This window comes from Mytilus galloprovincialis, chromosome 9 (assembly GCF_965363235.1).
Source record: "Mytilus galloprovincialis chromosome 9, xbMytGall1.hap1.1, whole genome shotgun sequence".
Taxonomy (NCBI): domain Eukaryota; kingdom Metazoa; phylum Mollusca; class Bivalvia; order Mytilida; family Mytilidae; genus Mytilus; species Mytilus galloprovincialis.
In genome coordinates this window covers 42394227-42538405 of record NC_134846.1, presented here as the reverse complement: position 1 = coordinate 42538405, position 144179 = coordinate 42394227, and the positions used below count along the sequence as shown (strand labels likewise).

Here is a 144179-nt window from a genome sequence, read left to right as displayed (position 1 = left end):
GTCCGTCCGTCCGTCTGTTCGTTCGTTCGTTCGTCCGTCTGTCCCGCTTCAGGTTAAAGTTTTTGGTCAAGGTAGTTTTTGATGAAGTTGAAGTCCAATCGACTTCAAACTTAGTATACATGTTCCCTATGATATGATCTTTCTAATTTTAATGCCAAATTAGAGGATTTACCCCAATTTCACGGTCCACTGAACATAGAAAATGATAGTGCGAGTGGGGCATTCGTGTACTGGGGACACATTCTTGTTCAAGGAAGTCTTTGTGATGTTTTCCAATTCGTGTAGCTACGGCCATTCATTGACTAGGACTAAAACTAAATTTGCATTTACGTTATTGTATTGGTAAAATGTAAAACTTTGTGTACATATGAAACTTGAAATTATTTGTCATTTTATGTCATAAATTTGTATTAATGCCATCTCGTATGTTTTTAAATATGAATAAAGGTGTAGTCAGAATGTCTTAATCGTCAACGAGACACACAAAAAAGACAAAAAAAAAAGGTGCAACGTTTATTCTTCAATAAAAGAATACATTACAAGTATATCAGTTTTGTAAGAAAAATACAAAATTCGTGTGAAATTATGTGAGTCTTGAAGCTAAGGCAAACTGACAAATATTTGAATTGAATGAATCGATTAATGGTATTTTAAAAACAAACAAATTAAAAGTCTTTTTAATTATCCGGAACTCTTCACAAACAAAACCCACATGTATATGCATAGATAAAATAGAAGACTACTATTAAATGATCACATCGTAAATGTATTTTTTTCTCTTAATGAATAAGATATGTTGTGAATTAACCCCATCAACTTAAAAGTTTTTTACAATGGATAAACCTTTTTTTTATTATTATTATTTAATGAAATCAGATTTAAACATTATTATTCTTAAAAATGACACTGTAAGTGATGGAATAAAAAAATATTTAAAACAAATTTCTTTAAAGCTTTGTAAACAGAAAGTTTCATTTTATGTATCGAAATGTGTAACAAGTGATTATCTCAATTCCCACTGGAAGGCCTCTGATAGACTGAGTGAGCATAAAACCATAGCCGTTGACAAACAAGTAACAACTAACAAACGTTTTACGGCCAACGTCAATGTTTTGAAATTCATTCTATATTGTGCGTGAAAGTAGTTGTTCCAAGCGTTTTTCGTCTTTGTCGGCTTAATTGTAAATTGTAAATAGAAAGCTAATAGTGTATGCAAATAGTAATTGGAATCTAGATTGTTATTTTGCAAATGGCCGATTTTCATTATCAAAACTAGTACTTAATTTCGTATCATCGAGAATGATTAATATTTATTTTCATTTCAAGCTGAGTAATTGATTTGGTATCGGAGTGCGTGACTTTGGTGTCCGTTGTATAAACAAAGCATAAACTAAGGTTAAAAGTTTGCCCATATGAATCAATATAACATCCTGCATATCAAATAAGTGTTTTGTTCATTGTTGCATGACCGTACAGTGACCTATAGTCTTAAGTCTGCATGGACTCTGGTTGATGGTTATCTGTGTGATTCTCATTGTCAATCAAACCACATCTTATTGCTATATTCATTATCAACTAGCAGTGGTATAAAACAGGGATAAGATGAAAAAAGCAATATAGTAGTTGGATATAAGAAAGTCAAATATATTTTAGTCAACGAACATTTTTTTACTTAAAAAAATTGATAGATTTGTTCTGGAAAATCTATAAATTCTATTTTTCTAAACTGAAGCAACAGAAATGGCATTCGATGAGCCAGATGGTTAAATGTACGTATGTTTATCATTTATGACGTCTGTCTAATAGGTACTGAACGTGAACTTATCCCGAATATGACTGTTTTGTCGAGTGTCAATTTGCTTTGCAATACGACGTGTGTCGCTATTTATGCATCCATCATTTATGTCTATAGTTATGATGTTTCTATTGTGGGTTTGGTTTGATATCGTGTTATGTCTTATCGTAAGTGGTTTGAATAATGTATTGTCGGTATACTTAATAAAGGGCTTGTTTAGCAGTATAGTTGAGTTACTTTTCATTTCCCATGAATACAGTATTGTTTTAGTCCCAATAATTATGATGTCGTCACACCATTAATTCAAAACAGCCTTTCAATACGATCATTATCATGCTATTTAATTGTTTGGACTAGTATTGTGAAGGTAATTGTTAACTTTTCGATCTCGTTTCATTAAATTACATGAATTTCAAAATTATATATACGCCACAAAAATACGCCAGTGTCTGTGTAGTTCTGTACTGTTGTTAATGAAAGATGCTCGTTCTTATTCTGCGTTTTACATGTTAGTAATCATTATGTATTATTATATTATGTATGTATGTGATTCTCTGTGCTGAGTATTTTTGCGTTTGTTCGTTCTGTATTCCTGTCATGCAGTGTTGTCATTTTAACGATATTTTTCTCGATATTGCCATATAAGAGGGATGGTTGTCTAGCCCAAAAACCAGAATCAACCCACCATGTTTTCTTAAAATGTCCTGTACCAAACCAGGAATATGGCAGGTGTTATCAAATACTCCGTTGCCTAGTATGTTCGCGTTTGGTTTTTGTGTTGTTTTGTTGTTTTCCTCGTATAGTTGATGTGTTTCCCTCGGTTTAAGTTTGTAACCCGGATTTGTTTTTCTCTCAATCGATTTATGACTTTTGAACAGCGGTATACTACTGTTGCCAGTATGTATTTTAATACTACTGATTTATATCAGATTATTGTAAAATTATTTTTTTAAAGTTGTATGTGATTGAAATTGAAAGAATTCAGTCGATATAGGTTTGGGTATGGTCAAACATTTCAATAAAAGAAGGCTTTTCGATTATTAAGATTCACCACTTTTTGTATTTATTCTAATGCTTAAACAGTGTTCCAAAATATGGCAACAATCAAACTAATGATTTAAACAATAAATAAAATTTTTAATTAGTTTTCATATTTCATATCTTCACGCCTTTTGTAGATGTTACACGGGGTAGATGTATATATTAATTGCGAGAAGAAATGTAAGAAGAAATCTGAAAACCTGGTAATATTATCCTGAACTTCTTTTGGAAACAAGAAACAAGACGTCAATATGTACTGATCATGAACTCTTGAGTTTGTCAATCATATGTTGTTGTATTCCCAGTAAATTGTGTCGGCCATCTTTACTTTTGGCGGCCATGTTGGAATTTTTTCCTGGCTCTATATCAAAATTATCGACTAGCACAAAAACTAACACTGTGCAAAATTTCATGCTATTATCATAAAGTGATCAATTATATTAATATTTTGGACTTACCTGCTGGACTACAGGGAAAACGGTAGTATTTAATTTTCCCAGCATTAGGTTGGCCTTTTGTGTACCCAAGGCAGGTGAAGGAAGTCAAATTAGGAGCGCTGTGATTGGATGTAAGGGTACAATATATTTTTTATTTATCTATGAATAACTGCAGTGTGTATATTTACAACATAAATTTTGAAACCTATTGAAATATTTTCTAGAGAATTATTTGAAAAGACTTGCAAAATTTCACAAATTTGGTGCAAAATGACGGTGGGCATGGATAACATAAACAAGCTCCGTTGGAAGTTGGTCATGATACTATTTGGCTTTAATTTTTAAAACACAATAATAAAGTACTAACACAACATATAACTGTTTTATCCAGGTTTTTATCTTAAAAAGTTGTAAATTTAGAAAATGTTAATATTGTCGCCTATGGCAGAATAAATAGTACCGTTTTCCCTACAATGGCCTGATTTGTATCTACTAAAACAAAATGCAGACGACAACCACTTAAAAACGGGTTCATGGCTTTGGACACAACCATTCATAATGTGGCGGGGATTAAACAGATTTGTGAACGCAATTAACTCTTCCCCTTTCTTTGACAGAGGAAAAGGCTTGAGTCATCAGGTTGGCATTAATCACATAAAATATACCAATAAAAAGACAAGGTCTCATACAAAAAAAAGAAAAGAAAATCAAGCTTGCATTACACCTGTTTCTTAGTCTCGTACAAATACAGCTGATAGTTAAAGACTCTTAACAGTCAGTGTCCATATGTATAGGAATACTGACAGCACGTAGATTTTTTTATTTTCTTGGTCAAAACTCTCCAACAGTTTCCTATTAACCGTTTTAACAGTTATCAAGGATGTTAAGCTGACTTTTTATGATTAATGACGCTCCAGTAAACAAATTTGTCTCCAATTAGATGACATTTTCTGAAGTTAAATTCTAAAATGGTTTTCGCTTTGGTAATCGTTTTACTGCAAAACAAATGGTGATATATAATTTTTAAACATTTCTTGTAGCACAATATAAATTCAACAAAACCTCTTGACCTCTTGTAGAATCGAGAAATCAAACAACTTCTATAAAGGTACTAATTGGAGTGGGAGAAAAATTATATATTTCCGATACTTGTACATATATAATACAGTAAACCATATAATGCATTGTTTTTTTTTAGTTTTTACTTACAAATACCAGTGGGAATTCTGAAAACAATAATTTTATCAAATCAAAGACATACCTATTAAGCTTCAAAACGGTTTTTGGGGGAGGGACAAATGTAAAACAAATCAGACGAGAAAAACTAACGGCCTGATTTATGTTTAAAATAATGAACGAAAAACAAATATGATATACAGCAACAAACGACAACCACTACCATATGCATATTGTTAATGATTGTCCAAGTCCATGGCGCGTTCATAACTGCCAATTTTCTTGTAATACAGATATCATATTCAATAATAGAACTCTTGAATTGTTTTTTCTTTTCCAAATGATCGTAACAGTCCGTATTCTAACATAAAAAAGACTAAAATTTGCATAACTACTTTTTTTCGTGTAGAAAAAGATGTAACGTAATGAAATATTACTTTTTAATATGATCAGGGAATCATACTAACGACACTTTCCGTCAGAGTGGATATCAAAGTTATGAACAGTCTCTAGAGATTGCAAGATCAAATGACCAAAGTTTTTAATAAAATAAAAACTCAAGTCCTAAAAAAAATAAAACTAAAGTCCTAAAAAAATGAAATGATATGACCTTTTCAATTGTTAATCATTAAATCATGGCATCTTAAAATTAAAAAAAGCTATGTTACGATTGATAATGATGTATTGCAATTGAAAAAAAAAATGATTAAAATGTCAAATCAAAATGGTGTTTTGATTTCAGACGAATAACTTTTGAATGTCCTGGAATGATTGCAAGGCAACTAGGAGGCTAAATGACATGATTTGTCCTATACTATGAGAACAAAGGGTCTATACCATCAAACTTGAAATAAAAGATACATCAATAAAATTTCAGTCTGCATCGTATCTTTAACTACGTCTATGAATTTAAAACAATTATGGTTGGTTGCGAACACAACATTGCGACAAAAGAAATTATTTCAGCTTCACAATGATGAACTTTCCATTTCTATGTAGCATCATTCAAGTAGCACTGCATATGAAATATATGTCTCACGATTTATATGAAATTCCAGGGATTACGTTTCCTATTATGATTCTCTTGATAGAGTGTTGTTGTTCACAAAGACACCATTAAACCAAGATTTTCAAGTGGTGAATTTGAAATCATCCCTACGATGTCATAAAGGATATTGACGGTAACGGAATATCTGTTTCACATATGACAATGGCTATGTTCAAATCGTTGTAACCACAATCTTACACCCGAATATAATCTATCAAATAAGATTTATCACCGGATTTGTACTTCCTCGAGCAACAGAACGAGTGTCACATCTGGGGCAGGATCTCCGTACTCTTCCAGAGCAACTGAGATCCCCGGTTTTCTTATGGGGTTAGTGTTGTTTAGTCTTCAGTTTTCTGTTATGTGTTTTATATCCTGCTGTTTGTCTGTTTGTCTGTTTGTCTGTTTGTCTTTTACTATTTTTACCGTAGCGTTTTCTGTTTATTTTTTACTTATGAGCTTGAATGTTCCTGTGGTACCGGTATCATTTGCCTCTCTTCTTGATTTTTTGTCGCAAGTGTTCAGTTTATGAATAATATGAATAAGATAATTTTACTTTAACGAAGGTTCAAACTCCATTCGACAAATTTTAGAATTGACAGGCATTAGAAATGGCTGGCCAAGAAGGATTTACTTGTGTATTATCTAAGAAAAACTATTGGCAAGAACAAAAGGGGTTTAAACTTTCTTCTAGTTTTCTCAAAGCTTAAAAAATTAAAAGGTGGAGTTTTTTTGGCAATGATACAAGTATCATCCAGACTTGAATTAATGAAGATAATTGAAAGCAATTGTAGGTTAGTGTACGGCCTTAGATAATGAGATAAACCCATGCCGAATAGCCATGCATCTCAAAAACTGACTTAAAAAAATATTTGTGAAACGAATCATTTGAGAAAAACTAACGAAAAACAGACATGACCAAAAGACAATCACTTAATTACACGCGGCAGACTTGGGGCGGGCATATAAGAATGTTGCTGGATTAAACATGTTTGAGAATGCTCAACCCTCCGCCTAATCTTGAACTATTGAATTTTAGAAGATATTTAAGAACAATATATTGTATTCTTCCATCATATTACTCTGACTCAAAAAGAACAGTTTTGTAATTTTGATAAAAACTATAAACGAGTTTGGCTGTTCTTTTTAAAATTGTGCTTTATTATTTCAAAAAATATTTATTTAAAAAATTGAACAAGGAAGATGTCGATTTAATAGAATAATTTTCTTATCTTATGGTCACTTGTTCCAACAGAAACAACTATTATTCCTGGATGAATTCGTCTAAAGTTTTCTCGTTTATTTGTATTGATAGCTAAAATAGCTGTTTATATAGATGTATTTCTTGACAGCCTGAACGAAATGAATGAATGTAAAGTTATCCATGAGTGCAAATAGTAATCAAACGAAGGCTTATGAATCAAAAAGGAGATTGGCAGCATTTCAGAAGTAAACAATTTATGTTGTCCGTATTAGTGTAGGATTTCATTATATCAATGGATTTTTTTGTTTCCAATATGCCGAGCTAAATGTATTTCTATAGATATATGAGTGTCAACGAGAAAACTCTCCTTCAAAGTCACAACTTGTAAAAGTCAACCATTATATGTCAAAGTACGATCTTCAATACGGAGCCTAGGCTCACACCAAACAGAAAGCTACAAAAGGGCCCCAAAATGAACCACATCAGCAAGCGACAACTACTTAACATCAGATTTCTAACTTAGGACCGGTGCGAACAAATACAGCGTGTTTAAACGTTTAAATATAGGTACCAACCTTCCCCCTTCGCCTATGTATAAAAATGAGAATGCGTTTTGCTTTATCTTTAAACTTGATAAATTAAAGTACATTTTCGATGAGGTTAATTTGTAATTGTTTAAATCCTTGCATTGTTTGTAATTGATGGTGTAAAGTTTTGTCAATTTGGCAATGAAAAAACGCATATTAGACCAAATTCAGTGACGCCTCCGCTTTTTTCGGCACTATACATTTATATACAATGTATATAGTTGGTCAACAACAAGGGTTACAGGCACGACGTAATAACTTTTAATTCAATTAAACTATCCCTTTTATCAATTAGTTTGGCAATTTTAGTAAGTTTACAATGCTAAATACTTTTTTATGAACTGACAAAACAGATACATAAAGATAATAGTTAACAACTGCTTTGTTTTGCTTTAGTTGTACTTTTGATCCATTGACAGATTTTCACTTTAACTACAGTGCATATGAACTCTACCATCGAATATATCACTTTTCAATTTAATATTACATACCATCTTTTATGAGCAGAAGTGCAGAGAAAGTAATAACTAAAAGACTTTTGATTGAAGAATGCAGTCAGAAGTCTGTATATTCTACCGGGGAAGAACAATAAATTTGATATTATGGTATTTTGTTCCCGAATGTTGCATGCGTTCAACATATTGGGCAAATCAAAAATGCATTTGATTGTTATGAGTTGCAAGAGGGTTGTTTGCTAGTTTTATATGAACATTATTAAGTTTCAAATAATTGTTTAAAGCTTTGGTATTAGACATAAATGAAAAACGATACAATACATAAAGGAGATGTCTCATTTCACTCGTCTTCAGCTGTCAATGAAATTAATGAAACATTAAACAGAGTGGTAGACTGTATAGAAGTCGTTTATATATCACAGTCACAGGGAAACGTAATTTGCCTTTGAGTCTGTAGTCAGTTTTACAGTCAAACCATTTCGTCTAGCTTGTTACAGAGTCTGTATAGTCAGTTTTACAGTCAAACCATTTCGTCTAGCTTGTTATATTTTGTACTTAGCAGTATTTGTTGGGTTTTTTTTTTAATTTAACCTTAATCCAAAAGAAAACGATGCTAAAGCTGTAAAAAGACTTGCTAAACATCTTTATTGGAGTATTAATTGAGGCAGCAACTTTAATCCTAAAACTTGGATTTTTCTTTCGTTTAAGCAAGTTCTAAAAATAGGCCTTCAGAATTCAAAGCAATACATATTGCGATTTCTTTGAATTTTTTATATATCTATATATATAATCTAATCATGTACTTTTCAGGATCCAATGTTCGATTTTCAAATTCACAATGTGCCATTGTATTTCCTTAATTGTATACTTTTATGTCATTGATTCTTGAACAGAGGATCTGTCTTTCTATCGGATCTTACTAGTATTGATTCTCTAGTCAGATCAAATGTTGGATTTCTGATTATTAAAACAGATTTGTCATGGAAATGTATCACGTGTAAAAGATAACGTTTTGTATTGTTAAACCTTTTTAATGCTTTGAGATCTTTTTAATATTTGATCCGTAGAAGTCTCGTGGCTAATTAGAACATATCAATACTTCTTTATGGAAAATTATATGTGATATCGAAGAGGCTTGTGATTTGCATCTTTAAGTTGTCTTCGAACACAACACATTACTAGTATTTCATAGAACATATAATTTTGTCTTCATATTTTACTTTTATTGGGATTTTTAATATGCAAACATGTTTTTGTTATAGATTAAATGAATAGAAAACACTTACTTTTAAACTTGACCGAAACAATGTTCATGATACTTTAAAAACATGGCTTTAAAAATATTTTTAGGAAATCGTACTACAAAACTCTTCTATTAGCTAGGTGATCAAACCATGCCGACGACAATGTTGATTCTCCTAAGATCTCCTAAGAAACAGTCATATGCATCGACGTAGCTGAATATATTACCACTCATAATCATAAATTACTGCGCGCAAACGTTCATTTCTTTAAAAAATTTGTAATTTTAAAATTTGACAAATTTTGTTTAAGACCTGCAAATGCCTTCTATTTATTAGTTACGTTCGGGTTGCTGTCTCATTGACGTACCCATATCTCATTTTATTCATTCTAAATTATTTGTAAAAATAACACCCATGAATGTCGACATCTACATTTAAATTTGTTTTACTAGTAGCAAAATTATTCTTGATTTCGTGATGCAAACTGCAAAATTTACATGGAAAACCTATTGTCTGCAAATTTGCTCTACAAACATATATCATTTCTAGTGCGGAATTGAAATCATTATTTTATATGATTTCCGCCGCTTTTTGACAGATGTATCTTTCTAGTGCAAAATTGGAAACAATATGCTTTCTATGTTTATTTCGCGTGTCTGTGACCACCAGACTTTGTATTGAAGCTAACATTAAAGCTTTTTTGTTCGATATAAGATAACCAGCTATTGATAAAAAGATGTTTTGTCCACTCTTTTTGAACTAAAACATCTCCAAAAGCGACAGAAAAAATAGAAATGCCCAGCAACTCAAAAAAACAACAAACAAAAAATCACAAAGCCTGAACAAAATGATACAATATTAATGTAAACTAAGGCTTTTTTTATAGGTATTTCCTTGCATCCAAAATGAGATATTTTCTCGAGAGTATCTGTTATTAAAGTCGTCAATCTATATTATTTATGGTCAGGAGTCCATGACTAGACTAGTAATGAAATTCTGATATGGTATATGGTAATGTTGTTTTTGTTGATGGACATAGAAGGTGTTAGGAAATGTGGTCACCCGATTGCATTGCGGACGACACATGTCTTTGTGGTAATCTTTTTCTCATACGCTGGAAACCACAACAGAGAGCATACAATCAAAAGTTTGGAAGTTAATAAATGCAAATGCATATTATTTATATTCGATCTCAAAATTCATAAGGTAGTAAACTGCGTTAACTGTGGCTGATATGTCTGCATTGCATAGAAATGGTTTAATTCTGATTCGAATGTTCAATTCCCCAGGTATTGTGTACAACTTCGCATTCTCAAAAACTGACAATCATTAAAGTAAATATGATATATCATCTACATCTTATTCCTGTAGCAATGATTTTTCTGTCTAGAGTTCTAGCACCACTAGACAGTTTTGTAATTTGTAAATGATTGTTCTGTAGATATATGACACCATATTAAATTACGGGACCCTCTCATGATTTTAGCACGGTGCGCACTGTCTCATCTTCAACATGACAAGTATACATTCTTATAATTACTTTTTCCAGTAAAAGAAAGCTTTTATTTTTTGAATTATTGCTTCTTTCGACTACCAGATTATCTTGACTTTCACTGAAGTGAACATGAATGATATGTCCGACCTTCTAGGAAGTAAACAGATTAACAGATAAACGTGATAAATAAGTTAGAGCAGCTTGAAAGATACTAAGGAGTAATGGTAAAGTCAGAAAATCTATTTTGGTACGAGTAAGTGACGTTTCATAGTCTCGTGACGCACGCATCGGCCATGACTTTAACGCAGCAACATTTCTGAACTGAAAATAACTACTTAATTATCAGTGATCCCGTCAAAACCGTTCTAAATAGAGAAAACCATGTTGATAAAATATTCTGGTGTTACACATTGACCTTTTACAATTGTTATTCCGATATAACACACTATATCTTCTCCACGAAAGACTGCCTCTGTCTAAATGTGTGAGCTCTCCCAATACTCAGTTCTTATGTTGTCTTTTTTTTTCTACAACTGTATATGTCAGAAAATATGTATCATAAGGCTAAGCTAATAATGTAGAACCAAACCAATGTCATGAATATGGGATGTTTTACTTTTATAAATATTTATTTGTTTTATAAATCGTTTGTTTAACTGGTTTTGATTGCATCGTTGCTTAATTTTGACATGCGTTTTTCTTTGCAGGTTGATCTGTTATATTGAAGACAAAACGCCAGATGATGGACTTATTGTTGCTCCAGATAAGAAGAAAAATCCCTGGAACGAAACTAGAAAATGTTTAATTTTGTAAAACAAGACATATATATATAGATGATTTATTGATATGCAGCACCAACATAAACTGTCTTGTGTAAACAGATGTATTTAAAATATTTTTTATTTTGAAATACGACATAGCCAATTTTTAGTTACAGTTTTTTATTACCTCTTTAGCTTTTCCATTTATTAAAACAATTAGTGCACTTATTTCAGAATTTGACAAAATTAGCCATTAGTGAACATTAGATAAATCTCTCTGTTTTTAGCCTTCTTTTTTAAAAAAGATTTCATTACATTTGTAATTTTCAGACGGCATCTTGTCAGCATAAAATAAATTTAATGTTTTATTTTTTTTTAGTAAAACTTCTCAAAACAGAATTCTATTCTTAGCAAATTAATTTACGATGCAAATGGTTTCAAATGTAATTTTAAATGTTATTGTGACTAATTGGGAATTTGTAGTGAATTTTACTATTATTTGTATTAAAATGTAGAAATTATGAGATAATTTCATTATTTCTTGTACGTTATAAAGTCACATATTGGAAGGTCTTTGATGGCGGTTATTGAATAAGTATTGTTTTAAGTGCTTCAAATTCTTATTTAACGTACAATTGAAGCACTTAAAACAATACTTATTCAATAAGCGCCATCAAAGACCTTCCAATATGTGACTTTATAACAAACTTAGTAAAAATACATTTAATGGAGGAACATTAGCTGTACAAATTTTACTTCCCCAGATGCGCATTTCGAAATATATATCTGCATTGATGTCCGATGGCATTATATATGAACATCCAAATTTAAAAAAAAAATGAAAAGCTGATTGAAAATACCAAAAATGTCTGACCAAAGCCAAAATAAAGGACAAGAAAACAAAAATTATCATAGAACAATAACACGGGATGTATAAGTACAAAGTCACGTCATGGATATCAAAGAAACGCAACCGATCTGTCGTCAACTCTAAATCCCCTTAAAAACCAAACAATTAAGTCAACGGTGATCAACGGTTATTCAGCAAGAAAATTATCGGTTAACTGTATACACTGTGTCAACTTCATATGAGAAAAGGAGAACATTATGGTATGGTGAAAACTACACATGCAAGGGGAGACGAGGTGACACACGAATTCCAATGTCTGCAAAATTCTTGTACCTCTCTTCTTTGACTTCCAGTTTACATCATGCAATTACATTTCAAACTTTCATTATGATATAATATAAAGAGATGTGGTATGATTGACAACTATCCACAAGAGACGCAGATATTATAGAAACTTTAGCTCACCGTCGGTCTTCAGCATTGTGCAAAACCCAGACTGCATTACATAACAAGATATAGAAGGCCACGATATGACAAAATGTAAATTAATCCGGTTCGAACCATTTATTCAAATGGAAAATTTAATGTGTAATGAAAAGATTCTGCTGCATTGATCCCTTTTGAATACTTTCTTTCATATGCAAATTGTATCTTCATTTACATTGTACCATGTGCACAATTCGTTCCTTTAGAAAAAATGCCATGGGAGTAAGATTTTTAAATCAGAATGATAAGATAAATTTTAAATCTATGACAAAAACATGAAATCAATATCTTATTTTCAAGTTGTTAGAACGAGTTTATGATAAAACATCACACAAATCGTGAGAAACATGATATTTTATTTTCTATGAATATGGAGCAGTTGAACATTCGTAATGATATTTTATGTAGTAATTCAGAAATTCATGTTCTCTAATAGTCTAACTTTCAAATTACAACAGATAACTAGATTTATTGCGTTGAAAATTCAAAGCTGTATGTGACAAATCCAATCCAGCAAATTGAAGTTTTCGAAATGAATAATAGAAGTCTTTACACAAAGGGCAATGCTACTTGGTATCTCCAATTCATCTCCGTAAACTCTTTTTATAATAAACTTCTTAATTCAAGTAAGGAAAATCTAACAAAGAAATATTTCAAGGGGAAATAGTACTCTAAACTTGAATGACAACATTTGCTTATTGGAGATTGAACATAAACATCGTGATCAGTGGCGGATTCTTGAGGTGAACAACCATCCTTTGATTTGAAAATATATAATATTTTAGCATCAATTGTTTTCTTCCGTTTTAAATTGTGTTAAATTAAGCCGCCCTTTCAAAAATCCTGGATCCGCCCTTGTTTCAATTCGGGGAATTTATAAAAACGCACTGCAAGGTTTTTAGTATGACTATCAAACATTGATTGTGAAGAACAATAGTTGTTTTCTTATATTTTTCTATATATGTATATTGCAGAAAAGTTAAGCAGTATTATGTCTGCTGATATTTCGAAGTCAAAGTTCCTGAAGAGATTTCAATCAAAATGAAACAAATCTATTGATGACCATATACTGTAATGGTGATACTTATTGGTTACTCTTTAGTCTCAAGTGATAACTTGAATAACTTGGGCAATGGTTAACTGCTTGTTTGTGTCATGTTTTTGGGCTTGATTATCTGCATTTTACATTGAAAAGTATTTAAATCTGTATAGTTCTGTTTCGACGAACTGTACACAATCTGTGAAAAAAAAAATTTTTAATTTATTTTGTAAAGTCAAATCATTGTTTAAACAAGAATGTGTCCAAAGTACACGGATGCCCCACTCGCACTATCATTTTCCATGTTCCATGGACTATGAAATTAGGTAAAAAAAATAATTTGACATTAACATTTGAAAGATCATATCATAGGGAATATGTGTACTAAGTTTCAAGTTGATTGGACTTTAACTTCATCAAAAACTACCTTGACCAAAAACTTTATCCTGAAACTCCCACTTTCATTTTCTATGTTCAGTGGACCATAAAATTGGGGTCAAAAGTCTAATTTGGTTTTAAAATTAGCAAGATCATACCATAAGCAACAAGTGTACTAAGTTTCAAGTTAATGGGACTTCATCTTCATCAAAAACTACCTTGACCAAAAACTTTAACCTGAAATGGGACGAATGGACGAACGGACAGACGGACGGACGCACAGACCAGAAAACACAATGCCCCTCTACTATCGTAGGTGGGGCATAAAATTAACATTTGCAATGGTACTTTCCTCTATCTCTGAAATGTTTTCAGGTTGGTACATGTAACTTTGACTAACCCAGCGTAGATACATGTTAAGACAATATGAAAAGGAATGTCTCGTTACAGTCAACTTTAGTTTAATATGTCCGAGACGTTGTCGGTACTTTGGGTCCAACGGTACAACTTAACCAAGACGGTCCCACTCTAATCGCATATCACTCTCTAGATTGTATTGACCTTTTGTCAATACCGGAAGTCACGTAAAAGACAACCACTTCGAATCCAATTAAATGGATCATAGATGATTTGATTCTAAAAGCTCGTGGAATTCAAAGGAAAATGGATTTGAAAATATTTAAGAGGTCTTCCGGTGGATGATGGACATTAACAATTAAGAATTGAATGCTCTTTTTTGTAAATTTATTGGGGTGTAAAAGCGTTGACCGAAGTACATTTTGTATGAAGCGCGGAAGCTTCAAACTAAAAATGTGCGCACGGTCAACGCTTTTACACCCCTATAAAGTTACAAAAAAAAGCATTCAATATTTATAATTACATTTTTACCTATAGGATCATGAAAACACGCCTTTTATCAAGTTTTTATTTCATTTACCTGTGCACTTTATTGTGGGACCTCGTGTCATCATGAATGAAAAGTTGCATTGTGTAATGCAATTGATCACGAGACTGCTAGTTAGCCAATCAGAATAACGTATTATAATGAAACATACATCTAATGTAATTATTAACTAGTAAACTTCTATATTTTCGATCCGAAAACAATTTATTGCAATATTTTGAATCACACCTTTGCCATTAAATAGTTTTAACAAGTCACTTTTATTAAAATGCGAGTGCATGTGTTTGATGCTTTGTGATCACGAGTTCGATAATTTGCCATCTTCTTGTATGTTTTCTTTCTCTCTGTAAATAGATTTCTACATTTCTATAAAACAAAGACATTAAAACTCCCACACGGATAAGCCATCCATCAAAGCGGTCCCAGTTACTGCATTGATTAAAGGTTGTCAAAGAAAAACATTTTACGAGAGTTAGATTTTCGTAATTACGATTTTCCGGTAAAAAAATAAAACTATATATATGATGAAATATTAGTTTTTCGTCTGTCAAATTAACCCTGCTGTTCGTAAATATGTGATGGACAGCCACCAGGGAAATCATGATCAACTGACCAGGAAAAAAGCTCAGACTGGACGTACATTAGTCTTGGACAGATGTGACTCATAATTTGCTGAATAAGCAATGCATTCCCTTAACTAACACCGAGAGATGGTCTTTTAGTCATAAATTTTGGCAATTATTTGCAATGACGTTTGATTTCTGTTTAACTCACAGTGACAACTTTGAAATGTCAGTGAGCTATTTAATTAATCCTGCTTTTGAATTAGATTTCAATCAGAGAAACTTAACTTCATTATAATAATTATTTATGCACAGTTAAATACATCTGTTGTAACCTAGAAATTGAAATTTTCTACTTACTAAAAGAGAAATGCACCATGAGAAGGGTATTTAGGGGTGTGTGTCAATGAAACAGCTTTCCAACTACATTGTCCTAAATGCACCAAAAATAGTTCTCAATCTTCAATCATATGGAGCTGCATATTTGAAGAAGAATAGATAAGGAGCACAACACATATAATCTTCAACAAAAAACAGATTTACTAGATGTAATTCAATTTCAAAGATATATTTTATCTAAACTTGTGATTCAATGCTTGTCTTTTACTAACTGTTTAATGATGATAAAAAAAATAGCCATCTTTGCATATCTTAGTATTGATTACACATCAGAAGAGGTCAAACGGTCAGATAAGTAATCAAATTGTCAATATTTCTTAGAGTAATAAATATAATGGTCACATGCAAAAAAGCCATAAACATGCAGTTTTGGTAGAAACAACCGCAAGCAACAAAATCGATGAGTTTAATGAATCGCCAGAGATATTTTTTAAATAATGTTCACAGATCATCTGAGATAATCCCCGGTTTATGGTGAGTTTGGTGTTGCTGAGTATTTAGTTTTCTATGTTATGGTTTGTCTTTTGTCCTTTGTAGTTTTTTGTCATGACATTTTCAGTTGATCTTTGACTGATGTGGTGTGTGAATATACATTGGAATCTTCCGTCAATCTTTTGTAGCTGATTTTCGCATTCAAAAAATAACATAGTGTGTCATATACCACTATATTCATGTCGAACTTTGATTTCACAAGGACTAATTATAGCTTTAATAGAATATGGCATATGGTCTATTTGAAAATATACATTTGAAATGGATAGCAGCTACGATTTTTGTCAAAATATAAAAATGCTGAAACAAAGAAAAAATCTATTTCCATTGTCATTTCATTTGGTGTAAAGATCATTTGACTAAAACCAAGGAGTTTGTAGTGGGTTTGATCTAATTAGCCAAAACTTTCACTAAAATTGGAGCATGTCGCATGACATTGAGCCCAGCAGATACATTTCTGTAACACGTCTTTTGGGAGACAAAGTATATAAATAATGAAGTGTTCATAGATTAACTTGCCAGGGTTCTAAAACACAGAAATATTTCCCATGTTACAATTGCATTGAAAGGTGATTGCGCTTAGATGAGCTGCAGGTTGCATTGGTGTACACATAGACCATTTCCAATACCAACTCCCTGTACGGCTAAAACTCTGTCCCTTTTTCTATGAAATTTCGTTTAAAATCATACTATAGAATGTACAGATGATATGTACTACTATTTCATTCAAAGGTCAAAACATAGAGCTGTGCCGCTTATTTTCGACATTTATATGACCTTAACTTCTAAAAGGTTAAACTTCTCAAATTCTGTACTACCTCTCCTTTCACTTTGGGTCATCCTCAGAATTCAAAATTCACGACAACAATGTGCATAAATACTGATAACATTCCCAAGCCAATTTATGTCTCTATGAGATGAACATAAAGATTATATCTGGGAACCAATACATATACAATACAAATATCTATGAATTTTATATAAAAGAGGTGCGGTTTGCCAGTTTTCCTGTAAAAGGTCGGTGGTTCACTCAAAGTTACTCCTGATTCCTTAACCAATAAACAAGGTCGCCATGATATAGCTATTGTTCTTAAAGTGGCAACAATCAATTCCGTTTAAAACAATAACCGTATATAACATGAGGTCAACAACCTGTCACTCAAGCACAATTACAACGACATTTATAGAATTCTCATCAGAATGAAACTGACATCTTATCAGTCAGTTTTATTATGGAGAATGATTTGAAACTAGGATTCTGTTTTAAAATGTGTTAAAAACATCAATTAAAAAAATACAAACGTCAAAAGCAATTATCTTTTTTTTTGTAAACATTGAAAACCTCCAGTAAAGTACAATACAACTATTTTAAGCTTGATAATGTTAATTTTTGCCTTAAGGATGTACTTAGGTGAGTTTTTGGAATTTGTATCAAATGTTCGGACTCCTTGGTGTTTTTCCATACAATACAAAGTAAAATATTTTGCCCCATAACACCTATTTATTTTTTCATATAAGACTTAATAGCTCATGAAAGGTCATTTACCAAAATTTTAGAAGATTCTTAATTTTTTTTCTTTTGTTTTGAGACCTAATAATACCAATGCAAATATAAGGTAAAAGTCCGAGTCAGCCTTTTCCCGCCATATTTTAAATCTCAAATATCTCTAAAAGGATGTCCATGACCTATCATTATTTTTAGCTTATTTTTATCCTTAATTGATGCTCTACCAGCTCATAGTATCAATTTTAACTTCTTAATTTATTAATTTTCACCTAACCTCACCTAAGTACATCCTTAAGAAAAACAATATAAAGTTATTATCTGAAACTAAATTGAAAACAAGAGTGCCTACTCATACAATTACGCCCCCATAACTGGGATAAATTTGGTGAAAAACAAGAAGATTTGGTATGATCGATAATAAAGACAACTCTCAGCAAGAGACGAAATGACACAGAAACAGTAAAATAAATAGAATAGTAGTCTTTATGATAAAATTTTATCTACTAGTGATCAATGAAAATGATATCAAGGTCAGATGAACCCTGTCAGACACCCATGTGTATCTAACAATGATATCAAGGTCAGGTGAACCCTGTCAGACACCCATGTGTATCTAACAATGATATCAAGGTCAGATGAACCCTGTCAGACACCCATGTGTATCTAACAATGATATCAAGGTCAGATGAACCCTGTCAGACACCCATGTGTATCTAACAATGATATCAAGGTCAAATGAACCCTGTCAGACACCCATGTGTATCTAACAATGATATCAAGGTCAGATGAACCCTGTCAGACACCCATGTGTATCTAACAATAATTCCTAACACCTAATATAATTAACAATTCCTGTAACTGCTAATATTTTCCACGCTACAAATCTAACCTCGAAAACTCCACGTTGATCATTGAACCATGACATTGAGGTTACGATCAGATTAGACCTGGTAGACATCTGTGAACGCGTTTCAATCGTTCCTTACACCAAATATAAAATGATGTTAGTTAAATTATCTAACATAAATACAGACTTGGTCCGTCGTCGTGCAACATTTACCAATGAACCATATAAAAGGTCAAGATCAGATGAACCATGCCAGACAAACGTGCACATTGTATTATCCATAAAACATTTGATTGCTTATAGTATGTGAGAATTTAACCAAACTGCGGTAATGCCTATACCGATCTTTTAAACTATGAAAGCTAAACATTGACTACTGAGCCATGGAAATAAGGTCAGTCAAAGTCAGACGATTCTGCTATAAAAAAAGGCAAGACAAGACGATTTTTAAACCAATCTAGTTATGCTACATTGATTTTGATCGAGACATTATTTTTCTCACTGTTCTTTTATATGAAGAGAATTCCTTGCCAAAGTTTCAGTTTTGGTAAATTTCAAATCATGTGTAAAATATACTGCTTCGCTGAGCACAGCTGGATTCACCCGCAGATGTCCAACCATGAACAATTTGGGGCAAAAGTGGACACAATATTCAAGCTTGATACAGATCTGAATTTGGTTTGTTATCAACATATTATAGGTTTTTGAATAAATGTAGTCAAAGAACTTGAAATTGGTTATATGAATTGAATTTATATTCAATTTAAGATTTATTGCTGTTGTGCAATGCACTGTGTTGTTGCACAATGCTTGGTAAATCTGTTGTTAATTCATAATACCGCAGTCCCACTAGGCCAAGATCGCACTACGATCTTTGAAAAAATGCAAATTTTAATGATCGTAGTACGATCGTGTAGATCGCAGTAAGGTCGTATCATGGTCGGGGTGAGGAATTCAAGATTGTGATGAGCGTGGCCAACTTTGAACATGTTCAAAACAATCGTGATGCGGTCGTGGCAAAATCCGGTCGTAGTAGAAGCGTAGTTAGAGCGCACTAAGGTCGTGGTAAGATCGCGAAGGTCGCTGTACCATCGAGAGCGTAGCGAAAGCGTGATTCTATTCGGAGAGACTGCGCTACGATCTCACAGCGACGTTATTACGACCTTACTACGACCATCACGTTCTCACCGCGATCATACTACGCTTTCACTACGACTGCACCACGCTGTTCGCGATCATAGTACGATTCTAGCACGCCTATGCCGTCCTCATTACGCTCTTCTTACACCTAACTACGTTCATACTACGACCATCATTCTCGTTGTCATTTTCACATAAAATATAGTAAATCTCTCCAGGTTTTGTTTGTCTGTATGATTCCTGTATGTGATTAGGACTTCTTGTCCATTTTCTCTAACAGCACAACCATGCTTCTCGTTTTTATATAGATAAGACCGTTGGTTTTCCCGTTTAAATGGTTTTACACTAGTAATTTTTGGGGCCCTTTAGAGCTTGCAGTTCGGTGCGAGCAAAGGCTCAGTGTTGAAGGCCGTACCTTGACCTATAATGGTTTACTTTCATAAATTATTACATGGATAGAGAGTTGTCTCATTCGCACTCATACCACATCTTCTTTATATATAATGACAAATCTGTGTCATCTCTGCTATCGTTTACTAAAATATCGTCATTCGAGCTTTATGGACCAGCAATATGTTGTAATTTAAGCTGGGGTCACACAATCACGATTTTTACTACCGTCCTTAAAAGTACCATTCCCAATTGAAATTTGTCAAAAGTCTGATCAAGATCCTCTGAATCGTGGATGAAAATTCAAACTTCAATTAAAATTTGTAAACAAATAATTTAATCACGACAACAATCAGATATTGTCCAGGAAGCGTCGATATTCAACCGTTTCGAAGCGAATTTATCCCGATAATCCCGTTCTCAATCCGCTTCTTAAGCTGGAGTCACACATTCACGATTCATACTGCCGTCCTTGACAAGACCGTTCCCGATTAAAATTTATTAAAAGTCTGATCAAGATCCTATAAATCGCGGATGGAAATTCAAACTTTAATTAAAATTTGTAAAAAAAAAAATTAATCACGACAATCAGATATTGTTCAGGAAGCGTCGATATTCAACCGTTTCCAAGCGAATTTATCCCGATAATCCCGTTCTAAATCCGCTTCTAATCCGATTTGTATCTTTCACCAGGTAAAATTCGACCGAGTCTGTCACGACTGCGTCCCGATTCTACCGAATGTAATCCGACAGAGATCAGATATTGACAAGACAGTGAACCGACGCTGACGAAAGTTATCCGTTTGAAAACTGTCGGCATACTCGGGATGATCAGGTACTGTCGGAACGTAATCCTATCACGGTCCGCTCTATCGCATTGCAAACGGCTTTGTCTGGTCTCAGTCGTATTATATTCTGTTATTGTCAGGACTCTGACGTGGGTATCATTGACGAATTTAAAATTAATAACGGGACTGTTTCGGCAAAAACGGTTCGCAATCGACAAGATCTGGATGCAATCTGGACTCAATCGGCAGAAAAACAGCAATGAAAAATGTCTTCAGATCATTCCCGTTCCACAGGACACCGTCCCGAATACACAGAACATTGTTAGGAATTCGATCCGATACAGCAGAATCTGTCACGTCATAGGCACGATTGTAATCCGACTAGAAAAAATCGGCTGAGTTTCCCAGAATGTTACGGGACGCACCTAACTGTCGGGGTGCTTTGTCGAACTATTCGGACCCTTCCCGACCAGTAGGAATCTGTTACGAACTAAAACGACTGCGTTCAGACAATAATAGGACATTCCAGATAATTGAGGATACTAATCCGACTTTTGACTTTTCGTGTCGTATCGCTGTCTGATCTCAAACGGGAGCAATAATCGGCAATGTGTGAATCCCGCATTATCCAATTTGTATCTTTCGCCAGGTAAAATTCGACCGAGTATGTAACGACTGCTTCCCGATTCTACCGAATGTAATCCGACAGAGATCAGACAGTGACCAGACAGTGAACCGACGCTGACGGAAGTTATCCGTTCGAAAACTGTCGGCATAATCCGGATGAGTAGGTACTGTCGGAACGTTATCCTATTAAGGTCCGCTCTGTCGCATTGCAAACGGCTTTGTCTGGTCTCAGTCGTATTGTATTCTGTAATTATCGGGACTCTAACGTGGGTATTATTGACGAATTTCGTATTAATAACGGGAGTGTTCCGGAACGGTTTCGGCAAAAACGGTTCGCAATACTCACAAGATCTGGACTCAACCGGCAGAAAAACAGCAATGAAAAATTTCTCCAGATCATTCCCGTTCCACAGGGCACCGTCCAGAATACACATAACATTGTTAGGATTTGAATCCGACACAGCAGAATCTGTCACGACATAGGAACGATTGTAATCCGACTAGACAAAATCGGCTGAGTTTCCCCGAAAGTTACGGGACGCACCTAACTGTCGGGGTGCTTCGCCGAACTATTCGAACCCTTCCCGACACGTAGGAATCTGTTCCGAAATTAAACGACTGCGTTCAGACAATGATAGGACATTCCAGATAATTGAGGATAGTAATCCGACTTTTTTTTTTTCGATCGTTTCGTATCGCTGTCCGATCTCAAACGGGAGCAATAATCGGCAATGTGCGAACCCTGCATTAGGTTGGATTGGTCGGTCCGACATCTTTGCTGCATCAGTATTCGTTACTATAAGAGCTCACTCTGTCTCTTCATCAACCCCTACCACCACGCTCACGTGGTCTAGTAGATTTTGGTGGCATGACTGTATTTTCCGAGAAATCTAAGTGTTAATCAGAAATAGAAGGAATGGAATTGTATTTATATGGAACACGATCTTGACGTTATTGGTGAGAACGTAGTTAGACTGGTTCCCGATTGCAATATTCAGTATGTTACACATATACATGTACCAATATAACGCGAGAGATTCTGGCTATTAGCTAATACCTGGAACGTAGTAAGATCGCGGTATGCACGTAGTATAATCGTGTTAAGAACGTGCTATAATTGCAGTAGAAGCGTGGTAAGATCGTGTTGCAATCGGATAACTCGTGGTATGGTCGTAAAAAGAACGTGATGAGTGTAGAAAGATCTTGATAAGCGTAGTGAGGTCGCAGAATAAGCGTGGTGAGAACGTGGTGTAATCGTAGCGGGATCGTAGAAGCGTAATGAGGACGTAGAAGCATCGTGAAAGCAACGAAATTTTACATTTTCATGCCACTCATACCACGACATCACCACGATCTGAAAATATAGGTCAACTAGTTCATTAAACCTGAAACTAGTTTCAGATTAAACATATAGAAAAATTCAAAGTATCTGCAAACAGTAAGTGGGTGTCTGGCAGATCTGAATAGTATGCAAACATTATAACTCAAAACTGTCCAGCTGCTATTGATACATCAAGTCAATATGTTCAATAGTACTTGAGAAATATGTGATATTCTTTTTTATCTTTCAACATATTGAACTAATTTTAAGTATCAGCAAACAGAATGTCACTATCAAGGTGCTGACCAAATACATGTATATGTACAGTCATTCTGTTCAGTAGTACCTAAGAAACATATTACCATAATAATTGTTTGACAAACAGGCAGATGATTAAAGTGAATGCTTAACAAGCAATTTTAGTCTGTTTCCATTGAACAGTTTATATAATTTCAATTTTTAAGAACAGTAGTTGCCATGTTCAAGATCTGTTAAATTCATCATTTTCCACAACTTTATCAATTCAATTCAATTCAAAGTTTTATTGCCATATAAACTTTACAGTTTGTGACATATAACAGCACCAAACAAATAAAGACAATAACTAAGTAACTCAATATATATATACACAAATTCAGGTATATATTAAAGGGTCCCCTGTCCTCATTATCATTGACTTTTTAATAAAGGATCCTAGTTTATTCACTTGTGTTGGTGTTGATAGGTTAAGTATATATATAACTTTGTCATTGTCAGTGAGATTAGCAAATGAATTACTTTCTCTGTTAATGCAATTAAAATATGTTAATCTAATATTTGAATTATGAGAACAATTTATTAAGAAATGTTTCTCATCATCTAGTACTTTGCATTTTTTGCGAGGAATTTTAAAATGCCTTCCTTTTTCAATTAATAATGAATGGTTACTGATTCTAAGTTTTGTAATTAATTTTCTAAATTCAAAGTTTGAGTTAGACCTTAGAGAGGTAAGGTTTGATCAATAGATTTGGCTCAAGTCCTTTATAAAAAATTAATATACCCTTATCATCAATAGATCTCAACTTATCCATCAACAGGTTGTTTATCAAACATACATATTTAGAATCCAATAACGGAATCTTCATGAACAGCAAATATGATTGTTACATGAAGTTCATCTTTGTCTTTTGGTCTTTATGGATAGCTGTATCACTGACAATCATATGATGTGCTTATTTCGCTTTGTGAACAATCCATGCTCTTAATCCAATAAAATTTGTTTGCACATGCGTATATTGACTTCTTCAGAATAATGAATTCTATCAAGTTATCATACACTTATAATATATTTTCTTAACTTTAAAACACTTTCAAACTGTTAAATAGTGCACATGATGTAACTAATTCATTTATCATGACAGTAATGTGTTGCATTCCGAAATTGACATATTTGACATAAGATACGACAACCGTTCATACTGGCTGTTCAAACTCCTCCCTCTGAAAAATCACAGTGCCAGTCGTTTGCTTCTTTACACACAAAAAAAGGGAGGTTCATGGAAGAGCCTACACAAACACGTTTACACTTATACTTATCGTACATAGAAATTACCTTTATTGTGAAATAATTGATACAAGCTATACTTTATTGTAGTTTTAACATGGGTAGGAATTTTATTCGTGTTTTTTTAGCCCTCACTATCACTTGGGAAAAAATAATCACACATATAATGCCTACGCATGTTAAAACTACAATAAAGTATAGCTTGCGTCAATTATTTCTTAAACATTTCCATATTTTATATTGTCTTGATTGTTGTAAAAGCAGATAAAACATAAATACAGTCACAAAATACTGCAAAGCTCACCACAATACTTTCATAAGTAAACTACAACTTTGTAATAATCCCAATCTACAGACAATGGTCTTTTTTGTCTATTTGGTTTTTTTTAAGTTTTTGTTTGTTTTTATTTTTTTTTCTGTCTTGAATGCTGTTGTTGTAATTTCTGTAATAAATTTAATAGACAACACTATACTGTATCATCAAAATCATGGCACTCTTCTTTACTTAAAGATTTTCTCAAAAATCCACAACAAATTTTATTTCTGAATTGATTATCATTGAATACTAGTCAAAGAATTTAAATATAAAAATATTCAACTTGAGCTTTAACAACACATTAATACATATATATGCATAGCACATGAGTTAAATATCAGTATGTTGAATACTTTAATTTTCAAATTTTTGGACTAGATATAATTTTCCTTGCTTAAAGTTTTTCAGGGAAATAAGGTTAAAGATGGAAGGAACTATATCTTTTTCTACCCATTCTCAATTCCTTTTAATCCTCTATCATCAACAAAGTCTTCACAACACCCATTGTTGCATGACATTAAGGTGTGAAATTATCTGATTTCTTTTATTATCGGAAATGATCTGTTTTTATTTTACTGAGGAATCACAGTATTTCGTTACAAACAACGTCATAAATCAATATAATAGCCAATGTACTTAATGGTTTTCTTTAAAATAATTACCAGAACAATTGATGACTTAAGCAATATCAAGCACGGCAGAAATGGAAGAAAACATTTAATTTAATCACTAACTTTTAATTTTCAACTTAAAGACAGACATTAAATAGCACAAAAAACAAATAATCAATTTACTAATGTTCAAAAAAATAATAAAATTTATCCCATTTTGCTTCAGTTTTCAGTTTATTCTATAGATTAGTGTAATTTTTTCCGAAAAATAATACAATTGATAACATTTTGTTTCAGTTTTCGGTTTTTCAATAGATTAGTGTAATTTACTAATGTTTCAAAAAATAGTGTAATATATTACATTTTGGTTTAGTTTTTCTATAGATATGTGTAATTTACTAATGTTTCAAAAAATAATAAAAATTATCACATTTTGCTTCAGTTTTCAATTTCTGTTATAGATTAGTGTAATTTATTTATTTTCCAAAAAATAGTACAATACATTAGATTTTGCTTCAGTTTTCAGATAAGTGTAATTTTTTAAATGTTCCAAAAATAATAAGATTTATCACATTTTCTTCAGTTTTCAAAAGATATATGTAATTTACTAATGTTCCAAAAAATAATACAATTCATCACATTTTGCTTCATTTTTAAAGTTTTTTATAAAGATTATTGTAACTGCATAAGGAGAGAGACGAGCTTCATATGTAACTGTATTCTTCCCAGGATGCATTGGCTCTGCTTCCAATGGTTGTTCAATGACAGCTTTAACGTCTTTTCCGTACACTGAAAAGATAAAGGAAATTTCAGATATATTATGAAAGTACAAAAAGGTCATTAAAGATTGTGAACATTTAAAACTTCTATAATCCATTTATCATGTTTATAGATTATTTATCAGCCTTATTGCAAACTGCTTAACTAAATATCAATAGACCAGTGTTATCTTTTAACTAGTGTTGATGTATTTGGTAAACTCAATTTAATTCTTTGTGGTAGTTGTTTATAGAAATTTATTGTTAATGTTTTGCCTGGATTAATTTGAAGGGAATGATGTGTGTCTCATTTGACACAAAGAATTGATATTTTTCTTACTAGACTTCTTCAATATCAAAGTTAACCGAGATTTGTAATTCTCGTAAAACTGAAAAATACACATGATACAGAGTAATTAATTCTTGGATAAATGATAAATATCTACGTGCTAAAATTGATAAAATGTTGTAATCTGATGTTAGGTTTATTTTTTATTACAGAACTAAAGGAAAGTATTATTCAAAATGCATTTCTATTATCAATGGGTTTGTTTTTCAAAAAGAAAAGATTTAGAATTAAAATGGAAAAATTTAAATATATTGAACAGTTTTAAATTGCCGGCAAGTGAAAGAAAACAAAAGACTGATGATTCATTATGGTGTTAAATGCTTCCTCACCATCCTTGGCTATGTCATGGCAGCCATTTTTCATTTATGGAAAGAAGAGTACAAAGAGAGAAAAAAACGACCTTTGACGCAAAACCTGAAAATTCTAGCCAGATAAGATCAGGGTTAAATAAGGGGGGGGAGGTTAAATTCACAACCTTGGTATTGATTAAGCCAGTGGTCAATTTGCCTTTTCAGAATCTAATGCATTCTAGGTAATATTTTCAAAAGTTTACACCAATGGCTTGACATTATTTTCATATTGATGTACCAACATTAAAATTACCCATAGATTTTCAGATTCTTAAACAGTCTATTTAGATGATCTAATTAGACCAAGTAGTCACCAAGTACCAAGAAGATTGAAAAAGAGTTAAACTAAATTTAGTTGATAACTTGTTGCCTTACACATAAAATGTACCTTGATGGCTACTAAGGCACACATAAAAATTTGTCAGAACTATTACAGACAGGTCTTTTTCTGTTGACACAAGCATTAGAGGTTTCTACTCATAAAATGAAAATGTAAATTTAAATACTTTTATTGAATTTGGTGGAATAAAAAAAAAACACGTCTCCACATACAATGTTTTCATTTTTTTTTTTTTTTTTTTTTTTAAATATTTAAGAATTTAAGAAAACCGCTTCGCACAATTTACTTTAAAAATTCAATTCTAAATTTGGAATTGCATGATATAAACTGCATTTAAGCAAAGTAAAAAAAATCCGAATTTGTTTATAGGTCACTACTACCTTAAGGCCTTTATTCAGCCATAATGCTATAATTTTTCTGTTACGTAAAAAACATTTATATGTCATACTGACTTTTATCGAGAATTAATATCATATTTGTCCCCAAGGTTTGTCATATTTCACAAGGAAAAAGATAGAATTCAAATTAAAATGTCATATTTTTGTATATCTATGACAATACTCGAAGCTTTATAAAATGAAAAATCTAACTTATTATCTGCCTCTGAGTAAAATATAAAATGCAGCCTTAATAATGTCAAAGCATGTTCTGACATTAAAAAGAAATAAACAGAAATGATATAACATCTTATCATTTAAGCATCTTTCCAAAAAAATTAAAAAGCTTACCTATAAACTGGTTTAGGTTGATTTTCAAATTGCTTTTTGGTTCAGATTTATAATGAATTGTTATGGAAGTTTTAAATGAGTTTTATCTAACATCTCAAACAGTTTTTTCATGTTATTTTACCTTTGATTTTTAAAAACGAGAGTCTGGATCAGGGTCCTCCATATTTTGTTAAGCCAATTTATTCCCTGTCAATTTTTCAAATTTATTCTATTTTCTTTCTATTTTAGCACCCCTTTATACTCCATTCATTGTTCTAATTTTTCTCTTTTCTTCATTTTTAGGCCATTCATTCTCTATTCTTTATTATTTGGGTCTATTTTTCCCTATTCTTCATTTCTCTGCCAATTTTTTCTACATTCTGTAAATCTTATTACAGCTGTTATCCTAATGATAGCAAGTTAAAGGTTTGGTGTGCTTGCTTTGTTTGTATTAAAGTTTACTCAAGTATTGTAATTAAGATTGAAATCTGCAAACTATATAAGTAGGCGGAGCTAAACCTGTATAAAGCTAAATATGATTATTTGATAATGATCAATCAAATTTAAATACAATGTATATACAAGTTTAACTCTGCCTTTTTATAATGTTTTCAGATGCCAATCTTAATTACAATGCTTGAGCAAACATTAATACAATCAAAGCAAGCAAGCAAACCAATCCTTTAACTTGCTAGCATTAGGATAACAGCTGTAAAGTCATAATTTTACTTTCTTTCACAGCATTCCAGGAATCCAAGGCACTCTTGGACAACTTGGTCCTTCATCATAATCATATGCTTAACCATGTTTTCTATGAGAGTGAGGAAACATCTCTTGGCATAGTACCATGTGTCTGTACCTAACTTCTTGTTGTAAGGTTCTTAACTTTTGATCACTCTTTATATTCCAAACTCATAGTTTCCTTTGGCGCAATATAATGTTGTGCAATAAAAAAAGAAGGATTTTTTAATACTAAGATAAAAAGAAATTGTATGATCAATTGCCAATGAAACAACTATCTACCAACTGGTAGAGTTTATAGCGACTATAAATTGCTTAAACTGACCCCAACATCTCCTTATTTGTATATAAATAGACGAGAAAATCCTGCATTTGTTTGATTTGGAACATTTAGAATACTTAAAATTATTGCAAGAATACATTTGTATTTCAAAATCATACAACAAAGGTAAACTTTCTAGACCTAAGCAAAATTCAAAATATTTACCTAATTCATCATTTATCTTCACATTTTTTTTTAAACAGAAAAGTATGAAAACTTGCTCATATTGAATTGTCTCATATTTAACAAAAAAATAGATTAAGATTAATATAACTCCAACACAGAAAGATCTGTTACAGTTTAAATAACCTAAATCTACAAACCTGGAATAATTTAAATGTTAAATACTGATTAACTCGTCAAACAAAATATAGAACGGCACAAAGTCGTGTGCGTAATCAATTGTATAAAACCAACACCAAACTTAATCAGTTGATTAATTCTGTACTCATTCAAGGTTTAAAGAATTAAAGAGGATTTTTATTAAGATTGAAGTGATCCGTTTTCCCTAGATGTAATCATCTCTGATCAATACCAGTTTTGCGCCATATAAATAACACAATTAAGACATAATGCTACTGTGAATAGATTTTTGCCGTATCGGAGAGAGTTCTCTATATAAATCAGTTTGATTTATGCACTTTTAAATATCACACACTAACTTGTTAGATATGTGATAATCAATAATTGCTTTCTCTCTTGTAAAAAGTAAAATAACAACAACAAAAATTGAACTTCAAGGAATATTTTAAACAGAAAGTCCCTAAGCAAATGGCAAAATCTTTCAGTATTGTTTTTATAAAATCTTTGTTTTTTAATGAACAAAGTACTTTTCATGAAAACGTCTTCACGAATAAGGGATTTTTTTGTGCAAAAAATATTGTCTTCAACATAAAAAGTGTGTGGCTCTACAGAAAAATAATATAAAATATAATAGAAGTTTTCTCTACAAAATATTTTTCAAACAAAAAGTTCAGACAATAAAAATGACAGGACCAGAGAACACATCTCATATATTTGGAAATTAATAACATTAATAGAATGTGAACACAGTGATATGTCTCGCCTGTATATGATTTTGATAGAAAAATATTAAAGTTGATGTTAAAATGAAAAAATTAAAACATGAAAACTATGCAAAACATTCAGTCATTGAATCATGACTAAAGGCAAAAGTCAAAATGCCATACCAACTGCATACCAAATAACATATAAAGAACAATAAGTTGTTCACATTTAACAGACATAATCAAAACTTTAAAATCTAAACTCTAAAACAACTGCACACTAAATATCACTGACTGACCATTTTTGGTCCTTAAAGTCATATGAAACCAGTGAGTGGTGAAAAATAATGTTTATCCAATTCTTGAACCAATGCATGTATATATCATAAACTTAGAACTCTGTGCACGATTTTGTCATTTTTTACGCAAATATATCGTATAATCGTCAATTTTTTTTCTCTCTGTCTGTTATGATTTAACAAATATGGCTGCTCATTAAATGCCGTGTTTTCAAGCCGAAGTTTACCGATTGTCACCTTATAGTAAATAAATAACAAAAAGCATGGGTATTGAGCACGTGTTTAACATGTACAATCAGATAATTGTTTATTTTAATGACAGATCCATGCGTATTGCGATCGCCGGATTTTTACGAGGAGGGTTACGCTCAGGTCACTATGCATACGGAAAATATGTTGGCGAATTGCCTCCTGGAAGCTAGCAATTAAAAACAAATAAACTTCTTCTACATGTGAACAAATTAAAGAATTTTCCTCAGAAAAAAGTATATGTACATAAGTTGTATAATGAAAACTATCCATTTAGTTATAAAAAAAAACATATGCATGATTTTTTTTTTTTAATTTGAGGTTTCTTATGACTTTAAACTGACCTAATCAAATACTTGAACAAAAAGCTGGAGATGCCAATACCGTCAGAAAAGGGATGTCTGATTCTTGCCTTCAGGACTCTTTTGAGGTGTAAAACATCAAACAAATCAGTCTTTTTTCTTTCAATAAATAAAATGTAATAAATATATTTACACTTGTATGCATGTTTTTCTGCAATCTTTTAAAGTTCTTGTGAAATATGGCATCATAATCAAAAAGTGATTTATCTATGATGGCAGAAGGTTATTCAGAGACAGAATTAGGATCATTCAGAGCAAGTTCAACTACATACCCAAAGGTAAAAATATGTCTATTTCAAGCAGTAAAAAATTCTCAAAGGATCGGATATTGAAAAAAATAAAAGAATAAGCATATATTTCATTGAGAAATTGAATCACAAGCAAACATTCATGACATGAAAATCCTCTGTCCATTTCCAGCTGGAGTTATTATGCAAATATATGCAAATTAGAGAAGGGAAATATAGTTTAATATCTATCAGTATGAAAAAAACATCAAATAGATCTGATGAAATTGATTAAGGCTTGATGTCAGATATGACAAATGTTATTTACACAAAAATGTCAGCTTGAGTCTAAACAGGTCCATTAACAGATTAAATATTTGTCTGTTCAGCCATCAATTAATTCTGATCGGAATTGAAACATTTTTACCCATTACCGTTCTCTCTATGGTCTATAAATGCAATCATCTTGTACAAAAAATAGAAAATAAAAAGAATTTAATACTCTATAAAACAGCTAAAATAATTGTGTTTTTTGTTATCCAAACACATCAGGAGTTTAATTTGATTGCAATCTCGTTGTCTGCACAAGAATTACAGACAAGATAAGGTGAACAACATCTATGTTATTTTAAAAATGACTAAATTAAGCTGTATCATTTATCTATTTCATTTACAAAATGAGATGCTTATGACAATGATAAACTGATCTGATTGTACTGTAGATTAGAGCCAACAAAAGTAGTAAACTGATTTCCAAATCTAATAAAGGAGTCATCCAATCCTCATTCGTTACATTAATAAAATTGAGAATACATGGAATAGAGATGGGGAATGTGTCAAAGAGCCAACAACACAACCAAGGGGCAAAAAACAGCTCAAGGCCACCAGTGGTGGTCAGTTAAGTTTACAAATATTCATTTTAGCTGCTTACAATATTTTTTTTTCATTAAAACAAAATGGTACCGTATTCAGCAATTTTGTAGTAAAAAGATATAAATAACAAACACAAAACAATGAAGGAAAATAAAACAAACTTTACGTCTGAGATAACCATAATGAAGATAAAAGGATATTTAAAAAAAAATAAAAAAAATAAAAAAATATATTCAAAAATATCCTAAAATTGTCTATAGTTCTGTATAATCCGCACCCTTTGTACCAACTACATATTTTGGGTATATAAGTGTGGACTATACACAACCAAATATGGTGTTCTCATGAGATTTTGATTGAGCTTTCAATGAGGTCATGTTATTTAAACTAGTGTCTATAATGCCAAGAACTATTTTGTTTAGAAAGAAATCAGTTTTATAATTAATGAATTCTACAACACTGAATTCTTGTTTTCTATCAATGCAGTAAAAAAAATCAAAAAAATGTACTCGCTACAGACCTGTTGGTGACCTTCTGCTTTTGTCTTTTCTATGGTGGGGTTGTTGTCTCTTTGACACATTCCCCATTTCCATTCACGATTTTATTACTAAAATTACTTTTGCCATCAAGTGTGAGGCTTTACAAAGATACCTACCCTATGACAAGATTGACTATACAAAGATGGAAAATCTTTTTCTCAGGATCATCATAAGCAACTTGTTCTTCTTCCTTTTCAATCTTTCTCATCAAATCTTCAGCCTTTGAAGTGAAAATATTTTTTGAAGCTTATTTAAAAAAAACACACACATTACCGGTAGTAGTAAATATAATTATAATATTAAAGGTGAAAAATTCATTGCAACTGAGCAAGTCTGCATTTCATCAATTAAGCTCACTTTACTTCAGTGACTCTCGAAGCAAACAGTCTGTCTAAATCAACTTAAGACATCCGTGTTGACAATTTAGAGCTTAATACACCCTTTCCCTATTTGCCTAGGACATCATGGTTTGAGAATGAGACAGCAAAGCAACAACACAAAAAACTAAAAAAAAACAAAATTTGTAAGTTTAAATTTCACTAAATTTTTTTTTCTTAATGCATAATAGTATTCTGTATAATATCAACTAGCCTGGTGTCACAAAATCTTGGGCCAGATCTTGTAAAATACAGTATACATGTACCTATATGGACTAGTGAAGCATGTTGATCTTTCTTCTAGTCTCAAGAGATGGTTTCCGAGCAACGTAAACTTAAACCAATACCATTAAACGCCATTTCATGCAAATAAACTATAAATCAACTTAATGATATAAATTCAGCAACCTTTTCTAATGTAAATACTTTATTGACTGAATCTGACCTACCTCTTCATTCTGACTTGTCATAATGTAGGATACACACACGTTGATAAGGACAATAGCATTAATATTCAAGATCTGTAAACATACGAACAAAAAAAACAAAATACATTCATACAGTGAGACACTATCTAACATTTCTAAACAGCATACTTATTTTTCTAAATGAATAATGACATTTGAGAAAGTCAAATTATTTGGACAAATAAACTGTAAATTCAAAAATTATTGCGATAAATGCGACAGGGTTATAGTCACAATAATTTAAACACACATTTTGAAATTATTTATATGAATTAAACAGGATTTTTCTCAATATCGCAAAAATTCAAATCACATTTTAGTCTAATATGACAAAATCGCAATAATATATGCACGCTTTTTAAAAAAAGTTAAACATTTCGTGAAATTTAAAATAGATTTATTACTTAAAGGTAATGGGTTACTTAAATCATATTATATAATTTATATAAATACATATTTTTTAATAAATCCAATCACATGAAAAACAGTCCCTTTTAGGGCTGTCAACAACTTCCTTTTATCTTAGATGTGCGATTGGTAAATTTAAAAAAGTTGTGGTCACTGCATGCTGTATTTTAATGAGTTATTTTTTATAATACAAGCTAATACTTTCATAATCCGTCAAAAGCAAAATTTTCAAATTTCTTACATTGTCATTTTGTTCTTTTTAACGATCGGCTCATAGAATCCAGCTGTTTTTTTATACTTGTTCTCTTGCATGAAGAGAACATGTGCTTCATTCAACTTCCAGACATCATGTTCGTTACAGAACTCAACAGATTTACGGAATATCTTATCTAAATGTGGATAGTTCTTCATATCCCAATAAATCTTGGCTTGTTGCATCAAAACTGGGATATATCTGTAAAAGAAAGAAAAGAAGAGTGATTTTTACAAAAACAGTCAGGAAATGTACAAAAAGTTACAAGATAACAACAAGGGTAGCAAAATTATTCATGAAATAAGGACGGACGGATGCATGGCAAAAAGATGACAAAAAGAAGACAAATTGTCAAGAATAAATGATAATTCAATGAAAGGAATACTCATTGGTGAATAGCTGTCTCATTTGGGAATCATACCACATTCTCTTATGTTTACTAAAAGATGTCAGCTTTCCAAGAGATTACTTAATTTTACAACCAAAACCTCTTGGTTTATGATCTCTTTTCTGATAAAACTTAATCAAATCTACGGAAAGGATTTGTATAGGCACTGCCTTTTGTCCAATCCCTTTGTTTAAATGTACATTTGATATTTGAACAATAAAATATTTTTGATTGAGTTGAAATCTGCAGAAATTTTAAACTCTGTTGGATAGTTGTCTCATTGGCAATCCTACCAAATATCCTTATTGTTATATTTTAAATTGTTCTAACTTCAAATTCTAGATGCTTTACACAAGAATAGTATCTACAGAATAAAAGTTAATTAATGCTTAAGTCAATGGTATTTGGTATGCAGTTGTATTAGCATTTATATAAAAATAAAAGTTTATTAATGCTTTGAGCATAAATTTTGCCAATACTATCATATTCAACAAAAATCAAAATAGTTCAAATGAAAATAAAATGCAGAAAATTAGAAAATATCCTTGGAGTAAAAGCAAATCAAAGTTTTGAAATATCCGAGATTAATTTTTTTCTGGAAAATATATAAATAAGAATGATTGATGATATTTGACAAAACTCATAGGACTAGCCCTTAGGGACATATGGACTAAGAAGGTACAATGTATCTAAGTCATCATATATGAATTACTCTCAAAAAGGAGAGTATTGGTGGGGTTTACAGAATAGATTAATGGAAAAAACATAGTGAATAATGAGGAAGAGAAAAAACGCAATTCTCAAATATAAAGACGAGAGAATGGACAAAAAATAAATGATAGAAAATAAGGCTAAATAATGATTTAAAAATAGTACAGAAAGGAAGATCTCTTATCAAAATCCTCTTAAAGGCTGTACAATACATTTAGTTATAAGTTTTTGCTAATGGATGCATGGTGCAACTACATGCATAAAAAGAATGGGCCACAATTGCCATAAAGTAATTTTTTGTAAATATAACTGTTTCATTGAAAATCATACCATGTCTTCTTATTTTCATATTTCTACATTTCATTCTAAATCTAGATTCAATAGGAAATAAGTCAAATTATGCATAATCCAACATTAAACATCTTTATAGAAGGACAAAATCTGATATGATAATACCCAGATAAATAAATTATCTTCAGTACAGATAATAAAGTCATAAAATTGCCAAATGAGCAATCTACCAGCAATTTCTAGCTTTATCTATAAACTTTCCTTATTTAAGCATTACTAATCTATGGATTTTCTCATTCATATCCTTACACATGCTTAGGTAAGCTTGGTTACAAAATTAGATTCCGGCCTTATCAAATAACAGAGAAACTAAAACTGAAAAAGATAATCTAACAAAACCAAACAAAGCTGAACCAAATTAACCACAAAACATAATGATAAGAAATAATTTTCTGGCACCGATGTAAGGCGATCTTACAGATCAATATTTAGTTAATTAAACTACTTCCTCGTTTTCACGTAAAACATGGAGTTTGATAGACAATCACATATGATTTAATGCTTCAAAAACATGCCATTCAAGAAACAATATATCTACTGAAGACCAGAGGCCAAGTTAGTCAATATCCATATGGCTCATTGTAAGCTTAAACAATTGGTAATGCAGTTAAAACAATACATGAATATGGGATAATAGGCTGTAAGTAAGAAAATAGTGAAAAATTCCAAAGAAACATCAAATTTTCTGTTTAGGGCAAACTTGAAACATTGTTTTTGATGTCTAAATTTCCTCAATTATTATGTTACCCTTAAGCTTATAAGAGTTGTTGGGTTGTTGACTCCTTAAAAAAAGTCAGTATTTCCTTTTATCTAAAATATTTTTGCACCAAAACAATAAGTTTTAATATATGTCAAAATAACAAAATACTATACTTTTTTTATCATTTGGACTTATCAGATAATTAGAAGAAGCAATTTTTCTTTTGCAAAACTAAGAGAAGAAATATTTTTACTAAGAAAATTAAGTAGGCAAAATTTCATTAAAATGAAAAGTAGCAACATTTTTACTTAAACAAATACATAAAAATGTACATTTTTAAATTCCAAATAAACAATAACTATATTTCAAATTAGTTCAATTAAGGCAAAACTGGAATAACTATAGTTTTTCTGTAACCTTGTGGAAAGGAAATGGACCAGGTTGAATACAAATGAATTTCCTTTCTACCAATTACTGGCCAAATTGATTATAAGGTTTACAGAAAAAAAACTCTCATTTAGCCTTCACTCTGGTCAATCTACAGTCTCATGACTTTTCAAGTACAATCTGCATTGGCATGTAGCGCTAGGAGAATTTATTTGTATTGATAGAAGCTTTTTGTACAATTCCATTCCATCTGCAACAATGATTGTTTTATTGGATCTATTAAATTCTTAGATACTTTATAATATTCCTAACAGATAACTGTAAAACTATATCTTAGACTTGTAATAGTCTTAGTGGTATCGAGGTCCACAGAAGGAAGTGTTTATGGAATTTTTTTATGTTCGAGGCAATTTTAATCACAAATATAACTTGGAATGCTCCTATTCCAAAGTGCATATGTTCAGCATTATTGTAAGAAGAAAAAAAGATTTATGTTAAGAAATGCAAGCTGTGAAATATTTGCTCTTATAATCTTCGGGATAATTTTTTTGACAATTTTACCACTCAGGACTGTTTATGTTATGGTTGAGCATATGCTGACATCCAAAAGAAAGCTTACATCCTTTTTATCTAAAAGGAGGGAGGAATTACCGAAGGGACAATCAACAACCAAAAAGTTAAATCACACTTTAACAAATTTTGACTTTTAATTGAAAATCTAATGAAATCGATGAGAGACATCCCACACTTTAAACGCTTCTTAAACTACCACTACTTGGTCCCCTTTAAAGGGGGATGTTACCATACCATTTTGTTATGATAAGAAATAAAAATCTCAATAAAGAAGAAGAGCTACTGTATGACTTCAAAAAGAGAGGCAAAAGATACCAAATCAAACTCATATGGAGAGACAATCAAACTCACACGGAGAGACATTCAAACTCACATGGAGAGAAATTCAAACTCACATGGAGAGAAATTCAAACTCATATGCAGAGACATTCAAACTCACATGGAGAGATATTCAAACTCACATGGAGAGACATTCAAATTCACATGGAGAGACATTCAAATTCATATGGAGAGACATTCAAACTCACATGGAGAGAAATTCAAACTCACATGGAGAGAAATTCAAACTCATATGCAGAGACATTCAAACTCACATGGAGAGATATTCAAACTCACATGGAGAGACATTCAAACTCATATGGAGAGACATTAAAACTCACATGGAGAGACATGGAGAGACAATCAAACTCATATGGAGAGACATTCAAACTCACATGGAGACAAACTCACATAGAGAGACATTCAATCTTACATGGAGAGACATTCAAACTCACATGGAAAGGCATTCAAACTCACATGGAGAGACATTCAAACTCACATAGAGAAACATTCAAACACACATGGAGAGACATTCAAACTCACATGGAGAGACATTCAAATTCACATGGAGAGACATTCAAATTCATATGGAGAGACATTCAAACTCACATGAAGAGAAATTCAAACTCACATGGAGAGAAATTCAAACTCATATGCAGAGACATTCAAACTCACATGGAGAGATATTCAAACTCACATGGAGAGACATTCAAACTCATATGGAGAGACATTCAAACTCACATGGAGAGACAAGGAGAGACAATCAAACTCATATGGAGAGACATTCAAACTCACATGGAGACAAACTCACATAGAGAGACATTCAATCTTACATGGAGAGACATTCAAACTCACATGGAAAGGCATTCAAACTCAAATGGAGAGACATTCAAACTCACATAGAGAAACATTCAAACTCACATGGAGAGACATTCAAACTCACATGGAGAGAAATTCAAACTCACATAGAGAGACATTCAAACTCATATGGAGAGACATTCAAACTCATATGGAGAGACATTCAAACGCAAATAGAGAGACATTCAAACTCACATGGAGAGACATTCAAACTCATATGGAAAGACATTCAAACTCACATGGAGAGACATTCAAACTCATATGGAGAGAAATTCAAACTCACATGGAGAGACATTCAAACTCACATGGAGAGACATTCAAACTCAAATAGAGAGACATTCAAACTCACATGGAGAGACATTCAAACTCACATGGAGAGACATTCAAACTCACATGGAAAGGCATTCAAACTCTCATGGAGAGACATTCAAACTCACACGGAGAGACATTCAAACTCACATGGAGAGACATTCAAACTCACGTAGAGAGACATTCAAACTCACATGGAAAGACAATCAAACTCATATGGAGAGACATTCAAACTCATATGGAGAGACATTCAAACTCACATGAAGAGACATTCAAACTCACATGGAGAGACATTAAAACTCAAATAGAGAAAAATTCAAACTCATATGGAGAGACATTCAAACTCACATGGAGAGACATTCAAACTCACATGCAGAGACATTCAAACTCACATGGAGAGACATTCAAACTCACATGGAGAGACATTCAAACTCACATGCAGAGACATTCAAACTCACATTGAGAGACATTCAAACGCACATGGAGAGACATTCAAACTCACATGGAGAGACATTCAAACTCACATGGAAAGGCATTCAATTCAAACTCACATGGAAAGGCATTCAAACTCTCATGGAGAGACATTCAAACTCACGCGGAGAGACATTTAAACTCACATGGAGAGACATTCAAACTCACATAGAGAGACATTCAAACTCACTTGGAGAGACAATCAAACTCATATGGAGAGACATTCAAACTCACATAGAGATTCTCACATGGAGAGACATTCAAACTCACATGGAAAGGCTGGAAAGGCATTCGATTCAAACTCATATGGAAAGGCATTCAAACTCTCATGGAGAGACATTCAAACTCACATGGAGAGACATTCAAACTCACATGGAGAGACATTCAAACTCTCATGGAGAGACATTCAAACTCATATGGAGAGACATTCAAACTCAAATGGAGAGACATTCAAACTCAAATAGAGAGACATTCAAACTCACATGGAGAGACATTCAAACTCACATGGAGAGACATTCAAACTCTCATGGAGAGACATTCAAACTCACATGGAGAGATTCAAACTCACATGGAGAGACATTCAAACTCACATGAAGAGACATTCAAACTCACATGGAGAGACATTAAAACTCAAATAGAGAAACATTCAAACTCATATGGAGAGACATTCAAACTCACATGGAGAGACATTCAAACTCACATGGAGAGACATTCAAACTCACATGCAGAGACATTCAAACTCACATTGAGAGACATTCAAACGCACATGGAGAGACATTCAAACTCACATGGAGAGACATTCAAACTCACATGGAAAGGCATTCAATTCAAACTCACATGGAAAGGCATTCAAACTCTCATGGAGAGACATTCAAACTCACAGGGAGAGACATTTAAACTCACATGGAGAGACATTCAAACTCACATAGAGAGACATTCAAACTCACTTGGAGAGACAATCAAACTCATATGGAGAGACATTCAAACTCACATAGAGATTCTCACATGGAGAGACATTCAAACTCACATGGAAAGGCTGGAAAGGCATTCAATTCAAAATCATATGGAAAGGCATTCAAACTCTCATGGAGAGACATTCAAACTCACATGGAGAGACATTCAAACTCACATGGAGAGACATTCAAACTGTCATGGAGAGACATTCAAACTCATATGGAGAGACATTCAAACTCATATGGAGAGACATTCAAACTCAAATAGAGAGACATTCAAACTCACATGGAGAGACATTCAAACTCACATGGAGAGACATTCAAACTCTCATGGAGAGACATTCAAACTCACATGAAGAGATTCAACTCACATGGAGAGACATTCAAACTCACATGAAGAGACATTCAAACTCACATGGAGAGACATTAAAACTCAAATAGAGAAACATTCAAACTCATATGGAGAGACATTCAAACTCACATGGAGAGACATCATTCAAACGCACATGGAGAGACATTCAAACTCACATGGAGAGACATTCAAACTCACATGGAAAGGCATTCAATTCAAACTCACATGGAAAGGCATTCAAACTCTCATGGAGAGACATTCAAACTCACACGGAGAGACATTTAAACTCACATGGAGAGACATTCAAACTCACATAGAGAGACATTCAAACTCACTTGGAGAGACAATCAAACTGATATGGAGAGACATTCAAACTCACATAGAGATTCTCACATGGAGAGACATTCAAACTCACATGGAAAGGCTGGAAAGGCATTCAATTCAAACTCATATGGAAAGGCATTCAAACTCTCATGGAGAGACAATCAAACTCACATGGAAAGACATTCAAACTCACATGGAGAGACATTCAAACTCTCATGGAGAGACATTCAAACTCATATGGAGAGACATTCAAACTCATATGGAGAAACATTCAAACTCAAATAGAGAGACATTCAAACTCACATGGAGAGACATTCAAACTCACATGGAGAGACATTCAAACTCTCATGGAGAGACATTCAAACTCACATGGAGAGATTCAAACTCACATGGAGAGACATTCAAACTCACATGAAGAGACATTCAAACTCACATGGAGAGACATTAAAACTCAAATAGAGAAACATTCAAACTCATATGGAGAGACATTCAAACTCACATGGAGAGACATTCAAACTCACATGGAGAGACATTCAAACTCACATGCAGAGACATTCAAACTCACATTGAGAGACATTCAAACGCACATGGAGAGACATTCAAACTCACATGGAGAGACATTCAAACTCACATGGAAAGGCATTCAATTCAAACTCACATGGAAAGGCATTCAAACTCTCATGGAGAGACATTCAAACTCACACGGAGAGACATTTAAACTCACATGGAGAGACATTCAAACTCACATAGAGAGACATTGAAACTCACTTGGAGAGACAATCAAACTCATATGGAGAGACATTCAAACTCACATAGAGATTCTCACATGGAGAGACATTCAAACTCACATGGAAAGGCTGGAAAGGCATTCAATTCAAACTCATATGGAAAGGCATTCAAACTCTCATGGAGAGACATTCAAACTCACATGGAGAGACATTCAAACTCACATGGAGAGACATTCAAACTCTCATTGAGAGACATTAAAACTCATATGGAGAGACATTCAAACTCATATGGAGAGACATTCAAACTCAAATAGAGAGACATTCAAACTCACATGGAGAGACATTCAAACTCACATGGAGAGACATTCAAACTCTCATGGAGAGACATTTAAACTCACATGGAGAGACATTCAAACTCTCATGGAGAGACATTCAAACTCATATGGAGAGACATTCAAACTCAAATAGAGAGACATTCAAACTCACATGTAGAGACATTCAAACTCACATGGAGAGATTCAAACTCACATGGAGAGACATTCAAACTCACATGGAGAGACATTCAGACTCACATGGAGAGACATTCAAACTCTCATGGAAAGACATTCAAACTCACATGGAGAGACATTCAAACTCACATGGAGAAACATTCAAACTCATATGGAGAGACATTCAAACTCATATGTCGAAAATAAACTGAAAACACAATGGCCAAAAAAGAAAAAGATAAGTAACAATACACAAAACACAACCTAGAAAACCAAAGACTATGTAATATGAATCCGAACAAAAACTGTGGGTGATATCATGTGCACTGGAGGGGTAATAAGATCCTACTCCACATGTGGCAATATTTCCAAGTATTACATCATCTTGGTCCAGGTCAATCAGGTGTGGCAGATACGTAAAAAAAATTCTTAGGTCAATATTGCCATTGTAAATATTTTTTACCTCTCCAGTGCCTCATCATACTCATTGACTGCCTTCTTTACAGATTCATCATTATGGTTCTGTCTCGCCTCTTGTACCTATAAAATATAATCAGATTTCTTATAACAAATTACTGACAGAACATTACTCAATTCCCAATCCAAAAACAATCAAACTATCAAAGCTGTATAAGATTCTTATTAAACATTTAGCGTTGAATTCTGGAGATGTGATTTCTTTTCATTAAAAAATGAAATACAAGAAGTCTTGTGACATGTTTTGTAATGATGTCCACCAACTGAGTGTTAATAGTGTTAGCTGGAACTTGAAATGATTATTGACCAATATTTATGGCTTTAGTCAGCATATAAATTTCAGAATCTTGTGACTGAATTTTGAAATGCAGTTTTTTCTTTTTTTTTGCAATCTTTCGTATTGAAATTTTTCTTAATACACTTAAAATTTGGTCAGAGCTAAAAAAAAAAAAATAAATAAAATACAATGTCACTATCGTACTTGACCATGCTCATAACATGTCTTCTTGTTAAACAATCTCATGGACATTGTTAAAATAGTTTAATTTACCCCAACCCCCTTTTCAGAACGCCACTTAAGAATGTACCTCTTGTTAACTGCAAAACAACCATATCCTAAAGATACCCCAAATCTTAACATGTTTTAAATTTATAACAAAAATTTGAAGAAAGACTCAATTCCATAAAGAAAGTCTTAAAATAAAATAACTTTGCATTGGATTAATTGGTGATCAAAGGTACCAGGATTATAATTTAGTACGCCAGACGCGCGTTTCGTCTACATTTTCAGGATCAAAATTAAATAGCTATGATATTTCCTTCCATAAATTTGATACTTAAGGAAGATTAGAGCCGTGCAGGGTCGAAAAAAGATGAAAAATGTTAAAATAAATCAAATTGTGAACTTTTAACTGAGAGGAAATAAACCACTTTAAAGTAATATGATTAGCATTAGCTTTATTAACATGTCAATTTAATGTCAGCATTTTGTCAAAAGATAATAGGTTGATACTAAATGCAGATGTATATGCACTTAAGCTTATCATGATCAATACACATTTTGCGCTGTAAATGCATGATACATGATACTCTGCATTAATCATTTAGCATATTGCCTTAGACATAATTCCATGACCCTACAACTTTGGGTGGATATTGAAGTTTTCAGAAGGTCCTGGGTCTGATATAGGACAGTTATAAAAATTAAAACATAATTTGGTGTTTATAGTTTCACCCATATTAATTTTGTAAAGTTCACAATTTTTAGTTTTATTAATTGTCTTCACAAAAGTTATCCTATTGTAGTACCTTTGATAACTATTTGCATAAGTGAAAATATTTGAATGTCATGGAAGAGATTCTCTTGGTTAACTTTCTCCATCAAAACACACAAGTTATAATTTAAACATATTTCAACCTAACCCAATTAATTGAATTATTTTTTCACACAAACAATTTACCGGAAAATGAAATTTTGCTTAATATTTGCTTATTGTAATTTCATGCCACGAATACCTATTCGGGTTTAGAAGCTTTTTTTCAATTGAACAAACCAACCTATTTCCTGGAACAGTTAAAAAGCAATTATTTAGTCTCTAAACCAGATTTGACATTAAGGATAAATCATCAGTAGATCTACATCAATTTGCATGAATTTTAACACTTTTCGAGAAAAAAAATCAATATATAAAAGTCATCTCGATTTATCATGTGATAAAATCAGAAATGAATTAGCCTTTGAAATCATAAAAGTTCTATTTTGACCAATGAAGAAAGAAAATTCTCATAAATTTTTAAGCTTGTCATTAATCATATCTTGAGTAATGAATTTTACATGAATTCAAACATGATATCTCAGTGGGACAACTAGTGAGAACAATCGAAAAGTAACTCTCCTAGCAATGGAGGTAACAAAGTCAATAGTTACTTTACTTTGGTAATCATACTGATTAAAAGTTGTTCTGAGACCACAAGATAATACAATTAAACAAAAATTACAAATATAGGCATAAAAACTATTAACTTAAAAAAAATAATTGACTGATTGATTGTTGGTATTTTTAAAGCTACTTTCAGCACACTAGGTTCCTTTACAGCAATGATTTTTTTTGGTGGAAGAAATTCAGATAGACAAACCATCCTACACACGGAAAATTGGCAATCATGGTTAATTAAGATGAGCCAAACGCACCTTAGAGTGAGCAGAATTTAAAATCACAACCTCAGAGTTGACAAACTGCCATTATAAAACCAAGAGAACTGAAAGTGGCATTTAACAGCATCAATCAATCACTAAGAATTGAATTTTGACAATTGAACTTAATTTAAGTCAATGAAATAAATACAGGTCATGGTGACCTCCTTCTGATGGAAAAATGTCACACGCACCTATATGATTTCAATTAATCTTTTACATAAAACACATTTAATCTGTACATTAAAATCTTTTCATTGTTCATGCTTTTTGAATTATCAGCTTTTAATGCTCTTTAGCATTGTATTTGATTTAGATTTCCGACTGTTTCAATTTGAGGGCAACTGATGAATCTCATGTAGATGTGACAAGCATCTGGCGTACCAATTATAGACCTGTTACATTTGATGAGTTTAACATGTTCTTAATGAATAGTTAGCTGTCTAACACAAAATTATATCATAGCATGATCATTGGAAAAGAACTTGCCCAGAAGTAATCAATATTTTCAATACATATCAAACTCACTTTATCTGTTATAAATTCTCAGTTATAAATACTCAAGGAAATATTTATGATTTTGAACACATATAATTATAAGAGAAGAAAGAAAGAAGATGGGATTTGGAAGGAAGGTTATATTTCTATAGTAAGTATATAGTAATTATTGTTCCATTATTATTTCCCTTTCACAAATAATAAATCGGTTGAATCAATCACAAATAATCAAACAAAATTTTCTTTTTTTTAATATAAAGAGAAAAAGAAAACCAAAGCAAGTTGAACTTTTTTTCTTCAGCACTAATATCTATATCTTTTTTAAAAAACTCATTGACAGTATTTAATAATTCCTTTTTTTATGGTGAAAAATACTATCATCACAATATAACTTTTAAGTCCAGGTGTAAATGATAGGTAAGGTCACTTCAGTGGTAGATATATGTGGGTATTTTTTACAAAACATTTGGTGTCAGGTCTCAGTGCTTGTTATTGTCAACATTTACTTACGGTGTCAAAGACAATCTAGCCAAAAGAATGGAGGATGGGTAAGAGAATAATTACACCACACAAAATAGTTATATTGGATTCATATATTTACATGGATTCAATTTTTTAGAATTGAGGATATCTTATTCTGTGGTTTTGGCTTATTCTGCATATAAGCTTATCTGGAAATTATACTTCATCTAACTACGAAATCAACGACAAATTGTATCCAACGAATAGAAATGAATCCCCTGTAATTTTATGACAAGTAAAATTTCATTTTTTCAAAAGGAACTTTTAATGAGTCAAATTCTAGACTCTCACCAAATTAATACACAACCTAAAATCTATTATCATTCAAGTAAGATAGGCTTGTTAAAAGAAGTAGATGAGCTTTATAAAGGAAGCACAGTTAGAAAATAATTTATGTGATTGAAAAGAAAATGCCCACCCAACTAAATTTTGACAATTTTTTTTAATACATGTAATAATAAATATGATGACATCAGAAAAAAAAATAGTAAGTATCTAGAAATTCTAATTATTTGGCCTTAAAAAGGTTTAACAGAAAATATTAGTTTGCTCACAATAATAATAGGTGTGTAGTTTAAAAAAACAGCATGTTAAAAAGAAAAAACAACGATTATAAACATACACAAAATATGTGTACCATATTGAAACACTCATATCAAAACAAACTGATACAGCAAAACCTGTCTTAGGTGACCACCTGTATAATGAATTTTAAAAGTGGTCACCATAGACAGGTATTTTGGAACAAAAGTGCATGCATTATGAAAACAACCAGTATCAAAGATTGTCTTAAATACTGATGTTCATTATGCTGAGGTTTGTGACTTAAGACAGGTTGACTGCTCTACAATATGTGCGCTGTTCACCAGATAGCAGAAGCGGTAAGCCAAAACATATTCAAATACAGAAAAATAATACAACAACAAAATTTAGCATTGTTTGCAAATACATACTCCTTCTATCTATAAAACAAAATTCATAATCACAATGGCTAATATTATGCAAAAATTATACAAAAATTATGCAAAATTTTTAGAAAAATTAAAACATTTCATGCAAATTAATTTCTTAATTCTACCGATGAACATCCTTAATGTGAAATCAAAAGCAGATTGTGCAAAACTTTTACCTCCATGCGTTTGCCAACATGCAAATCAACCTATTAACACACTATATAGTCAATTTACATGCATTTATTTTATTACTTGGCTGCTGATTTGACTTCAAATGTAAAGCAATTGAAATAAATACATGTCTTTTTTTTTCTCTTTTGATTGGATAATAAAAGCTCTAAAGAGATCAAGTTAAAATTAAAATTCCCATAATGAATTTGTTTTCTCAAATGGAGACAAAAATTTTCACTTTTATTCCTTCTAAATTTATATTTTTTCTTGTTATCTCGAGTTTGTCATAACCAGAACTGTGTCTGACTGGCTAACTTTTCTGCTCCAAATTCCTTACAACAATACCATGAAAAAAGATATAACATAACAGAATTTATTAAAAGATTTGCAGTCTTAAGTTAAAAGAATAACTTTTCCAATCTTAATATAGACTAGAAATCTAGTGATATGTGTTGCCTGCGAAATTCACTGAAAATAGTTTCTATATGCAACTGTTAAAATATGCACTTACTGCAGGAAATGCACAATATGTGTAGTTCACACTAGCAGATTCTACAATGATCCTGATGAATATATCTTAGTACAGCCCTTGTATGGTGTAAACTTCCCAATGGTTAATTTGGAATTGTGTATGGTGCATTGAATGTTGATGCAATTTGGTATTGTGCACAGTGCATAGTGCACTGGGATGGTGTATAGTGCCATAGGGAACAGGAAAGTATTTAAAATGTTGCAATATCATGGTCGATTCAATGAGTTTTCTAAATGGTGCAATATCGTGGTCGATTCAATTAATATTTTATTGGATACAATATCAAGTTTAATTTAATTAGTAGTTTAATATTTTTAATGATGCTACAGCAGGTTTGATTAAGAAATTAAAGGCAAATGGTGATGATGCAATTAGGAATGGTGTTTAGTGCAATAAGCCATAAGGAAAGGGGATTAGTGCAATGAGAAACTGTGTTTAGTGCAATAAGGAATGGGGATTAGTGCAATAATGAATGGTGTTTAGTGCAATAAGAAATGGTGTAAGTAGGAAGTTTACATCTAAAGATCAATGAATGTAGCTTATGAGAATAAAGATTATGTACTAAGATTCTCAAACAGTATTGTACTAACCACTAGTAACAAGGGTGTCTAATCTACTGAGGTTTACATGAAGTAAGGTATAAGAACTAATCCAATATACCTTTTTAAAAAACATGAATCTATGGTGGTTTGCAATAAAATTGGTAGATGAACAAATCCAACAAATGTACTATTAAAAACCACGTACCTGTTTAGTCAGTTTACTTAGTGTTTCAGTTTGTTGTTTGACAATGTCTTCAAGCTTCCTGTAAGCTTCCTCTGGTGAAGACTGTCTAGTGATCACAGCTTCTAAGAAGTCATACAAATACTGTAACAAATGAAAATATTGTCAACTGCTGCTATTAATGACTGAATGACAGGACAGGAATTGTTATGATTAAATCTGAAGCATTTACTTTTTTCACAAAATTTTTCTTATAATTGATCACCTAAATGCTTACTTTTGAGATTTCTGTATCATAATAAAAAAAAAGATCAGATATGAGGTATTTATTGATGACACAAAGCACTATATTCTTGTTATTATTTTTTTCAAATATGCATTTTCCCACACATATCTATATGTTCTTCATTGGAACACATAGATAGAGCACACATTTTGAGATCTAGACTGACTTTCAGTAAATTGTTTGATTTGAATGATAATGATATTTTTGAATTGTTAAATAAAATTATAATAATCAGCCTTGAAAAATCTGTACCCTAGAACTAAATGCAATACTAAGACACATTCGTGCCAGGATTCCATGATAGGCCCTTCCTTTACAACTAGAAACTGTTGTAAGAATAAATTGAATATTTAAAAAGTTTTTAATCAGAAAATAAAAACAGCTATATATTACAACAAATTATTCCCTCATGTTAATTCTAATTGAATTTAATATCAGAATGAAAGACCAGAAAAAAAAAGAAATAAAATCTTGTGATAGGTTTTTCGCCTCTGAATTCACTAAACTTAATCTCCATGAAAACCACTTTACATAATAACAAATGTACATCGAAGTATGATTACATCTTCACTAGCTAGCCAAGGGTTAGGATCCAGCCTTATAGTTACTAATGCAGGGAAGTGAGGGGACACTTGTATCATCTTTGTACTGATATGTAATTAAATCTAAAGATATTAAAAAAATTATTAAAACAAGCGTTAAACTTATATAAACCAAAAAATACATTAAGAATTAGACCATTAATGGCTATATTGATTCTTTAATAGGAAATTACTTTTTTTTTATTCCAAACTAGTTGAAATCATGCAAATAATTTTGATTGCAAATTTAACAGACCCTGATATAACAATTTGGATTATGCCCAATAACTGTAAGCACTTAAACATAACAAGAGTACACATGCTGAAATGTCTCGCCTTCTTTACTAATCATTGATATTATGTTGATAGTCCTGAATATAAAGCTTTATTGCAACTGTCACACAAACTCAACATTAACCTAGAAAACTAAACATTGTTCAATGAACCATGAAAATGAGGTCAAGGTCAGATAAACCATGTTAGGCAGCCATGTACAGCTAACAATTCATCCATACAACAAATATAGTTGACCTATTGCTTATAAATTAAGAAAAACAGACCAAAATAATAATACTTAACACTTAGCAATGAATGGTGAAAATGAGGTCAAGGTCAAGGACTGACATATAGATCATAAAATATTTCCATATACCAAATATAGTTGGCCTATTGCATATAGTATTAGAAAAATTGACCAAAACTAAAAAACATAATTTTGACCACTAAACCATGAAAATGAGGTCAAGGTCAGATGACACCTGTCAGCCAGACATGTCAACCTTACAATCATTCCATACACCAAATATAGTAGACCTATTGCATATAGTACAAGAAAAACAGACCAAAACACAAAAACTAAACTATAACTACTGGACCATGAAAATGAGGTCAAGGTCAGATGACACCTGCCATTTGGACATGTACACCTTACAGTCCTTCCATACACCGAATATACTAGACCTATTGTTTATAGTATCTGAGATATGGACTTGACCACCAAATTTAACCTTGTTCACTGATCCAAGAAATAAGGTCGAGGTCTAGTGAAAACTGTCTGACGGGCATTAGGACCTTGCAAGGTACACACATACCAAATAGTTATCCTGTTACTTATAATAAGAGTGAATTTAACCTGAACCATGAAAATGAGGTCAAGGACATTGGACATGTGACTGACAGAAACTTCGTAACATGAGGCATCTATATACAAAGTATGAAGCATCAAGGTATTCCACATACTAAAATATAAAGTTTTTAAGAAGTTAGCTAACGCCGCCACTAATGCGGAATCACGATCTCTGTGTCGACCTTTCTGCAACAAAAGTTGCAGGCTTGACAAAAATGTATTCAAAAATTTTATGTAATGATTATTAAGTTTGAAACATAAAAAAACAGATATAAATATTCAGTTAATAATTATAATAAATTCTATTACATTTAGATTATTGGAACCAAAATATATGGTTTCCAAATACTGAAATATACTTTAGTATTTGTTCACTTTGAACTTTATGTTTTAAATTTGCAATCTGTTTACAATCATTTTTTTCTTCTGTTGGTAAATCATAAATTTGTTTCTGGTTTAAGGGGCATTTAAGATTTTCAAATTTAGAAATTGATTTGAAATTTGTTTCTTTCAGTTTTGATACTTCCATTTTTTAATTTGTGCACATCTACTAAAATGATATATTGGATAAAGCTCTAATTAAAAGTTTTAAAACAATGTTTAACCAACAATTTCTTGAAAATGTCCATAACCAAAATGTCCATAACATTTTTTAGAGTACCATAGGCATATAACAATTTAGTGTACATTTTGTACATTGGCAGGGAGGCTGGACACAAAAGTGCATTATTTTTTGACCTAACATAAAACATGTGAAGAACCCAGTTTTCACAAAAGTTTGGGTGTGAGAAAGTTATTTTCAAGGCTTTTTTCATATTGATTGCTTAACTAAATTAAAAATAAGTGATCACTCATTCTGGCAATCCAATTATTACATAGCAATGTTCTATAAAAAAAAAGACAGATAAGTGTACGATAACAGAATTAAATAGAGGCTTCCGACAAATTTCAATCAATTAATTTTTATCAGTTTTAGTAAATGGTTTGCAGAATAAATATTTTGCTTCATTGATAGGTTAATATTGTAATAATTGGAATTCTGAAAAAAAAAATACTTCAAATCATGTCAAATCGGAAAAAAGCTAAAATAAAAATTTTCATTTACTCTCACAAATTTTAAAAGCAATATCAAGTTCTGAATGTCATTCTGAAGTTTCATTTTTAACAATAGGCTTGATGCAAAATTATATGGATTACAAGCAGAAATAGTAATGCTGTCTTTTAATATAGGACACTTTTTTTATCCAAACTTAAAAAGGATTATATCTAGACAAGAAAAATATTTTGTTATTTGACTTTGCAAATTTATTAAAATTTGATTCAAACCAATAAATATTAAATAAAAATTGGAATCAAAACTTCTAAAAATTGTTGTCTTAAAAAATTCTGTCGCCAACCACACAATTCAATTATAATTAGTATTTATCATTTTTTAAATCATATAAACTGTACAAAAAAAAATAATTGTACTATCTATGGAGAAAAGCTCATTCACATAAGCATTATTGTAGCATCAAACTCAGATTTGTTCCATGTAATCTTTAAAGCTGTTCAAAATAAGGAGTAGCTCTGGTAAGGGCCGACTTTGGCCTCAAATTTCAAGTTTATCTGACGAAAGATTTTAGACACTTTTTAAACACTTTTAAGTGTCTATTTCAGTTGATTCAATTATTTTATATGAAAGATGTTAACTGATTTACTCATTTAAAACGCTCCGATTCTAGCTTAAATATGAAAAATCTATCAAACATGAAAAAATGTCACTTTTCAGATGGTTTTTGTCAAAAATGAAACTGGACACATCAATGTACATCCTCAACCGTTATATATGTTATGTATTATCATCAAATACAACTTACATTTCAATATTAGGAATGAACACAAATGCGGCCACTTTTATTTAATACGAAAACCGTCTAAAATTTAACTAAAATGCTAAAATCGTGAAGATTTCAGTAAATAACTCATCATAGATACCAGGACTAAATTATATATATACGGATTAAGTATGACTAAATGATGCTAGCATCTGATATATGTGCATGGTATTGTCAAAAACAGCCCATATTTATGTAGCAGAAGCATTCTACGTTCCAATTAAATAACTAAAAGTTTACAGTTTAACAATTTTGTAAAACTGCTATATTTTGGAGCCAACAAAGGGGACTTACTGAACCTACGCCTTTAATGCAAACACTTACAGGAGTTAGATACTTGTAAGTCAGGTAAGCATTTTCTGCCAGGACATCAGCAGCTAGATCATAGTACTGAAAGAAAACAATATGTATCAATAGACCAAAAATCATGCAATGTGAATTCATCATTTTTCATGGGAAACAAATAGTAGTGGATTTTTTGGGTACAGAATTACAGATTAACCTCATACTTAAGGCAGAAGACCTTGGTTAAAGGAAACAACACTATAAATCATCAGTACGTTTGTGTCAACCATTTTAAAAAATATATTCTAAGCTTCTAGGTTACACAGCTTATTTTCAATCTGTTTCAGGTAAATGCTTAAAATATGTTGATGAACTTGACTGTGTTGCAAACGCATAACTGATGTAAAGAGTTGTCTACCCCCTTAAATACTAAATGAAATAGAAAAATTCTATAGGTTTACAATTTTCCTCAATCAACAAAAATGTTACCAACAAAAATACATGAATCCACAGTACTCACATTTAAATGATGCAAAGGGAGTAACTCAAAAGCTACAAACAAATGTATTGTGGAAAAATACAGCAAATACAACTTTTGTAATAATCACAATTATTTATTGATAGTTAGTTTATAACCTCCAGTGGCAAACAGTTCATGCATATTCAGGACAAGAACAAAATATCAATCTTTACACCAGGTAGGATCTGTAAAATGGTATGACCAGGATAAAGCAAAGAACATGAAGAGTCACTAGAAAATGATGATATGTTTGAAAGGATCAAAAAAGACTGCCTACTGCCCTAAAAAATTGTAACATTTTACATACATATACATTCATGGATCTACAATCTGTCGATACATGTAACTTGCAATTGCACAAGATCATGTTTTTCTCCGACTGTTTATGACGTCTTTACACTAAATCCATTGGATGTTGAATGTGTACGGATTGATAATTTAGTCTTAGATGCATGATTTTTTAAGTTGTTAGTGGCTTTGAACTAGCTGTCAGATAACTGCGAGTACTCTCAGACCTGTTCCTAGTGTCTTTTTGTTGTCGGGTTGTACAAGTACCCGGCTACTTCAACTTGTATTCTTGTCCATCTGATGAGTTAAGCCTTTTCCAACTGATTTTTATAGTTCGTTCTTATGTTGTACTGTTATACCACTGTCCCAGGTTAAGGGGGTGTAGGATCCTGCTAACATGTTTAACCACACCACATTCAGGGCTGTAACTAGGGATCGAATTCAGGGGATGCAGGGGTTTGGAGACGCCAATCGAGGCTAATTTTTTCCTCTTAGTAAAATGGCTTAAAAAGACGTGTTTTTCTTCGATTTCCTCAATTTATGAAAACATCAGTATTGCTTGAACTTGGAAGCAATTTTTATACAAAAGCTATCTGAGATTGCTGTTCGGGGTGAGCCAATGCTCTGTCTTGAAGGCCGTACTTTGATATATAATTATTAACATTAAATACATGAAAATTTGAGGTATCCCATAAAATAAACTAAAATAAGTACCCCTCAAATAATATAATTGAACCCACGATAAATCAGACTATGTTGCTATCCTGTATCATACAAAAATTAAACAAAACTTACAATTCTTGAGTTGGTATTCTATAGCTGCCTTGAGATTAAATGCTTCAATCAACGCTGTCTCGTGGAGAGTCAGAGTATTACAAACACTTCTAACATCTATCCCTTCTGTTGTCATTCCAACACTTAATTCTGGAACAAAATATCCAGCAATATGTTAACAAATCTTCTTTGGATTGTCCAAGTCCCTCCCTTTTTTTACATTTTTTTTTATCAAAGTTTTATTCCTGACTTATGCAAAATTTCATTTGAATTGTACTTTAATGTAAATGATTTGATTATAGTAACTTTATGATTTTGAATACTGATGCATCCCCACTTAAAAACCTATCATTTATATATTTATAATTTTTTTTTTAAGAAATCAAAATCTTTCTTCATGAACAATTTCCTTTTTTATAGTCCTTTACTGTAAGTGTGTTATACCATTTATTTTATTGTATAAATACTGAACATACTTTTGTCAAACTGCCATAAATCAATAACAGTACATAAGTTTTGCTTTTTTTCATTTAAGATTTTCAGATCAATAAATGCGGGAGAATTGTTTTCTTTGTTGAATGATATAAGCATTGGATCTGTTCTGGAAATCTCATCACTATTGATTAATATAATCAATGTATCATAAGACAGAAAGATGTGCAGTTATCTCCCATATTTTCTGTGATAATTAAAAATTGATATGATTAAATTAATTTTCAATAAAAATAAATAAAAAAGTATAAAAGAATTCAAAATCTTTTTATGAACAAAATGACATTTTCCTTTCTTACTTTTATTAATTATTGAATCAATATTTGCCAGTTTGACTTCAAGATAATATCATCAATCATTTAGTCATGGTAAACTGCTGACTATATATACTCCTAAGCCTCAAAGTAAACTGAGGTCTGCCGCCATTGGATTTCTGTTACTTACTGAACTGATTTAATATGGAAACTTTATGTTGACTTACTCTCCAATGGTGAACTTAGACCTCTTTTGTTTATTAAACCTGTAATTTTTTCTCTTCTTACATTATATATTACAAAATTTTGTTCTATTTTATTGTACATCTGCCAAATGGATGTTCTCTAATACCCCTTTCAATGATGTCAGCAATATGTTTAAGTGCTGGAGCATATTGTTTCAACATGTAGTGACATAGAGCTATGTATCCCAGTATCTGCATGGCTGTAGTAAACTTGGAACAAGCCGTCTTCATATCTTCCATCCTAAAATTGTATTTGTTTTATAAAGATTAACTCATCTAATACAATCAACTAATGAGTAATAAATAAGAGCATTTTTTAAGATTCAAAAGCAAAAATACAACTATTTCAAAAGTATCTACTTTTTAAAGGAAAAAGAAATGTTTAATAATATTAATATTGATTTCAGAACAAAATTCTTAACATTAAATCTATTAACTGAGTATAAGATGATAATAAGCAAAGGAGAAAAGCATGGTAACCATCTATGAAAGACAAGCTATTTATACTATGATAAAGGTTTAGCTTATGCATCAATTATAGAGCAATGGTATGTTTTAAATTGTATTTTTTCTAAGTTACTCTCTTGTAAATCTGCTATGATTTATAAATATAAGGTTTTACATGATTGTCCTTTATATTCAAACTTTTATCTTTTTGAATTCTGTACATAAAATGCAATAAAAATAATCTAAAAAATCTTTCAAATTCTGTGCTTATTTGAAATTAATTGATATGAAATACATGTATAAGAATATCATTTTTTTTTAATCTGGACATACCTTGAAGAATTAGATGATATTATTAATAATTATGCCTAAAACCTTACCTTAAACAACAGACATCCAAGGTTAATTTCTGTATCTGGATCATCTGCTGGACACTGCTCTACCAAACTCTAAAATGTATAAAGTTCAAGATTATGTAAATTTTATAGTTACATCATTAAGTATAGAGTATTATGGAATTCTTGGATACTTTATTTACAGATTTCATCACAAGATTGCTATAGATTATAGGTGGAAAAGGGAAAGTCACCCTTATAAAAGCAAAAACAAACTTACAACAACATGCAAGATGACCAAATGACACACACAAGTAATCTAAACACAACAAGGGAAAACTAGAGACTGAGGATGATGAATCCCACTGAAAACTGGGGGTGATTTCAATTGCTCTGGGAGTAATAAATACACTTATGTGCAGCATAGGTGACATTATGCTACAAATAAATTTGTTAATAATTTTTTATTGTATTCAGTCTTGTGTTATCATGTTTTGTAAATTTAAGAAATATGTAAAAATAGTTAAGTTAGGTACATATGTGATTATCTGACTTGAAACTCTTTGGAATTTTCCAATTGAAAGGGAGCGCATGTTTTAATATGCAGCCTCTTTTCCAAATTGCCGCCAAAGGAGAAACAAGTACAGAAATTTGGTGACATTCAATTTCATAAAATATTTTTATCCCCTCCTCCTTCCCCTTCTTCCACCTTGAAAAGAGGTTCGTTAATGGTTGTTTTGAATGAGGACAATACGAGCGGTATTTGCTCCCAAAAGTTGAGATGTTACACTATTATTAACAAATTTATAGTCAAGGGGAGATAACTCTAAATTAATTGACTTTTCAAAAAAATCAATTTCAATAATTGATGACATCTGTCTTTTCATTTATTACATAATATGCTCATTGGTTCAGACTGTAATGAAGCTATTGTATATTTAAATTCATAATTGGTACTTATAATTGTAGTGTATGCAAATTTTATACATGTAATGATTTTGAAACATAAACTGTCACATCTGTGTTCTGCATCATCATAATATGTGTTAGTGGTTCATTTGACTTTAGCAGATCATAAATGAGTACATACAATATTGTCTGGCAAATATCTGGAATTTTGATTTAAGATAGGAGAGTGTCCTTAATTTAATCCTGAGAGGGATTGCAATAACAGAGTACTCTCTTTCCTGATTGTCAATTTGTGTTGTCCACCCTACTTCTGATTATGAAAGAATCAAACGATTTTACAGTATTTATAAATTTGTTGGTAATATTTAAGAAAAGTATAAAAAGTATATAAGCCTAACTGTGTTAAAATCATTTCAGCAAACACATATTATATATTAAATGATAAATGTTAAAAATAATATATTTCTGTCCAGTTTCATATGGAAGTTTGTCAATATTATTTACATATGACACAATATGACTCATGGTCTGCATGTACATCATAAAACTTTTCTTATAAAAAAAATATTTTGCAGTAAGAAAATATACATCATATAGATACGTCAATCAATGGAGTAGATGAATATAAAATATCAATATGAAATTGCTTTTTTCACAGCTAATTACACATGGGCAACAGATTGTCAGATGATATATATTTAATTTTGTTTCTTCATCTTTTTATACATGTATTTCTTAATCAACTAAGTTACTCCCCCATACAATTTTACCAATCTTAAATATCAAAATAATGCAGATTCCAAAAGATTTTACTGGAATTTGTTTTTACTCAAAGCTTCAATGAAAAATATTGATATTTCTCCCAAATTTTATATTTCAATGAATATGCCAATCAAAGTTATTTGCACAAATAGTTGATAAATTTCACCAGCAGACGTAAAATGCTGCATTTCTCCTGCTATATAAACGGATCAAACATCAGAACATGTGAGGTCTGCTGCCATTGGATTAAACATGACATATTGCACTAAGTAATGAATACTAAAGAAAAAATGAAAATGACTTACTACTAAGAAAATATGAAAAAGCAACTAAGTATACTATATAATAAGAAAAATATGACTACTATACAATCCAATGGTGAACCTTTGACCTCTTTTGGTAATTGGGGAAATAATTAGAAATATTTATTAACAAATGGCTATGATTATCTGTAATTTTACCTATACCTAATAAAGATTTATTCATCTCAATTCTAAATGATAGTAAAACATAAGTTTGTGTTAAACAGTTAATCAGCAGGACGTGAAATAATTTTTTACAAGTTACATGGAATTTGTAAACAGATGCTGTATATCATAAATGCTTCAATGGTAAAACTGACTGCACTGAAGAAGCAGTAGCTATAGCATTAGAGTATTGAAATTATTAAAATATTACCACTTGTCTTAACACACATATTTCTATACATATCATTATTTTAATGTTTTGTAAATTGAATTAAATTAAACCAGATGCTCCGCAGGGCGCAGCTTTATACCACCGCCGAGGTCGAACCTGAACAGTTTGGGCAAGTATGGACACAACATTTCAGCTTGATACAGCTCTGAATGTGGATTGTGATTAAATAGTTGACACAGCATAGGTTTCTGTTCTGACACAGAATGAATGTGGTCTAAGTACTTAAACTTAAAAACTTAAAAATGTTAAATTGGACCTATTATGGTCCAATATCCAAAATCTAAATACATGGTTAGATTCAGCATATCATAGAACCCCAAGAATTCAATTTTTGATGAAATCAAATAATGTTTAATTTTAGACCTCAATGTGGACCAATTTGATAACCGGGCCCAAATATTAAAAATCTAAATACATGGTTAGATTCAGCATATTGAAGAACCCCATATATTCAATTTTTGTTGAAAATCAAACAAAGTTTAATTTTTTACCATTTGAACCTTAATGTAGACCAATTTGAAAAAGGGACAATACTGTGCAATTGAAAATTTCTTGCTATTGCACAATATTGTGCAATTAGATATTTCTTGCTATTGCGCAATTGAAGATTTCTGCTATTGCGCAATACTGTGCAATTGAAAATTTCTTGCTATTGCACAATACTGTGCAATTGAATATTTCTTGCTATTGCGGAATACTGTGGAAACTGAAAATTTCTTGCTATTGCACAATACGTAATATAATAATTTTGGACCCCGATTTGGACCAACTTGAAAACTGGGCCTATAATCAGAAATCTAAGTACATGTTTAGATTCAGCGTATCAAAGAACCCCAAAAATTCAATTTTTGTTAGATTCAAGCTAAGTTTAATTTTGGACCCTTTGGACCTTAATGTCGACCAATTTGAAAACAGGACCAAAAATGAAGAATCTGAATACATGGTTAGATTTAGCATATCAAAAAACTCCAATAATTATTTTTTTGATGAAATCAAACAAAGTTTAATTTTGGACCCTTTTGGCCCCTAATTCGATGGAACCAAAACTCCCAATATCAATCCATACCTTTCGTTTGTGGTCATAAGCCTTGTGTTAAAATTTCATAGATTTCTATTAACTTATGCTAAAGTTATTGTGCGAAAACCAAGAAAAATGATTTTTGGGACCTGTTTTTTGCCCCTAATTCCTAAAACTCCCAAAATTAATCCAAACCTTCCTTTTGTGGTCAAATACCTTATCAGGCAAAGTAAGTTGGTTTGGCCCTGCCACATTCTGTATGTGCCAGTAATTCAATTGTTGTCGTTTGTATAAGTATATCATATTTGTTTTTCGTTCATTAATTGTACATAAATCAGACCGTGGCGTTAGTTTTGAATTTTTTACATTTGTCATTTCGTGGTCTTTTGTAGCTGACTAAGCGGTGTGGTGATGGTCATTTATGAAGATCGTACGGTGATCTATAGATGTTAACCTCGATGTCATTTGGTGTCATTGTCAATCATACATTGTACCACATCTTCTTATTCTTATATATCATTATTAGTAGTATAAACTCCAAAACTAATTATCATACTACTAACCTATAGTAGTATAATAATTCGTCCCAAACCACAGGGCCTGGTCATTTTTAGAGACAGTTGCACACCTGTTTAAGGATATGATAAAGTCCTCCATTCGAACTGACGAAAATTGAAAAAAGAATGCCAATTTCCCTGCATTTGTTTCACTGACAGGTTCAAAATCCTAACTATGTTTTTACTATAAACTTCAAACGTATCTTAAAATCAAAACAGCGCTGTTTGATACAAAATTGTCACTTTTACATATTTTTTTTTTAAATATCTAGCATCAACGGACGATTCTCATCAAAAATTAATTAGTAAATTACAATGCATAAGTTTACATACAACAAATCTTTGCTTTTGGTTATAAATGTAATTTTTTGGATAAATACTCAAAGTTTCCAAAAAACATTTCCAATTGCGGTTTTTGTTATCTTCATCTTTTTATAAAAAATTAAGGTTTAAAGACTCATTGAAAACAGGTCGGGTGTGAAATAAAAGTCAGAGAGGATTTGCCCTATATTTCTTCCAATATACAAGGTGATCCTGAAAATTGTACCTGCATACCATGTACACATTTCGTTAAAAAAATGCGGTGGAAATAAGATTATTAAATCAGAATGATGATATAAATTTCAAATCAAACATTTTAATTTGAATCTCAGTGCAACGCAGTTGTCCAAATAGGTACTTTGAACAAGAAGTGGCTATGTTCTGAAACTGAGCTTCGCCCACTAGTGTTATGATAGTATATCTGGATTGGTGGCGTAATCATCTCTTATATTAAATAATATTAGCTCCGGTCCATGCATGTTCAAACTATTACTCAAAAAGGAAGAAACACTTTTAAAAACAGAATTTGCAATAAGCAGTCATTTTGGTTCAATTTTATCAAAATAAGCTAAATAATCATCCCTATTTCAATATTGGCTTTCAAGTAAAGAATTCAACCTCGTTTGAATTCGTATTCTTGCGAATTTCAAAGTGACCCTCAGCTGGAGATTGGTTACACGTGTGATATACATGCTTAAAAAGAAATTAATGCGAATATATATAAAAAAAAAAAAAAAAAAAACAATGGTACCACCAGAAAAATGATATTTTTTACTGGTAAGATCACCAAACAAATATTCTTGTAGAGGTACAAAAATTATTAAAATTTTTTTTTAATCTATGACAAAAAAATGAAATCAATATCTTATTTTCAAGTTGTTAGAACGAGTTTATGATAAAACATCACACAAATCGTGAGAAACACGAAATTTTATTTTCTATGAATATGGAGTAGTTGAACATTCGTAATGATATTTTATGTAGCTATTCAGAAATTCATTTTCTCTAATAGTCTCACTTACAAATTAACACATATAACTAGATTTATTGAGTGGTAAATTGAAAGCTGTATGCGACAAATACAAAAAATAGAAGTTTTCGAAATTAATACTCATATTTGAATAATAGAAGTCTTTCCAGAAATGGTAAAGTGCTACTTAGTATCTCCAATTCATCCCCATAAACTTTCTTTTATATTAAACATTTTCAAATAAGGAAAATCAAACAAAGACATATTTCAAAGGAAATAGTACTTTAAATTTGAATGAAAATATTTGCTTTTTGGACTTTGAACATAAACATCGTTACCATTTGCGGATATTTGTGTTGGTCTGGAGTACATCTATCCTTTGATTGCAAAATATATAAAACTTTTAAGTATAATTGAAATCGTCCATTTTTTTCTTCCGTTTTATGAAATACACCACCCCTTTCAAAAATCCCAGATCAGCTGTGGTTATAATTTTGGGAATTTATAAACGCGCTGCAAGATTTGAGCATGACTATCAAACATGTGAAAAACAATGCCATAGCTGCTTTCTTTTATTTATTTATATATGTACATTGAAGAAAAGTTAGGCAATATTATGTCTACTGATCTGTTCGGAGTCAAATTTCTTTAAGCGATTTCCGTTTATCTGAAACAACATGTGGCGCAAATAAATCTATTGATGACCATATACTATCAGAGTGACACTAATTGTTTACTCTTTAGATAACTTGGATAATTATTTGATTATGGTTTCGGTAGTGTTTTTACGCGTAATTGTCTGCAGTTTATATTGGATGGTATTAATGTGTATATTAATTCCACGAACGGTACACAGATCTGTACAAAATAATATAAGTATTCAATGATCGTTATTCGTCCCCCCTCCCCCCATTTTGTTGGGAAAATTTGGTTGATTATTTTAAATCACCGAAGCATGACAGGAGCAAGCCCTCTAAGGCAATCAGTTGACCCCCTTTTGAAAATGTCTGGATCCACCACTGTCTTGAATATATTTCCGGAACAGCTGTGAGTCCTTATGATAAGGGATATAGATCTATACAATCCATGCATCTTTATAGTACTATTTTACATAAAACTTCATGAATCTTATTATTTCAGTTTTATTTATTTTGTAAAGTCAAATCATTGTTAAAAATATAACATTTGCAATAGTACTATCCGCTATCTCTGAAATTTTCTCAGGTTGGTACATGTAAATGTGACTTTCCCTGTATAGATACATGTTAAGACAATATGAAAGGGAAAGTCTCGTTATAGTCAATTTTAGTTTAATATGTCCGAGACGTTGTCCCTACTTTGGGTTCAACGGGTATGTTTTCTATCTTGGTGGCGGATGCGTGTTGCCAGGCCAACGTGGCCAAGACGGTCCCACTCTAATCGCATTCCACTCTTTAGATTGCATTGACCTTTTATAAATACAGGAAGTCACGTAAAGGACAACCACTTCGAATCCAATTAAATGGATCATAGATGATTTGATTCTAAAAGCTCGTGAATTTCAAAGGAAAATGGATTTGAAAATATTTGAGACGTCTCCGGTGCATGATGGACATTCACAATTGCTAGTTAAAATTCCATATTTTCGATCTGAAAAACAATTTATTGTCAAAGTTTGAATCAGGCCTTTGCCATTAAATACTTTTAGTCACTTTTATTAAAATGCGAGTGCATGTGTTTAAGTTTGATGCTTTTTGATCACGAATTCGATAATTTGTAAACTTCTTTCATGTGTCTTTCTCTCTGTAAATAGATTTCTTTTCTTTAAAACTAACAGACAAGATTTCTTTTCTTTAAAACTAACAGACATTAAAACTCATCCCACACGTATAAGCCATCCATCAAAGCGGTCCAGGTTATTGTATTGACTAAATGTTGTCAAAGAATTTTTTACGAGAGTTAGATTTGCGTAATTACAATTTTCCGGTAAAAAAAACAATATATATGATGAAATATTAGTTTTTCGTCAGTCAAATTAACCTTGCTGTTCGTAAATATGTGATGGACTACCACAAGGGAAATCATGATCAACTGACCAAGAAAAAGACCTCAGACTTCACGTACATTAGTCTTGGACAGATGTGACTCATAATTTGCTGAATAAGCAATGCATCCTCAACTAACATCGAAAGATGGTCTTTTAGTCATACATATTGACAGTGGTATTGGCAATGACGTTGAATTTCTGTTTGACGCCCAGTGACAAATAGTTCATGATTGTCAATGCGAGAACTTTGAAATGTCAGAGAGATATTTAATTAATCCTGCTTTTGAATTTGATTTCAATCAGAGAAACTTAACTTCATTATAATAATTATTTATGCACAGTTAAATACATCTGTTGTAACCTTGAAGTTGAAATTTACTACTTACTGTAGAAGAGAAATGCACATTGAAAAGGACATGTATGGGGCGTGTGTGAAGGGGACAGCATTCAAACTACATTGTCCTAATTAACCAAAAGAGTTCGTAATCTTCAATCATATGGAGCTGAATATTTGAAGAAGAATAAGTTCAAGAGCACAACAAATATAATCTTCAACAAAACCCACATTTTCTAGATTTGGTTCAATTTCAAAGATATGTTTTATCAAAACTTGTGATTCATTGCTTGTCTTTTACTAACTGTTTAATGAAAAAAAAATAACCATCTATGCATTTTTTAGTATTGATTACACATCAGAAGGGATCAAACGGTCAGATAAGTAATTAAATTGTCAATTTTTCTTACAATAACATAGATATAATGAACACATGCAAAAAAAGCCAATAACATGCAGTTTTGGTAAAAACAACCGCAAGCAACAAAATCGATGAGTTTAATGAATCGCCAGAGATATTTTTTAAATAACGTTTCTAGATCATCTGAGATAATCCTCGGTTTATGCCGAGTTCGGTGTTGCTAAATATTAATATTTAGTTTTCTATGTTACGTTTTGTATACTCATTACTGTGGTTTGTTTTTTGGTCCTTTCTTTGTAGGTTTTTGTCATGGCATTGCCAGTTGATCTTTGACTGTTGTGTGTGAATATACATTGGCATCTTCCGTCTATCTTTTGCAACTGATTTTTGCATATGAAAAAATAAAAAAGGGTGTCGAATACAACTACATGTATATTCAAGTCAAACTTTGATTTTACAAGGACTAATAGCTTAATAGAATATCACATATGGCATATTTGAACATATATATTTTAAACGGATATCAGCTACGATTTTTGCTAAATTATAACTTAAACTATAAATGCCGAAACGAAGAAAAAATCTATTTCCATTGTCATTTCATTCGGTGTTATGATTATCTTCACTTTTTGAAATCAATTGAAATTTTCACTCACATAGAAGCATGTCACGTGAAATTGAGCCCAGCAAATACATTTCTTTAAAACGTCTGTTGGGAGACAAAGTATAGTAATAGTGCAGTGTTCATAGATGACTAGGGTTATAAAAAACAGAAATATTTTCCCCGCTACAATTGCATTGAAAGGTGATTGCGCTTAGATTGGCTGCAGGTTGCATTTCTGTACATACAATAGACAATGAGTTAAGCCTTTTTCAACTGATTTTTATAGTTCGTTCTTATGTTGTACTGTTATACCACTGTCCCAGGTTAGGGGGAGGGTTGGGATCCCGCTAACATGTTTAACCCCGCCACATAATTTATGTATGTGCCTGTCCCAAGTCAGGAGCCTGTAATTCAGTGGTTGTCGTTTGTTTATGTGTTACATGTTTGTTTTTCGTTCATTTACATAAATAAGGCCGTTAGTTTTCTCGTTTGAATTGTTTTACATTGTCTTATCGGGCCTTTTATAACTGACTATGCGGTATGGGCTTTGCTCATTGTTGAAGGCCGTACGGTGACCTATAAATGCTAATGTCTGTGTCATTTTGGTCTTTTGTGGATAGTTGTCTCATTGGCAATCATACCACATCTTCTTGTTTATAATCTCTCATACATAACTGTCTTTACGGCTAAAACTGTGTCACCCTTTACTATAAAGTTTCGTGAAAAAATGTTGTCTACAGAATGGAAAGTTGATATGCACTAGTTACTAATTCATTGAAAGGACAAATCTAGGGTTCAATGTTTATGCACATGTTTGCTTCCGTTGAAAAAACTGTTGAAGGAATAGTTTGAGCCTTGACTGCGAGTGGTCTTAGTAGTTCATTTACTGTTCGTTTGACTCCAATCATAATCAACAAGAAAGATTGCTAGTTTTCCTGTAGAAGTCAGAGGTTCACTCAATGGTACTTTGGCTTCCTCAACCAATGAACGGGGCCGCCATGATATAGCCAAGAGTGCAGACAGTGAGGTTGAACAGCAATAATCAACCAATCAATCCCGTTTAAAACAATAACTGCATATAACATTAGGTCAACAACCTGTCACTCAAGCACAATTACAACGACATTTATAGAATTCTCATCAGAATGAAACTGACAACTTATCAGTCAGTTTTATTATGGAGAACGATTTTAAGCTAGGATTCTGTTTTAAAATGTGTTAAGAACATCAATTAAAAAAATACAAATGTCAAAAGCAATTATTTGTAAACATTGCAAACCCCATTAAAGTACAGTACAACTATTTTAAGCTTGATGATGCTGATTTGGCCTTAAGAAAAACAATATAAAGCTATTATCAGAAACTAAATTGAAAACAAGAGTGCACAATCATAAATGGTTCGCCCCCTTAACTCGGATAATGTGGGAAAATAAAAATAAGAAGATTTGGTGTTATCAATAATAAGACAACTCTCTACGTTGTCAGTTTGTTTTAGATTTATGAGTTTGACTGTCCCTTTGGTATCTTTCGTCCCTCCTCTACAAGAGACGGAATGGCACAGAAACGGTAACAGACATCGAGCATTTATCTTTAGGATAAAACTGTATCTACCAGTGATCCATGACAAATGATCTCAAGGTCAGATGAACCCTTTTAGACACTAACAATAATTTCTTATACCTAATATAGTTAACCTATAATTACTAGTATCTAACAAACAGACCTAACCCGAAAACTTAACCTTGATCAATGAACCATGACATTGAGGTCAAGGTCAGTTGAATCCTGATAGACAGAAATGCACACTTTTTAATCATTCCATACACCAAATACAAATGACATAACGCTTAAACTATCTGCAAAAACGTAATCAGTCGTGAAACATTCACAGATGAACCAAAAACAAGAGTCAAGATCAGATGAACCATGTCAGACAGACATGTACACTTGGCATTGTACATTATCATTTAATTATGAGCAAAATGATATAGGATGAGGTCAAAGGTTTCTGCAACAGCAAGTAAAAAACAACAAGAGTGCACACACAGAAATGTCTCGCCTTCTTTACTAATCATTGATATTATGTTGATACTCCTAAATATAAAGCATTATTACGACTGTCACATAGACTTAACATGAACCATAAAAATGAGGTCAAGGTCAGTTAAACCATATGCCAGGCAGACATGTACAGCTAACAATGCTTCCATACAACAAATATAGTTGACCTATTGCTTATAGTTTAAGAAAATAGACCAAAACACAAAAACTTAACACTGAGCAATGAACCTTGAAAACCAGGTCAAGATCAAATAAAACTTGAACGACTGACATATAGATCATAAAATATTTCCATACACAAAATATAGTTGACCTATGACATATAGTATTAGATAAAAAGACCAAAACTCAAAAACGTAACTTTGACCACTGAACCATGAAAATGAGGTCAAGGTCAGATGACATCTGCCCGCTAGACATGTACACCTTACAATCATTCCATACAACAAATATAGTAAACCTATTGCATAAAGTATGAGAAAAACAGACCAAAACACAAAAACTTAACTATAACAACTGAACCATGAAAATGAGGTCAAGGTCAGATGACACCTGCCAGTTGGACATGTACACCTTACAGTCCTTCCATACACCAAATATACTAGACCTATTGCTTATAGTATCTGAGATATGGACTTGACCACCAAAACTTAACCTTGTTCACTGATCCATGAAATGAGGTTGAGGTCAAGTGAAAACTGTCTGACGGGCATGAGGACCTTGCAAGGTACGCACATACTAAATATAGTTATCCTATTACTTACAGTAAGAGAGAATTTAACATTGCAAAAAATCTGAACTTTTTTTTCAAGTGGTCACTGAACCATAAAAATGAGGTCAAGGACAATGGACATGTGACTGACGGAAACTTCGTAACATGAGGCATCTATATACAAAATATGAAGCATCCAGGTCTTCCACCTTCTAATATATATAGCTTTTAAGAAGTGAGCTAACACCGCCGCCGCCGCCGCCGTAGAAAATTCCTTAACCAATATTTCAATTTTGGTAAATTTTACATCCAGTCCTTAAAAGAGAAAGCTACCATGGCATTATCATGGTATGCACACCCCTCTATTTTAAAGTATTAAAACATAGGAAGTAGATATCTGACAAATCTGAAAAGGGTTTACACATTAGAACTCATCATTGCCAAACTTCAGACTAAAAACAAAGTCAGTTTTTTTCCAATGCTTTTTGAAAAAAAAAGTGTAACAAACAATTTTAATATAAAAATACAAATATGTGTTATGATTGCAGATGAACTAAATGACACAGAGACCAAATGAAGTAGAAGTTGACAACTGCAGGTCAACTAGTTCATTAAATATATAGAAAATTTCAAAGTATCTGCAGTAAGTAAGTGGGTGTCTGGCATATCTGAAAAGTATGCAAACATTATAACTCAAAACTGTCCAACTGCTATTGATATATGAGGTCAATATGTTAAGTAGCACTGGAGAAATATGTGATAATCTTTTTTATCTTTCAACATATTGAACTAATTTTAAGTATCAGCAAACAGAAAGTAGGTGGCTGACATTTTAGAATGTCACTATCAAGGTGCTGACCAAATACATGTATATGTAGTCATTCTGTTCAGTAGTACCTAAGAAACATATTACCATAATAATTGTTTGACAAACAGGCAGATGATTAAGGTAAATGCTATACAAGCAATTATAATCTGTTTCCATTGAACAGTTTATATAATTTCCAAATTTTAAGAACAATAGTTGCCATGTTCATGCAATACCTGTTAAATTCATAATTTTTCACAAGTTTCAATGGACTTTATCAAACATACATATTTAGAATCCAATAAAAGGAATCTTCAGGAAAAGCAAATATATTTGTGACATGAAGTTCATCTTTGTCTTTTGGTCTTTATGACAACCATATAACATCTCAATATTTTACATTGTTTTGATTGTTGTAGGAGCAGATAACACATATATACAGTCATACAATACTGCTAAGCTCACAACAACACTTTTATAAGTAAACTACAACTTTGTAATAATCCCAATCTACGGACAATGATTGGTCTTTTTTGTTAATGTTTATTTTTTTGAGTTTTTTTTTTGTTTGTTTTTAGTTTTTTCTGTCTTGAATGCTGTTATTACAATTTCTGTAATAAATGTATTAGATAACACTATACTGCATCATCAAAATCATGGCACTCTCCTTTACTTAAGATTTCCTTAAAAATCCACAACAAATTTTATTTCTGAACTGGTAATCATTGAATAACTAGTCAAAGAATTCAAAAATGAAAATATTCAACTTGAGCTTCAACAAACATGCAATATTATAAATTTTAAAATTTATTGAATTAGTTCTTCAGCTTTTTACTTTGAGTCTTTCATAGAAATAGAGTAAAAAATGCAAGGAACTATACTTTTCTATCCATTCTCAATTTCTTTTAATGCAGCATCATCAAAAATGTCTTGACAACACCCATTGATGCATGACATTCAGGTGTGAAATTATCTGATTTATTTACGATCGGAAATTATCTGTTTTTATTTTACTGAGAAATCACAGTATTTCATTACAAACAACGTCATAAATCAAAATAATGGCCAATGTACTTAATGGTTTTCTTCAAAATTATTACAACAAGAATTGATGACTTTAGCTATACCATGCACAACAGAAATGAAGGAGAACATTTAATTTAATCACTAACTTTTAATTTTCAACTTAAAGACAGACATTAAATAACACAGAAAACAGATAATCAACTTACTAATGCTCCAAAAAAATAATACAATTGATCACATTTTGCTTCAGTTTTTTATAGATATGTGTAATTTACTTATGTTTCAAAAAAATAGTACATTATGCTTCAGTTGTCAGTTTTTCTATGGATTAGTGTAATTTACTAATGTATCAAAAACAATATAATATATCACATTTTACTTTAGTCTTTCAATAGATATGTGTAATCTTACTAATGTTCCAAAAAAATAATACAATTGATCACATTTTGCTTCAATTTCTTAGTTTTTCTATAGATTATTGTAACTGCATCAGAAGATTTTTCAAGAGGCGAGCTTCATAAGTAACTGTATTCTTCCCAGGATGCATAGGTTCTGCTTCCAATGGTTGTTCAATGACAGCTTTCACGTCTTTTCCATACACTGAAAAGATAAAAGACATTTCTAAAAATAATTTTCCATAAACTAAAAAAAAATCTAACTGACTGCAAAAATTATTTCTATGTCATAAAAAAAAACAAAAACAAAACAAAACAAAACAAAACAAAACAAAAAAGTGGTTATTGATTGGCAATGGGACAACTCTCCATCAGAGACCAACTTACCTAGAAGTTAACAGCCTTCAACAATGAGAATAAACAGCTGCGCCATGAGCGCATGATACGCTTGACGTCTTGTGTGGAAGTTTTATGCAATAATCATAAATAGTTTCCATATATAACATAACATAATAATAACCATATATTCTTTTTGAGACAAGGCGGGACATGTGATACCCCCCACCTTGTTTTTTTTTACAAAAACCTAAATATCACTAAAATAAAATTTCGAATCAAAACCAAAAAGTATACTGATCTTAAGATTAATATAACAAAGAAGTGGAGTAAAGTTTTAAGCAATAATCATAAATTGTTTTTGAGATACGGCACAACATGTAAAAAATACCCTCCCTCTTTTTTACAAAATACTAAATTACTCAAAAATGAAATTTTGAATCATTACCAAAAAGTATACAGATCTTTAGATTAATATAACAAAGACAATTGTAAAGTTTTAAGCAATAATCATAAATCGTTTCTGAGATATGGCGCGACATGTAAAAAAACCCTCCCCCTTTTTTACAAAATACTCAATAACTTAAAAATGAAATTTTGAATCATCACCAAAAAGTATACAGATCTTTAGATTAATATAACAAAGACATGTGTAAAGTTTTAAGCAATAATCATAAATCATTTTTGATATATGGCGCGACATGTAAAAAACCCCTCCCCCTTTTTTACAAAATAATCAATAACTAAAAAATAAAACTTTGAATCATCACCAAAAAGTATACAGATATTAAGATTAATATAACTAAGAAGTGTTTAAAGTTTTAAGCCATAATCAAGAATCTTTTTTGAGATACGGTGCGACATGTGAAATACACCCCGCTGTTTTAGTTACAAAGTGCTGTAACTCAAAAAGTTTTAATCTTATTTTCACCAAAAAGTATACAGATCATTTGACCATCACAAGAAACAACGAACTTAAGTTTCATGAAATTTGGATAAGTCGTTCTCAAGTTACGGTGCGACATGTTTACGCCAGGCAGACAGACGGACGGACACCAGACATTTGTATACCATAATACATCCCGTCAAAATTTTTGACGGGCATATAAAAACCATCCCACATAGAAATCTATTTTTAAAAGGCCTTGAGAGGCCCTTAAATGAAAATGGCCTCATTTCTGAAGAAAAAATGTACAGCAACAAACATAGAACATTTCAAATGTTGAAAGTACAAAAAGGTCAATAAAAATTGTGAACATTTAAAACGTCTACAATCCATTTATATATCATTCATCAGCCTTATTGTAAATACTATATATCGATAGATCAGTGCTATTTTTATTTATATGCCCCACCTACGATAGTAGAGGGCATTATGTTTTCCGGTCTGTGAGTCTGTTCGTCCTTCCGTCCATCTGTTCATCCAGCTTCAGGTTAAAGTTTTTGGTCAAGGTAGTTTTTGATGAAGTTAAAGTCCAATCAACTTGAAACTCAGTACACATGTGCCCTATGATATGATCTTTCTAATTAGAATTTTGACCCCAATTTCACGGTTCACTGAACATAGAAAATGATAGTGCAAATTTCAGGTTAAAGTTTTTGGTCAAGGTAGTTATTAATGAAGTTGAAGTCCAATCAACTTAAATCTTAGTATACATTGTTCCCTGTGGTATGATCTTTCTAATCTAAATGCCAAATTAGAGTTTTTGCCCCAATTGCACGGTCCCCTTAACACAGAAAATGATCAGTGCGAGTGGGGCATCCGTGTACTATGGACACATTCTTGTTTTAACTTGTGCTGATGTATTTGGTAAACTCAATTTAATTCTATGGGTATTTGTTTATAAAAATTTAATGTTAAGTTTTTGCCTGAACTGATTTGAACAGAATGATGAGTCTCATTTGCAACAAAGAATTGATATTTTTCTTTCTAGACTTCTTCAATATCAAAGTCAACCGAGATTTGTTATTCTCATAAAACTGAAAATACACATGATACAGAGTAATTAATTTTGGATAAATGATAAATTTCTCCCGTGCTAAAATTAATAAAATGTTGTATTCTGATATTGGTTTTTTTTTTTCATTACAGAACTAAAGGAAAGTATTATTCAAAATGCATTTCTATTATCAATGGGTTTGTTTTTCAAAAAGAAAAAGATTTAGAATCAAAATGGAGAAATTCAAATATTGTGGTGTTTAATTCCCCCTCAGCATCCTTGGCTATTTCATGGCAGCCAGTTTATATTGATGGAGAGAAGAGTACCAAGAGAAAAACATCAAACTTTGACGCAAAACCTGGCAATTCTAGCCAGATAAGATCAGGGTTAAATAAGAGGGGTTTTAATTCACAACCTTGGTATTGATAAAGCTAGTGGTCAATTTGCCTTTTCAGAATCTAATGCATTCTAGGTAATATTTTCAAAAGTTTACACCAATGACTTGACATTAATTTCATATTGGCGTATCAACATTAAAATTACCCATAGTCTTTCTGTAACGGTCTTTTTAGATGAACTATTTAGACCAAGTAGTCACCAGAAGATTGAAAAAGAGTTAATTAAAAACTAAATTTAGTTGATAACTTGTTCCCTTACACATAAAATGTACCTTGATGGCTAACAAGGCACACATAAAAATTTGTCAGAACTTTTGTAAATTTTTTTTAAAGTAAACTATAGCAGAGGGATGCACCAACTTAATATTCAAGTAAGACAGGTCTTTTTCTGACAATATTATTTGACAAATAAACATTAGCTTGTACTGCATTACATGTAACAGTATTCATTCACAAAATTTTAAACAAATTAAGTCATCTTGCAAGGCTCCAAATTTTTGGGAAAATTAAGTGTTAACCCCCAAAACCGGTTTGGCCACAACATAAAAATTTCAATTTTATCTACAATTTTCACAGTGTGTATATGTTAAGTATTGTTATGAAATGGGGGTCCTTTGAAATGGAACTTGTTTTCCCTAAAATTGTATGATGATGTTGTTAAAACCTTACCGTTAATTGACTATTCCTATTATATATTTCTTGTTAACTATGTTTGTTAACTTTTTATTATTCTTGTCTATGTTTTTACAATCGGTACAGCTGTGAATTGTTTACTTTAAATGACGTACAACACAATGACGTCATAACCTATTTTTGTTATGACGTCGGCTCTGGATTTGGTAATTTAGATGAAATAAATTGGTAAACCAAATCGTAGATTGGTTTACCTAAGTATAAATATGGTGAAGAAAACGGATAAGACTTCAGTACGACTTTACCCTGGGCAAGTAACACACGCTAATTCCAAGCGATTTAAATATATACATGTACCGAAACCATTTACCAGACTAAGTAGTAACCAGACTACTTCCATGTAATGTGGGCTTGTTAATTCTGTAACAAGTTGCATTTAGAAAATAACTTCTTGAGAGAAACGTTATCTTTTGACATTGAATTTGATTTACCATTGGCCGATAACCAAACTAAACTTTCGAGGTATTTATATTTCCGCTATCCATTTTCTTTACGATATTCTAATAAAGTAAGGTATTTATTTGTTAGACTAGAATACTGTTAAGTTATATACTATTTGTATGAATTGTAGATATTTAACACATCTTAAAGTTAATACAAGTTGATTTTTATTTAACGAGTCTGTTATTCTTACAAAAACCTAAACAGAACCAAACTAAGATCTACCAGAATACCACTAAGTACCACAAAACCTACACAGAACCAACCTTAGATCTACCGGAATACCGCAAAGTACCACGATACCAGAGTACCATGCTACCAAAGAAGGGTTGCCAGTTATAACTTTAGTTCATATATACTTATACATTGTTATAAAACACATTAAGGTTACACATTTATAGTTTAACATCAAAGCCTGACCGCTTGGTTTTCGTTACAGTATGTTTAAATGAACATAAGTTCCCATAGAGTAGGACTATACTCATTATAGGTTGAAAAATATGGGCAAAGTTTAGATATTTCTGTAGTGTCATATATTTTGACTTTAGTGGAACCTTAAAAGAACAATAATGTGTAGATTTTCAACAAAAATACACGTCCCCACATACAATGTATTCATTTTTTAAAAAACTATTTAGGAATTTAAGAAAGCCCCTTCTCACAATTTACTTATAAAATTCAATCCTAAATTTGGAATTGCATGATATAAACTGCATTTAAGCAAAGTATAACAAAAATCTATATTTGTTTATAGGTCACTACTACCTTAGGGCCTTTATTTAGCCATAATGCTTAAATTTTTCTCTTACGTAAAAATAATTTATATGTCATACTGACTTTTATCGAGAATAAATATCATATTTGTCCCCAAGGTTTGTCATATTTCATAATGATAAAGATAGAATTCAAATTAAAATGTCATATTTTTGTATATCTATGACAATACTTGAAGCTTTATTAAATGAAAAATCTTACTAATTGGAATAAAGCAATCAATTTCTACCTCTGAGTAAAATATAAAATGCAGCCTTAATAATGTCAAAGCATGTTCTGACATTAAAAGAAATAAACAGAAAATGATATAACATCTTATCGTTTCAACATCTTTTTTATTATGAAAAACTCTTCAGTTATAAAATTGAGAAAGGAAATATGGATTTTTCAAAGCAACAACAACCCGACCATAGAGCAGACAACAGCCGAAGGCCACCAAGGGTTCTTCAATGTAGCGAGAAACTCCTGGCGTCCTTCAGCTGGCCCCTTAAAAAATATGTATACTAGTACAGTGATAATGAATGTCATACTAAACTCCGAATTACACACAAGAAACTAAATTTAAAAATCATACAAGACTAACAAAGGCCAGAGGCTCCTGACTTGGGACAGGTTCAAAATTGCGGCAGGGTTAAACATGTTTGTGAGATCTGGTTTTGGTTGATTTTATAATTGCTTTTTTTTTTTCAAATTTTAATGAATTATAATAAAAGTTTTAAATGATTCTTTTGTCTAAGGTCTCAAACAGTTAATTGGTTTATGTAATTTTACCTCAGATTCAAATGAAAGTCTTGATAGGGATCCTTTATAATTTTAAAAGCCATTTTTCTTTATTTCATATGAATTTTTCAAATTTATTCTCTTTTCTTTCAATTCCAGAACCCCATTATACTCTATTCTTTGTTCTAACTTTTCTCTATTCTTAATTCTTTGGCAATTCATCCTATACTTTTTTTTACATTCATTCTATAGTTCTTTAAATTGTGGGGTTTTGATTATAATAAAGAGTAAAGTTCATGCATGTGCATGAGAAGAAAAAAAAGAATGTTTAAGTATTCAACATTAAAATCAACCCACAAGGTTTAGTCCTCTGCTAACGTGAGCACCAAGAAATGGACTCGCCAACACTGTTATAAAAACGATAATATTTCACTTACTTTCACAACATTCCAGGAATCCAATGCACTCTTGTACGACTTGGTCCTTCATCATAATCATATGCTTAGCCATGTTTTCTATGAGAGACAGGAAACATCTCTTGGCATAGTACCATGTGTCTGTACCTAACTTCTTGTTATAAGGTTCCAAACTCTTGATCACTCTAGATATACCAAACTCATAATTTCCTTTGGCACAATATAATGTTCTGAAATATAAAAAAAAGTTTTTCAATAGAAAAATAAAAAGATGTGGAATGATTGCTGATGAGACAATTCACCACCAGTGACCAACTGATAAAGTTGCTACCATCTATAGGTCATTTTATGGCCTTCAATGATGAACGATTACTTGAAGGGGACATCTTATATCAAATGTTACTTATATAGTTGGGGGATTAAACATGTTTTATGTGATGTCAGCCCTCCCCCTTTACCTCTAGCCAATGCAGAATATACAAATACACAGCAATACCCACAGTAAAACTAAGTTTAGAAGAAGTCGGAGGAATGTCATCTAAAAAGAAGTATATTTACACAGAAGGGAAAACAACCAAAGCAGTAAACCACCATACTAGATTAAACTGTCTAATCTTTTGATTTTGTACATTTCGAATAATTATAGTCATAATTATTACAAAAAAAAACATTTATATTTCAAAACTACAAAAAAGTGGAACTTTCTAGATCTACACAAGAATTAAAAGGTTTTTCTATTGATGGTATTTACTTCAAATGTAATTTTATTACAAACAGAAAAGTATTGAAAACTATGAAAACTGCTAATATTGTGATGTCTCATATGTAACAAAAAACTTATCAATATTACCCCAACACAGAAAGATCTGTTAAAATTTAAATAACCTAAATTGACAAAACTGGAATAATTCAAATGTTAACTACTGATTAACTTGTCAAACTTTTCTAACAAAATGTAGAACGACACAGAGTCATGTGTGTAATCAATTGTATAAAACCAACACCAAACTTAATCAGTTGATTAATTCTGTACTCATTCAAGGTTTAAAGAATTAAAGAGAATTTTAATTAAGGTTGTATTGATCCGTTTTCCCTAGATGTAATCAACTCTGATCAATACCAGTTTTGCGCCATATAAATAACACAATTAAGACAATGCTACTGTGAATAGATGTTTTGCTGTATCAGAGAGATCTCTCTATATAAATCAGTTTGATATATGCACTTTTAAATATCACACACTAACTTGTTAGATATGTGATAATCAATAATTGCTTTCTCTCTTGTCATTTTCAGGATTATTTTTTTGAAATCATTCTTTTAATAAAAAAGTAAAACAAAAAAAAATAAACTCCAAGATAAATTCAAAGAGGTTGAAGTCAGTAACAAATAACAAAATCAAATGTTATCAAATAGCAGAACCAATGGAAACAACAATTAATTTATTATAGAAAACCATTGTTCCTTAATAAATCTAACTGGTCAAATGCTACTGAATGCTCCAATACTGACTGTTATGTCAATCTACCTTATATAAAGTCATGGAAATATAAAGTCATGTAGTTGATAAAAAGTTTTTTTTAAAAAGCCTTCAACACTATTTTGAGTTGCTAAAATGCAGACAAATCAGTTTTCTTTCCTTCAAAAACTTTTAATAATAAAATACATATTTACAATTGTATGCAAAATTGTTCACAATATCTTAAAAGTCTAGTATAATATTTGGCATCACAATTTAAATAATATGGCAAAATTGATTTGATCCATGATGGCAAAAGGTTATTCAGAAACAGATCTAGGATCATTGTGAGCAAATTCAGCTAAATACCCAAAAGTGTAAATATGTCTATTTTAGGCAGTAAAAAACTCTCAAAGGATCAGATATTGGAATAAAAAACTAAATAAGAAGTATTAATCCAGAAATTGAATCAAAAGTAAACAATCATGACATGAAAATGCTCTGTACATTTCCAGCAGGAGTTATTATGCAAATATATGCAAATTAAAGAAGGAAAATATAGTTTGATATCTATCAGTATGAAAAAAACATCAAATATAAACTGATGAAATTGATTAAGACTTGATGTCAGATATGACAAATGTTATTTACACAAAAATGTCAGCTTGAGTCTGAACAGGTCCATTAACAGATTAAATATTTGTCTGTTATGCCATCAATTAATTCTGATCGGAATTGAAACAATTTTACCCATTACCTTTCTCTTTATGGTCTATAAATGTAATCAGCTTGTACAACAAAATAGAAAAGCATTTAATACTCTATCAAACAGCTAAAATAATTGTGTTTTTTGTTAACCAAACACATCAGGAGATTGATTTGATTGCAGTCTCGTCGTCTGCACAAGATTTACAGACAAGATAAGGTGAACAGTATCTATGTTATTTTAAAAAATGACTATATTAAGCTGTTTCATTTATGTATTTTATTTACAAAATGAGATGCTTATGACAATGATAAACTGATCTGATTATACTGTAGATTAGTCAACAAAAGTAGTAAACTGATGTTCAAATCTAATAAAGGAGGCATCCAATCCTTATTTGTTACATTTATAAAATTGAGAATAGTGACTGGGAAAGAGCTCAACCAAGGGGCAAAAAAAAGCTCAAGGCCACCAATGGTGGTCAATTAGGTTTACAAATACAGTCGAACCTCGTTGTGTCGAACTCGGTTGTGTCGAAAACTCGGATGAGTCGAAGTAATTTCTCGGTCCCGGCATAATTCCAGTTTGATCAATGTTTTTTAACCTCTGATGAGTCTAACTCGGATGATTCGAATTCTCGGTTAAGTCGAGGTAATCCTTAAGTCCCATCGATGTAAAATAGATGTAAATTGACCCCGATGTCTTGAAGTTCAAAATTTAAAAGAAAATCGAAAGAAATAAAAACTTTAAAAATAAAATTCATAACCATTAACCATTAGAATAAGAACACTAATTAAAAGGATTAAAATATTTTATTAATTATTATGAGTCAGTCTTTTTAATCTATGAACACTGTTCACATTCTTTAAAGATTAGTTATCACAATATTTTCGCGATGATTCCATAATTCAAAGTGACTGACCTTTGTAAATATTTGTGTATTGATTTTATTTGTGAATGTTGTGTGTTGAATCTAAGAAATACGGAACATAAATACACAATGATATATTATCATATCGAAAAAAGCACAATGATCAATAAACATGCATCTAGTTTACAGAAATCACATATTGGTATTTCATAAATTTCAAATATATGACGTCACACTTGACCTCCGATGAGTCGAACCTCGGATGAGTCGAATACTTTCGTCTGGTCCCTTCGACTTCGACACAACGAGGTTCGACTGTATTCATTTTAGCTGCTTCACAAAATTGTTTTTCATAAAAGCAATATGGTATGTTTTACCATGAGAGGTTTATTGAGCTTTCAATGAGGTCATATTATTTAAACTAGCTTGTTTTTTTAATGATTAAGATTATAACACAAAGTTGACTGCTGAATTTTTGCCATTTTTACCTGTTATTTCTGTTTGTTTTGTTCATGCATCGGTGTCACTATGATAGAATTTGATGCAACTGTCATACCAGTGAGAGGTTTAGCTAGCTATAGAACCAGGTTCAATCAACCATTTTCTACACAAGAAAATGCCTGTACCAAGTCACGGTTATGACAGTTGTTATCCTATTGGTTTGAGCTTTTGATTGTGCAATTTGATTAGGGACTTTCCGTTTTGAATTTTCCGTGGAGTCCAGTATTTTTGTGATTTTACTTTTCATTAAAGCCAAGAACTATTTGGTTTAGAAAGAAATCAGTTTTATTATTATTGAATTCTGCAACACTGAATTTTAGTTTTCAATCAATGCTGTAAAATGTAAAAATCTGAAAATTGTACTAAAGCTACCTCTCCATGAGGTGTGAGGCTGTATATATGTACCTACCCTATGACAAGATTGACTATACAAAGATGGAAAATCTTTTTCTCAGGATCATCATAAGCAACTTGTTCTTCTTCCTTTTCAATCTTTCTCATCAAATCTTCAGCCTATAGAGGAAATATATTTTAATTGCTTATTTTGTAATAAACATCTCTTCACATTAATAAAGATAATGAGGTATCAATCTCACTGCACTAGGGCAGGTGTGCATTTTAAGAACTTGAGCTCACTTTACTACAGTGATGCTCTTAGTTAAAGTTCTGTCTAAACCAACCAGACATCCCTGTTGACAATTTAGAGCTTAATACACCTTTTCCTATTTACCTTCTATCTAAGACATCATAGAATGCAAATGAGACAACAACACAACAATGCAAAAATCAAAAAACAAAATCCGGTCAGTTTAAATTTCACAGGAAAAAATGTCTGATCTATAATCCATAATCATATTTTGTATGATTTCTATGTGTCTGATGTCACATAATCTGGAGTCAAATCTTGTAGAAAAAAATATACATGTAGCTATATGGACTAGTGAAGGGTGGTGATCTTTTTTCTAGTCTCAAGAGATGGTTTCCGAGCAACATAAAGATTAAACCAATACCATTAAACGTCATTTCATGCAAATAAACTATAAATCAACTTAATGATATAAATTCAGCAACCTTTTCTTTCTAGTACAATATCATGATCATGCTAATTTATCATTTTCTAATGTAAATACTTTATTGACTGAATCTGACTTACCTCTTCATTCTGACTTGTCATGATGTAGGATACACACAAGTTGGCAAGAACAATAGCACTAACATTCAGTATCTGTAAACATACAAACAAATAAAATATTCAATAAATGAACAATATTTATACACTGAGAAAGTATCTTATATTTCTATTTTTCTAAATGAATAATGACATTCGAAAAACTCAAATTTTGGACAAATATCTATAGTGCTTTTTATCTTTTCATGAAGTTTAAAATAGATTTATTACTTTTTTTAGTAAATTATGTGTTATTGAAGTCATCTTATATATTTTTTAAAGGCTTCAGTCTTATGAAAGCATGAGATGCAGTCCCATTTTAGGCTGTGACGATGACTTGCTTCTAAGATGTGCCTGCTTAAATAATTAAACCTTGTTTAATAAGAAGTTGCCTGTCACTACGTGCCCTGTTTTTAATAAGTTTTTATTTTTTTTCAATAAAAGCCAATACATATACTTTTATTGTCTATAAAAAGCAAAATGTTCAAAAATCTTACATTGTCATAATTCTTTTTAACGATCGGCTCATAGAATCCAGCAGCTTCCTTATATTTATTCTCTTGCATAAAGAGGACGTGAGCGACATTCAACTTCCACACATCATGCTCGTTACAGAACTCAACAGATTTACGGAATATCTTTTCCAAATGTGGATAATTCTCCATGTCCCAGTAAATCTTGGCCTGTTGCATCAAGACTGGGATATATCTGTAAGAAAAAAACCAGTGAGATTAACTACAAATACGATCAAAAAATGTACAAAACTAAAGGGTAAGCAAACTTATTACTGAAACAACGGCAGACAACTGTTGGTCAAAAGAGGAAAAAAGACCAATATAAGTAACAATTTCATGATAGGAATACTTATTGGTTGAGAGTTGTCTCATTGGCAATCATACCACAACCCCTTGTTTTTTTTTAAAGATTTAGACTTTCCAAGTGATGACTTACACTTTACAATCAAAATTACTTGGTTTGTGATCTCTTTTGTGATAAAGCTTACACGTCTACTCAATTTTGAACTCTGATTAATAGTTGTCTATTTGGCAATCCTACCACATCTCCTTATTTTTATATCTTGAATCGGTATAACTTCAAATTCTGGCTGCTTTACACAAGATAATGTACTGTAGAATAAGAGTTAATTACTGCTTTGAGCATAAATTCTGTCAATAATTTCTTTTCATCACAAAAGTCAAAATAGTTCAAATGAGAAAAAGAATGCAGATCATTAGGAAATATCCTTAGAGTAAAAGCAAGTCAAACTTTAGAAATATCAGAGATAAATTTTTTTTCTGGAAAATATATAAATAAGAATGATTGATGATATTTGACAGAACTCATAGGACTGGCCCTTGGAGACATATGAACTAAGAAGGTACAATGTATATAAGTCATCATATATGAATCATTCTATAACAGGAGAGTATTGATGGGGTTTACAGAATAGATTAATGGGCAAAACAGCGTCAATAACGGGAAAGAGAAAAAAATGCAATTCTCAAATATAAAGACGAGAGAAAGAGCAAAAAATAAATGATAGAAACAAGAGTGCACACGCTGAAATGTCTCGCCTTCTATACTAATCATTGATATTATGTTGATAGTCCTAAGTATAAAGCTAAGCTTTATTACAACTGTCACATAAACTTAACATTAACCAAGATAACTAAACAAAGACCAATGAACCTTGAAAAAGAGGTCCAGGTCAGATGAACCATGCCAGGCAGACAGGTACAGCTAATAATGCTTCTATACAACATAAATAGTTGACACATTACTTATAGTTTAAGAAAAATAGACCAAAACACAAAAACTTAACACTGTGCAATGAACCGTGAAAATGAGGTCACGGTTAAATAAAACCTGCTCGACTGACATAAAGATCATAAAATATTTCCATACACCAAATATAGTTGACCTATGGCATATAGCATTAGATAAAAAGACCAAAACTCAAAAACTTAACTTTGACCACTGAACCATGAAAATGAGGTCAAGGTCACATGACATCTGCCCGCTAGACATGTACACTTAACAATCATTCCATACAACAAATATAGTAGACCTATTGCATATGGTATGAGAAAAACAGACCAAAACACAAAAATTTAACTATAACCACTGAACCATGACAATGAGGTCAAGGTCAGATGACACCTGCCAGTTGGACATGTACACCTTACAGTCCTTCCATACACCGAATATACTAGCCCTATTGCTTATAGTATCTGAGATATGGACTTGAACACCAAAACTTAACCTTGTTCACTGATCCATGAAATGAGGTCGAGGTCAAGTGAAAACTGTCTGACAGACACGAGGACCTTGCAAGGTACGCACATATCAAATATAGTTATCCTATTACTTATAATAAGAGAGAATTCAACATTACAAAAAATTTGAACTTTTTTTTCAAGTGGTCACTGAACCATGAAAATGAGGTCAAGGACATCGGACATGTATCTGACGGAAACTGCGTAACATGAAGCATCTATATACAAAGTATGAAGCATCCAGGTCTTCCACCTTCTAAAATATAAAGCTTTTAAGAAGTGAGCTAACGCCGCCGCCGTAGCCGCCGCCGGATCACTATCCCTATGTCGAGCTTTCTGCAACAAAAGTTGCAGGCTCAACAAAAATGGGTAAATAATGATTTAAAAATATTACAGAAATGAAGATCTCTTATCAAAAGCCTCTGAAAGGCTATACAATACATTTAGTTTCAATCTTTGCTAATGAATGCATGGTGCAACTATATGAATAACCAGGTGCTCCGCAGGGCGCAGCTTTATACGACCGCAGAGGTCGAACCCTGAACAGTTGGGGCAAGTATGGACAAAACATTCTAGCGTGATACAGCTCTGAATTTGGATTGTGATCAAATTTTTGACATTACATGGGTTTTTTTTACACAAAACAAATGTCAAGATTTTACAAATTTTACAATAAAAGATTTCTTCTTCAAACTTTTTAAATCTAAAATTAAATAGTTGGCACAGCATAGGTTTCTGACACAGAATGAATGTGGTCTAATGAACTTAAAAGTTTGTTTTTGCCTTTTAGCAATTCACTATGCTGTTGAATATTAATCCTCTCAAAAAAATGTTTGAAGAAATTTTCTTTTTATTTATGAAATCTGAAATGAGAAAAATTTAACCCCCCCCCCTTTTTTCCAAAACTGATATCAATTCAAATTTCTAATGGAGTTTGCAACAATAACTACTCTTTTAAATACATCATAAAATATTAAAATGTAAAATAAAGTGCTTGTTATCACTGAATGGTAAAGATTGGTTGGTAGTAAAAGTGAATATACATTGTTTATTGTATAAAACAATAAAAAAAACTTCATCAGCAACATTTTATATTGGCAAATTTCCAATGAAGTTATTTACATAAAGTAATGGGCAAATAAAAATAGAAAATGACATCATAGTCATGTCTGGCAAATGTCCAACATACATTATCTAAAAACATTTTAGATAAGATAAGGAAATAAGATGTAAAAAAACTGCTTGTTATCACTGAATGGTAAAGATTATTTTAATTTATCAGTTGGTAGTAAAAAGTGAATATACATTGTATATTGTATATAACAAAGATTTAAGTTGATTCTGGACAAAGAAAGATAACCCCAATTAAAAAAAAATCTTGCTATTGCACAATATTTTGCAATTAGATATTTCTTGCTTACTATTCTGGACAAAGAAAGATAACTCTAATTAAAAAAAAATTTGCTATTTCACAATATTGTGCAATTAGATATTTCTTGCCATTGCGCAATACTGTGCAATTGAAAAGACTTGCTATTGCACAATACTTAATATAATAATTTTAGATCCTGATTTGGACCAACTTGAAAACTGGGCCCATAATAAAAAATCTAAGTACATTTTTGGATTCAGCATATATATCAAAGAACCCCAAGATTTCAATTTTTGTTAAAATCAGACTAAGTTTAATTTTGGACCCTTTGGACTTTAGTGTAGACCAATTTGAAAACAGTACCAAAAATGAAGAATCTACATACACAGTTAGATTTGGTATATCAAAGAACCCCATTTATTCAATTTTTGATGAAACCAAACAAAGTTTAATTTTGGAACCCGATTTGGACCAACTTGAAAACTGGGCCAATAATCAAGAATCTAAGTACATTTTTAGATTCAGCATATCAAAGAACCTAACTGATTGATTTTTTGTTAAAATCAAACTAAGTTTAATTTTGGACCCTTTGGACCTTAATGTAGACCAATTTGAAAACAGACCAAAAGTTAAGAATCTACATACACAGTCATGACAGTTAGATTCGGCATATCAAAGAACCCCAATTATTCAATTTTGATGAAATCAAACAAAGTTTAATTTTGGACCCTTTGGGCCCCTTATTCTGTTGGGACCAAAACTCCCAAAATCAAACCCAACCTTCCTTTTATGGTCATAAACCTTGTGTTTAAATTTCATAGATTTCTATTTACTTATACTAACGTTATGGTGCGAAAACCAAGAAAAATGCTTATTTGGGTCCCTTTTTGGCCCCTAATTCCTAAACTGTTGGGACCTAAACTCCCAAAATCAATACCAACCTTCCTTTTGTAGTCATTAACATTGTGTTTAAATTTCATTGATTTCTATTTACTTAAACTAATGTTATTGTGCGAAAACCAAGAATAATGCTTATTTGGGCCCTTTTTTGGCCCCTAATTCCTAAACTGTTGAGACCAAAACTCCCAAAATCAATCCCAACCGTTCTTTTGTGGTCATAAACCTTGTGTCAAAATTTCATAGATTTCTATTAACTTAAACTAAAGTTATAGTGCGAAAACCAAGAAAATGCTTATTTGGGCCCTTTTTGGCCCCTAATTCCTAAAATGTTGGGACCAAAACTCCCAAAATCAATACCAACCTTCCTTTTGTGGTCATAAACCTTGTGTTAAAATTTCATAGATTTCCATTCACTTTTACTAAAGTTAGAGTGCGAAAACTAAAAGTATTCGGACGCCGGACAACGACGACGACGACGACGACGACGACGACGCCGACGCCAACGTGATAGCAATATACGACGAAAATTTTTTCAAAATTTGCGGTCGTATAAAAAGAATGGTGCCACAATTGCCTTAAAGTTATTTTTGTAGATGGTGGTTTCATTGGAAATAATACCATGTCTCCTTATTTTTATATTTCTACATTTCGTTCTAAATCCAGAATCAACAGCAAATAAGTGAAATTATGCATAATCCAAAATTAAACATCTTTATAGTAGGACAAAATCTGGAATAACAATACCCAGATACATTAATTATCTTCAGTACAGATAATAAAGTCATAAAAAAGCCAAATGAGCAATCTACCAGCAATTTCTAGCTTTATCTATAAGCTTTGCTTATTTAAGGCATTACTAATCTATGGATTTTCTCATTCATATCCTTACACATGCTTAGGTAAGCATGGTTACAAAATTAGATTCTGGCCTTATCAAATAACAGAGAAACTAAAACTGGAAAAGATAATCTAACAAAACCAAACAAAGCTGAACCAAATTAACCACAAAACGTAATGATAAGAAATAATTTTCTGGCACCGATGTAAGGCAATCTTACAGATCAATATTTAGTTAATTAAACTACTTTCTAGTTTTCCCGTAAAAACTTGGTTTTGATAGACAAGTAAATACAATTTAATGCTTTAAAAACCTGGAGTCTGTCTCATAAAAAACTTAAGATTAAGATTAAGATTGTATTGTTCATAACTTACGGCCAATCTCAGTCGTAAAGTTTTTTTTGTGAAACCAATTCCTGCTATTAATACATGAATACAGGGATGTCAAAGAGAAAATATCCACCAAAGACAAAAAGCCTATGAAAATAATAGCTTTGCATCTAATATTAAGCTTCAGCAATTGGTCATGCAGTTAGACCAATACAGAATTTTAAACTTAAAAATAGGCAGCAGTTAGCAAATTGTGAAATACTCCACAGAAACATCAAATTGGCTAGTTAGGGCAAACTTGAAACATGTAAAGAAATTGGTCTAATTTTGACTTCTAGATTTCATTATGTTACACTTATGTTTATCAGTGCTGTTGATTTGTTGTCTCATTGAAAAGTAGACAGAATTTCCTAGTATTTAAAACAGTATGGCACCAAAATTTTTTTTTTAATATTTCAAATAACAAATTGCTTTTTTTTATTTGTTGGACTTTTTAGAAAATTAACAGGTCTACGCAATTTTAATCTTAAAAAATAAAGAAGAAATATTTTCACTAAAAAAAACTAACGCAAAGCAAAATTTTCAATTAAAAAAGACTCAATATTTTGACTTTAAAATAAAAGAAAATGAACATTTAATTTTTAGTAAACAATAACTATATTTCAAATCAGTTCTAAACTGGAAAAGCTATAGTTTTTCTGTAACCTTGTGGAATGGAAATGGTCCAGGTTGAACACAAATGAATTTCCTTTCTACCAATTACTGGTCAAATTGATTATTAGGTTTACAGAAAAAAAAACTCTCATTTAGCCTTCACTCTGGCAAATCTCCAGTCTCATGACTTTTCAAGTACAATCTGCATTGGCATGTAGCGCTAGAAGAATTTATTTGTATTGATAAAAGCTTTTTGTACAATTCCATTCCATCCTCAACAATGATTGCTTTATTGGATCTATTAAATTCTTAGATACTTTACAATATTCCTAACAGATAACTATAAAACTTATATCTTAGACTTGTAAAAGCCTTAGAATTATTGAGGTCCACAGCAGGGAATTAAATGTTTCAGGCAAATTTGATCACAAATATAACTGAAATGCTCCTATTTTAAAGCACATATATTCAGCATTTTTGTAAGAAAAATATAAAAGTTATATTAAGAAATACGAGCTGTGAAACCATTGCTCTTATGATCCTTGTGATATTTTTTTTTTGACAATCTTTGCACAAAGGAGTGTTAGTGTTACTGTTCAGCAGATTGAGTTATGTTTACATCCAACAGAAAACAACATCCTTCTTTAATAAAAAAGATGGAGGAATTTATATCAAGGGAGCAATAAAAAAAACAAAAAGACTTTTCGCAAAAAAATCCAAAGAAATTAATTTCCCTCCTAACCCTTCTTTAAAAACAAAGTTGAAAGTAAATGCACCAATGAAGCCATTAATAATACACAATACCACTAGTCATTCACCTTTAAAAAGAGATGTTTCCATAAAATGTTGACATAATAAGAGAAAATATCTCAATGGATAAGAAGAGATTGTTGTATGTCTTCAATAGTTCCAAACGTTACAAAATTTGAGTTCTGGTCAATCAGGTAAGGCAGATTACTAAAAAAACAATCAGGTCTATATTGCCATGTGAGCCTGTGTCTCTCACCTTGTCAGATCTATGTGCATATTCAACTAAGGACTCTCTTTAAAAGAACTCATTACAAAAATCTCTGTTTTGTTGATCCTGTATTGCTGATCATTTAGTTTCTTTCTATCTTCTAAAGTTTTTGCTCAAAACACAAAAGGGTACCGAAAAATCCTCATATAAGGGCAATCACTCCTATAGGCTATAAAGAATGACTACCTATACATGTATCAACAAAATTTGACTAGTAGTAGATCTTGCCTTGCTGATCATTTTTGTAATATCAAAGAATTACCTCTCCAGTGCCTCATCATATTCATTGACTGCCTTCTTTACAGATTCATCATCATGGTTCTGTCTCGCCTCTTGTACCTATAAAAAATAATCAGATTTCTTATAACAAATTACTGACAGAACATTACTCAATTTCCAATCCAAAAACAATCAAACTATCAAAGCTGTATAAGATTCTTATTAAACATTTAGCGTAGAATGCTGAGATGTGATTTCTTTTCATTAAAAAAGGAAATACAAGAAGTCTTGTGACATATTTTGTAATGATGTCCAAGCACCAAGTTTTAATAGTGTTAGCTGCATGGAGCTTGGAATATTGACAAATATTTATGGCTTTTAAGTCAGTATAAATATATAGGACTCAGAAGTAAAATCTTGTGACCCAAATTTTGAAATGATTTGTTTTTCTTTTCTTGACACCTTTCCTACTGAAATGTTTTCAAAAATTTCTTCACATACTTTACAATTTGTCAGAGCTAACAATAAGCTAGAATTACAATGTCACCATCATACTTGGCCATGCTCAACAACATGCCTTTGTGTTTAACCATATTTCTTCTGCATTAGAATCACTTTAATTTTTTTTATTTGAAGCATTACAATGAACAAAGTATGGGGTATTGAGAAATAAAATTATGGTTTAAAATGCAGGCAATTACAGGTGTAATGAAATGAATGTCATAGTGATGCCCAACTAAGACCCTTTTTAAATTTTACTAGCAATAACCAGTTCCCACCTCTCTACCCAGAATGCTTGCTAGAATACTTCATGTTAACTGCAAAACAAAATTATCTCTAAGATATCCCAAATCTTATTATGGTTCAGATTATGACACAAATTATAAGAACTACTAAATCTGATATAGAAAGACTTCAAATTAAAATTCATTTGTATTATATTATTGTAATTTTTAGAACCAAAGTAAAATTGCTATGATATTTCCTTGCATAAATTTTATTCTTAAGGAAGATTAGAGCCATGCAGGTGTCAAAAAAGAGGAAAAATGTGAAAATAAATCAAATTGTCAACTTTTAACTGAGAGAAAATAAACCACTTTAAAGTAATGATTAGCACAAGCTTTACTAACATGTCAACTTAATGTCAGCATTTTGTCAAAAGATAATAGCTTCAAACTTAATACAGAAATGCACTTAAGGTGGTACCAAACATCTAAACTAAAATTAATTTGGTTCGTTTAATTTTCATAAAATTTTGACAAAGTATTTACTTTGACCCTTTGACAAAAATATAAAAAATTCAAAAAATTTGAACCAACCGTTTTATCAGAAAAATTACACTGGTTATATAGCAGTTTGACAAGCACTTATTTTGATCATTGAGAAGCTTAATATTCCCTAAATGCAACGTAATTAAAACGTTTTGCTGATTTTACAGAGTTATCTCCCTGTAGTGTTAGGTACCACCTTTAGCTTGTGATGATCAATAAACATTTAACTCTGGAAATGCACGATATTCTGCAATATAAATCATTTAGCAATTTGTCCGACATAATTCCATAACCCTATAACTAGCCCTTTGGATCAATATTAAAGTTTTTTTGAGAAGGTCCTGGGTCTAATATAAGAAATTTTATAAAAATTGAAACATTATTTGGTCATTATATTTCACCCATATTAATTTTATAAAGTTCTCAATCTTTAGAAAAATAAAAGGCTTCTACAAAAGCTTTTAAATTTCATCCTTTTGCAGGAGTATAAAAAAGGTGAATATATCATGAGATAGATTCTCTTGGTTAACTTTCTCCATCAACACAAACAAGTTATAATTTAAACATATTTCAACCTGACCCGATTAATTCAATTAAGCTTTACACATAAATTTTAATACAAACAATTTACCGGAAATGAAATTTTGTTTAACATTGGATTATTATAATTTGAACATGCCACCAATACCTATTTTGGGTTTAGAAGCTTTTTTCAATTGAACAAACAAACATATTTCCTGGAACAGTTAAAAAGCAATTATTTAGTGTCTAAACCAGATTTGACATTAAGGATAAAGCATCAGTAGATTTATATCAATTTGCATATTTTTTTACATTTTTTGAGAGAAAAAAAATCATATGTAAATGTCATCTCGATTAATAATGTAATAAAATCAGAAAAGAAGTAACCTACAAAATCATAAAAAATCTATTTTGACCAATGAAGAAAGAAAATTCTCATAAATTTTTCAGCTTGTCATTAATCATTATCTTGAGTAATGAATTTTACATGAATTCAAACATGGTATCTCAGTGGGATAACTCTGGTGAGAACAATAGAAAAGTTACTCTTCTGCAAAAAAGTCAATAGGTAAGTTTACTTCGGTAATCATACTGATTAAAAGTTGTTCTGAGACCACAGGATAATACAATTAAACAAAAATTACAAATATAGGCATAAAAACTATTAATTTAAAGTCATAAGAAACCTCAAATTAAAAAAAATAATGCATATGTTTTTTTATACCTCAATGGATAGTTTTCATTATACAACTTATGGTATGTACATATACTTTTTTCTGAAGAAAATTCTTTAATTTGTTCATATTTAGAAGAAGTTTACTTTAAATATTTGCTTCCTTCCAGAAAATCGTGCACAGAAGACTTTATATTAAGTTTATGATGTTTGTATGCATTCCTTCCAGGAAGCAAATCCCCGAGATATTTTCTGTATGCAAAGTGACCTCAGTATGACCCAGCTCGTAAAAATCCGATGATCGCAATACGCATGGATGTCCTTAAAATAAACTATTATCTGATTGTACATGTTAAACATATGCTCAATATCCATGCTTTTTGTTGACTGTTGACAAACAGGTGACATTCGTTTAACTTCGGCTTCAAAACACGAACTTAAATTACCTGCCATATTTTCACAACAACACTGACCAATTGAAAAAAAATTGAAGATTTCGAAAATTATGCGAAAAAAATGATAAAATCGTGCACAGAAGACTTTATATTAAGTTTATGATGTTTGTATGCATTGGTTCAAGAATTGGAATAACACTATTTTATACCGGTCACTCGTTTCTTATGACTTTTAAAAATTAATTGGCTGATCGATTGTTGGTATTTTTAAAGCTACTTTCAGCACACTTAGCTACTTTACAGCAATGATTTTCTTGGTGGAAGAAATTCAGAAAGACAAAACATCCTACAAACGGAAAACTGGCAATCATGGTTAATTAAGATGAGTCAGGATTTAAAATCACAACCTCAGAGTTGACAAACTGCCATGATAAAACCAAGAGTACTGAAAGGGACATTAAACAGCATCAATCAATCACTTTGTATTTAAGAACTGGATTTTGACATTAAACTTATTTAAGTCAATGAAATAAATATAGGTCAGGGTGACCTCCTTCGAATGGAAAAATGTCACACAAACCTATATGATTTCAATAAATCTTTGTTAATAAAGCACTTTTAATTTGAATATTGAAATCTTTTTGTAATTCACGGAGTTAAATTATCAGCTTTTAATGCTCTTTGACGTTGTATTTGATATAGTTTTCCAACTGTTTTAATTTGAGGGCAACTGATGATTCTCATGTAGATGTGACATGCATCTGATGTACCAAATTATAGACCTGTTACATTTGATGAGTTTTACATGTTCTTAATGAATAGTTAGTTGTCAAATGCAAAATTATATCATAATCTGATCATTGGAAAAGCATGCCTAGAGTAGAAGTGATCAATACTTTCCATACATATCAAGCTCACTTTATCTGCTATAAATACTTTAGAAAACAATTATGATGTTGAACACATAGGGAGACGAGAAGATGGGATTTGGAGGGAAGATTATATTTCTACAGTTAGTACATAGTTCAATAATTATCTCCCTTGCACAAACAATAAATCAGTTGCATCATTCACAAATAATCAAACAAAATTTCTATTTTTGTAAATATGAAGAAAAAAAGAAAACCAAGGCAAATTGATTTTTTTTCCTCAGCACTAATATCTATATCCTTTTAACATGAAAACTATATGACAGTCTCTAATAATTCCCTTTTTTTGTGGTGAAAAAAACTATCATTTTGTGGTGAAAAAAACTATCATCACAATATAACTTTTAAGTCAAGGTATAAATGATAGGTAAGGTCACTTCAGTGGTAGACATATATGTGGGTATTCTTTACAAAACATTTGGTGGCAGGTCTCAGTGCTTGTTATTGTCAACATTTACTTACGGTGTCAATGACAATCTAGCCAAAAGAATGGAGGATGGGTTAAAGAATAATTACACCAAACTGGGCACAGAATAGTTATTGTGGTGGATTCATCTATTTTCATGGATTCAATTTTTGAGGAAAAAGGATATCTTATTCTGTGGTTTTGCCTAATTCTGCATACACGCTTATAGAGAATATATACTTCATTTATCTATGAAATCAACAACAAATTGTATCCAACGAATAGAAATGAATCCCCTGTAATTTCAGGACAAGTAAATGTTAACTTCTTCAAAAGGAGCTTTTAATGAGTCTTCTAGATTCTCATTCAAATAATACACAACCTAAGATATATTCTCATCCATTTTTTTTTAAAGTAAGATGGGCTTTATAAAGGAAGCACAGTTAGAAAATCATTTATGTGATTGAAAAGAAAATGCCCCCCCCCCCTTCCCCAACTAAATTTTGACAATTTTTTTTAATAATAATAAATATGACAACAACAGAAAAAAAATGGATAAGAATCTAGAAGTTGTAATTCTTTGGCCTTAAAAAGGTTTTATAGAAATATTAGTTTTGCTAACATTAAATGGGTGTGTAGTTAAAAAAAAACAGCATGTTAAAAGAGAAAAAAAATCAACATTTAAAATGTAAACATACACAAACATCCGTGCCATATTCAAAAGTCATATCAAAACAAACTGATACAGCAAAACCTGTCTTAGGTGACCACCTGTATAATGAACTTTAAAAGTGGTCACCATAGACAGGTATTTTGGAACAAAAGTTCATGCATGATGAAACATACAGTATCAAAGATTGTCTGAAATACTGATGTTCATTATGCAGAGGTTGGTCACTTAAGACAGGTTGACTGCATTACAACATGTGCGCTGTTCACCAGATAGCAGTACCGGTAAGCCAAAAAATATTCAAATACAAAAATTTCACTTCAAATAACAATCTTGAACACAACAACAAAATTTAGCATTGTTTGCAAATACATACTCCTTCTATCTATAAAACAAAATTCATGATCACAATGGCTAAAATTATGCAAAAACTATGCAAAAAATTTAGAAAAATCAAAAAATTTCATGCAAATTAATTTCTTAATTCTACCGATGAACATCCTTAATGCGAAATCAAAAGCAGATCGTGCAAAACTTTTACCTCCATGCGTTTGCCAACATGCAAATCAACCTATTAACACACTATATTGTCAATTTACATGCATTTACTTCATTACTTAGCAACTAATTTGATACATGGTTTATTTTTTTCTTTTGATTGGATAAAGCTCTTAAACACATGGTTTGTTTTTTTTCTTTTGATTGGATAAAGCTTTAAAACACATGGTTTATTTTTTTCTTATGATTGGATATTTAGCTCTAAAGAGATTGAGTTAAAATTAAGATTCCCATAATGAATTGGTTATCTCAAATTGAGATCAAAGTTTTTACTTTTATTCCTTCTAAATATATCATTTTTCTGGTAATCATGAGTTTGTCATAACCAGAACTGAGTCTGACTGGCCAACTTTTCTGCTCCAAATTCCATACAAAAATTCCACCAAAAAAGATTTAACATAACAGAATATATAAAAAGAATTGCAGTCTAAAAGTTAAAAGATCAGTTTTTCCAATCTGATTAAAGTCTAAAAAATCTAGTGATTAGTGTTGCCTGGGAAATTGACAGAATATACTTTCTATATGCAGCTGTTTAAATATGCACTCACTGCAGATCTTGCACAATATAAATTGTTCATACTAGCAGATTCTACAATGATCCTGATATATATATATCATAACACAGCCCTTACATGGTGTAAACTTCCCAATAGTTAATTTGGAATTGTGTATAGTGCAAAGAAGGTTGGATGGTGTATAGTGCCATTGATAACAGGAAAGTATTTAGAATTTTGCAATATCAAGTTTTTTTCAATGAGTATTGTTAATGGTGCAATATCATAGTTTATCTAAGGTGCATTGTAAATTGTGCAATATCATGGTTGATTCAATGAATATTTCAATTGGTGCAATTTTTAGTTAAATTCAATGAGTATTTTAATATTTTTTTTATGATACAATATCATGTTTCAATCAGTTAGGAAAGGCAAATGGTGATGGTGCAATAAGGAATGATGTTTAGTGCAATAAGGAATAGGGTTTAGTGCAATGTGGAATGGTGTTTAGTGCAATAAGGAATAGTGTTTAGTGCAATATAGAATGGGGTTCAGTACAATGGTGAATTGTGCATAGCGCAATAAGGAATGGTGAAAGAGGGAAGTTTACATAGATCAATGACTGTAGCTTCAGAGAATAAAGACTATATACTAAGATTATCAAGCAGTGATAGTTGTAACCCCTATAAACTTAGTTATCTTATCTACACTAGTGTGCATGAAGTTCAGTATAAGAACTCATTTTCATTTTTAAAAAACTTTCATATACAGTGGTTTGTTGTAGGGTCGGTAAACTAACAAATCCAACAAATGTTCTCTTAAACAAACAACGAACCTGTTTAGTCAGTTTACTTAGTGTTTCAGTTTGTTGTTTGGCCATGTCTTCAAGCTTCCTGTAAGCCTCCTCTGGTGAAGTCTGTCTAGTGATCACAGCTTCTAAGAAGTCATACAAATACTGTAACAAATGAAAATAGTGTCAACTACTGCAATTTATCACTGAATAACATGACATTTATTATGATTAAATCTGCAATAATTTTTTTTGTACAAAAAACATGTTTAAATTGATCACCAAAATGCATACTTTAGAGATTTCTGTTTCATAATAAAAAAGAAGGGATATGATGTATTTAATGCTGACGCAAAGCTCTGTTTCTTGTTATTATTTTTTTTTAAATATGCCTTTTATACACATTTAAACTCTTCATTGGAGAACACAGATAGAGCACAAAAGCTTGAGATCTTCTTATAATTAGATATGATCAGCCTTGAAAAAGTTTAACCCAACACCTAAATGCAATACTTATATGCCCAGAGCCCATGATAGGCCTTCCTTGACATAGAGTAAAACAGTTGATTTTTTTGTAAGACTAAACGAAATATTCAGAAAGATTTGAATCAGAATATTATCAGGGTTATATGACAACAAATTTTTGGATTGAAACAAAATAGCTAAAATATTCTCTCATGTTAGATTTAACTTTATTGAAGATCAGAATTGGAGACTAGAAAAAAAATGAAAAAAAAGTATTGAGACAAGTTTTGGTCTCTGAATTCATCAAACTTAATCTCCACAAAAACCACTTTACATTATTACAAATGAACTGAGAGGATTACATCTTCACTAGCTAGCCAAGGGTTGGGATCCAGCCTTGTTACTCTTGCAGGGGACATTAGTAGCATATTTATACTGATATGTAATAAAACTCAAAAATATTGAGGGTTGCATTAAAACAAACAATAGACTTATGCAAGTTAAAAAATACATTAAGAAAATAGACCATTAATGGCTATATTGATTCTTTAACAGGAAATTACTTTTTTATTCCATGCAAACAATTTTGATTGCAAATTTAACAGACCCTGAAATAACATTTTGAATTATGTCCAATAACTTTAAGTACTTAAACATAAAAATATACTGAAAAAAATCATGTATTAAATTTGTAATATGTTTACAATCTTAATCATAATTTTGCTTCTATGGTCAATCAAAAATAGCTAGCAGAAAAATGAGGTAGATAAGAAGGTAAAAATATATTTTTTAAGCGGACTTGAATTATCAGTAAAGTTTTGGAATTTTAAATTGAAGTTGAAACAAATTTTTCTTGACTTAAAATGCACAAATCAAAATGTCCATAAAATTTTTAGAGTATCATAGGCATGACAATTTAATGTTCCTAGGTAGGGAGGTTGGACACAAAAGTGTTTTATTTCATAAGCCTAATATGAAACATGTACAGAACCCAGTTTTCTCAAAACGTTGCGTGTGAGAAAGTAATTTTCAAGGCTATTTTCCTATTGATTACTAAACTTAATTAAAAATAAGTGATCACTCATTCTGTCAATACAATGATTACATAGTAATGTTCTATAAAAAAGACAGATAAGTGTATGATAACAGAATTAAATAGAGGCTTCCCACAAATTTCAATCAATTAATTTTTGTCAGTACTAGTAAATAATTATTTTGTCTTTATTGATAGGTAAACATTCTGATAATTAGAATTCTGTAAAATTTGCTTCAAATCATGTCAGATTAAAATATTAAAGTTTAAAAATATTTCCATTTTTTTCTCTCAAATTTTAAAAGCAATATCAATTCCTGCACTTAATTCTGAAGTTTTGTTTTCAACAACATGTTTGTTTTGCAAAATTAAATGGATAAAAATAGAAAATCACATAGATCATAAATCATAGAATAATTTTATACTTGAAAACATTTAAATATTATTTTGTAATAATGTCTTCAAATCTAAGTACTTTAAGGAGATGATTATGAGTTTTAAAATTGGGTCTATTTTCTAAAATTAAACTAAGCATAACAATGAATTTACATTACTTTCTCCCATATATAGGGCATGAATAAAGCAACCATCTCCCTTAGTACCAATAATACAAGCAAATAGCAAAGTTGAGGTTTGGTATGGAAAACCCACAAAATATCTCAATTCAAAAATTTTAAATATCAGCTCTATTAGCACAACTTAATGTCATGTAGAAGCATCTGTACAAATAGGAGTTATTTCATAGTTTTGGCCCTTTAAATCTAACAGTTTTAACTGCAATACTGTGATGAAAATTTGACTAAAACATAAGTTACAATGTTTCAAATTGTTTCAGTTCAGAAATGATTTTCACCAGTTGTGTGAATAGTAGTGTATTTGTGATGTCATAAATGTGGGGTAAATTTCATAAAAACTTATATTCTGCATATTCATCAAAATTTATGACAGTTTAATGAAAAAAATAACATTGGCCCAACCCTTCCTGACCCACAATAAATATAATCATGAAAAACTGTCTTTTATAAAAATAATAGTAATTTGGTTTAGCTTTAATTAAGATAGTTCTACTTATATCCAATCAAAATTAAAGTCTTAAAAATTTCTGTTGTCGTCTATACAAATGCAATTGAACTGTAATTTGAACATATAAGCTTGAAATTAGTACTGAATATCAAAATTGAGAATGAAAATAGGGAATGTTTCTAAAAAACATCAACCTGACAAAAGAGCAGAAAACAGCCCAAGGTTAAATAGCATCTATATCATACAAAAAATTACAAAATATAAGTATGTTTGCCTATCTAAGGGAAGTAACTAATTTACATTATAAACATTGATGATCAATGTAGTCTTAAGGTGAGAGGTACGTAAATGAACGCCTCTAGCGGAAAACGGGAAAATAGGCGTTTGTTGCTATGGGAGTTATCTCCAGTACACCATGAAAAATATTTTCAAGATGTCCGAATATGTTCCGCTTCGTCGGAATAATGGTCAATTTGGTGGTAGAGTATTGAATGCATCTCATCAAAAATATAGCTAAAATTGAAGAATGTAAAATAAAATATCTTGTAACAGTTAAACAGTGCTTTCCTCCATTGAAAATGAAAGAAACTTGGCATGTCGTGATGGCCGAAGAGCGACTGAGTTGGGTTTACTAATACTAGCTGACCAACTTAAAGCTTGCATACAAATTATGTTTCTACAAAACTGTTTAAAGTACAAAGAATTGGTCTCGGAACTATTTTGTTTACACCTTGGGGTAGCTGTCCATACATGAACTTACTATACGCCGATAATCGGCAAAGATCAGAGACTCACGTAAAAAAATCGGGAATGTTGATATGTGACGTAAAAACGAAATGTAGTTTATTGATAAGAATATCATGAACACGTTCATGCATTACACACGTAAACTCCCACAATAACAAATTAAACCTTACACTATATCATTGTCATTTTATTTATTGAAATTCCAAAGCAAACTTTGTCACGGACTTACATTCAGTCATTTGCATTCAAAGAAATAAATTTTCCCAAAACAACTGTCAACGTGAGTGAAAACGGCTAGGATGTATTCAATCCTCGACACAAAAAAAGAGATTAATACTTATATTTTTTAATTTGATATTCCTGTTATAACTGTTATATGATCTTATATTTTTTCTCATACAGATATAAACATAAACCTTTCTTTACAGTGCTTTCTTTCACGTCCGCGATATGGTCTATAATTAGAATTTGAAAATGAAAGTACTAGTGAGAAATAATTTATATTTAGTAAAAATAAATATTGAACAGCAAAAGAGTTTAATTGCTTTCTGTGTGACATGAAATTTGTAAAATATAATGTCGGAAATTACTTCAGACGGGTAAGCAAGAGAAAGTGACAATAAACTTGAACGAGAATCGTAATGACTAATGGTGATGGGACCTTCCGCATGAACAAACGGGAACTCCGAAGTAAAACTGTCTTTCAAAATGAACGAAAATTTAAAAGAAATAAATACACGTTGCTTTTCAGTCAATTTGAATTGAATGGAACATTGTGAATTACAAGCTTCCAGCATGAAAAAGCGGCAAGGGAAAAATATAGATCCGCTGATTGAAAATTACGGCTTTACCGCCCCGCCACTTCAAAAATAAAATAATTAGCAAAGTATATATATTACACTGCAGATATAGAAATTTCTGCTTGCATCAATCAATTTATTTTTAATTGCGCAAAATTTCGGAATTACAGTTATTTCGATTTCAGTTGCTACTGTTTACATACATGTGCAAATGCTGCTATAAAAATTTAGAATTAGAGTTTTTATTTTTGCTTTACATATTTCTTCTCAATTTTCGCAAAACTTGCGAAAAAGTACGAACAGGAATATTGTTGGCATAAATTACGAGGTCCATAATGCTGTTGGCGATTTCCAATCTCTGCAACATCTAATACATACGTTAAAAACCCTCGAAGACAGTTCTTCAAAATCACACGCAGCTTTTCTATTAAGTATATTGTTAGCTTGATCATTACAGCTCACAAAATCTAGACTGGATACATTTATCTGAACGTCATATAAAGTGTGTTCAAAGTCTATGTTGAACAATTTATAACAACACATAGCTGAGTCGGGGATAGAGCAGATTGGTATCCCGTGAAAACATTGTCAACCGCGGCGAAGTCGAATAACAAAAAACCCCAAAAGATAAATAAGTTGGTATTTGTATACATTTGTTTTTAGATATTTACATCTATGCACTGTCCGCACTATAATAACGGAACAAAACCAACGATGGAGAAAAAAGTAGGGATAATATGCAACAAACTTTGAAATATTCTTTTTGTTTGTCTTTTGCCTATAATCTACATTTATCCCACATCTCCTTTCGTGTCATATTAAACACACTACTTAAGTTTGCAAATGACCGGTACTATTTGGATCGAAGTATGTGTTCATGTTTATGTTATGTTCTCGTGTCATTGAACCATAATTTTATATATTTTATATGCATGACCTCCTGCAACTATCGGAGGATTAAAAGTTAAATGTTGTGATTTTTTAGGCAAACGCCGTAGCGGAGGGGGCATTACTTTTAACACTTGTCAGTCTGTCTGTCCATTGTATCGTCCAAAATTGGTTTTCGTTCTCTAACTTTAGTTTGCCTCAAACAAATGTTAGAAGACTTGTACACAATGCTGATTACCAAAACAAATCACAGATCTAGTTTAAATTTTGGTGGCGTCACTTTTAAAGTTTTTTAGTAATATCACTTTATAACATCATATGCAAGCGGGTGCATCATCTGTGTCCCATGGACACATTTCCCCATTTATTTACCATTGTTTGTCTTTTGGCCGTTTTTCGTTTTTTCACATGACATTGTCAGTATGTTTTCGGCTTATAAGTTTCTATTTCCCGTTGCGCGGTATATTTAGCCTCCAATATTGTGAAGCAGCAAAATTGTGGTCGAATATGTGAACATTGAATGTATCTCGTCATTCGGAGAATCTATTTTAATGATAGATCTTTTATCGTTTCTGTTCAATAAGTTTATAAACATATGTCCTTAAACATTGTGTTTTTAATCATTCCAGAAATACGTTATAATACTTAGGATCTCGTATAATCACTGAAAAAAACAATAATAGGTAATCAATCCTTTTTCCAGGCAGGATAATATTCTCTATATCACATTTGAATAACCAAACAAATTATAATGAGGCAGCCGTTGTCTTTACAATTCTGCTGAAATAGCCTTGACGTTGCGTAACGGTAATCCTTTCGGCGACGTCATGATTTTTCTCTCTTTTCCCGTCAACAACACCCTTTCAACGGCTGATATATGAAAGAGGAGTTCGGTAACCCCATGAAAATTATATATCAAAAGAAAGGAAAATAATACCTTAAAAACATTTGATTTTTACAGAAAAATCGTAGGATTGGTTTAAACTGCAGAATAAATAAAGCTTGAAATTTCTTATTTTTGGTTCAAATTTGACGTAATGTCTATGTACTTTATGTTGTTTCAGTACCATTTTCAAATGCCTGGAACTCGGAAATTAGATCGGTGACCAACTTAAATTTTTCGACTTTTCATTATCTTTTAATAAGGTCTACGTGCATACGATTTCTTTTAAAAATCGCAGGACAAGCCATTTACGTACCTGTTACCTTAAAAGCTGCTAAATAATGAAATGTACTGGTAAATACTTACAGGAGTTAAATATTTGTAAGTCAGGTGAGCATTTTCTGCCAGTACATCAGCAGCTAGATCATAGTACTGAAAGAAAAATAATATATATCAAATGACTTAAAAACATATAATGACATCTAAATGTTGTAAGGGGAGTAACTCAAAAGTTACTGCGGCAAAAACAGCATATAAAACTTTTTTAAATATCATAATTATTGATTGATAGTTGCTTATTTAACCTCCAGTGGCATATAGTTCATACCTTCTCAAGACAAGAAAAAATTAAAACATTCTATACAATAAGTAAGTTCTGTAAAATAGTATGACCATGATAAAGCAAAGAACATAAGGACAGTCATTGGAAACTATTGGTATGATGGATAGGATCAGAAATTTTGCCTAAGAAGAGGCAACCTAATGCCCCTCAAAAAGTTGTTTTAATGATTTGTTACAGTTAAGAAAATGTGGCACACTTCCTACATGGGGAATAAGATTTTTTAAAACATTACATGTGGTTATAGATTATTGATGGTATTTCTTATAAGCATGTTTTTCTCAGCTTCAATCTGATTAAAGGGCTCAGCCCTGAAATTATATGTAGCTGAGAAACATCCTTGTACTAGAACGACTACTGATGATCTGCTTATCTCTGTTTTTCTACTAGGCAACATCAATGACAAAAGCTTTTGACTTTATACATTAGATCTTTCTACTTGACGGCGAAAAACTATCTGGTACATCACTCTAGTACATGTAGTGAGAAAAAAAATTACTTACTTCATATTTGGCATACAACAAAAGAAGATTTCCAAAAGTTTCTGGAGGGAAGGGATTCTGTTGCAGTAAAAACTGCATTTTCTGAAAGCCACCGGTTGCATTGGTTTCCATGTTCATCAGAGCTTGGTTGTGAAGAGACACTGCATCTAACTCTTCTTCTGCTCTTGGTGGCATGTCTGTCAATGCTTCACATGAAGCTTCATCTTCAAAAATAATGAGATGTAATGTTTTGATAAAGTTTATAGAAGTGAAATGGAAATAATAAAAAAATAGGAAACTTTTATTAAAGAATGATGTAATTAATTTGATAACCTGGAGCAGGTTATTTACAAAATGTGCTTTTCTAATGTTTTCAAACATGTATCAGTCATTCTGCTATTTAATAGTTATAGTTTGGGAACAAAATCAAATTCAGAACCCAAAAAAATAACTCTATATTCTTCTACAATCATAGGGTAAATGCAATCTGGATTCAGATTTAATTGTAATTGAATAAATTTTTCCATACTTTGTTTGATGCCATTTTGTTTGACAAAATTTTGTATACAAACCTCAGAAAAATTTATACTTTATTGAACATTTAAATTCTGTGTTTCAGTGTTTTAACAAATCAACGAAAACTAGTACCCAACAAATAATATTAATGATTTCACAGCATATCAGCCAATATTAAAACACAAAACTTACAATTCTTGAGTTGATATTCTATAGCCGCTTTAAGATTAAATGCTTCAATCAACGCTGTCTCATGGAGAGTCAGAGTATTACCAACACTTCTAACATCTATTCCTTCTGTTGTCATCCCTACACTTAATTCTGTAAAAAAAATATATCAGTCAGTATTTTAACAAGTTTTCTTTGAATGGTCTAAGTCCCCATCCCTTTTTTTCCCAAAATATTTTTTTTATTACGATTTTGTTTCTGACTAATGCAAAATTTCATTTTTATTATATTTCAACGTAAATGTTTCATTTATAGTTACTTTATGATATTGAATACTGAATTATTGCATCCGAACTTATAAACCTATCATTAATCTTAGGGCTGTTCCAGAAAATACTATGCCCCCCTCCTCCCAGGGACCACACTTTTGTTTTACCCCACCACCCACATAAAATTTTGAAAAATGCGTTCCCTGGGGGGACATAGTATTTTCTGGAACAGCCCTTATTGATTCATTGATTATTAAAACAAACTTTTGTTTATTTTACAAAATTAAAATTTTCCTTTATGTTCAATTTTCTTTCTTTATGGTCCGAGTACACAGTTATTTCGTAGTGCATTTCTTTTAGACAATAAATGAAAATTACAGTGAGTTGACTGTTAGTGTTGCTCTCCACCAATTGCAATTCATTCAAAATTTTGACCAAATTGCAATTTGTTTTATTAAACCAAATTGTTCAACTGGTCAGAATATTGAACAAATTGTTCAGTCAAAATGTGAAAGTGCAAGGTGATAAAATAAAATATACTTACAATCCTATAAGACTTTAACTCCACTTTAATGATGTTGTGACAAAATGTTCCTTCATCCAAGCATATCTTGGATGTGCAGGATGAAGGTCATTCTTAGAATATGAGCCTGAGGCTCGAAAGTAATGAATTAGCTTAACTTCTCTATGAGGGGTGAAGCTTACATATAATATCTCTGTTTAAAGAAACAAACTATACCCATAGCTGGCCAGTGACCTTGACCCTAGTATATAAGCACCTGTTCCATAATAACTTGTCATAATTTAAAGCAAGTTTGTGTCGACCAAATATAAAACCCAGTGGAAAAGGGTGGGTCTGACTGATAATCCCTAGGGTGGGAATTAATTACTTAATTCGAGCCTCAGGCTCATATTCTAAGAATGACCTTCATCCTGCACATCCAAGATATGCTTGGATGAAGGAACATTCTTATTCATATTTCGCCTTCGGTCTCAAGTAATGAATTAGCTTGTTTAAAGTGTAGACACAAACTAAAAACAATTTTTATATAAATGCCAACATTTAATAAAGGATAAAAATCACAATCACAGTAACTACAACTGAAGAAAAGCGTTTTAGTACTGATATTATTCACTTTCCTGTTATAGAACTTGTAAAAGGTTTGATCATATGTCCAGACAAAACTGTTGCCATAATGTCCTTAATAGAACATTCTGAAGCTAAATGCACCTATGAAGAGGTTCCTCTAAATGAGTTAACCTTAAAACCTCGGATAAAATTAGAACTCTCTCTAACTATCTAAACTTTACGAAAAGACTTAGATGAATTCTCTCACCTATTTTGTACACAAAACATGATAAATCATTATCTTAACAACACAAAGTTTTGGTTTATCAAAACCTTTGATCACCTCGTTAGGTAAACTAACTAACAGATCTAGTATTTTTCAAAAACTCATGTATATGAAAAAATAAAGTGCCATGTCTCTGAATGAAGAAACATAGAATGTAAATCTACAGCTGATAAAGATAGTACTTTAAGGCAGCTGTAGTCAAGGCAAATAAAGACACAAGTATAAAAGACAGTCTTCAATGTTAAATTCTCCAATGAATATTAAGAACTTAAAAAAGATAGCACTAAATTCATCTCCCAAGTGAAAGAGTATCTAACTCTTCAATTGCAGATTCAGGTTTAAGCAACCTTCCACAAATACATGTAGTAAACAAACAAATTAAGTAACATCTATTTCTTAAAGGATAAAGTCTGTTTCAACATAGAACAAGGAAAATTCACATTAAACATGCTGAATATGAAAAGCTTGTGTTTTACAAAAAATTCAATAATCAATAACATCCTTTTTAGATGGTGATAAGGAATTGGTTCTCTTTGAACACACCAAATAATGAAATTTCTCAAAAAATATTGATAATGCTTGATTATAGATGCATGGTCTCCAAGATGAAGTGTAAATATATTTTACAAATGATTCTGAAATCTCCTGTTTATATTAAAGTGATTTCTGAGTATAATACACACGTTTTTACCCTACTGCACAATCAACCCTTCAGGTGTTGTTTCACTTATATTTTTTACAATATACAGTTGAATTAAGTCTCTTCCTGACAGAAAGACATTATCTTCAGTATGCAACATTGTTACTAATTTTTATGCTTAGCAGTTTAACTGGCAAATAAATTAAAATTGGTCTTAGCAAAGAAAACCAACTCTGAGCAGGCCAAAAAGGATAATCAAAAGAGCCTTCTGAACTTTATCACTAATAATTTTCTTTATAATTATCCCCAACAATGAAAAAGATGGGAAAATATAAGGTCTTAATTCTGACCATGAAAAATACAAACATCTCTGAAAGGAGCTTGTTGGTCAAAAGAAAACGAAGTAATTCTCTACAGATTTGAAAATGAAAACGTGATAACAACGAAACAAATATATCTTCTTTCAATTGCCATCCTTTTGAATCTGTAAATTTTTTAACCATATGATAAGCATCAAAATTTTCTTACCAGGAATATAAAGAGCTGTGATAAAAATGTTCTTTCTTGAACACCAAGCCCAAATAATGAAATATTTGTAGTAAGCATGTTAAGTGACAACGAGGTTTTACCTCCTATTGCATAATAAAAGCTACTGAAAATGTATTTTCTGATTGTATAACTCTCTGTGACTAAAACTTTTTTCTCCAAAAGAAAAATATAGCCAACAATACTATGAAATCTATATGAAATGAGCGCATACTCTTAAAGAAGCTCCATCTACCAACAGAAACATTTTCTTCAAATTTGGATCCCAAATCCTTCTTATGAGGAATCTGGTCCAATCCAAAAACTTATTTGGATGGGTCTATAAATCAAATTTTTAATTTCTGATTTTAAAATGTTAAAAAAAAAACAAAAAAAAATTCACCTACATGTATTGATGAAAATAAATACTGTAACAACTCTACAGTGTTTCAACATTATTTCTCGCCATGTTTCTGCAATGTAACATTCCCACAGATACTGCATTAAAAGCATTCGTCACAAAACCAATATATGATGTAAATCATCTATAATACAGTTACACAATTCTATTTAAGAAGAATTTCCCAAGGGAGATAATATTACCATTTCTCATCTGTCAGAAAAAACTTAAATAGCTCAGTATCAATAATGAGACAAAGGAAAACAATGTGCTTCCAAGAAATGAGTACCAACTTCTCAAAATTTCTTCCGAAGCACAGCTTATCAAGCATTTGCACCACTTCTTCTGTATTCACAATACAATCATCTAAACTCTGATCCATAATAAAAGAATCATCAATGTATAAACTATAGCATGTATATACTTCAAGTGACATTATTTCATAAATACATAGACAGGTTTTAAAACCTTAGTAAAAACTCTTGATACAGAAGCCAATCCAAAACAAAAACATAAATATCATATCATTGTCTTTTCCACATGAATCAGGAAAATGTGATATAATCATAAATGAAACTTAAATATGCATCTGTGTGATCTATAGATGTTAGCTCTCTCTCTATAAATATATAGATATTTATCCTAAAAATTTAATTCTAAACAAAAGATAAATGGTCCTGCTCCAAATGCTGATTAGCAACAAGCTAAGTATGTTTGAATTTATCAAATAGATTCAGGCCTTGAAGACCAATCTTTCTTAGGAACTAAGAAAATATAGGAAATAAACTGATTTTCCATTGATCGATCAACCTCTTAAATAGCTCCCTTAGCTATCAATTTTTGGACTTCTGAAATTAATTCATCCTTATGAAAGGTGAAATGTATTTAATTCAAAAATGATGAACCTTGTGGTACATCATTAAAAATAATTTTATAACCATTTCTTATTAAATCTAATATCAATAGATCATTAGTAACATTTTCCAAATCATAATATTTAAGTTATCTATACTGTATATATAGCAACTGGTTGAGAAATGTGACCTCTTCGAGATTCCCTGTTCCCTTTTTGAAACCCTCTCCCTCTCAATGAAGGGAATTGCCTACTAGTATAGTCGCCCTGTTGACCAACAGAGCCTCTGCAGTTAAAAAACTGATATTGCCTTTCCCATAACAGCTGGGAGTAAATTAATTGCTAGACCTGGAACCTCTTCCAAGGAATCTAGAATTTGCTTCAGAATCTTTGTATAAACACTAAGTTTGCTTCATGCAATCATAACTAGAAACGTGATAAAGCAACTATCACAACAGAATTACAAATAAGTTTTATCATCTAAATATTTCTGAGCATCTCCTATGGGTCTAACCAGAAACCCATGGTCAAACAAACAAATAGAATTTTACAATAAAATCCTTGTACTATCAAGATCCAATGGCCCATTCTTACAACAAGAAATAGCCAACTCAACAATAGGGGTGATGATCAACCCCTTAATAAAGTATCTCTGGGTTTCCTGCATCTTTGAAACCACAGAGTGGGCCTGTCTAGGCAGTGCCATTTCGATTTTTTATTTATCCTCGACACACTAGGATTGTCACAGTTCTCAGTGTGATAGTATTACCTCTATGAACTTTATATTTTCCTGTTGCTGACATGGTAGTAATATTTACAATTTTGGGATTTTCAAAGCAAAATCATGATTAAACTGTTCAACAAACAGGATGAGATAATGGACCATTAATCTCACTAATAGAAGCCTTAAAGGCTTCTGAAAACCTTAATGCAGGATCAAAAGATGAATCAAATTCAACTCCGACTGGACTATCATCAGCCATGGCACAAACTCCAAAAGGAGGTACACACACAGTATCATTTCAGTAGTTCAGATCAAAATATAGAACTAAATCTTCATTAAAGTAAGCCTCTAATGGCAAAAATCAAATATAGCAGCAGGTTTCTCTACAAACTCTGCTTGAGTTGAAGGCAGTAAAACTGTCTCAAACCTCATGATTCATACAGGTTCTTTACTACATTAATAATAATGAGTCAATGTATCAATATACATGCCTATCTTAAAACTCAACAGCACTTTCGTGAGAAACATTCACAAATCAAGTAGATTTTGAAGCTATACAAGTAGCACTAGATTTAAAAACTTACTTTTTACAGGTTCTGTTGCTTTGTCAATTATTTCCAATTGCCATGCCATTATGATCTTTTATAAAACTACTAGGTTTTATAACTGTTTAAGAAGAGGATTTATTCAAAATACCTCTTGTTTTCCTATTAAATTTATCATCTTTAATTTCTAAAACATCATTCTAAACATCTTGCAAAAACAATACATTTGCATAAACAAATTCAGCCATTGTAATACAAAAATGTGTACCTGTGCAGGTAAAACACGTGTAAATTGTGAAGAGTACTCACGACCTTCAGGTGAATAGAAATACTTTTAAAAATCTACCTGTTTAACAAACAGGAGTATGAATTAAGTAACAAATGTGCCGTACATCGTAGTGTACTAAGGCAAAAACTTAATGAATATATAAAATTGTCATACATCGTAGACAATAAAATATTTAATTAATTTCCATGAACACTTGTCATACATCGTAGACAAGAAATTTTTAAATTCATTTCCATCAACACTTGTCATACATCGTAGACAATTGAGGAAGTATTATTTCTAAATAACAAAATAACATTAGAACTTGTCGTACATCGTAGACAAGTTAATGTAACTTTAGTAACTCTCTCCCAAATTTAAGATAAAAATAAAATAACTAAAAAGAATTCAAGTGAAGTGTTCACTTCACCCCTCTAGAAAAATAATGACAAGTTATTATGGAACAGGTGCTTATATACTAGGGTCAAGGTCACTGGCCAGCTATGGGTATAGTTTGTTTCTTTAAACAGAGATATTATATGTAAGCTTCACCCCTCATAGAGAAGTTAAGCTAATTCATTACTTGAGACCGAAGGCGAAATATGAATAAGAATTAGTTTATCAGTTTGTATAGTTATATTATAGTCATTTCCATGCTGAAGAGGAACTGTTTATTTTGAATTGCTATAAAATTGTCCAAACTAAGCTTTCATATAGTTTTTATTTCTAAAAGTATTCTATATTTATAAGAATCAGATATCATTTTAAATAAAACATCATATATTCAGTAAAATATGTGTGAAATAACAATATGCTATTGCTAAGTTTTCAGGGGAGATAACCTAAAATATTATTCCTTTGAATAAAGACTTTTTGAAAGAAAAGTTATTATCTCCCCCATGGAAACTTCCTACAAACATATATTGCAATTTTACACATATTTTACTGAATATGAAATGTTTTAATTCACATAATGAAAATTATTGTTTATTTTGAATTGCTATTAAATTGTCCAAACTAAGCTTTCATATAGTTTTTCTTTCTAAAAGTATTCTATATTTATAAGAATCGGACATTATGTGAATTAAAACATTTCATATTCAGTAAAATATGTGTAAAATTGCAATATATGTTTGTAGGAAGTTTCCATGGGGGAGATAATAACTTTTCTTTCAAAAAGTCTTTATTCAAAGGAATAATATTTTAGGTTATCTCCCCTGAAAACTTAGCAATAACATACTGAATATATGATGTTTTATTTAAAATGATATCTGATTCTTATAAATATAGAATACTTTTAGAAAGAAAAACTATATGAAAGCTTAGTTTGGACAATTTAATAGCAATTCAAAATAAACAGTTCCCCTTCAGCATGGAAATGAATATAATATAACTATACAAACTGATAAACTAATTTTGTCACAACATCATTAAATAGTGGAGTTAAAGTCTTATTGGATTGTAAGTATGTTTTATTTTATCACCTTGCACTTTCATGACTTGGCTGTGGTTTTCTACAGCAGTTGGTTCAAATTTCTGACCAGTTGAACAATTTGATTTTAAAAAACAAATTGCAATTTGGTCAAAATTTTGAATGAGTTGCAATTGGTGGAGTGCAACACTAACAGTCAACTCACTGTAAAAAAATCCCACCTGCGCTTTCTCAATAATATTTTTACAGTGGGTTGTACTACTTTTGGGACAAATTATATCAAAATTATAGAAAATTTCATCAGCTCTAACTCAAAATATGGACAATTTCATGTTAAGGGGGTCTTGAAATCTTTTGACAGCTTCTGAAGTGCTAATTTTTGACCTTTTTCAGCTGGACCTAATCACTACTTTACATTAATATTTATGACCCAAATTTGTTTACAGTGTCATTTCACCCCCCAACTTGCTATATGAGGCATAAAACATGGAGAAATAAATTTGGAAGGGGTATAACAAAAATTGGCAAGTTACACACTGTCCACACTAAGGACTATATTTGTGGACAACGAAAATCAAAGGACGATAACTGTGTACTCGGACCTAATAGGTTCTTTAATGTAAATGCTTTATTTGCAGCCTATTGACATCTCTCTGAACATTTACACATCCACACTTGTAAACCTTATTTATTTTATTGTACTCGGCATGCATGCTCAGCATGCATGATGATAAATACTTAACATACTTTTGTCAAAATGCCAAAAATCAATAACAGTATTAATTGTTCATTAGTTTTGCTTTTTTTTTCATTTAAGATTTTTAAGATCAATAATTGTATCAGAAACATTTTCTTTGTTGAATGATATAACATTACACCTGTTCTATAAATCTCATCATTATTGATTAATACAACTAAAGTATAGTAATAAGGAAAGATGTGCAGTTATCTCCCATATTTTCTGTAATATTTGAAAATTAATATAAAAAGTTTACTTTTCAATAAAAATAAATAATAATGTATAAATAAATTCAAAATCTCTTTTAGCACAAAATGACATTTTTCTCTTTTACTTCCATCAATCATTGAATTGATAATTGCCAGTTTGATTCATAGATTATACCATCAATCAGTTATTCATGGTGAATTGCTTACTATTTATACTCCTCAGCCTCCTAATTCAGTGAGGTCTGCTGCCATTGGATTTCTGTTACTTACTGAACTGATTTAATATGGAAACTTTATGTTGACTTACTCTCCAATGGTGAACTTTGACCTCTTTTGTTAAAATTTCCAATATTTCACTTTTTTATATAAATATTATCAAGTATTGTTATAATTATCTGGCCAACAGCCTTATCAATTCTTTTTTTTAATGAAACACATAAATATTTTTGAAGACTTTGGCTAATAAAAATAACAGTGCACACATAACGTTTGCAGATAAACTTTTACCTGGATGTTCTCTAATACCCCTCTCAATGATATCAGCAATATGTTTAAGTGCAGGAGCATATTGTTTCAACATGTAGTGACATAGAGCTATGTTATAGGATAGATCAGCTTTGTATCCCAGTATCTGCATGGCTGTAGTAAACTTGGAACAAGCTTCTTCATATCTTCCATCCTAAAATTGTATTTGTTATATAATAAATTAGAGCAAAGATTCATATACAAATGTACAAAACTAAAATGGTCTATATCAAAAGCATTTAATTCCAAAGAGGAAAAAGAAATTTGTATCATAAACATGTTAATTTCAGAACCAAATTCATAATCATATTAATCTATTGACTAAGTATAAGAACGAAAGGAGAAAAGCACTGTAACCATCAGGGGGTATCGGATGGGTCCTGATCTCTAAATCCCAGGCTTAGATACATGAAATCCTGAGGTCCAGAATTTAAAGAAATTGAAATCCCGACATCCTGAAATTCGAAAAAAGAATTCCCGGATCCCGAAAGGGTCAATCCCGAAATCCCGAGCTTAATAACATCCTATTCCAACGTCCCGAAAAAGGTCCTGTCCCCCCTCTATAAAAGACAGATACTAAGTGTATATAAATAAAGATATAGCGTATGAAATGATTATAAGACACTGGAATGTTTTAAATAATATATTTTAAGTTACTCTCTTGTAAATTTGCTAGGATATAAGTAAGGTTTGGTGTGTCCTTTATTTTCAAACTCTTATATTTTTGCATTCTTTACATTAAAATGCAAAAAAAAAAATCTTTCCAAAACTATGCTTATTTAAATATATGAATATATGACTATATATTATTTTTAATCTGGACATTCCAAGATAATATAAGTAATGGTTATGCATCATACATTACCTTAAACAAGAGGCATCCAAGGTTGATTTCTGTATCTGGATCATCTGCTGGACATTGCTCTACCAAACTCTAAAATGTATAAAGTTCAGGATTTAATAAACTTCATACCTTCAGAAAAGATTATGATAAAATTCTTGGGTAATTCATAAGATTTCATCACAGAATTGCTAAAAATTAACGTGTGAAAGGGAAGTCAAACTCATACAGCAAAAACAAACTGGCAACACCATAACAAAAAAATGCAAATTGATCAAAAGACACACACCAGTAATTATATACAAAACAAGACATAGGGAAAACTATATACTGAGGAACATGATTCCCAACAAACACTGGGGGTGATCTCAGTTGCTCTGGGAGTAATGTATGAGTACAGGTACAATCACAATGTGGTCAGGCACATATGTAGGAGTGTATGAGTACATGTACAATCACAATGTGGTCTGGCACATATGTAGGAGTATGACTAAAATGTGGAGGCCATTGCCCCTCATCTAACACAGTAATTCCATAAAAGAGTTCTCTATTTCTAGTGATTCTAGATTTGTTGAGTAACTGAACTTCTTACTATTAAAGAATCAGATGAGTCTACGGCATTATTTTTTGTATTATTTAGATAAGAAGCCTAACTAAGTTTAAATAATTCAAGTTAATAGATACATACTTTGAAATTAATGTATTACTTTCCAGGTTCATATGGAAGTTTGTCAATAATTATTTACATATGACACAATATGACTCATGCGTCTGCATGTACATCATAAAACATTTCTTATAAAAAATCTTACAGTTAGAAGATATATACATGATGTGAATGCACTCAATGGAGTAGATGAATATAAAATATCAATATGAAATGGCTTTTTCACAGCTAATTACACATTGGCAGCAGATGATATATAATAAGTTTATTTTGCCTCTTCATCTTTCTATACATGTATTTCTTAATCATATGAGTTATTTCCCCATACAATGCACCAATCTTAAATATCAAAATAATTCAGATTCCAAAAGATTTTACTGGAATAAAATTTTACTCAAAACTTCAATGAAAAATATTAATAATTCTCCCAAATTTAATATTTCAATGAATATCCCAATCAAAGTTATTTGCACAAGTAGTTAATAATCTTCACCAGCAGACGTAAAGTGTTGCATTTCTCCTGCTATATAAACGAATCCAACATCAGTACATGTGAGGTCTGCTGCCATTGGATTAAACTTACACTAAGTAATGAATACTAAGAAAAAATGAAAATGACTTACTACTAAGAAAATATGAAAAAGTAACTAAGTATACTATATAATAAGAAAAATATGACTACTATACAATCCAATGGTGAACTTTGACCTCTTTTGCTATTTGAGAAATAGTTAGAAATGTTTTATTATTTTTCTTAATTACTTTTAATACCTTTTGCATTGTTAGATGCCTCAATATATGATTTTTTGTAATTTGGCTTATAGATTTATTTTTCTCAATACCAAATCAGTAAATGATTGTAAAACATAAGTTTGTGTTTAACAGTTAATCAGCGGGACGTGACATAATTTTTTGACAAGTAACATGTAATTTGTAAACAGATGCTGAACTATGAATTATCTTTAATGATGTAAAACTTACTGCACTTAATTGTTGTAGTTTCAGCATTAAAGTGTTGTAAATATGAACAACATTCCAAGTTACAGCTGATTGCATTGAGTCTGTAGGTAAAGGTTATATCTTTGGTTAGTTTGCTTGCTAGCTGAACTGTGAAGTCATATTTAGGTTAGGTAAACTATAAACCTCCTTCAAGAGTAGAATAGTCCGACAGATAACCAATCTATCTGTTTGTAGAAATAGGCTACTTTGAAATGAGGGTAGCATACCTTCCTAATAAAAACTTCATGGTTTAGCTAGAAAGCAAGCTAACCAAAGGTATTAACTTTACTTACACACTCAATGCAATTGGCTGTATTTTCTTGATTCTGAAGATCCTTATGTCAAAGTTTTGCTAAATTAAAAGAATTTGCAATCCTGGGTCCATTAAAGCTTAATTACTTTATAATAAGCATGGGTTTTGCTCTCATTGTTGGAGGCCATAAAATGACCTCTGACTGTTAAAATCTTTTTCCCTCAATGGATAGTTGTCTCATTGGCAATCATATCACCCCTATTATCTATTAAAAAGAATATGCCCCTTTCCAGGTATGAAAACATTAGGAGACTTTTATAGCTGACTGTGCAGTATTGGCTTTGCTCATTGTTGAAGGTCGTACGGTGACCTATAGTTGTTAATTTCTGTGTCATTTTGATCTCTTGTGGAGAGTTGTCTCATTGGCAATCATGCCACATCTACTTTTTTTTATATAGATATAGGAAGATGCATGACTGATTTTACATTTTCCAAATGTTCAATAGCAAGAAATCTTCAATTGAAAATAATACAAATCTTTAAACTTATTTCAATGGGATTAATTTAAAGTCTTTAATTTTGGGGGGGTTCTCATCTTGTATAAGTAATTTGGATATTGGGCCCCAATTTTTTAATGCCATGGTCTAGATAAAGGTCCTAGTCCCAACAAACAAAACTTTGTTTGAATTCATAAAAAAAATTGAATTTTAGCAGCTCTATGATATGCAGTATCTTATTGTGCAGTTAGATTTTTTATTTTGGACCCTGTTTTCAAATTAGTCCAATCGCATACTAAGGTTTGACGGGTCCAAACATTGTTTGGTTTCAACTAAAATCATTTTTTTTTGTGGTCTTTTTATATGCTGAATCTAAGCATGTTATAAGATTTGGAATATCAGACCATACTACCGTAGTTAAATTAAATGTCCCATTTCAAATTTTAAAGACCTTTGACCCCATAATTGATTTTGTGTCAGAAATCTATATTATGTAAAAAATTTGATTGTAATCCAAATTGAGACAGTATCAAACTTGAATAATGTATCAAAACTTGCTCCAACTGGTCTGGGTTCAAACTCTGCAGTCATATCAGGCTGCACTCAGGAAAGTATTGCAAGTATTCATTCTCTTTTTAAACTAGCTAGACAATTTGATTTTGAAACAAATTAAAATGAAATTCATTTATCACATAACTTTTTTTTAAGAATATAATATATAGTAGTACATGTACCATTTTCATGAATTTTTTGGACCATCAATGCATTTGAATGGGAACATGTAGTTGGAACAGTGTTGTTTATTTAATATGCTGATCATAACCCCCAGGCAATACAACAAGAATGTTAAACATATCAACATGTAAATTGAACAGGGTTATTTCCCATGCAACACATGGCTTTAACTTGTTTCTTTTATATTGTTGTAAATGTTTACTTTTACAATTTTAAAATTTCACTTTTTATCTAATAACTACTTTGACCAAAATCTTAATCTTATACACAAAAGCTTGAATAATTATATTTAAGTATTTGCCAAAAAAAATTCTGTTTGTACCTGTGTTTTTTTCTCACCTTAAAATAGACAGCTATATATACTGCCAAGTTTCTTGCTCTACCGAGGTCTGCTACCATTGGATTCTGGTTAAACTTATACTTATGTATGGACTAATGAAGCTTGAAGTTAATGAAGACTTATCCAATGGTGAACTTTGACCTCTTTTGTTCAAATTTTTTATTTCATTAGATATTTTTTTTAACATCACACATATATATACTAACAGAAATCATAAGTTAAACTGCAGCTCAGAAATTATTCCATGCTTTTTCACAAGCATGCCCCTTTTTAAAAAAAACGTAATTTTATTTTTTAAGTCATTTCTCCAAATTCATCTCCATACTTGCAACTTCAAAGATCCTTTGCAGTAAAGCTTCATTTTGTTTTTCATTATAAAATTTAACCTAGAGTTATCTCCCATATCTAAATGTTCCAGAAAACAAGATGTGACCATTAAACAAAATCCTCTCTAAGGAGCCCAAAATTAGTAGACAAATTTACCTTAATCAAACTAGATTTAATGTAAAAAGTTCTGTCAAAAGTAACTGAGTGAACTAGATATATGCTTTTAACAACTCCTACATTTAAACTATATGAACCAAAAAATGCAGGCGTGGCAAAAAAGAGACCACAAAAATAATTCTCATGAAATTTTTAAAATATACAAATGTATCAGATGTGATTATTTAAAAACAATTAAGTAGATATATTACAATGGGACACAGAATTTTACATACAGCCACACTGGTCATTCAATAATAAGACAATTATCCAAAGCAAAAACAGGTAAGACAGAAGTGCAGAATATAAGATTTTAAAAAATACATAACAACATAAAATTGCATGATATCTATAGCAATGAATCATTTTTGTTTGTATGTTTTTCTTTATATATTCACAGACCATATCTAATAGAATAATTATGATATACATGTAATATGTTTATAAAATTAGATACATGTAAATTAAAAATTAAAACATTATTTACAGTCTCTTGCAATGACATGTAATATGTTTACACTTTTCATTCAACCACACTCAGTCATAGGCCTTGCAAGGTAACATAGTTTTTTCTTTATTTACATGATCAGCTGATCATTATAGTAATCCTCAGGCAATATTACAAGAATGTGTAAACATCTAAGTAGGTTAGAACAGGGTTATTTCCCATATAACACAGGGTTTAAACAAATTTCAAAATATTGTTGTAAAGGCAAACTTTGAAATTTTTAAATTTCACTTTCTATCTATTTATTGTTTTGACCAAAATATGAATCCCTAACATATAAACATAAATTGATCACATTCTAGTATTTGCCATGAAAAAAATCTTAAGCACCTCACATTCTTTTCAGCTTAAAACAGACAGCTATATATACTGCCAAGTTTCTACTACTACTGAGGTCTGCTACCATTGGATTCTAGTAAAACTTATACTTATCAATGGACTAATGATGACTAATGAATATGAATGAAACTTAATAAAGATGACTTATAACTCCAATGGTGAACTTTGACCTCTTTTGTTGAATTTAAAAAAAAATATTTTTCTCATTTACTCATTTGTTTCATGGACAACTGGACAATATCAATAAATTTAGAAAGAAGTGCCAAACACTTTAAAGAATCTTATTTTTTTATGAATTGATATTGTCACATGTGCATATCTATTTCAAGTTCTAATGCTTGACATTTGCATTTTGATTATTATTTCAAGATTTCCTTTCTGAGTTATCTCCCATGTCACAATGTAACAGAAAAACAGATGTGACTGAATAACATTACTGTCCTTAAAAGGAGCGTATAACATATAAAAATGATGTCAAGGTCAGATGATACTGGCAAGACCAACATGTACATGTAACATTCATTCCATTTACCAAATATAGTTGATGTATTGGTTATAGTACTTGAAAAACACAATATATATACAGCATGTTTGCATGTCTTTGGTTCTATTTCCCATCTATTTTGTAAGTTATTATAATCCAAAACGTGTAGAATTTTTCATATCACTGCAAGGAATTTTGGAGGAAAGCCACACAAATCTTTAAGATACCAATAACATGAATAATTGAACTCACCTTAGCTCCAGGTAAATCTTCCTCGCCATATTTAATAGCAGCTTGTAATTTAGTGATCTGAAAATGTCAAAATAGAAATTTTTAAAAATACATTAATAACTTTCCGTTTGTTTGGAAAGGAAGAGATAAGAGGTGGATGAAGAAAAATAAACTCTTTTCTCTATTTAATTTTCAAGTATGCAAACATGGATTAGTAAATTGATGATGATGATGGATTAGGATTTAAGCCAAAAAATACTCCATTTTAAACAATTAAACAATGAAAAGAAGTATCAAATCATCCATTAAAGACATGTTCACTTTTGAAAAATTTGAAACCAAAAAATACACAATTGTGTGCTTTCTGAAATAGTATCAAAAGCGTTATACATATTTGCTGCTACAGCTACAATCATAATAAAGCATACTTAGTGATGATACTGTGTGTTTCTCATTGCTTGGTCTTCATTGCAATTTGGCATGTGTTGCAAACTTTAATAATTTAACATAGGTAATAATGACAATTCTTTCTTGCATAAAACACTTACAAAATGTATATCTAACAATTAATCTGACAATTGCCTGTGTCCAAGTTTTGCTTACAATGATCTGACAACACTTCATTCTACTTTCTGTTCTAGCAGTTATCACATAAGCCATTGAAATGCCTGACTATTAATTTTTGTAGGTGTGTGTCATTACAACAAAACCAAATGATCACTAAAGCCAGTTCCTTTTAAACAGGATGTTGAACATAGCATTGTCAGCTCCTTGTAAGTTTGGCATGGGCATATGACCTGTATTTTAATCATATTAATTTAACAATTATCATGATTATAAATGGTACTTTAAATATTTAAACAAACAAACAAACAATGAAATATAACAATTAGAAACAACTGGAAATCTAAAGAACCTCACCATAAGCTTCTTTTTAGCTATTGCTTTGGAATCCTTTGTGAATAAAATTACGTCTATATCAATTCCATTCAAATTATTATTTTTCCTTACACATTTTCAAAATATTTCAACATTGAAGACCAATGTGATTTTTATACTTTTAACATCAAAGAATTTTGTTATTTACAACTGAACTAGGAGAAAAAAATTGTATGTTTCTATTAGGAAAAGTTATACATTGTACATATAATTGAGTGAAATTTTGTTTGATTTTGATTATTATTGCTTAGTCAAAATGAAAGTATTTGGTAAAAGACAATTTTTTTAGTGCATTTGTTTGGCATTAAAATCTATGTCATTTCTTTTAGCAAAGGGAGGATAATCTTAATAGGGATGCTTTTCATGTCTCTGGATAAAAGATATAAATTAATACATTTCTGTAGGTAAGTTTGAATAAGACAGATGATTGAAACATGAAGGCCAGCTAGGGCACAATATACAATGATGCAGGAATCAAGTTTGAACATAAAACATTTAAATGACATCCAAAATCAACATACATGTATTAAAAGATTATTATAGGGTATGGAAATTATGTTAATCAAACTTATATTTACTGTATTAAAAGTTGGTGTTCTAAAAACTGATGTCATGAAATACAGAAATGATATTTATGAAATCTTACCTTTCCTTGGTACTCTGGGTTGTCTATTTGACAAGCAACTTTCATTGCCTCCTGATACAAACAAGCCTTGTGGAGGGACTGGGAATAATACAGTTTATAATCGTCAACTTCTGGGTGCATTATACTCAGCTGTTCATAGCAATCTGAGGCATTAACAAAATCCTGCATCTGGAAATAGCAGTATCCCAACAAGGACAAGGCTGCTCTAGACTGAAAAATATAACATATGATTAGCTTAATTTTTGGGGTATATCACTTAGTATGGCGTTCATTATCACTGGACTAAATTAGTATGGCGTTCATTATCACTGGACTAAATTAGTATGGCGTTCATTATCACTGGACTAGTATATATTTGTTTAGGGGCCAGCTGAAGGACGCCTCCAGGTGCAGGAATTTCTCGCTACATTGAAGACCTGTTGGTGACCCTCTGCTGTTGTTTTTTATTTGGGCGGATTGTTGTCTCTTTGACACATTCCCCATTTCCATTCTCAATTTTACACTGTATATATAAAATTTGATTCATAAATTATGAGATTGAGGATCATCAGTTAGGGACAAAAAGACTTGAACTTGATTATCACTTCATCATCCGACCTTTCAAAAAATCAGCAAAAACAATGTTGTTTTTTAATGCTGAAACCACTTGCTCATTCTGCCTTAGCCAACCAACCAACTGATCACCTTTGATTTTATTAATTCATTACCATTATGCTTTAGCAGCAGGTTAAACATCTAATTTATTGCATAAAACTGAGAAAGGAAATGGGGAATGTGTCAAAGCGACAACAACCCGAGCATGGAGCAGACAACAGCCAGGCCACAAATCGGTCTTCAATGTAGCGAGAAACTCCTGCACCCGGAGGGGTCCTTCAGCTGGCCCTTAAAAAATGTATACTAGTAAATGTAGTACAGTGATAATGGACGTTATACTAAACTCCGAATTATACACAAGAAACTTAAATTAAAAATCATACAAGACTAACAGAGGCCAATGGCTCCTGACTTGGGATAGGCGCAAAATTATGGCGGGGTTAAATATGTTTATGAGATCTCAACCCCCCCTATACCTCCAGCCAATGTAGAAAAGTAAACGCATAACAATACGCACATTAAAATTCAGTTCAAGAGAAGTCTGAGTCCTATGTCAGAAGATGTAACAAAAGAAAATAAATAAAATGACAATAATACATAAATAACAACAGACTACTAGCAGTTCACTGACATGCCAGCTCCAGACCTCAATTAAACTGTTCGAAAAATTATGTCTTCCTCATATGAATATCATGCACAATCCCTCCTGTTAGGGGTTTAGTATCAGTGGTCTCGTTAGCCCAAATTAGAAGGGCGCCACGCCCTGGGTGCCTTAAGCCGCGCCCTGTGTGCCCTCAGCCATGCGCTTCTGCCCTGACACCGTTTTCTGAAAAACCCTTGTGCCGTTTTGGTAAAATTTCCTTTTGTTTCATCGATTTCTTATCTGACAAGCCAAAATATGCAATCTTTAATGACCTGACAACAGTATCGTAACTATATCCCTTCTTAATAAGTCTGTTTTAAGGTTTTGTAAGCTTTTGAGGTGAATACTGACATTTTTGTGCTTTGTAAAGACTATCACCATATATTTACGAATTATTTCCTTATACCGATGATAAAATTTAGTAAATGTTTTGACTAGTTTTTGATATCGAAAAATCCTGGTGTAATAATTTTTCAGTAATACATAAATTTCTCTCGCTAAAATCTAATACGTTGTTTCATACACAAGCAAATCGTACAAGTTGAGATATATAAACACCATAAGATGGTGACAAGGGAACGTCACCATCTAAATATAGATAATAATAACGATAGGAAATGAAAAATCATCTCTTTTATCATAAATTTTTGTGTTAAGCTTCCCATTAATGTATAGATATCAAGATCGAGGAAAGGGCAGTGATCATTGATAGTATTAGCTTTATCATAAGTAAGTTTAACAGGATAAATTTCTTTAGTATACGTACTGAAGTCGTCATTATTGAGAGCCAAAAAAATGAATATACATGTATCATCCAAATATTGAAAAGTATTGTTAAATTTTTGTATCAAATGTTGTTTTGATGGGTCTTTGCTAATTAAGTCATAAATTGTAACTCATAACAATTCAAAAACAGGTCTGCAATAAGTGGTGCACAGTTAGTCCCCATTGAAATTCCAATAACTTGAAGATATACGGAATCTCCAAAGTGAACAAAAATGTTTTCAAGTAAAAATTCAACACATATACATGTATAGTATCAAAGCATGTCCAATTGACATAGTTCTTTTGTTTATTGCTACTAAAAAATGACCTAAAAGAGTTTGAACATATGTTCTCGCAGTATGACTTTTTAAATGCCCAGTTAATTAGAGATGTGATTTTTTTCTTAATGAGAATATGAGGCAAAGTGGTATATAGGGTAGAAAAATCAAAACTTTGAACAGATTCAAAATCACCAATATACTGTATGCATGCAATTTATCAAGTACTTCCAACGAGTTTTTGACACTCCAAAAGTAATTAACTCCACTATTTTCAAAGGCCTTATTTGAACAATTTATTATCAGGTTTTTTATTGTACCAAGTGTACTAGTAAGTAGAATAGACAATTTAGTAGTGAAACAATGGCTTGAAGATGAAATAAATCTATATTTGTAAGGTTTTTTGTATAGCTTCAAATTCGGAAACCAGTACATACATGTACAATGTAGTTGGGACTTTCATTGTATTTGGTTCTGCTTGTAGAGAAGTAGCTAAACGTTTGTGTTATTTACAGATGTCATTTTCTAAAAATGAAGTCAGTTGGAATGTCGGTGAATTCATATTTACTTGCAATTTAATTCCTAATACATGTACATATAATTCATGTACTGCAATGCAAATTAACAAAAAAGGTGCATTTTTTAAAAACAAGACAGCTATTTGACATTCAACATTTCAACTGACTTCAATTAATTTCAACCACTGCACACTCAATACTTACTTTCTGATGACTTTGTAGTTGATTATTAAGAATCTGGACTGCATCATTGTACCTTTGATCTTTTACCTGTAAAATAGAAGGAATTAATACTTTTTATTTAAGTTGCATGGATATACAAATGTACTGTAAAATGTACAACTACCCTTCTGCCCTTGAAAAATTCTTTAAAATGTTAAAACAACTTGTACTAGTGCATACGAAATATCAATAATCATTGACTTTCCATCAGTTGTTCCACTTAAACTAACCCAATTACCATGATAACAAACTTTATAATGAAAACTAAGCCAAATGTTTCAAAGTCAACAGAACATGACTTAGGGGACAAAGGCCATACATCTACATGTATATAATTTCCAACAAAATGAGCAATTCTAATTCCATTATCATATATTTAATATAATTTCAAGCCAAATATCATCATTGATCATTGACCTTAAGTAGTCTTAAAATCACTACCCCACTCACGAGTCACACTGTTGGCAATTTAATTCCTAATACTAATGATTCAAAGTACTGCCATAACTAACTGCCTTTTATTAACCTTGAATTGAAAACAATTGTGAATGTTTTAGATACAAAATATAACTTATTATACATGTTATAATTTATGTAATTCTTTAACGTACAATTTCTATTTTATTTTTATGATAGATAATAAATACTTCATATATGATATCTAAAAATTAGGTACATGTACAAGCTGGTAAAAAGCATGAAAAGTATGAGTTGGAAAAGTAAGCTTTAGTTACAAGTTAAATTTGCAAAGGTAAGAGATGACATTGATCATGTTGATACATAAAATTGAGAATGGAAATGGGGAATGTGTCAAAGAGACAACAACCCGACCAAATAAAAAACAACAGCAGAGGGTCACCAACAGGTCTTCAATGTAGCAAGAAATTCCCGCACCCGGAGGCGTCCTTCAGCTGGCCCCTAAACAAATATATACTAGTCCAGTGATAATGAACGCCATACCAATTTCCAAATTGTACACAAGAAACTAAAATTAAAATAATACAAGACTAACAAAGGCCAGAGGCTCCTGACTTGGGACAGGCCCAAAAATGCGGCGGGGTTAAACATGTTTGTGAGATCTCAACCCTCCCCCTATACCTCTAACCAATGTAGAAAAGTAAACGCATAACAATACGCACATCAAAATTCAGTTCAAGAGAAATCCGAGTCTGATGTCAGAAGATGTAACCAAAGAAAATAAACAAAATGACAATAATACATAAATAACAACAGACTACTAGCAGTTAACTGACATGCCAGCATGTATATATACAATGTATTTATAATGAACATGTGCATATATGTATATGTACAGGTATATACACAAAAATGCATGATCTCCATATTTTTTTGCACCTTATAAGTGGGTCTGATTGGGGTCTAAGTGTGATGCAGGATTGCCGATTTTTTGTAAGCGTGATACATTTGTACATGTACCTGAAAGTCAAATTATTGTGCCGTGAAATTGGGAAATAAAGTCTAGCAGGACACAGGAAATTACCAAAAAAAATGAGAATTGCTTACGTTTATTGTGTAAGCGGGATACAGGAATCTGACAAAACAGTAATCAGGATCCTGGACCAGAACGTTAACCCCCCAATGAGACCCCCTTATAACTTTATCCAAACTCTCTGGTACAAGACAAGTTAGTGTTTATTTCTTGAATACTTATTTCAATTGCAATAATTAACAGAAGTTTAAATAATTATTTTTATTCAGCCCATTTCATGGCACTCTCATACATTGTACATGTACATATATGTACATAGCAATGTCGGATCTCCTGTAGTTGGTGATCGCAATACTGGTATACCAGTATTGTCCACAATACTGGTATAAAAATTTTGTACCAGTATTGTAATTTTTTTTTTAAAAACAACAATACTGGTATATTACTTATATACCAGTATTGTAGTTGTATTGTTGATTGTACTTTAAGGTGTGTAATGAAAATGAAATTTAAGCAAAATTAGATACAGTACTGTATATTGAAGTTTAAAGGGAGATTAAATGAACTCAAAAAGATTATAGAGGATAATTGTGAAATCAATTAAAAACCAGTAAAAATAATCATCATAATTACTATACTTGTGAAAATAAACAAAAGATTATTGTAATTTACTCATATTATTCAAACAATTTTTAATTATATAAATAATTGCTAATAATTTTATCATATTTCTATATTTTTTAATTAATTCAATTGAGATAAAAAAAAAAAAAAAAAGCTTAATTTTATTATCTAAGTTATCATGGTTATTTTTAATTTTAATAAATTCAAGCAAATTAATACACTATGACACTGTAAATTCAGCATTTACATGATTTACATGTATGCCATCGTATATTTTTTTTACAGATATTTTAATACATGTATACTAATTAAGATCATATGCATTTGTTGGTCTTCATTTTCTTATAAATGTTTCTCAATATCCATTAATCATAAAAAAGTTGCTAATAGGGAAACCTGATTATAATCAAATTAACTAGTTTGTCTATATTAATGTTAAGGGTAGTTAAAGCAGTTGATTCAGAACCATGGGCAATACAATTTGTAGCAGATACATATCGTCGTGTCATATGTTTTCGTATGTCATATGTTTTCGTATCAACCACATTTCGTCGGTTTCGACTGCATACGCGTACATTGTGGCATGTTTTTCTGTTTCTATATTTAGAACAACAACACCACTACAACTTGATATATTTAAAACATATTCAACGTCGCTTTTTAAAGACGTTAGAACAAATTAAATAAAACTGACCTATTTAGCCATTTTTATTTAATGTCAAAAATACGCATCACTAGAATAGTTGTGGAAAAAAATTCTGAAGGGTTAAAATAAAGTCCAGATATGTTTTTTGCAAGTCAGACACCGGATCTTCAAGACATATGACTGTCATGTGTTTTTTTGGCCGTTTTAATTACAAACCATCGAGTTAAAATTAGCAGGGTTCTTATATAAAATGGTTGTTCAAAATCCAACTATTCAATATTTCATTGACAAATTTTTTTTATACATCCTTGATACATGAAGATGAAAACAGTCTTAACTTTTTATATTTAATCATAAATTTTGAAAACTGCATTTTATTTTAGAAAAAAAAATGTATTTTGTACAAACATGACAAACCAGCAAAAAAGAAGATGTGGTATGATTGCCAATGAGACAACTATCCACAAAAGACCAAAATGACACAAACATTAACAACTACAGGTCACCGTAGGGCCTTCAACAATGAGCAAAGCCCATACCGCATAGTCAGCTATAAAAGTTCCCGAAACATTGTTCTTCAAATTTCCTCTAAGGAAATTTCTGAACATCAAATTTCCCTTAAGGAAATGTTTTTCCTCTATAAAAATTTCATAACAGTACAAACATTGACAAACAGTATAAATATATTTTCTCCTAGACTGAATTATTGATCATGTTGATACAAAAGATTATATAAAATAAACACTTTTCATGTCCATGCGATAAAGATTTCCCATGTATTATTCTGTTTATCATATATTTTTACAGAATCAGATTCATGCAATATCCGTTTTGTTTTAAATCGTCCGAAAATATAAGGAAGAAGAGAACATTATGATTTTCCATACAATTTGTAGCAGATACATATCGTCGTGTCATATGTTTTCGTATGTCATATGTTTTCGTATCAACCACATTTCGTCGGTTTCGACTGCATACGCGTACATTGTGGCATGTTTTTCTGTTTCTATATTTAGAACAACAACACCACTACAACTTGATATACCAGGTGCCAATCTGAAAATTAATCAAAATCTAAAAATTTCATCACACGAAACACCAACCTTACACTATTTACTAGTAATTTTTAGTACTGAAAAGTATTTAATAACTATTTTTATGATTCAAGCGATCACCAGAACCACGACTTTAGAAAAAAATTATTTCCGGATTTTGTAGTCATTTCCTGTCCGTGTACTAATCCAATTTTTATTTCATACGAAAACATATGACGCCGTTTTTTTGACATACAAAAATCGCAAAGTAATCGGAAACAGTAAAAAAATCGTAGAAATCATTGACAAAAAAACTAGATACCTAAAATCAATCTACAGGACATGCTTTTTAAATCTGAGTAAACACCTAAATAAAAACTCAACAGTAAAAACCGTAAGCAGTGAAAATTGTTATTAGTACGAAAACACATTACACGATGATACTCAAATACTAATACATGTATTAGACAAGCACTCCTACAGTAAGAGAGCCGTACAGGTGCTATCTAAACATGCTAAACAAGCTTGTAATCTAGTAAGCGTAAGAGGAAGTCAACAGACTGAATACCTAAATATCAATATGGGAAGTGGGGGTTGCAGAAATGCCATCTGAAGGTTCATGTGGACCCTATGGCTAAAATGGCCGTATTTTCACCTCAAAATTTAATCTGAGTACAGGCAAACCTGTGCATTTTGAGAGGTTTTAAGGCATAGCATGCCCTAGATAAATAGAATTCAAATGCTTTGTATGATTTAGAAAATTCACAACTTAACTGAATTTTACCGTACACTTTTTTTCGTCCCTGCAGAAGATGATAAAATAAACAAACAGTTGAGTTTACCTTGATATGGTCCACTCAGGTACACAGTTTAAATAACCAACTATTGTCAGGTATCTAATGTTCATCTCATGTCCATGTCAAACAAAACAGCTCACTTCAATAATTACCTGTGGGGAAGTTTTCAAACCTGTTTCCCAACTTAGTTTATTTTGGCACCTTCTGGAGGAATGAAAAAAAGTGCACGGCAAAATCCTGTTAAGTTTTTATTTTTCTAAAAACACAAAACATATTTGAAATTTATTTATGTAGGGCATGCTATGTCTGAAATATTTTACAGATGCACAGATTTGTCTGTACTCAGAGTAAATTTTGAGGTGAAAATACGGCCATTTTAGCCATAGGGTCCACATGAACCTTAAGAAGAAAAAAACAATATAAATACTGATGATAAACTATAAATTTTACTCGGAAAAACTGAATGTATTAACAATGAGGCAAAGATTTACCAATCCATAAATTGTTGAGGTATATTCGCCTTCTTTTAACTGAAGATGAGCCATGTTCCTGTATCCAATGTAAACTAACTCAAACTCAAGATTGGAATGTAAGTCTCAATCTCAGAGACGCTTAATCCAAAATATCAATCTTTAAAAACACTTAAAAGATTTAGGTCAAGTTATAAATCTTATTCATTTCTACGTTTTATAATACAGAAAATATCTACGTCCAGTGATGATTATTGTAAGAAACTTTTTGACTATGCAGAACAGGATTTGGCCATCGGAGCATGTTAAATTTATCGTAAAACCAACATTATTATGAGCTGCCACCTTTAATCAGTTTAACTGGTGTAAGCTAATCATTTTCTCATTAAACTGTTATTTGAAAATATTTTCATGACTACAATTCTGTCGATTACTATGGCAGTCTGTGTCAATAATCAGTTTCAACAGACAGGTCTTCCTCTGTATCAGTACGGGTATGTCGTAGTTAACAATACTGGCTTTTATACAACAGGGTTAAAGGCTCCATCGATTAATTAACTTTTTTGTAGAACAGAGTTAAAAGATAGGCCGAGATTTCTCTGACGTCAAACAGCTGTTTTGCCAAACAAGCTGGGGCCGTGGGCGTGGGACGTCAGAGCTCGTCCCATATCAAAAAGTGGATATTTGCTGGTTAACTACAGATATGTATACATTAATCCACCATTCTGCCTCTGATAAAGGTCCTTTTTGGACCAAAACCGGTCAGGCTATGAAACATCACCAGACACCAGGCACTGTTAATTATGTGTATTGGTATATATACTATATTTTTATGCTTTTACATTTTTCTCACTGATACACATAGTTAATATGGCTTCTACTAACCAAAGCTCCATTTGGAGTTAATGTGTTTAGAGACTACTTATGTCAGTACACCTTTCCTATATCATGTATATTGCCTACAGATAAGTATACACCTTAGGCCAAAAAAAAATATGTGTCTGTTAACGGTTACCTGACTGACCCTACTTTGAGCACTGACCCTAAGCCATTTATTTCCATCGTAATGTGAAAAATAACCTAAAATTGTGTAAAAAGTGTAGATGGTATTGCCTGATACATCCCAATATTCATAATTGTGAATATGATGCTGTTTTAAGAAAATTTGTGACTCGTGTGATGAAACAAACATTGAGCCGCCATTTTTTTTCCAACCAATAACAAAGGGAAATAATCCAATCATCAAAATTACGGGTTAACTTTGCCCATGATCAGCTCGGACCACGACAAGATGAAATGCACACTCTAAAACATGTCTCAAAAGATAAAATGTAAAAATAAAAAAATGGAAATACCGACCTACTTACCCCCTTTTTTAAAGCATGTTGCCTTAAACAGACATATGTTTTTTCCGTCCTTATCACTATTCCCAGTTGACCCGAGAATCTGTCACATTTGAATTATCTGAAGTCATATTACAATCACTTTTCCATTGGAACTCAGATATTTTGTTTTATGACATCAAAATTCGACATGAACCTGTGTGATGTCCAGTAATCATTGTATAATGGTGGACAAATAGCGTAACCCGTTTAGGTGTATAGTCCCAATAGTGAACAGTGAATAGACTACTTTCAAGTTTATTGAACATCAACCTTGGTGTACAGGACATGGTCACTTCCATCAGGTGATAAGGGAGAGGTTGAAAAAATATGATACTACCATGTACATGATGTAGCTATATTGTACAAATTATTCAGCAAATTAAATTCTTATAATTGTTAATCAGCACTGCTGTCATAGTGTCATTAGAGAATTCATTTTTGTGATTAAGTACCTACAAAACAAACATAAATGCTAGTTTATCCTGGATAAAGTCGATTATGAAGATGCTTGATAAACCTTCATAGTGGCAAGTGCAGTGATAAAGACAGTCCTTTCTATCTGGGACAATATGTGCAACTGTTTCTCCAAGGCGGTAATGGTAACGTTTTTTCAGTAGCTCAGCCCATATCGTAAACTTCTATATGCATGTATGATGGCTTGTTTCGAAGCTGAGACATTTTTATATGTGGTTAAATTTGCGGAGTTCAAAGTGTGATTCATTTTCCCGTAATAAGCATACCCCGAAAATCCTTTCGTGATGCAGCTCTTTATGGTAAAAAGTCCCTTTTTTCACACTTTGAAAATTTAATATTTTGAATACATGTAATGACTGTAGTTTTACACATTTATTCTGAGGTCCTATACTTTCCAGATCAACACAAATGGTTTAGCTCAGTCATTTGTTAAAAATTGAAACATGTCCAATATCACTACACAGAGATTTTTTGTTTACAAACAACTTTTGTGTTCCTCAATCAGAGGTGCATAAGGAATATTGTCCCATCTGGTAAATGACAACGTAAAGGTTTGCATAATTGAGGAACTTTTCAGGTGAAACACATAACAGAAAAATGGTCTATTACGTGAACATAATCATGATCATAGGTAGTCCAAATAATTATGACTTCTTGAAAGGCTATTTGTTTTTTTAACTGTGACACCTTCCTTTGACCATGTTGACATCATAACGTCAAAGCCATTTTTATCAGTTTGACATTCTTTGTAACTTTGGGAACCAATTCAACTTACAAAATGACTTAGCCATGACTGACCTCATGAGATTCTTTCTATGTCTGTCTGCCATTGAGGGTTATTTGTGTTGCATAATTTTAAATCATGCATCATTTAAATTTAAATAAATGTAGTCCACAACGTGAAGATGTAACTAGAACACCCCTTCAGCCAAAATGGAGTATTCCATATTATTGCTTAAAGTCGTCTCCTTTCCGTAAGTTACTTTCGTCAAACGACGATACATCACGAAAAAATTAACTTGTTGTCGATAGATGTCGTATTACATTAAAAACCGATCGCAATTTAAAGAGAGGAATGTGTACGGAAAGGAGTCATGCCCACTGACCCAAAGGAAATTAAACTTTAAAGATCTTTAAAGAGTTAGGAATGGGATTCTATCTAGAATTCACGTAAGAAAATAGGTGATAATATGAGGTACGAAGTTAAATACCTTCTCTCACTCTCAGTGACTGCTGTGAAAAGTCAACTTGGAATTGAAAGTACAAAAATAAAACACAATAAGTACGTTGTTCATTCACTTGTATCGAGGATTTGCAATTTTTAAAGTTAAATAACTATTCAGATTACGTAAATTACATTTCACAAGTATTTTACACGTGCTGTTGAATTATTTTTGAAAATAATACTATTACATGTATCAATGAAAACAATGGCAATCGTATTCCTCAGAGCAATCTGCTCTTTGATCATGTTGATAAGTGCTTGTTGGTGCAAAATATTTCTAAAAATTACATAAGTTATGATTTATAAGAATAAGTGTCAATTTTGAGGTAGTAGAAACAAATGTATGGATGACCTTCTGCATTTTTAAATCAGATTCCATGATTTCCCAAGATATTTCAATTTATTAGAGTATAGAATACATTTCTCACCGTTCTCTGTGAAATTTGACTGACCCAAATTTCAATATCATAGAAAATGAATGTTCAGGAAATTCAGGTTTATCAATTTCACTGTCATCTGTGCTAAAATTTATATTTAACTCCCCTTATGGGAAATTTATCAATGAGGAGCTGTGGATAAGGTTTATGCAGCCTACTGTAGATCTCTCTATGACTGAGACAAAGAAATCATACCCTCAGTCAAACATTTTATTGAAATCAGGTAAACTTTTGACAGGAGCTGAAGTGATGTAATTATATATATATATATATAATTGTATAAATATTTTTTGTAATTTTTGACCGATTCTTGCAACATGTAGAAATATTTTACTTAAATATATTTTGGTGTCATTTGTAGAAGAATGTTTGTCTCTAGTTATGACCAGTTGGAAGATGATGGCTTTAAAGGCTCTGACAGTGAACACAGCCATTGTAGTGAGTCAGATCGAGAAGAAATTGAACAAGCATTGTATGCTCAGATCCATTACTGTCAGGATGATGCGAAGGAAGAGGATGATAAACACTTCCTTTTTCAATGTTCAGAAAATGGAGAATTGAAACAGAGTGAAGAAAAGTCAGAGGATAAGAAAATGACAATTAAATCGTCAATTAATGACAGTTGTATAACAATATCATCAAGTACAGAGGGTTCACCTTGTAAGAGAAAAAAATCTAAGAAAAAGAGGTTATTAATAAACTCTTTTGACGGATTGAAAAAAAATGAAAAGGGAGATAAGGAAGAAGTGATTCATATATATTCCCAAACAGATACAGATGCAATAAGTATAAGTTCTGATAAAGGAATAGAGGTTGACAGTTCTGACATCGACCTTGACATTGATAGTGATTGTATGATGTTAGATGAGAGTTGTGATGACATGGGTGACATTGTCCTGAATGTAGATCACAATCAGAGAACCATGTTAGATAATCTGACAGTCAGGGATATGGGAGAAAAAGATGGAGAAGGTAAACAAACTTATTCTCATCCAAGATCAGATGCAACAGTTTTTGAACAGAAATTTGATACCTTTTTGAAATGCATCACTATATATAGCTTTATGATTGCAAGTACGTACATGTACTATACAATCCTTAATATTTCCATGTATTATTTTAATTTTTGCATATATATATATATATATATATATACATGTATTTATAAATTTTGAAAACTGAAAAATTATATACAGTAATAAACAAATGAATATTTGTCAAAGTGACTCACTGTTAAACATGGCCTTCTGCTGCTGCTGTACATGTATATGATCAATTCATTTTAATGATGGTAATTTTTTGTTAATTTTCAATTTTCAGAGAAATGGAACATAATTGACCGAGACAGATTTGTTGGTAATCCTTTGTTGGGAAGATATTACAGATCATCTTCAGTAAGATGCCATAATTGTAATGAAACAGGACATTTATCTAAAGTCTGTCCCCAACCTAAGGTAAAGTATGATTTATAAATTAGGTAATTCTACAAAATTAAAACTAGTGATTGAGTTACAAAATACCTTACAAATTCTACAAGGATACTGTAAATGAACTTGAATATGAAATGTCAATGAATATGCATACATGTATTTATCCTGCAATTAGCCTACTAATGTACAAATAACAGGTATACAAATAAATTGTTGCTTTATGATCCTTTATTTGTTCTTGTACACATAAAGTCTCCTGTTACCCCACTTCCATGATGAGCAAGCAGTAATATGAATATTTCTGTTTCCAAACCAGTCCATTTTGGGGTCCTCTTCTCCGTCTGTGTTTCAACTATGTCGATTTCTTTGAAAAATTTGAGACAATGAATTAGATTTTAACAACTAAATTCAAGTGTTGGGAGTAATTTCAGGATAAACACAATACATGATGATGAACATTGTCGGAAAATATATAATTTATTTGTACTTGCTGCGAAACAGGAGAAAAGCTCGGCAGAACCTTGCTTTTCCTCCTGTTTCTAAAACTCTTATATTTTCCGACAACATACATATATTGTATATGGCTAAGTATTCAGTAAAGTGCTGTTTCAATGGGTGTCCCAGAAAAATGCATTTTTTTCATATTTTAAATTATTTTGAGTTTTAATGCAGGTAGCTAATCAATTCACTGCATGATGAAGAGATAATATAAACAGTCTCATATGAAAAGTTTATTGTTGAATAAAGTATTTTATAAATGAAGTGTTGAATTCCCTATTTTTTGCATGCTTATTTTGTGACATGGTCGAATGACCCAAAATCAAAATTGTTTTATTAACCTTTTTGTATGAATGGCAACTAGGTAAAAAGGATTTTCAGGTAAAACAATAGGGTTGGCAAGGTTAAGGACACTAAAACATGAAAAATCATCGAAAAATAAGGATTAAAAACAATTTTAAATGGTCATGTTGTTGGACTAACATTTTCTGTCTTCTTCCTATGTGAAAATGAAATATAAGTTATGTAACAATAGAGGGCAATTAAATGCACAAAATATCTTGAGGCTTGAGCTTATTAACTAAAATGTGATAATTCATCATGAAGTTACAGCAGAAAGTTTTATTTTTTTCAGGAATTGTCATTAAAGTTTACTCTTGAAAAATCTGTCCAACCGTTACGGGTGAAAATTTCAATTTTCATTTGCAAGTTGCCAACTCAGTTTAAGTTTTTTTTAATGTTTATGACAACAAATTTTACGACAATCGCGATGTGCATACGGTATTGCTGTCAACTGTTCCTTTTTACTTGAGGTCAACAACATTGAAGGGGTGAACACTCTTTCTGTCCAACCAAGAGATGGAAGTTACATCCAACATTTGTCCAAAAAAATGTTACGTCCAACATCCAAGATATTCTCTAAAATGGCTTCCACAAGTCACAGAATCAATTTCGCTTCTACTTTGACAATTACTTAACCTTAAATACTACCATATAAATGAAAAATAAAGAGGTTTTAAACTGTTGACAGTCTAAATTTGACATAATTTTGAAAATTAGGACGTAACAAGAGTCCATTAATTTTCTGTTGGACGAACCGTAGGACAAAATCTTCTAATGTCGGACGTAACAGCTTTTTAAAAGTAAAAAGAACCTTGTTAACAACTAACAAGTCCACATAAACTAAAAAATAGTTCTCAGACCCTTCCTAGTCTCTTCTGAAGAGGTGCCCATTTTTAAATTCCCATTAGGATCAGTAAATTAATGAATTCTGTCCTATGTTTGTCCAACAGGGAATATAATCTGTCCTATGTTTGTCCTACAGTTTTTTATGGTTTTGTTTTATCCATTTATTTAATAAGAAACCATTTTACCTCTTGCTGAGGAACACCAGCTGTAGATATTAGTATAAACAGCATAGTTTTGATTTTGTTTTTGACTTTCAATGATGCAAATGGAACAAATTCTCATCCAAAAATGTCCCCGTTTGTCCGACATATTTTTAGATTTTTCCAACTAATAAGTTAGTTTTTGAAAAATTTAACAAAATGATATACTTAAATTGAAGATCTTATGAACTGTCAGAGAAAAATTGATATATCTATTAACTAGGCCTTCATATAAAAGGAAAATATTCAATTTTTCAATGTCCTGTTACGTCCAACATAACCTCTGTCCAACATGCTATTTAGGTCTAATTTTATGTTTTCTGACTAAATAATTATCTTTTTACATGTAAAACCCTAAACTAGAATCATTCTCCTTTCAGAAAATCATGTTATTAAGATTGAAACAGCTACTTTTAAAATCATACACGTTGTCACACACTAACAACACTATACTGAATACTTAGCCATATTTCTCTTATTTTGAAAGGGCCTGGCATTGCCTATAGTTTGGACAAAAAAATAAAAATAAGATTATTTTGTTTCAAACATTTATTAAACATTGTTAAAGTGGAAACTTGAAATTATATTTTACTATAAGCAGTCAGTTTGGTTTAATTTTACTATCATGAATAATACTGTAAGTTTACATTTTCTTTTTTGTAGAAATTAATGGCATGCTATTTATGTGGAGATGAAGGTCACACTGGTAGAAATTGTAAAAATCCTATATGTTTTAACTGTAACACACCAGGCCATATCATAAATGAATGTACGAAATCAAGACGATCTAAATATATAGACTGCCATCGATGCCAGATGTATGGACATACAGCCTATGTAAGTAAAAAAGTTTGCCAAGTGATGTTTTTGTCTGAATTTTTAACTGCCATGCCACCTAGGGACATTATTATTTCGGTCTGTGCCTCCGTTTGTTTGTCTGTCTGTCCCTCTTCAGGTTTAAGTTTTTGGTCAAGGTAGTTTTTGATGAGATTGAATTGGGTCCAATCAACTTGAAATTTGATCACTGATATGTTCTTTCTTATTTCACTGCCAAATTAGAGTTTTGACCCCAATTTCATGGTCCACTGAACATAGAAAATGATAGTGTGAGTTTGGCATCCATGTACTATGGACACATTCCTGTTTGTTATAATTTGAATGCTGTACTGCTGAAAAGTAGACTTGAATGATAAATTTTGGCTAACAATTTGAAGATATCAGTTTACTCTAGGTAAACTAATGGCATGAAAGAATTTTTATCCCATTAACCATATGATTTTACTTTCAATGACCCAATGATGTCTTTGGAAATTGACATTATGGTATGAATCAGAGGGAGAATTATGATTACCTCTCAAATTATTCTAAATTGTTCAAAACATAAATAAAAAAGATGTGGTATGATTGCCATTGAGACAACTTTTCACAAAAGACCAAATGACTCAGATATTAGGTCACCATACAGCCTTCAACTATAAGCAAAGCCCATACTGCAAAGTCAGCTATAAAAGGTCCAGAACTGACAAATGTAAAACAATTTTTATTTTGAATAGTGCAATGTTGAATCAGTATAGCTTATGAAATTGCTGCTAGTTTAAAAGCCAAAGGTCTATTGAAATGATCCTTAACCAATAGAACAGAATGATAATCATGATAATATAAGAAAACATTCTTAAGTTAGAATTTGATTTGGATTCAATTTGGATACCAAAAGAAGATGACAAAATTATCATACAAATTTTTAAATTAATGTATTCATACAAATTTAACTGGTTTTATAATGCATGTAACTGCACAAAGGCTTAAGCAATATGATGGTTTTCTTTTTTCTTGTGAATATTATTTTTGTATTGGTTTGTGGCTTTATAAAGTTGATTATATGTTACATGTATATAGATATGATATAACTCAATTAATCACAACTTGTATATAACTGTTTTTTTAGACCAGCTGATAATGTTACATGTTTATATTGAAATTGTTCAAGTATTTGATATTGTATAGAACTATATACATCTGGTCACAAACTCTTTCAGCTTAAAGTTTACACGCACCTTACTCAACAAAATCACGATCAATTATTGTTTATTCTAATTGTATTTTCAGGAATGTCCAGAAATTTGGAGACAGTTTCATCTAACAGTAAGTGTCCTTCAATTTATATACTGAACATGGACAATTTGACATTAGTATTATATTCCAAAGCTTAAATCTGCAAAAAAGCCATCTCACACAATGTAATAGAATATCTTAAAATTTGGTCTTTATGAGGGAAAGTCTACTAATAACTAAAAGCTCAATGCACAGTTTTTATGCCCCACCTACGATAGTAGAGGGGCATTATGTTTTCTGGTCTCTGGCTCCGTCCGTCTGTGTGTCCGTTCGTCCGTTCGTCCGTTCAGGTTAAAGTTTTTGGTCAAGGTAGTTTTCGATGAAGCTGAAGTCCAATCAACTTGAAACTTAGTACACTTGTTGCTTATGATATGATCTTTCTAATTTTAAGCCAAATTAGACTTTTGACCCCAATTTCACGGTCCACTGAACATAGAAAATGAAAGTGGGAGTTTCAGGTTAAAGTTTTTGGTCAAGGTAGTTTTTGATGAAGCTGAAGTCCAATCAACTTGAAACTTAGTACACTTGTTGCTTATGATATGATCTTTCTAATTTTAAAGCCAAATTAGACTTTTGACCCCAATTTCACGGTCCACTGAACATAGAAAATGAAAGTGGGAGTTTCAGGTTAAAGTTTTTGGTCAAGGTAGTTTTTGATGAAGCTGAAGTCCAATCAACTTGAAACTTAGTACACTTGTTGCTTATGATATGATCTTTCTAATTTTAAGCCAAATTAGACTTTTGATCCCAATTTCACGGTCCACTGAACATAGAAAATGAAAGTGGGAGTTTCAGGTTAAAGTTTTTGGTCAAGGTAGTTTTTGATGAAGCTGAAGTCCAATCAACTTGAAACTTAGTACACTTGTTGCTTATGATATGATCTTTCTAATTTTAAAGCCAAATTAGACTTTTGACCCCAATTTCACGGTCCACTGAACATGGTAAAGGATAGTGCGAGTGGGGCATCCATGTACTTTGGACACATTCTTGTTCTATTCTATTTTACTTTTCTAACTTGCTCACTCAGCCTATGGCATGAAATGGGAGTTCTGGAACAGGATCAGAGTTAGAATTATAGTATCGAAAAAATATTCAAATTGTGACCAAACAAAACTGATAATTAACCTCTGCAATACACACATTCCTTATTTTATGTCATGTATGTGATGTTTTGTCACATGTTGATTTTTAATATAATTGAATTCTTGAATAAGTTATTTTATAATTGTCTATGTTCTGTTCCTGTGCATCTATTTCTATATATACATTGTACCTTCCTGCAGGAAAAAAGAAGGCCTCCTCCCCATAAAAAATTAAGTGTATTTAAGGAAAAATGTTCATAGTGCCACACATTGTACACAACTACATGTATTGTGTTTGATGATGATCAAGAGCAAGTTCAATTTTCTTTTTAAAGTTGTACTTTATAAAAGATTAATTTGAGCTGAAGTAGTAAAGTACAATGAAGTATATACCAGCATACAAAATGAAACATATTTATTTTCATACAACAAAAGAGGTCAAAGTTCACCATTGGAGAGTAAGTCAACATAAAGTTTCCATATAAATCAGTTCAGTAAATAACAAATTTCCAATGGCAGCAGACCTCAGCAGATACTGATGCTGAGATGTATAAATAGTCAGATATTTACAGAGCAATTTTGCCTTATGGTATTACCTGGTTAAAAGACTGGCAAAATGCCCTTAGTTGTAAACTATTTTTTTTACCAGTAAAACATTTTGAGTAGATTATTAGATGAATTATATATTTTGAATTTGAATTTCTTTTAAATTCTTTCTGTTTAAAAAGTTATACTGTTTTTTATGATAGTATGGTAAAACATGGGACATAATTACAATTTTGTTTCTGTACCTACAATGTGATTCAGAATGGTGATTAGAGAAAAAGATGTTAACCACATGTGATAATTGTTATTAATTAGATAAAAGGAGAGATGCATAGTATAAACATACATCTAATTCGAAAATATAAATATGTGATCCATTGAAACATTCATTACCATACGCATCAAAATATTACCTCCCTAAAATGACACACCACTTATATATATATTTGACATAACATGACCATATGAGCACTTCTATCTCAAAGTTAGTTTGAAAATTTCTGAAACCACCTCTGCTATATTAATTTGGGTTCTATCAGGAAAGACTTTAAAATATAGTACACTAAAACAAAACAGTTCCTATGCATAGTTACAACTTTGAAATATGTATAATGTTTGAATATTGCTGGTATGAAATAAAAGGGGATAATTTTTAAACCTTTTAAAGTTTTGTTTTAAATAATAAAAATGCTTGAAGGGGGAGGGCAAATTTTGTCTGTTTCTCAAATCAGATGAACCTGTTATTATAACTACCTGGAGTCAGTGCTATCTAAAATGCAAGTTTTAACTTCAACAAATGGAAGTTTTTAACAACCTTGACTGGCTATACAGCCGTTGCACGGTCGGGTTTTAACTTCATTGAATAACCATCACATTTATAAGCTTTTGACAAAAACCTATAATTGCTTGAAATTCATAGGAACATAAGTTATTAGAGTGACTATACCTTCTGCACTCCTTCCCATTTTGTCTAAATATATTTTATGTAATGAAGCAAAAGAGGTCAATGTTCACCATTGGAGAGTAAGTCAACATAAAGTTTCCATGTTAATCAGTTCAGTAAATAACAATTTCCAATGGCAGCAGACCTCAGTAGATACAGATGCTGAGATGTATAAATAGTCAGATATTTACAGAGGAATTTTGCCTTATGGTATTACCTGGTTGGAAACCTGGCATATTGGCCTTTGCTTACATCAATAATTAACCCAAGAAATCAATGTCAGAAAGATAATTAGATAACGTTGATATTTTTTATTTCAATTTTATTTTATTTCATTATTTGAAAGGGATGTTGATGTTTAATGATAGTGTGGCAAAACATGGCAGATAATTACAATTGTGTTACTATAATAACAACAACAACAATACTTTATTTTAAGAGGGTTACACAGTTAGCTATATAACTAATCTTCCATGAGGCCCTCATCATGAAAATCAAACAAAATGCAAACATATACATTGCATACATAAGTATAAAAAGTCAAATATGATAATAACATTCAATACAACTTGATAAAATGAGATGAAAAAATAAACATGATGACATAATCAGTTTTTTTAATATTATTTAAACAGCTAGGTTGATATCAATAAATGATTGGTTATTTTATATTTGAAAGAATTAACATTTGTAATATTTCTTAATGGTATTGGCAAATTATTCCACAAGAATGGTCCAGAATACATAAAAGATTTTTTGAACAATTCTGTTTTTGGTTTAGGAAGTATGAGGAGGTTTCCTTGAAAAGTATTTCTCAAGGGGTATGGATTTCTGTCTGAAGCATAATGACACTTGTTAGTAAGATATGATGGGGCATTATTTTTAATGCACTTAAATGTCATCACAAACTTGTGATATTTTATTCTCTGTTCAACTGTCATCCAGTTTAAGTGTTTGAATAAGGGCGCAGAAGGAGTAAAAGGGTCTGTTTCTAGTTTTAATCTAGCAGCTCTCTTTAGGAATGGAAAATGGGAAAGTATAAATTGGTAAAGAAGAGAAAAAGATTTGGAATACATGTGATCTTTCATATTATTAAGATAAATGAGTGGTGCACAGTATTTTTTATTACATGTAATAAAAATATTGAATTTATGACCCATTGAGATATCCATTACTGTTTATTTACATACCATCCCATTAAAATATTTTAAATATTAAAAAAGTGATTATTTCCATTAGCATATGTCTGTGTATAGGTATGGGACCCAATACATTTAGGCTACATGTATGTTAGGAGAAGTCCTAAAAACATTTAACTTAAAAAAAATATTATAAAAGTTCTACAAATACATGAAATAGCTTTTCCATCTTCATGTAATATTGGTTTAAAGCAAAGGTTAAGGGCTGGGAATCATTAAAGAATACTTTGGTAATGCATATTCATTTTAGATAATAAAAAAAAAAAAATAAGAAATTGAAATAGGAGCAGTTTTATTTTGTATGTCTATTTCTCAGATCAGATGCACATCACTGCACATGTTTTAGTACGTTTAAAACACTAGGTACCAGTTTCAGTAATAAATTATGTTAATTGGTACCAGTTTCCAGTAATAAATTATGTTAATTTTTCAGTTGAGTCCAGGATAATTTTAATATTGCATGTACATGAACTGACTATCTGAATGCTTGAAATTGCAGAATTTAACAAACTTGAACTAGTGGTTTTATTCCTATATTTTCATCCCCCTCCCCTTTTTGTGATTTAACTTGAAGTTAAAAGTTGATTTACAGTATTTTAGTTATGTATGGTAAAATAAGATATTAATAAATAGCTCTTTCATCTCTTATACATTGTTTCTGCATATAATTGTATAAGTAAAATAATCTCTCATATTCAGAATAATTCTTGGGCATCTTATTTTCGAACGCAAAAGAGGTCAAAGTTCACCATTGGAGAGTAAGTCAACATAAAGTTTCCATATAAATCAGTTCAGTAAATAACAAATTTCCAATGGCAGCAGACCTCAGTAGATTCAGATGCTGAGGTGTATAAATAGTCAGATATTTACAGAGGAATTTTGCCTTAGGGTATTACCCGTTTAGAAAACTGGCATATTTACCTTTTTTCACAGTAATATTTGATCAAAAATATGCAATTTTGGAAAGATTATTAGATATTTATGATGTTTTTTATTTCTTTTTCTTTTTATTACTTAATTAAAAATTGATGTTGATGTTTAATGATTACATGGCAAAACATGGGGAGGTAATTACAATGTTTTTCCTATACTCATGATGTAATATATCCATTCTATGTTAAGCAATGAAATGTTATTAAGATGTATTTTAAACAAGAAATTGTTCATTTTTTAATTTGAATAAGAACCTTTTCTTGATTTCAATACTTTTGAAATAAAATAACATTGGAACACTTTTCTTATGTTTTTCTTTAATCATATTTGTGATTGAATTAATTTTATAATTTAGTTTTGATTTTACTGGTTTTAGAATTTAAGTTGTGATTTTACTGATTTCAGACTGTTCATGGTCCATTGGTAAGAGGTAAAGATAATGAAAACCCACTGAAACATTGTTCAAACTGTGCAGGGGATGACCACTTTGACCATGTAAGTTTATCTAAAGTTTGATTATTATTTTACATGCTGTGTTATCCAAAGATTTTGATTGATTTATCCACTGGACATTAAGCAACCAACAATCAATCAATCAATTGATTGATTTATTGGTGTTTAATGCCACTGCCAACACCTGGGCTTTTTTCATGCCTGTCAGTTTTCATTGATGGAGGAAGCCAGAGTACCATAGACATTAGGTGAGATACTTGCAATCCTGGTCAATTAAGATTAGAGTCAAATGCGCCAGCCAGCAAACTAGCACGCACATACTGGATTTGGACCCACAACCTCAGTATTGACAGGCTTGTTGGACTACTTAGACCACTTGGCTACTGAGTCCTTTCAAGGATATGTATTTCTTCTTACTTTGGCAATTTTTTTCCCAGGTGGACAAATGATTCAATAGTTAATATAATCATAATAAACTTGCAAGCCGGTACAGTTACGCCTCTAGTTAGATATTTTTCAGTGTCTCCGAAAATGTTTTTACATAAAACTATGAATTTAAAACCCAATATAGAAGCAACAGTGTTTTCATCAACCAGGAAAATTCAACCTTATGTCAGCATAGTGATCTAAGGTGGTACATAACACTACAGGGAGATAACTCTGTAAAATCAGCTCAACATTTTTAATCACGTTGTATTGCTAAGGGAATATTAAGCTTCTCAATGATCAAAATTAGTGTTTGTCAAACTGCTATATATCCAAAGAAATTATTCCAAGAAAGCAATTAGTTTAAGTTTTTTGAAATTTTTATATTTTTGTCAAAGGATTAATTTAAATATTTTTTCCAAATTTTATGAAAATTAAACGAGCCAAATTAATTTGAGTCAAGGTGTTTGGTACCACCTGAACACTATAATAAAGTGATTACTGGGGTATAACAATTTCATTTTCATGAAGATTTTCTTTTTTCTGTAGGATTGTGAGGAAGAGAGAATGGACAGACATACATTACCATCTTGTACACTTATATCTCAATACAGAAAGTCTGATGTCAGAGTCGCCAAAAGAAAAAAAGGTAAAAGTTAATGAATTGGTCAAAATGTTAATGTTAGAAAACTGAATTGGATAAATCATGAAAGAAAGGGTTACACTGGATTCATATATTTTCGTCCACTATCAATTTTTTATGGAAACAGGAAAACTTGCATTTTTTTGTAGAAATTTGATTTTCTGGTTTTCTAGAACTTGTTGAACATTTTAATTTGTGGGTCCCCTTTTCCCACAAAATCCACAAAGATCAGTATCAAAAGATAAATAGTGAATATGCAGTAGATAATTTGTTCTTTTATTGATAAACGTCAATTCTGGCGTGTCAATTTGTTTGGAATTACAGAGTTTAAAAATTTCTGAAATAATAAAATAGTTATCTTTTACTTTAAATTTTTTTCAATAGTCTTAAAAGTCCCTGATAAAGTTCAGTTTCTCTTCAAATAATTTGGTATATTGTTTTACAAAAATAATAGGGTCAGAAAATTTCAAGTACTTTGAAAATGACCTTGGTCATGTTGGTAGCATATTCTCTTCATTTGATATTTAGTATTGAAACTTTGACAAAACTAAACCTCATTCTTTCAAAGGATTATGGAAAATCTGTCATCTAAATGGTTTCTTATCATGCTTATGTTGCAGTTGATTCTTATAATTATTTTATTTTTCATCAGAAATGCATGAAGAGGATACAAGCAGTCCAAAGAAAATTAGGAAAGTAGAGAAAGAATATAGTTCAAACAGTGGTGGTTTCAAAATAACAAAAAACTATGAGGAAGACTTTGATAGAAGTAGTTACATTGAAACCGATGACTATAGTTATACTAAGAAAAAGAAAAAGAAGACTACATGGACATTTAAGGAGAAAAAACCTGACAGGTTCCGTAAAATGATGGATATGGATTTATATACTAGTGAGAAGAAAACATATGGGAATAGAAAGGTTAAATCAGATAAAAATAAACTTGATAAAAGCATAAAAAGAAAGGAGAAGGAAAGAAAAAAAAAGAATAAAAAGAGATTGAGTTTGGAGGAAGAATATTATGGTCCCCTACCCAAGAAAAAGAAAAGTATGTACAGAAATATTAGAACAAATATTTTTTTGCATGTTATTTAAAAAGTACTAGAAACAGACCATTGATATTTAATGTAAGCATTTGCATCACATTTATATATTTCAATTACATAATTTTTTAATCATGTCTAACTAAATTTGATCGATTACCTTTTTCTTTCTATTTTTAATGATTTTTATAAATAATTGATGTTGGATCAACTTCAATAAGCAATCAGTGAAAGCATATTCACTTGAAACTGCACAATTTGTCAGTGCTAGAGATCTGCAAATAAAATACCAATTGTATACATGTTGTAAGAAAAGGGTTGAGTAAAAATATCATGAAATTACAACTAAGGAAATACACTTGATGAGTTGGTTGCCATGTGACATCAACATGTTGCAAAGTTAAATTACGGTAATTTTTTGTGCACTCATCAACCTTGTAGATTTATGTTGAAAAAATTTCCTGTACTCAGAATTTCTAGTTGGTGATTATAATATTCCAATAAAATTGAGAATGGAAATGGAGAATGTTTCAAAGAGACAACAGTCAAAAGCCACCTATAGGTCTTTAATGCAGCGAGAAACTCCCGCACCCAGAGGTATGCTTCAGCTGGCCCTGTTTCACATTATGTCAGTTTTAGTCAATAGAATTAATATCGTAATTTAACTTGCAGACATTTACATGTAATAAAGGATTTTCTTGATTATATTTTTCAGATAAACTAAAGAAAAGTAAGAAAGATGGTCACTCTATAAAACAAAAGACTGGTACACAAAGTAGTAATAGAGGATTTAATATAAAAGATCTAAGGTTTACAATCAGTAATCCTAAAAGATAATGAATGACAAATTAGTGATGTATTTATTGTTTTGAAAAAGATATTATCTAATAAATTATTACCAGCTGTTTCTCTTCTTTGTTAAATAGATATCACTTGATTTTCTCAAAAGGAGATTCTGACTAGAATAAATGAAGAACATTTTGTTTTTGCGGAGGTTGTGTCAACAATGTATTAGTATGTGATTAGCTAGTTAGTTTAAACAGTATTTTATTCAAATAAATTGTATTGGATTGGGCAACAAGCATAGCTTATGTAAGCCCTCTCCACAATGAGATGCAGTAGTGTAGGTCATTTATGAGGAACTGATTTCGGTAGGTCAATGATATTTGGTATATGCAGCTGTATTAGCATTGGTGCATCTTTTTTTTCATGATGATAATTTTGCCTAATACATTCAGTCATGGTTTGAAAAGTTTGCATAATTTACACATTATTGTTATAAAGTATTATTGATGAAAATTGATAAAAAGCCAGTTCAGATGAGTGAAACATATGAAGCTATCTAAATGATTTCTCATAGATTGTATTATGAATTTGATGCCATAATTTCTACAAAGAAGCTAGCATTCAATAAATCCTTTTTAACTATACCAGGAAAGACCCAAAAAAAACAGGAAAGACTGAAAGCTGTGGGAAAGACACTGAGAGTATATAAATTTTAAATAATTTTATTTGTATCCATATATAAATGCTGGGTTGGCAAAGTTATACCCTCCTGGATAGTAAACTTTGTTTTAAACACCTTTATCCCCAGCTGAGTATATATCTAGGAATTTGATTGGTTAATGCACGTCGTTACAAAACCCATAGCCCCTGGGTGTTGCAAACCCATATCCCTGGACGTTGCTAACCATTATCCAGGGGAACTTCACGCAAGTTTTCCTTAGTTCCATCATTGCTCCTTGTGAAATATTGAATTCTGTAGATTATCCATGATGTTTGTAATTTAATTTAAAATTTAAAATTAAACAATTTTGTCCTATAATGCTGATCATTTACACTCATTTCATTAAATGCATCACTTGACTGCCACATTTTCAAGGAATGGGACTACTGACCTAGCTATGCAAATGACTCACGTTGATGTCACACCATCTATGACGTAACTCTCACAACATTGAGAGCCAAATTTGACTCAATCCAGTTTC

General features: G+C 31.3%; 2 protein-coding genes and 2 long non-coding RNA genes across 5 annotated transcripts in view; 2 read left to right on the top strand and 2 right to left on the bottom strand.

Annotated features, from left to right (window-relative positions):
* Positions 1 to 11539, top strand: part of LOC143046899 (uncharacterized) — an 18132-nt gene extending 6593 nt beyond the window's left edge. Inside the window, exon 2 of the long non-coding RNA XR_012969298.1 lies at positions 11190 to 11539. This is a non-coding gene — a long non-coding RNA (uncharacterized LOC143046899). The remainder of the gene's footprint in view (positions 1 to 11189) is intronic.
* Positions 11540 to 42443: 30904 nt separating this feature from the next.
* Positions 42444 to 53987, bottom strand: LOC143046898 (uncharacterized). The gene is made up of 4 exons (XR_012969297.1): positions 53812 to 53987; positions 52248 to 52313; positions 48078 to 48175; positions 42444 to 42523 (listed from the first exon to the last, which is right to left on the bottom strand). It is a non-coding gene; the product is annotated as an uncharacterized LOC143046898 (long non-coding RNA).
* A 14872-nt stretch (positions 53988 to 68859) lies between these two features.
* Positions 68860 to 126121, bottom strand: LOC143045031 (intraflagellar transport protein 70A-like). Its single transcript, XM_076217316.1, has 16 exons — positions 125996 to 126121; positions 120936 to 121001; positions 117934 to 118143; positions 116370 to 116426; positions 110837 to 110905; positions 109954 to 110125; positions 101512 to 101640; positions 100825 to 101027; positions 100069 to 100134; positions 93909 to 94028; positions 87199 to 87275; positions 80047 to 80257; positions 79535 to 79606; positions 78791 to 78894; positions 74866 to 75074; positions 68860 to 69331 (listed from the first exon to the last, which is right to left on the bottom strand). Exons 1-16 carry the CDS (start codon positions 126047 to 126049, stop codon positions 69207 to 69209), a joined length of 1944 nt encoding a protein of 647 aa, XP_076073431.1. The 5' UTR covers positions 126050 to 126121; the 3' UTR covers positions 68860 to 69206.
* Positions 126122 to 126218: 97 nt separating this feature from the next.
* Positions 126219 to 143096, top strand: LOC143045030 (uncharacterized). Of its 2 annotated transcripts, none has more exons than XM_076217315.1 (9): positions 126219 to 126339; positions 129857 to 130467; positions 130816 to 130949; positions 133475 to 133648; positions 134918 to 134953; positions 140032 to 140121; positions 141055 to 141154; positions 141801 to 142196; positions 142907 to 143096. In XM_076217315.1, the coding sequence occupies exons 2-9, from the start codon at positions 129861 to 129863 to the stop codon at positions 143026 to 143028; spliced, it is 1659 nt and encodes a 552-aa protein (XP_076073430.1). In that variant the 5' UTR covers positions 126219 to 126339; positions 129857 to 129860; the 3' UTR covers positions 143029 to 143096. The 2 variants fall into 2 exon arrangements, with proteins under 2 accessions (XP_076073430.1, XP_076073429.1); XM_076217314.1 differs by lacking the exon at positions 126219 to 126339 and adding an exon at positions 126395 to 126468.
* Positions 143097 to 144179: the final 1083 nt, after the last annotated feature.

Bases quoted from the DNA above. Each gene is read 5' to 3' on its own strand.
- LOC143045031 (XM_076217316.1), bottom strand. From the start codon at position 126,049: ATGGCTCATCTTCAGTTAAAAGAAGGCGAATATACCTCAACAATTTAT. The intron at 101,028-101,511 runs GTAAGTTTTGTG...TTATTTTTGAAG, and splicing joins AGAATATCAACTCAAGAATT to ATGAAGCTTCATGTGAAGCA. The intron at 87,276-93,908 runs GTTCGTTGTTTG...TATTTTTTATAG, and splicing joins TAAGTAAACTGACTAAACAG to GTACAAGAGGCGAGACAGAA.
- LOC143045030 (XM_076217314.1), top strand. From the start codon at position 126,410: ATGGCAGTCTGTGTCAATAATCAGTTTCAACAGACAGGTCTTCCTCTG. The intron at 126,469-129,856 runs GTATGTCGTAGT...TGTCATTTGTAG, and splicing joins CTTCCTCTGTATCAGTACGG to AAGAATGTTTGTCTCTAGTT. The intron at 142,197-142,906 runs GTATGTACAGAA...TATATTTTTCAG, and splicing joins CCTACCCAAGAAAAAGAAAA to ATAAACTAAAGAAAAGTAAG.